Source organism: Telopea speciosissima, chromosome 6 (assembly GCF_018873765.1).
Source record: "Telopea speciosissima isolate NSW1024214 ecotype Mountain lineage chromosome 6, Tspe_v1, whole genome shotgun sequence".
Classification (NCBI taxonomy): domain Eukaryota; kingdom Viridiplantae; phylum Streptophyta; class Magnoliopsida; order Proteales; family Proteaceae; genus Telopea; species Telopea speciosissima.
Genome location: NC_057921.1, coordinates 60,884,080 through 61,007,126, shown reverse-complemented (window position 1 = coordinate 61,007,126; position 123,047 = coordinate 60,884,080). Strand labels below are relative to the sequence as shown.

General features: G+C 39.4%; 5 protein-coding genes across 6 annotated transcripts; 2 read left to right on the top strand and 3 right to left on the bottom strand.

Annotated features, from left to right (window-relative positions):
- Window positions 1-1,317: 1,317 nt before the first annotated feature.
- Window positions 1,318-6,757, top strand: LOC122664981 (probable fructokinase-7). Its single transcript, XM_043861026.1, has 7 exons — window positions 1,318-1,523; window positions 2,587-2,804; window positions 3,285-3,497; window positions 3,662-3,859; window positions 4,012-4,152; window positions 5,445-5,561; window positions 6,435-6,757. Exons 1-7 carry the CDS (start codon window positions 1,505-1,507, stop codon window positions 6,567-6,569), a joined length of 1,041 nt encoding a protein of 346 aa, XP_043716961.1. The 5' UTR covers window positions 1,318-1,504; the 3' UTR covers window positions 6,570-6,757.
- A 7,375-nt stretch (window positions 6,758-14,132) lies between these two features.
- Window positions 14,133-23,724, top strand: LOC122666148. The gene is made up of 7 exons (XM_043862274.1): window positions 14,133-14,352; window positions 14,468-14,499; window positions 17,440-17,537; window positions 17,672-17,754; window positions 20,742-20,819; window positions 20,902-21,000; window positions 23,044-23,724. Exons 1-7 carry the CDS (start codon window positions 14,275-14,277, stop codon window positions 23,341-23,343), a joined length of 768 nt encoding a protein of 255 aa, XP_043718209.1. The 5' UTR covers window positions 14,133-14,274; the 3' UTR covers window positions 23,344-23,724.
- Window positions 23,725-42,917: 19,193 nt separating this feature from the next.
- On the bottom strand, window positions 42,918-45,377 carry LOC122666012. Its single transcript, XM_043862128.1, has 4 exons — window positions 45,182-45,377; window positions 44,984-45,084; window positions 43,802-44,893; window positions 42,918-43,706 (listed from the first exon to the last, which is right to left on the bottom strand). Exons 1-4 carry the CDS (start codon window positions 45,366-45,368, stop codon window positions 42,918-42,920), a joined length of 2,169 nt encoding a protein of 722 aa, XP_043718063.1. The 5' UTR covers window positions 45,369-45,377.
- A 7,442-nt stretch (window positions 45,378-52,819) lies between these two features.
- Window positions 52,820-54,097, bottom strand: LOC122665171 (protein STAY-GREEN homolog, chloroplastic-like). Its single transcript, XM_043861244.1, has 4 exons — window positions 53,884-54,097; window positions 53,603-53,776; window positions 53,312-53,479; window positions 52,820-53,206 (listed from the first exon to the last, which is right to left on the bottom strand). Exons 1-4 carry the CDS (start codon window positions 54,001-54,003, stop codon window positions 52,862-52,864), a joined length of 807 nt encoding a protein of 268 aa, XP_043717179.1. The 5' UTR covers window positions 54,004-54,097; the 3' UTR covers window positions 52,820-52,861.
- An 11,062-nt stretch (window positions 54,098-65,159) lies between these two features.
- Window positions 65,160-122,197, bottom strand: LOC122665172 (MADS-box protein SOC1-like). Of its 2 annotated transcripts, XM_043861246.1 has the most exons (8): window positions 122,162-122,197; window positions 121,760-121,957; window positions 68,551-68,632; window positions 66,147-66,208; window positions 65,943-66,042; window positions 65,809-65,850; window positions 65,578-65,619; window positions 65,160-65,400 (listed from the first exon to the last, which is right to left on the bottom strand). In XM_043861246.1, the coding sequence occupies exons 2-8, from the start codon at window positions 121,939-121,941 to the stop codon at window positions 65,269-65,271; spliced, it is 642 nt and encodes a 213-aa protein (XP_043717181.1). In that variant the 5' UTR covers window positions 121,942-121,957; window positions 122,162-122,197; the 3' UTR covers window positions 65,160-65,268. The 2 variants fall into 2 exon arrangements, with proteins under 2 accessions (XP_043717181.1, XP_043717182.1); XM_043861247.1 differs by lacking the exon at window positions 65,809-65,850.
- Between the last annotated feature and the right edge of the window lie 850 nt (window positions 122,198-123,047).

The window sequence follows — 123,047 nt, the reverse complement described above, 5'->3', positions numbered from 1 at the left end:
AATTCTTTGTTTATTATCGTGACACTTGAAAATCTCACTCTTATATTATCTCAAATCCCATAAAAAAAAAACAAAGGACTTTGATTAAATCTTGTGAGAATTTGTTCATCCCTTCGTACATTGAAAAGAGACTCTTTTATCATAAAAAAACAAGAGACTGTTTTTTTTTGTTTGAGAGCGATTGGATAGATTTCTAAAGAATGATATTTTAAGCATGTGTCAAAGTCATTGATGGGGCATCCTTAATCTACGATAAAATTCCTCTCCAGCGCCCTCATCTACCAGTGAAGTACAGGGAGGGCTTCGTTGAATGACGTGCGAAATCTTAAATCATATTAGGGAGACCATATGGATATACAAGGAAGAATGGTATTTAGATATACTTCTGACATTATCAGTGATAAACCATATGGATACATTTAACCAAAAAACCAAAAAAAAAAAAAAAAAAACCATATGGATATACTACCGCTCCAACATAAAGGATCCATGGAAAATTATCTCCTCGCCCGGTCCAATTCCCAATTTTTTTAATAGGAGGTGGTGGACCCCACATGTAGAGTGTTTGGGTAAAGGTAGGGTAGTCATTCCATGAATAATTATCACTTCCAATTCGTTGTCCGCTTCAATTTCATCCAATTCCTCACATAGGAGTATAAATGATCATTCTTCCCCACCTTGGGCAGTGTGTTCAGGCATAGGGTAGGGTAGCCATTTCCACTCTTATGTGAGGAATTAGAAGAATTGGAGCAGACAACGAATTAAAATACTGATTCCTCATTCTAGCCCTCCCTTGTTAGAAGAACCGGAGAACTGGGAGGGCAGGGACCGGAGGTGATGAAGATTCATTGCCATTAAATTTAATAGAACCATAAAGGACAAACCTATTCAAGAATGAAGTTGAGTTGTGTGCCAAAAAAAATTATTACAAAATTATAGTGAACTTTATTCCTATATAATTAATAAAAAATCATTACAAAATTACAGTGAACTTTATTCCTATATAATTAAATTTTATTATTTTTTTTGGAGAAATTAATTTTTTTTATTACATAGTCTTTAATCTGAAAATTTTAATAAAAATGGACCCCAAAACCTGTATCGGTTAGCTTGGTTGTGGGTGGCTTTCACTGTGGATGAAGGGAAGAGAAACAATTCAGCCAACAATTTATTAGTTCGGAAATTCGGATTTTAAGTAAAGGAATTACAAAACAAATGCATTACAGGAGACGGTGGAGCTAGATTTGTACACTTATAAGTTGTCACTGCATATTCTGTATGGGAGAGGACAATCGTCGGTGCTAGAACGAAAAAGGTGGGTTGGAACTTGGTATTGGAAATGGTCTTCTCAGTAATTTCCTTCTGGGCTCTTTCTTAAACTTCGGAGCAGCTTCCGTGGTTTCAAGATTTCACCAAACTCCTCCGCATTCTTCTTCTTCTTCTTCCTGTTGCTCTTTCCGTTCTCGTCTGCGCAATCTTTTAACCTGTTACGTTATCTTCAAGAATGGCTAAAGCCGCTTCAGGTGCACCCTTCTCTGTTTGTATTTCCTTCTTTCCTGGGCTGATTCAGGTCAATTGTTCTTAGAATAACACATGAATCGAATAAGAAGAATCTTAATGGAAGTTATTATCAACAAGAAATATCTTATTTTTTTATTTATTTATCTACTTAGTTATTGATTTAGTTCAGGAATAACTTGTTTCTTGGAATTTGGGTTCGTAAGAAATGTGAGTTTCATTTTGTTTCCTGGTCAATTTTTCTTTTTCTTGTTGGGTCTGGATCAACTTATTCACAACAAGGGAAGATTTTTAATATTGAAAAAGTATTAGCTATACCCTTCAAAGGATCCGAAGTACTGAGATCACTACCAAAAAGACTAGATTTGGTTTCTCTAATGGACCTGTTCTTTGATGAATTCTTTTTTGCCTTTTTCATTTCGAAAATGGGTTTCATTTTCTTTTTCCCAATTCTCACAACACATATATGTGCTGAGGAAACCCATGTATATGTAGTTGGCTTTCAGGATCGAACGCAATTGCAAGGGAAGAATTTTTTATAAGTCCTATAGAAAACCCAAATTCAGTTGGTTTAACTGTCTTCTTACTGTTTTGGATTCTGCAAGTTTCTGTTTTAGATCTGGAGTTGGCTGATAATTCATTTTGTTGTCTGATTCCTACTTGAGTAGGTTTGGCGACTGACCACCTTCCTTTTATATTCGGGGGATTGAATTGTATTTTCTGTTGTTCTTAACTGCCTCAGAAAAGGCTAACAATATTAAACATTGTGTATTGGTTTTCCATTAAGCATATACACACCAATTCGTTTAGATATTTGTTTCGTAAGCTATTAGTTTCTCCTATGTTATGAGTATAGTTATATTAAATGAAGTTGGTTTAATTTCTAGTCGAATCAATTCAGAATGGGAACAGAATTAAGGCCGAATGGTTGATGTGAAAACATATTTTAAGGCAGAATGCGATATCCATTTTTTGCTTGGCATAGTCTGTCCAGATCAAAAGAGTTTCTTGTAATTCAATTGTTTGACTGCCAAGTCGTCATTGATCTGGGCTTTTCGTTTATTGTAGGTGTACCGAAATCTCTTGCTGCTGATGCAAGAAGTGGAACCCCACGGAATGGCTCACTTGTTGTGTGTTTTGGGGAGTTGTTAATTGACTTTGTTCCAACTGTTGGTGGAGTTTCCCTTGCAGAAGCTCCGGCATTTAAGAAAGCCCCTGGTGGAGCTCCAGCAAATGTTGCTGTTGGGATTTCAAGACTTGGTGGATTGTCAGCATTTATTGGCAAGGTGCATTTGATATTTGGACCTACTTTATCGTCATTCATGCTAATCTCTATTTTCCTGTCAGGCATCTTATACACTTTGCTTACTCATTTTCGCACAATCTGATATCTTCTTGAGCGCCTGTGTTTGTGTGTCACAAGTAGTTGCAATCTTATGCATCCTCGTATTTATACTTGTATTCTGCCTTTGTTCATTTTATAGTCTTCTGTTGTAATATGTGAATGGCAACATCTATAATCAATTGTAATAGTACTCTGTATTTGCAGGCACATGGTAAATCTTAGCAGCCCTAATTCAGACCTCTATGTCTTTGGGGGTACCCTTGAACATATATTATTTTAGTCAATGTGACATGCTTTCTGTTATTTTAGATACCAGACTTCAGAAGGTCCTTGGTTGTTAGCCAATTATGGAGCAGTCTATTGCTTATGTTCTTAAGTGTTGTAGTCTTTTCTATTGAATTTTGTAGAACTTGTTTATCAGGTAGGTGAGGATGAATTTGGGTATATGTTGGCTGACATACTGAAACAAAATAATGTCGATAATTCTGGCATGCGTTTTGACCCTAGTGCACGGACTGCACTTGCATTTGTTACTCTGAGAGCTGATGGTGAGCGTGAGTTCATGTTTTTCCGCCATCCTAGTGCAGATATGCTTTTTCGAGAATCAGAACTTGATGTGGACCTTATTAAGAAGGTAAATATTGTACAAATCGTGTCATTTTTCCCCCTATTTCTCCCAGGAAGGTGGGGTGGGGTATAATGGAGTTGCCTTCAATTATGCAATGGTGTATAGAATAACTCATGATAACACTGGAGCTTATTCCTTTAGGTTATTTTCCCTGTTGATTGTAAATGCAGGCAAGTATATTCCACTATGGCTCAATCAGTTTGATTGAGGAGCCATCTAAGTCGACACATATTACTGCGATGAACATTGCTAAGAAATCTGGTAGCATTCTCTCTTATGATCCAAATTTGAGGTTGCCTCTGTGGCCATCAGCAGAAGCTGCTCGGCAGGGTATTACGAGCGTATGGGACCAATCAGACATCATCAAGGTGTTGTTTTTGAAAATTTTATTTAATCCAATACCGGTTCTAACTGTCACATACTGGTCCTTCATGGTACAAAAAATGTGATTCCTCTAGAAGAGTTTCATCATTTTTTAGTGAAATTCATACTCGGGCCGGCTCTTATTTTGCACTTGCAGATAAGTGAGGAAGAAATTTCATTCTTGACTGGAGGGGATGATCCTAATGATGACAATGTGGTGCTAAAGAAGCTTTTCCACCCTAACCTTAAGCTTTTGCTTGTTACTGAAGGGGCAGAAGGTTGCAGATATTACACCAAGGTAATCATATGATATTTGTCCTTACTCTTGCTTCAAAGCATTTTGCTGGAAGCCCTTCAACAAATAGTAATTTCCCCCCTTCAATTCCTCTGACGATAGTTCCATGCAACAGATGCTACTTAACTTTCCTAAGCAAGTTTTTTTTTGGGTGAATAACTTTCCTAAGCAAGTTGTATATGCCTTAACTAGATAATATAATAAGTGAATGCATATCCTACTTTGCCGGCGAATAAGGATTCCAATGACTAGGTCTGACTATCTGTGATTGGAATTTAATGAATCTGAAGTAATAAATCCCTATAAAAGGACAGTTGTAGCATAATAATAAAAAACTGGATATGCAATGACTAAATTGGACCACACAGTGAGACTTAATGGCTGATTTGTTATCTTGTGGACATCTACACTCAATTCAAATCAACAAAGCCTTTTCCCAACTAATTGGGTACAAAATCTTTCCTGTCATTGCACTTTATCCTGGATCTATCTTTTCTTGTCATAAGCCTTACTGGTATGTTCCAAATCCTCTTGCGGCCTTCCCCTGATCCTTTTAAAGCATTGAGTTTCTCTATTTCATTTCTCACTGACAATCATTGGTATTTTACTGCATGTATTGGCGCCATATCACATCATTCGACTTTCCAACATCTTGTACGAATAGGTTCCTAAGTACCCGTAAGTCTCCCTGATTCATTCACTTTGATTCTGACCTTTATAGTCGGATCACTCATCCACCTCAAAATCTATGCAACCCCGACACTGCAAAAGCACATCCTTCTAAGTATTTGACACAAAATTGCATTGAACGTAGAAGTACCTGACACAAGTCGGGGTCCAATTGGAATATTCTCTGTAATGTAGCTCAACATTCTCATCTTTTATGCTCCTATTTATGTATTATTTGTTGATTTCCAAATTTCTGCTCCATAAAAAATGGATGGGCTTATATCAGTCCTATAAAATTTCCCCTCCAATTTTATTGGCATGCGTTAATCATGCAGCAACCAGCAGATTCTTTGCATTTGTTATACTCCGGTGTAATTCTAGGGTGATATCATTTTCAATCTCTCCATCCTGCTGGATGACTGAAAAATGGTAACTTCAGGGTGTTTCTTGGTCATTAATTTGAATTCCTTCTAAACATACACCATATCAAAATCATATGAAGTAGATATTTCATACTAGAATTTTCAGCATTTAGAGTTCTGTTTCTCATTCTACTTATGTGACTGTTGTACCTTAAGTTACTCTATTCTATCATTCTTGATCAGGTATTTTTCAAATTAATGCAGGAATTTAAGGGTAGGGTTCATGGGGTTAAAGTTAAACCTGTTGATACAACTGGTGCTGGTGATGCATTTGTAAGTGGGATACTGAGCATTCTGGCATCTGACCTGAATCTGTATCGGGTATCTATCCTCTATGCAGAATGTTTCTCTTGGGGCTTGTTGCTGATTTTACAAATTTATTTGGTTATATAATGATAATTAACTGAACCTTTTACTGTTCCTCATGTTCCAGGTGCTTAATTTTTTTTGATTATGTTATATTCTTGCTTTCTGAATGTTGGGTGTCTTCTGTCATGATGCTTGATTTTGGTTGCATCATATGTATCAGTGTGGAATAGATTTCTGTAATGAAGCTGCTGGATGAATTTGTAATGGGTGGTTTGTGTAGGTCCTCTTTCCACAATAATCTTTGTTGCTGTCACACAATTGTCTGACATAAATTACTTGCTGTTCTTCTGTTCTCTTTCCAGCTTATTACTTCGTCCCTTTTGTTGGCTTATTACTTTGTCCTTTTTGTTTGATATTGTAATTTGAGTTTGATGTTGCAATATAAGTTAAATGTTTTCTGTTTGTTTCTGATTCAACTGCCTTCATTAAATGTTTGTGTGTCAAAGTCAGTAATCTATGCATTCTGATGCCACACACCCTGTTTCAGAACCCAAGAAAGAAAGAAAAGCATGATCTGTCTCACATGCTATATTCATGATTCAAAATAAGGCTTCCTGAGTTTTGAGTGCAATATGATTCGTGTTTGTACAAATAGGTGCATGAGGTTGTTCTGTCTCTGGAAAGAACTAGATATACTCCATGGAGGGGATGCAAGATTAATTAACTGCTATTATGCTGCTTTCATCTTGTTGTAAACAAATTTTAGACTTCCTACTTCGCTGGATGGGAACCCCTTCAAACTTGTAGATTGTTGGTCTCGATCCTTTCCCCATCTTGTTGTAAACAAATTTTGGATAGCTTAACAGTTTTCTATTAAATTGGCAGGATGAGAAACGATTAAGGGAGGCTCTTCTGTTTGCAAATGCCTGCGGTGCAATTACGGTCACGGAGAGAGGAGCTATTCCGGCCATGCCAACGAGAGAGGCAGTCCTTCAAGTATTACCAAAAGCTGTAGCATGAAAGGAGAGTCACATATTGTTTCCCTCTTGAGTAGTTGTGGAGTTGTTTCTAAGGGAATTAATATAAGTTGGTTTTCCTCTGCTGAGGTAACAAAATACTCACTTTCTCTACTTTCCCTTGTGAACAATAGATTCCAAAGCCCCAAGCTTAGCATAGCTTATGGCCCATGGATGCATTGTTATTGCTTATCAGCAATTCTATAACTAGGGTGTCAATGGGTCGGGTTGGGCGGGCTTGCCTAAACCCGACCCCGACCTAGAGGTCTTAACCTAAACCCCCCTGACCCAACCCTGGCGGGGTCAAGAAACCCTCAACCACGACCCGACCCCGCCAGGGTTTTCCCTGACCGGCCCGGCCCGACCCGACCGATAGGGTCGGGCGGGTCGGGTTGCCGATTGACCTGTTTTGACCCTGTCTTGACCCCGATTGATATATATCAAAGAATATATCTAAAAAAACCTGAAAAATTCTTTAAAGAAGAAGAATAAGAGGGGAAGGAGAGAGAGGGAGAGATGGATTTGTAAATTTAAATAAAAATAATTCACAAACATCTATAAAAATCTATAAATAAAAATATTACCATAAACATCCATAAATAAAAATACTGTCACAAACATCCATAAATAAAATACTTCCACAAACATCATAAAAATACTACCACAATCATCCATAGTAATCAACTACAAATATCCATATAAATACTGTCACAAACATCCATAAAAATGCTACTACCACAATCATCCATAAATAAAAATACTGCCACAATCAACCATCAATCACAGCAACATCCATCTCTATGATATGCTTGAATCTGGGATTCCTGAAAAAAAAAAAAAACAATGCCAAAAATGAGGGGAAAACTCTATTAATACAAGCAGATGTCAAAGAAAATATTAGCTAATAAGAACTATTGTTTGGGTACATGTCCTTACCAGTTCAGACCAAATAAGTATGCATTATCATCCATCAAATCACTAACTTTTGGTTGTATCACCACAATCATTGTTAATAGCTGAAAAAAAATACATTTAACAAATGAATAAATCAATAAACTTAATCATCATTCATAATGTTATTATTATTATTGTAATTAAATGATATAAGAGAATTTAAAAGGTTGTTACCCGATTCGATCTTCTCAAGGTCAATTAAGTTTTCTTCAACATCAACGGAAACCGGTGCCTGTCGTAGCCAATCTTGTGTACATATCAATGCCTCTACCATCGTAGGTGTCAAAGAGCTACGAAACTGGTCTAAAATCCTACCACTAGTGCTAAAAGCACACTCTGAAGCAACACTTGAGACAGGAATCGCCAAAACATCCCTTGCCATTTTACTTAGAACCACAAATCTTGTACTATTGACCTTCCACCAATTTAAGATGTCAAAAAAATTGAGATCATCCTCCTTCTCAATACCTTCCAACAAATATTTGTCTAAGTCAGATGTAACATGGAAACGCTCCTCCTCTTCTAATGCATTATGAAATCCCCTTTCTGAAAATTCACTGTCATCATCATCTATTGATGAACCATCAAAAGTGGTTGTTGATGAATCAACTCTCACTGTACTACTTGTCGACCCCCGCATTTGATAATGTCTCAAGAGACGATCCATGACATTTTTAATCCTCTCAATTTTCTCTTCAACCTCAAGTTGAGAATATAATTTTGAATAACAATATCTCACATATCTCAACTTAAATCGTGGATCAAGAACACGAGCAACAACCAACATAATATTCATTTTGTCGATGCACGCCACCCCAATATTTGTCAAATTTTTCTTTCATTGCCAATGACATATCCCGAATCATGCCATCTTCACTTCTTGACCACCGGTTCAACTGTGATTCAATCACACTAATCTCTTTGAAGTAAAGATTTGAAGTAGTAAAAGAGACCTGCATAATCTTGTAGTTGCATTGTAAAAAACTCCAACATCTTGCATAAAACTTTAGCTCTCTCCCAATCTTGAGTAGTTGGGACCCCATCCTTGCACTCCATAGTAAAGTTTGGGTCTCTATCTTCTACACATTCAAAAGCTTTTTGAAACTCCAAAGCAGTTTGCAACATAAGGTATGTAGAGTTCCAACGAGTAGAAACATCTAAACTCAAAGCTTTCTTAGACTCAATCTTTTCTTGCTCACAACACAATCTAAACTGTTGTGATCTTGATGGCGAACTCCTCACATACTTCACTACAGAACGAACTCTACTTACAACATCTCCACAATCCTCAAGACCTTTCTTGACAATCAAATTCAAAATATGGGCAGCACATCTCATATGAAAAACTCACCACCCAACAACAACCCATTTTTCTTATTAAATCTTCTTTTTAAATTTCGAATTGCAACATCATTCGCTTGCATTGTCCACTAATACTACACGCTTTATCCAACCCCATCAATCAAACACGCTCAAGGGCATTACTAATTGCTTCACCAGTATGTGGTGATGGGACTACGCAAAAGTTAATGATTTTCTTTTGCAATTTCCAATTCGTCAATGTAATGTCTGTGAGGCACAAATAACCAAGATTTTGGATAGAAGTCCACATATCGTGGTGAGGGACACCCGCTGAGCAGTTCTCTTAAACAAATCTTGCAGCTTCTGTTTCTCCTCCAGATACAATTGAAAGCAATCTTTTGCCACAGTGTTACGGGTCAAAGTATTAAACCTAGGCTGTAAAGCCTTACAAAAATCTCTAAACCCGTCCCGCTCTACAAATATGAATGGCAATTCATCCATAATAATCATGCGAGCAAGCGCCTTTCTACACAATTCATAATCAAATTTCCAAGCTAAGATACTAGTGATTGTACTCTTACCATCACTCGTGTCAACTTTAAAATCCAAGAGTTTTTGCTTCTTATTTTTTTCACTACTTGGACACAGAAGACATCTATCCAAATGTCGTTTTAGTGAACTAGTACCATGTTCACTTGCACAACCAAATTCCTTGTGGCAATACTTACATGTACACTTAATAGCTTTTGAACCATTGGGAGGTATAACTTTAGTGAAGTGATTCCAAACACTAGATGACCCTATAGTGAGAGGATTAGAAGATACCTCAGAAGCATTAGAGTTTGGTTGTGCCTTTGTAGAGCTTGTCACAGGACCCTTAGAGCATGATTCAACTGGATTTGAATTTGGTTGATTTGAACTTGAGTTTGGCTGTCTTGGATTTGAGTTTTCCTCCATTGAGATCTATACAAATTAAAAAATTCAGACATGTGTAAGATCTTTGAAGCAATAAGTTGAAAAAAACATAGCATGCTCTCTAACATGGTGCTTAAAGTCTCAATAGCAGCTACCTTTAATACTTTATCTATTGCTAAACAAGCCCCAATCTTGTCTTTTCATAGTTGCTTGATTTTAAGAAAACTACACTACTACAAATACGAACTACAAAAAGATAAAATGTATGAGCCTGACATCAAATTTAGTGTAATAGGGGATTAAAAAATTTACAAAACCAGGGAAAAGCTTGTTTTAGGCTTTGTTTGGTATGCATTCTCATAATAGATTATGGGTCTAAAATGCACTCTAATTCGAGAAAATAGAGAAGAATCGGGTTTTAGAATGCGTTGTAGACCCAAAATCTATTTTGAGAATATACACCAAACACAACCCTAGCTTCAGGCTATAAAGCATAAAGTAACAGCCTGTATATTCTATGGGAAAACATATGCAATTTGACAAATGCCAGAGCTCACCATTACATGGAAGAGAAAGACAAAACTTACAAAGGTAATTTATTAACTAATATACACTATCAGTACCATGATTTGGTACTCAAAAGTCAAAACTGTAGTACTCAAAAGTCAAAACTGTAGTTGCAGATCCTTGAATTTTGCAAATGGTTTTGAATTTTGTGAATCTTTCCTTGGCCGTGGGGCCTTCGGAAAAAAAGATAGGATATTTCATACAAAAACTCATTACAACTGCTTCCTTGGAAAGGTCATTGGAAGGTCAGAAATATGTATGGCTGCCAAAACCATCTCCGCTGCTAAGTTTAGTCGCATTAGAGGATTCTACATCAGCATTTCAGAATCTCCACCCCCACTTACTTAACCACATCACCACCACACATACACAGAGACACAGAAGAAAGAGAGAGAGAGAGAGAGAGAGAGAGAGAGAGATTTGCCCTCTCCTAATAAGAAGGAGAAGCAAGGACTGTATGTTCTTCTTTCCCACTATCTAATCCAACTCATCTAAGAAGGGGTTTTTTTGTTTTTGCATTTCTAAGTAGTGCTCTGCAACTTTTGCAGCTTGTACCAAAGAAATTATTTGGTAGCAGAGAGTCTTAAGCACGTTTGTGCTCCCTATCCGGGTAGAGATGGGTGAAGTAAGTATATTACACTAGTTTCGAGCAGAAATTTCTTGTCACTACTGATATCCGGAATATAATTTTTGTTTGGGTTTTGAATGTAGTTGGTAATTAGAGATTTGAAGGGCTGATCTAGAAGGTATTTTTGACTCTAACATTATGGCAGGAGAACAAAGAAGAAGGAAAAAAAGAAGAGGAGAAGAAAGAGGTAGGAGGCACAGAAGAGAAGAAGAAGAAAGAAGAAGAAAAGAAAGCAGAGGAGAAGAAAGCTGAAGAGCCTCAGAGCCCTAAAAGGATTTCAAGGTCTACCCATTTCACACTTCAATTCCCCTTCTCGTATTAATTTTTTTTTTTCAACTTTCTTTGTGTTTGTGTGGGGTGAGCGAGAGAGAGAGAGAGAGAGAGAGAGAAAGCTCAAAATTTAATTACATTATGAAATTATGAACCCTTCTTCTCGTAGTTGTTTAATTATTGTACGTAAGGATGAACGAGATAGAGAAGGGGAGGGAACGAGCGTACCTCGTGAGTGAAGAAGAAGGCTAATCGAGGTTCGGAGCTTGAAGAAGTATGAGTTTCGGATTAGGCGATTCGTTTCGCAAGTTTTGTGATTTTCTCACCTACATAAAACAAAACAAAACAACATAAAGACGCTTGTGAGAATCAAAAATTTTCTGAGTAATGCATAGTTCAACTCTGAGTGAGTACTCCCTAAACTACCTTGATGCAAATCTGGGAAGGAGGAACCGAGGAAGAAGAAGGCTAGTCGGCGCGGCTTTCTCGGTTCTCGTGGATGAAGAATGAAGGGTGAAAAGTGAAAACGAAAAGGGAAATAGGGAATATGGGATTAGGGTATTTTGTGGGCATTTTGGTATTTTTAGATATATAAATGTTTATAATTAAATACAGGGTCGGGTCGGGCCGGGCCGGGCTAGGCCCAGGATCTAAACCCGACCCGACCCGACCACTGCCAGGGTCGGACTATAACTAAACCCAAACCCGCCCTCGGGGTCAAAAAATCAGGGTCGGGCCTGGGCCGGGCTCAGGGCGGGTTCGGGCGGGTTCGGGCCAGCCGGGCTTTATTGACACCCCTATCTATAACTGAGGACTAAAAGTAAGTTTAGGAAAGAGAATGTAGGCCTGAAAAGAAAAAGAAAGAAAGAAATGTTAGCAAATGAAGCTAGCAAAGTTTTGAAGTTGTACCTTGGTTTTTTTTTAATCATGTGGTTGTTATTCCATTTGTAGTTTGGAGCACAGACGTGAGAAAGATCAATTCAGCATATCACCTAGATGTCCTACCCTCTTTTCCATCTGTTTAGTTCATCTGCTTCTTCACTATTCCATTGCATTGTCTGATCAGGTCATTATGATCTTGACAACTGCTCACCCGGATCCGGATCCTCTCCAACTACTTGGGTGTCCAATTCCTCTCCAACTACCCATCCAACAGTTGGGAGGACTTGGACACTTATCCTAACACCTACCAACATCTAGAGTTACATGTCCAAGTCTTCCCCGCCATTGGATGGGTGGTTGGAGAAGCGTTGGAGTTGGAAATGATCTTTTTCCCTGCTCAATCCCCCCTTTTTCTATATTGTATGTAAATAGGGAGGGGGATCGGTGTCAGGATACGTGGCCCCTGCACTAGTGCGGGGCCAATGAGTGTGGGAGTATCCAATAGGCGTGGGGTTTTTCATTTCATGAGGGGGCAAGGTGGTCATTTTACTCTTCCTGTGTTTGGGTGCAAGTGCCTCGCAGCCTGGTAGCCTTTTTTTTTTCCAAAATAACCCAATCAGTTCATATATGTTACAGATGATTATAGTCATCGTCGATTGAGTAAATTAAAGCCACATATTTCTTAAATGATTACAAATAACATCCTCGGATAGTCGGATATGTGGGTTACATGCACATTAAACTTTGCTTAAGAAAGTGTTTACTATGGGAAAACTTCACTTAGGACTGGTTAGTGTTAATCGTTGTATTAACAATAATGTTTGTAATTAGAATCCACTATTCTTAATTACAATTCACATCAACTTGGTATTTGATTATCCATTCACAATCCAATGTTGAGAACTTAATTTACATATGCTATACCATCTCTCTCTCTTAGACATGTAAGTAATTGAATATAAATTTGGATTAAAAAAATCAAATAAATCTAATTTATTAACCTCCATAAGTAAGAGCATAATTTCACGATCTTAAGCAATGGCAAGAAACCCAATAACCAATACTTTAAAGCACAAAGCGATCATCAATTTCAACAGTTCATCACAAAAAATGCTCGACTTTGTAATGGCTCTTGGAAGTTAGCAAGATATGTATCTTTTTGTAATTTTAGCTATTTTCTCTATTTATTTTAAGTTAAAATTATACTAATGAGATACTTGTCTGGTCTTCTATCACATGGACTAGCGAATGTAGAGGCAAATAGTTAAGCGTTTCAACAAGTATTGATGGCATTTTGGTATTTTTACTAAAACTTTGAATTGAGATGATTAACAACGTATTTTTATTGAGAAAAAAAATTGATTAATAATGTGCAATCAAAGGACAAATAATGAAACGTTATATGTCGCTAAACATATTAACACTTTGAAAGATCCACGCAAAATAAAAAATAAGTAACTCTTTTTTATCAATTTTATTGGAACTCTTTCGGATAGCCATCCAAACGGTCGATCTTTTTTGTTGACATGATTGGATTCGATTTCATAAACTGTTTTTTAAGAATCAAAATTTGGAGATATCCGAAATACCGAACCTGTAACAAACTCCGGAGACGAGAATTATCACCAATTGGGATAAGAGCACAACTAACTGGATAGTTTGATCTGAACGGTTTTCACCTCATTTTACGTTTCTTGGTTTACTTCTGAACGAGTTCCTCGAGGTCACCCCATCTCGACTCTCGAACGTGAATTCTCCTTCCATGTGAAATTGTGAATGGCATGTTCAACAATGACCCGAAGATTTCGGATTTCCTGGCCATCCGATCTGTTGACTTAATTCCCTAAAATTTCATGGGCATTTTCTCTGTAGTCTAGATGATTGACTAGGCAGCACTAGCAACTGGTGATGTTTAGAGAAGAATCTGAGGAATAGAGGCTGGAACGCACATCGTTTATCTATCGGGTGCGGCCGCAGCAAGTGTCGGTCGCCGATTCACGATACAACTCAGATTTTTGTCTTAGAAGAAACACACAAGGGAAATTAAGAAACAAAAAATTTGAAAAAAGAAATAAAAGGACGACGGAGGATACGTCGAAGATCTCAGACGTCTGCCGGCGATTTGACGCAATGGAGTAGGGATCGACCAGATCAGACGTCTGATTTGCTTCCCCAGTCTCATTCAAAGGCCATGAATCCTTCTCTCCTTCCCGAAATAGGGCCCGATGGCCTCGCCAGAGAAGCCCCTGTTATCGCCTACACCGAGAAGGTCACTCTCTCTCTCTTCCTCCATTCTCTTGGACATCAATTTGTTTAGTTTTGTATCCGTTGATTGGATTATTGTCTGACATTTCTGCAATTATCTTCTCCTTCATTTACCTCAGATAATCGAGGAGGAACAGCTTCAATTACAAAAGTATGTTCACTTCTATTCTCTCTGCTATTTCCTTTTCCTTTATCCTGTAAATTTGATTGTTATTATTGAGTTACCGTTTGTGAACCTCTTATCTTATCTTCCAATTCTGTTTCTGTGTCTTGTACCCCTCCGTTAATGCGGCCGATGTTCGGAGTATCCTCTGATACTTCTTTTGATCTAATTTGCGTCAAGTATTGTTTTATGTTCCATTGTTGTTTAGGACACTAGTTTGCATTAATGGCATTGAATCAGACGTATGTCTTTACACTGAATTGCAGTAATTGTATAGGAAGAAGGATGGACTTTGACTGGCAAGAATGCTTTTCAATGAGAATCTGTCTCTTAGGAGTGCATCCAGATCTACAATAAGATTCAACAGGTTTGAGCGTGGATAATCACATCCTTGACCTCGAATTGAAAATCTGAAAGAGTAGCTAAAGGTTGTTATTCTAAGATAGAATCAGGAACATGATGGTGATTGAGGGCCTGAGGCCCCTTATCTGTGGCAAGGAACTTGAGCAGTGTTGCATTGCTGCACTACTAGTGTCTCCTAAGGAATTACTTTTGATAGAAGAAAATTCGTTTAGTATAGATCAGACATTGTTCAGAAAATTAGTATTTAGAGGTCACATGTGATGCCTTGTTGCTTTAGCATTTGGCATCTCATCAATTCACATGCCCCTTTTTGTGACGATTTGGTATACATACTTTCACAGAGGGACAGTAGAAAGTGAACTTGTGAAGAAACATGGCTTCGTCGGCAATAAGTGAGAAATCAGTACCTCAAGAATGTCGTCCTTGTCAACCAATTTTCAGTGACCAAAAATAGCAAGAAATTTATGTTCTATTTATCATAAGCAGATTTTCTGGGAGCACCATTACAATTCTTTAGTTGCTTATTAGCTTTGCATTTCAAGCTGATTTTCTTTGAGATTTTTGGGTCGTTTTCACCTTGTAGGAAACCTAATCACTTTTTCTCTTTTGTTTCTTGACTACCATTGATACAGACTATGATAGTCATCAAAGTCATTTTTTCTGCCATTGTTCTCACTACATTGTTTAATGCAATAGTATAGGCTGAGAAGTGCTGAGTCCAATAAGAATCTTTGATACGACCCTATTAGCCTATACTGATGGCCTAACCCAAATATTCGACATGGGGGGTTATTTCTGCAATATTGTCCACAGTCATTGGGTTCTGGAGAATTTTTCCTTTGTGGCCCCACATGTTCTCACTTGGAAGCATAACCTAACTGCATGGGCAGGTATTACTTCCTACCTGAGGAGGCTAAGGGGCTAAAGTAGCTTGCCCATACTGCAGTGTGCAAAACCTGGAAGCTTTGTGAGGTTTATATATTATGGTTCTGCACAATTTAGTTGGCTTCAATTCGTAGCTTTTCATTCAAGTGACTACTCTTAAAGGTAATCAAAGCACATTCCAAGATTGATATTTTGAGACTTGAAGAAGCGTTTAGAAGTTTCAATGAGTGCTAATGACATTATTTAAGGTGCTTTGTTAGTATCTAAACCTAAATTTAAATTATTTTAGAGCAATGGTTGGCAATGGTTTCTTAGCATTAAATTATTTTACAGCTCCCTCTTAAGCCTTCTACAATTCCTTCCCCTTTTTAACCATTGGATGAAATTTGTAACCATCCATTATCTTGGTTCAATAATATACGAGGGAGAGTTAGAGGATGTTTCTTGTAGAATTATCACAGGCTGAATGAACGGAGCGAAGCTTCTTGTGTGTTGTTTGATTAATGGCTTTCATTGAACGAAAGGAAAGATTTATAAGAATGCCGTAAGACCAGTGCTGTGTGGAGCTGAATGACTGGGTAACAAAGAATAAGATATGCTGAAAATAAGTGGAACTGAAATGAGGATGTTGGCATGAGTAAATTGGAAAGAAGTTTCGGAGTTGCACCTCCAGGATTGAAGTGAAGAGAAAGGATTAATGTGGTTTTGATTTAACAGCTTTTTTTATTTTCTATTTTTTATTTGGGGGGGGGGGGGGCGGGAGAGAAATGATTTAACAGCTGTTATGTCTTTAAATGGACTGGAATTCTAGAGCAGGATTCGAGTAGCTTCCTGCAAGTAGAAGCAGGTTCCAGGTTGGTTGGGTAAGCCTTAGCAAATTTAATGAAATACGCATTAGATTTTGAGAGTCCCCGTGAAAACTTTTGTTTGCTAGTGCCATGTGGGATGCTTTTTTATTTCCCTTGTGCTGAATCCCCAAATTTGCCCCTTAGTTCCTTGTTCTGCTCTCAAATCCTACTGGTTAAGGTGACTGTGGGGTACCAGGATTCTGTTAATTTTCAAATGTTTTAATCTTCCTGTGCTAATATTTGGAAGTTTTAGACCATGTTAACACTCAGAAGATTCTTCTGTCAAACGGATGCTTTTGTGGTTCCATAAGCATGTGTTGGATGAGAAAAAGCTCAGCGCTCTATATTGATATTTTTATTTTCATGTTCTTGCATTTCTTCACCATTATTTTTATATATCTATGCAAACTTGACATTTACTGTTCCTATATATGTTTACTTATATTTATTTATGTATCTACATTGACTCTCATAGTTTTGGTATAATTGGATGTCCATGTTTAAAACTGATACAAGTCATTCTCAGTCTCAATCATGCCCACTGCCCATAGGTTAAGAAGTCATATGGCTAAGATTCAGGAATTCTTCGAAGATTGCTTGAGAAAGTCCATAGTCAAATGACTGTTATTTGATCCTTTTAGATGAAGAGACTGACATATATTCACCAATAATAGCTCCTTGTAGCTTTGAGTGCAAATGTGGAGATTAATGAATGTCCTTACAGTGGGGTTGATGTTGATTTTACTGCAGATCCTCTGTATTTTCTAGATTGTTAGAAATCCATAACTGGGTTGTTTGGCCTTTTCTCCTAATGTCTACATGGTTTGCTCAGATATATTCAAGAAAATTATTCCAAAATCCGTGATGTAGAAAGAGAGTTGGCAAATCTTTCATTGGAGGTGAAACTCACAGCTGGGCCTAAAAAGGCAGGTTGGCAAAATTATATTAGTTTTCTCTGATTGTTAGCTTTTATTTTTGTACTCACTATTTCTATAGATTTTATAGTATAGTATGCACAATTAATTGATGTACTGCCTTCTGCTTTCTGTGGAATGTTACGTAAGCACTTGAACACATGCGGAAAAAAATAGAATTGTCAACTGAGAAAATACGTGTTGCAAAGCTGAAGGAAGAGCAAGCACGTAAGGTTTGTCCTCTTTCCTTTGACCATGTTAAATGTGCTCGCTAGAGATGTTTAATTGTTTTCAGATAAAGGAAATTCTTGTAAGATAGTGCTTTTGAATCTTTATCCATATAAATTGACAGTTCCCCTGCATTTTAAATTGGCAATCAAGTGTCAATGCTTATTGTTGGTGTTTCTATTATTAGTTCTATTTTATTATTTCCTGATGTTCCATACCAGGGTTCACAAATAATAAATAAATAAAAGGTTCCACTTCAGAATTCTCATTATTTCCACGATTTTCACAATGCATACTTCTGCACTTATTGCAATATTTTGTATGAAATATTTCATTTCCAAGAGTTTAAAATAAAGAATGAAAATGATGTTTAAAACCTTGCTCTGTGAACCCATTGAGTTTACATCCTTCACTCTCACGTTCTACAGAAAAGCAGGACCATGGCTAGTCCAACCAGCTTCTCATTCTCTCTGTTATCTGGTCCTCTTTCCAACTGGTTCTGCAATCCTATCCCTCAAACATGGTTGGATCACTCCTATCTAGATTTTTATGTGAAAAGCACTTTTTTGGCTGCTTCATAACCCTGCTAAATGAGGCTTAACTCGCCTGTGCAGATAAAAGGCCTTTTTGAGAAAACCTCTGAAACCATTTCATATAATTTTCTCTTTCATTCAACTAAAAGGAAATAATTGAAGAGTGTAGACTCCAATTTCCTATCCACATCAATCAGCAACTTAAGGACAGACTTATAATATAATGGAAAGCTGTAAAACACGTGTTTAAAGAAAGCTATATAATCAACAAAAGAGAGATGTCTATCCTGCTATGAGCCAAACTCATTTTCAGTCTTGTAATCATTACTAGCAGGCTACTAATGGAAAAAAAGGGAAGTTTTGACAACACCCTTTCCAATTCTAGTCAGATTTTGTTGCTAGAAGCTGCCTTGACACATCTAATTGGGATTGTATACCTGGAATTCTTGTTTTATCCTCTGAGGAGCCAATACAACCAAACCATTAGCATGTTGACAATAAAATTTCTGTAGATCATTCAAAATATGAGGAGCGGTGTCATGGAAATGGAGACCATATGCAATTTTTACATTATAATGGGATAGTATACCTGGAATTCTTGTTTTGTCCTCTGAGGAGCCAATACAACCAAACCTTTAGCATGTTGACAATAAAATTTCTGTAGATCATTCAAAATATGAGGAATGGTGTCATGGAAATGACAGCCATATGCAATTTTTACATTATAATGGAAAGTCATTCTATTCTAAGAGCTTCCTGTAGTAAATCTTGGAGGAAATGACTCTTCTAAGCCATCTGTAGGGGCATCATCTGAACCTATAACCCCTGTTCATCACTCTAAAAATTTATCTTTGATTGAAGACTAGATGCTGTTCTTTATGTTGAAATATTGTAAATATCTGTTTATGCTTCTAGCCTATTATTTTCTCTGATATGACTTCTTTGCTCTCTGTCCTTTCCTCTCCTTTCCCTCCTAATTAAAATCCTTCCTTTCAATAAGAAGGGCGTACCCAGTGCACAAGGGTGGGCCTTGGTGCAACGGTTAAGGTTGCTTCATTGTGACCAAGAGGTCACGGGTTCGAGTCTGAAAACAGCCTCTCTGCGAAAGCAGGGGTAAGGCTGCATACATTATGACCCTCCCCAGAACCCACAGTGGCGGGAGCCTCATGCACTGGGTACGCCCTTTTACCCAGTGCACGAGGCTCCCACCACTGCGGGGTCTGGGGAGGGTCATAATGTACGCAGACTTACCCCCACTTTACGGAGAGGTTGTTTCCTGACTTGAACCCGCAACCACTTGGTCACAATGGAGCAACCTTACCATTGCAACCACTTGGTCACAATGAAAATCCTGTCAATATATATGGAAACCATTCTAATCATGACATAATCAAGGAAGCTCCACTCTACTTCATTCCCTTTCTACCCCGACTAATTAGTCATTTGCCTTATATAAAAATGTCCCTCAATTGTCCTTTCTGTTTTCGTTTTATGTTTGATCTGATGCATTCACTAGCAACTAGAAACTCATCACATATTTTTCTCCTTTTAATTTGGGTGGGGGTGGGGAACAAAAAAGCAACAACACCGAGTTGATCTGCATCTTAAAGTGATTGTAAAGAAGAGTAGACACACTTGTGCACATTGCAAAATACTTCATTCTCAAGACTTTCCATAATATGATAGTCTAGAAGCTACTTTGGGTGGATTGGTAAAATAAATGATGATTCTACAGGTTTTCCTAGAGTAGACAAGGTTTTGAAAGTGGGGGGGGGGGGGGGAGAATCTGTGCCTTCTTGTACCCACTAAATGGGCCTCTTAATTTGATCCATCAATTCACAAAGATAGGGATAAAAAGTTTTTGGATTTAATTACTTATTTATCTTTCATGCTTTGATAACCCCAGCAAAAAATACGGAGACAAGGAAAGAAAATATTTAAATTTGTTTTTAGTTTGTTTTAGGTTATCCTCTTTTTTTTTTTTTAAATCTTCAATTCAGGTTATTCATCTTAATGTTATTTTCTTGAGAATAGGAAATACTTGAATTCGAGTTTATTTTTGTTTTATCACTCACACCTTTTTTGGGTTTCCTAACTTTTTTTCTCCCACTTTTCTGGTTGTATATTCAAGATTTCACATTTATCAATGAGTTGTGTTCATTTAATGTCTTTTCAGACCCCACCATACTTTAAAATATGATTCACAAATATTATTTATGTTAAACGATGGAAAATTTGGGCATCACTTTATTTCTTCTTCTTTTATGATAAAAAGCTACACATATGGTACTGTTTGCAATGAGAATCAGTAAGATGCTCTTAGTATCATATCCAGAAGCACATTTTTCCAATTACTGTTGATAGTCTTTCCTAGATGATTTATATATGCATTTTTCTGGTAATATCCAACCCATTTTTGTGGATGATGAGAAACATTGTTAGTTAACTAATGGTTTCAGGCCTTGGAAGAAGCATCAAAGGCTGTGAAGGATGAGGAAGCAATCAAACAGAAGCTATGTGATGATCTAAGCCAGCTGGTATGTGTAGTTATTCTGGCATGTGGATTCTGATGAAGGATAGCTGTTATATTAATCAAGTTGCTGATCTTGATTTGAGTAGGTTCAAGAAAGCAGTAATGCTCAGTTTTCTAGATTGGAGGAGCTGAAAAGACGGCTAGAAGCTTTAAACCCAGGCAGGGCTTCTGTTTCTGATGCACATGTAAGTGTTCTTTTGATCTCTTTGTATTATCATTCTCATTTCTGTTTTTGTTTCTCTAAGTTTACCAGTATATATTAGATTTTTTTTATTCTTTTATGTTTTAAGTTTCGTTGCTAGTTTGTTACAATTATGTAATTTATGTGCATGTGGAATAGGAAAACAAAAGCTAAGCTGAACTTTATGTATCGTGTTTCTCATTAATGTAAAAATGAAATAGAATCATAGTCTGATGCACATTAATCATTACTATAGGTAATAGCATCCAACAGATAGCCTAGAACCATCCATAGGCTTTTTAAGGTGGATGCCTTGGCTTTATATTGCCTTGACTGGTTGCTCAGCCATAACATAACACCACCACCTAGCAGATAAATCTCGTAGAGTAAAGCCATGAGGCTCATGTCAAGCCGGTGTTCAGTTTTTCCTATTTTAGGGGGCGTTAGCAGTTTACACTTTTATATTTGGGATAGGAGGGATGATTGTGTTAATGAATAGTTTTTGTTGTATCATTTAGTTTTGGTTGGGTTCATGTAAGGAAGGATAAGTAGTATATGTTATAGAGGGCCCAAGAATGTTGGACAGCACCTGATGGGTTTCTAGAAGCCTAAAAGATTAGGTTTCAGAAACTCAGATTACACTAGAATCGCAGTGAATAAATACTGACCAGATTTAAAGAATAATTGATATACAGTAATCTGAATCTCAGATTTGAATCAAATTTTAATGGATTTCTCTATTCAGGTATAGGAACAAAATATCAAAATTTGAACTTGATCAAAGGATCTGATCTCAAGTTTCAGAAGAGTCCTACTTGAAATAGGATTTCCCAAACTAAGAACCGATATCAGCAAATAATTAGAAAGATTCAAACAGTAAACAAATATAATCAGGTTAAGCAATGACAGATTGGAAAACCAAATCTAAGAACGGAACAAGATCCTGTTCTTAGGGACTGAAACACAGATCAAAACAGAAATCAGATATTAGGTAACAAGCTTGATAAATGATAAATCAGAAATCCCAGTAATGATAGGATTCTGTATTCTGAACCCAGACTCAGATGTCAATACCACAGGTAGGTCCAGATTAATATCTGATTGTAAATTCTGTAGTCAGAATTAAAATCAAACAGAAATAAACAAGAAACTGAGAAATTCCAGAACTGTAGTATAGCAGAATCAAAGAAACTTGTAAATACAAACCTGTTTGCTTATATTAAACAATGAAGAAGGAGATTAGAGAAAAGGATATGACCACACTTCTCAGCTAGCCTTACTGGAGTCCCACCAGTAGTATCGGCATCTCAACAATGGTGTAGTTGTGTCTCACAACCAAATTCTGAGTCAGACAGAATGGAGCAGCAGAAAGCCATCTTCTTTTTAAGTTAAAAAAGCGGGCTAGGCTATAAGGCTACATGCTTATATATAATGTAGCAAGTTGAGTCATAATGGCCATACGATAACCAGCAGCCAGTAGGAAACAAGTCTATTCGCAAAAGGAAATTAAAACAAATAAAACATCTAAAATAAACTATCCCCTTGCTAGGCTGTAGGAGTACATATTCCTAATGCAACTAGGATTACTAATAAATAAACATAAAACTTGGCTTGGAAGTTATGAAGAGTAATCCAGTCTTATGAGCAATTGAATCTAGTAATAGTAGTAGTAATAATAATAATAATTACTGGCCACGACCTGGTTTTTGGGTGAACCAGAACACCCTTCTAACTGAGTCAATTCAGTGAGTTGCTGACTCAATGAGTTGTTGTGTGTTATTCTTCCTCTTGGTACTTTTTAGAGTATGTATCTTGATGCTTTTGAGGCTGATCTGCATCAGCACCTGAGTGTATGGGCTGCTCTTTCTGCAATACCATCAATTTGTTTACTTTTTTCCCAAAAAAAAAGTGATCTCATGGACCAAAAATTGTTTTGATCATTAGCCAGCTAATTTGAAGACATCACTTTGACTTTAAATTTTGAATTTTAACCATTTTAGCAATTTCTACTGATTATTTTGTTTAATTTTCTCCATTATATTTTTAGGACGGGAAAGCAGTACAACCTGCACGGAACAGCACAGCAGCTTCAGATTCTCCTTCCAATCCTCAAACTACAATTTCAGCTGGGAAAACAGTTGAAACTGTACGTGGTCAAGGAAATAATGGAAATGGATTAGCTATGGATGGTCACAACCAACAGCCATCTGTTGAGGGAGATGGAAGAGGAAAGAAAAGAATTGTTAACCCAGGAAGAGGGAAGGGACTTGGGGCTGTCCCCAAGGGGAGAGGATCTCCTGGACCTGGTTGGACTGGTGCTGGATTTGATGTGGATGGCAGGAGTTGAGCAAAGGGCTACTTCGGAATCTCCCTTGTATAGGCTGACGCAGTAGGATGAAAGTTCATTGATGTCATCCTAGTAGGTACTGTATTGAAGCTTCCATCTTTCCCCCTTCTCTTGTTGGTCAGTGCTTTTCTTATCATTGTGCTTTCGCCCTTCTATTAACGGTAATGTCCCTATGATTTCTGGCCGTATGCTCCTTGGCCACTTTCTGACCTGTCCATTACCCTTAATTTTCATCAAGCTGGCGAAAATTGCCCGAGTCATTTTGTGTTTCTTCTGTTCCCTCTCCAGCTATATGGGCGAAGTTTTGTCTTGAGCACTATAGAAAAATGTGGCTTCAGTGAAATACAAGAAATTCAAAATTTTCAATGGTGTGGATCTCAATTTCAAGGGAAAAAACCCCTTTAGGGGCTTCTGCGTAAAATCCTATGAACAGAATGATTTTGTTTTCATTTCTTTTTAATTATGTCTAATGACACATTTACCTATGTTATTAACATGCTCAGTAAAGATTTCAATTTCAATATATTGAAACAGGTCCTCAGCTATTTCACTGTGAAATTGATTTCAATCCCTTTAATAAGATGAAAAATCATACCAAATACCATAATTTCAGTTTATTATCCCATGAAATTGAAACAGAAATCATACTAAAATCAAGTCCACATTTACTTAGCTTGGTTTCAAATCCTGAAATCAATGGGATAAATAATTGTCTACAAACCAGGATCAGGATTCAATGATGTTATAATGTAATATTATAATGTGTATTATTATGTGAGGTACTTGTCAGTTTGCTTTTATTGTCATTTCAGCACCAAGTTCACATTTACTTGCTTTCTAAGAAGTGGAGTCCCAGTGGGTACCCTATTTGATCTTTTGTGGGCCTGCTTCTTGCCTCCTTATGGGGCCCTTGATGGAGAATAAGCCTTTGACAACTGCACCCAAAAGAAAAAACAAAAAACAAAAAATTAATCAAGCAGGTGGGTAAGGGGTGCAACTGTGCAAGCAACTGAGATAGGGTCATGTTTTCTTTCTTATGGCAGACATGGATGATGGGTGTTTACATGTAAAATAGACTCACAGGCACCCATCAGAGTGGTCAGTGGTCAAATTTCAACAAGCACATCAAGTGATAAATATGATTGAAATTTTGTAAAATTACAAAAATGACATTTCTCTCTGTTTTGATAATGGAAAAAACAAAGCATTACAGAGAAAGCGGTGGGGAGAATAGCCATCTCATATCAGATTGGGAAGAGGCACCATGACAGGCTAATAGATCAGCCACAAAGTTGCCTTCACGGTGGCTATAAGAAAAACCTACGAACTCGAAGGAGCTCCAAAGGAGCAAGCAGTCTTCAATGATGAACTGAATGCGCCAGGGAGTGCTTTGTGCCTGACCTTTTAGAATGGAGATGACTTGGGGTGGGGTGGGGTGGGGTGGGGAGGGGAGGTGTCATTTTCAATAGAAATAGATTGGAGTCCTAGCTTAGCCATTAAAAGGGCTCTTTGAATAGCCAAAGCTTCAGTTGCGCAAGCATAGTTAGTGCCACAGCCACCGGTGAAGCGGAAGAGGAAATGACTCATAGAGTGGCGTCCGACAACCTAAAACCTCTGTTACCAGGGTTTTCTTGGCTACCACCATCTACATTGATTTTAATTAAGCCATTTAGGGGAGGAGACCCTGAAATGGGGGAAATGTCATTCTGTAGCAGCTAGAATGACATTTCTCTCAATCACAGATTCCATTGACATTTATGATCCACCTCCTTTCGTAGTACCTAATCTAAGGGTGTCAAATCACTCAATCAATTTTGGTCGGGCCTAACCGGCCCCCCACCAATTTAAGGCTCCGTGTTATTTCCATCCGTTGAAGTTTGAGTAATCGGGTACCATAGACTTAAAGCAGAGACACATTTCTAGTTTTTTAATGGGAAAAAAAATTTATTAAATTTAGAGAGAGCAAAACATATTTACATCATATAGAAAAAGACAAGGGAAAGGGAGATGGATAACATTCCTATTGGTGATAGGAAAACTAACCAGTGAGCGTAGTATATTAGTCCATATATTGTTTTTATATTTAAACTGTATATTTGAGAAGTTTAAGGTTTGTTCAGTTAGTTCAAAAAAATTAGGGATGATTTGTCAAGGAATGCTAACGTTTCTGCTTGGCAGTCAAAAGGTTATGTAGGTTCTTGTTAGTGATCTAAATTTCTTTTAATTGGATTCCATCAATCACAGCGTATTTTCATACCTATAAGATTCCAATTAGCTCAGCCTTTAGATCGTCGATTAAAATAGCAAATCCTACAGATGTTAAAATACTCTGACCGTCTAGCAAAATGCAATAAACCCATCCTATTCGGCCTACAGATGGTTCAGAAAGACCTACGCAACATAAAACAGGTAAATTTATTTCATGATTAGTATTTGTAGATGCATCCAGATCAGTGTGTGTACTAACAAGATTATCAGGTAATTGGTTGTGCAGTAGTGGTGGTCTTAAATTAAGATCTTTAATCCATCTGGACACATTTCTAGTTGGTCAATTGATTACTAGTCTATAATCAGGCTCAAGGAAATCGGGCTATAAATGATAATTAAACCAGAAATAATTGGTCTAATTGAGTTTAAACGATTTAATCGAGCTATAAACAATTGGATACCGAGCAACTGTCGGACCTCTCCCTTGTACTAGGAACACTCAATTTTATTTTATTTTTTGATTAGTAAATAACTAAATTAAACTCCAAAGGAAGGGGGGGGGGGGGATTACAATTACAAAGCAAAATGCCACCAAGAGGCACTAGGTCCCAAATCAGAACAAAGAGAAAAACAGTAAGAACCCCAAAAAAAAAAAAAAAAAAAAAAAAAAAAGAGCCCAAGGACTACTAGAAAATCAAAATTAGATTGTTCAAAAAAAGAGCAATACTGAGTTCATATTGCAATCTTCCAAGTAGCATAAGATTTTCCAATTGGTTGAGTGAAGAAAATAAGAGGCAAACCTAATACGGTGACTCTTCCTCTTACGCCAAGCCAATGAAACTCTTTGTAGTCACCATCAATCGGCGCTTGAGCTTGACACGTTTGGTAATCGATTGAGCCGGTCTTGTGCTTCAACCGGTCAGTTCAAGTTAAGCCTACTAGTGTGGCCAACTTTGGCCTATTGACTAGGGGAATTTGAATCCCCACTGCTTCCTTAAAAGAGACATGTCCTAAACCGCTAGACGATGGGGGCTTAGCTACCTCATTGGCATCATACTTTGCTCGTCTACTTCGGCATGCTGAGCAAATTTTGAAAAATAAAAAAAATAATGATACCAAACTACATAGCTCACATTAGCGCCTTCCTGTGTCTATCTGTCACGCCCCCATCCCAACAAGGGATACAATACATTATAAGGGGTGACTAGGACGACGCGTGTCATCCTACTAAGCTGCCAGGATCACTGACACAGTGTCCCAACGCACAGTCATAACTAATATTAAAACAATATAATATCAGAGTGCGGAAAGGAAAATATTACATTCCAAAAGATCAATAGTTTTGCGGAAGCGTATAAAATCAATAGTTACAAGATGATCAAAGCCTAGATGATAAATACTGTAGTTAATCCATTTTTCATTACCATCTAATAATGATCAACAAGGGTATAGCAAGTAAATGTTTATACATGGGCCTACGCCCTAAAATAAACAAAAGGGGAACAAGTCCCTAGAATTCTCACGGCCCGTAGGCGAATCGTCACAAGGACACCCGTTGCCATGTTCCTCTAACACGACTTCGGCTCCTCCGCACCGCATCATAATCTAAAAATTGTGTACACGAGGGGGTTAGCTCTCCACTGAGCCAGTGAGGGGATGGGGATGCACAAACACACAATTCACATAGTCCAATGATGCATGCATATGTTAAGTAAATTTTCCACCTAACATCACAACTAAGTCGAGGTATATGCTCTTGTGACAACTCGGGAGACACTGTGGGTCACTTAACTTATCGCTACAATGAAACCTCAATTGTCACGTGGGACCTACGCCGATCGAAGCCTCCAAGACCACTCGTGGCGGACCCACGATAACCAATACTACCATGGTGGCCTCTCCCACCTCCACGAATCCGTGTCGATTACCCAACACCTAAACCCCTGTTGGTAAGGGTCGTAGCATAAGGGTGTAAAATCCTAGCCTCAGCTACATGCAAGTCCTATCGTCCCGAGAGGTAATCCGGACGCATCAACTTTTCATCTGGTTTAGTGCCCGGTTACCAGCACGGCACGGCGCATACAGTTCAACATGACATTCAACATAATTTCTTCATAAATGTATATAGTGTTCGGGGTTCCGGCACCGGTACCCACCGGCACCGAGACCCATCAAGGTACAACATTACCAATCAACATTATAACAATTATATATAAAAGTATGCAATATGCGCAAACATGCTTATTAATTATAATGATTACATAATATATAATGCAATAATAATAACAAGCCCAACCAACCAAACCCACTCACAACGTATACGCCAAGCACCAAGATTATCGTTGTCGCCTCGATCAAGCAATAAGCCACAAGATGAATATATTAACCTAAACAAAGAGTGAAATAAGGATAAACGAGCGAAGGGAAAGGATCCCCAAAAGGTCTCCCATAATCACTTAAGTATAAGGTTTGAAAAACAAAGTGGTTGCGGAGTGGTTTCATGCCCAAATTCTCGCAACCACATGTAAATCCTAGGAAACCAGGGGTTCGGGCAGCTTTAGTCAAGGTCGGTTGCGATGTGGTTTCGAAAACTGAAACCGAGTGTAAATCCTAGGAAACCAGGGGTTCAGGACAGTTTTAGTCAAGGTCGGTTGCGAGATGTGGTTTCGTAAAACGAAACCGAGTGTAAATCCGAAGCTCACAGGGGCCTTCTCGGGAAGGTAATTTCAGGGTGGTTTCTTGCGGGTCTAAAACCACATGTAAATCCTAGCTAACCAGGGGCTTAGGAAGGTCTCTCCAAGGGTGGTTGCAGTGTGGTTTCTCGGTCCGAAACCACGTGTAAAACCACATACCTGCAGAATCAAAAATTGAAGGGTTTCTTGCTAGGGATTCATTTTCCAAGGGGTTTAAAGGTAGGGAGGCTTCAAGAAAGCTTCCTCCTAGGTCCATTAGGGTTCTAAGACCTCATTAGGTCCATGTAATCCCATGGATTTAAGAGGAAAAACAAAGATAATCTAATTTATGACATAATAGGGTAGAAACCTTAAATTTCTCAAATGGAAAGAGATTGCTTAGGCTTAGAGGTTGTAATGGAGTGAAATAACTCCACTATAGTGTAGGTTTAGAGGTTCCATCGATTCCTTGGGTTCCAAGAGAACCCTAGGTCGAATTTCTCCCATTTCCCAAACCTCAAAACTCAAAATAGATGAAGAGATGTGGGTTTCAATGGCTTACCTTCCCAATGTAGAAAAGCTCCACGTAGAGGGCTCCACAAGGTGAGGTTCCAAGCCTTCAACCAAGCTTTTCCATTCCTCCTTCTCCTTTTCTCCTTCCTTCTTTCTTCTTTCCTTCTTTCTTCTTTCTTCTTTCTCCTTTCTCTCCTCTTTCTCTCCTCCACGATTTAGGTTAGATGGGAGAATAAAGAGAAAGAAAGCTTCTCCCCCCCCCCCCTTTGTCTTATTTAAAGAAAATGGACCTTGGGTCCTTTAAGTTAAATGGGTCAAAATTAAATGGGTGGATCCAAGATAAATGGGTCATTAGGCCAAATGGATAGTTTAAGTTAAATGGGTCAAGGGGCTTAATGGGTTGACCCATGGTCTTATTTAGGGTAAAGGAATGGGTTAACCCATCTTTGGGTCAAATAGAGTTAGATGGACCCTCAGGTTAAATTGCCACTTAAGCCCAATGGGCCTCTTAAGCTAATGGGCCTGCCCACTAGTTATAATTAGGAACGAACCTAATTAAAAGATGAGCCCACATGATATGGGTATAATTGCTCTTCACGCGTTTCCCGGGGCAAGTGGGACCCACAAATAGAATATTCCCAACTCAACTAAAATAGCCCAGGCGGTCCAAATCTTGACCCGCACTTCGAGGGCATCGAGGGAAAGGGTAAATAAATAAACTTAAGGGCTAGAACTTACTATTTCCTTGTCATGGTTTGTCCCCATGACCCCGAATAGTTTCCTCCACAGTAAACCCGCACTGTGGTCAATAATTTTGTAGTGGTTTGACCACTAGTGAGAACAGCTCACCAAAGATACGTGGCGATGATAACCACACGTCACGGGAAAAATAAAAATTAATTATGATCCGGGTGCGGGTATAACATCCTCCCCACCTTACAAGAAATTTCGTCCCCAAATTTGAGGCACTAGGGTCTCAAGTGAGAAGGGTCGTTGGATAACAACATCCCAAGTCACCCACATCTTGAACTAAGTCAAAGGTCGGGTCAAGATGAGGCGGTGCCTACGTGGCACAAAGCAAGTCGGTTCCACAATTCTCTTTTCCTTACAGGGTCACATTACCACAGGGGTGTGGTTCACAATAACCCTAGAAAACAGGGTTCCAACTACTAAGTTTAGTCTCAAGGAACGAGTTCCCTAAATCTTCCAGATCGGGTGATACCATTCTAGCCTTCACTACTCGTCAGTCTTGGGTTACAGGATTTAACCGTCCATGTCCCAACATAGGGTTCACATTCTAAAGGCTTTCACATCTGGTTGTCTCATTACCTAACCCAACTTTAGAATGATTTGGAATATTGATGGAATCTCCTATTGTTCACTCCCAGTACGGAGGGAACGCATTTGGTGATCTATTACCCCATTCATATCTCGCGTTGGAGAAGGTCTTGTTACATCCTTCAGCTTTTAGCTTTCACAACCTTTAAACCTACTACATCGTTATCCCACAGGAAGAATCCACATCAGTCCTCTTTCGAGAACCAACAACCTTTACTAGCTTTTGTCCAAGTCAACTCTTCAAGCGCTCCATAATTTAACCTATCTGGTCATTAAATTCATTATTCTTTACCCTAAGGTTTGGTCAACCAAGGCCAGGGCTCCAGCTGGTTTCGCAGCAAGGTTGAGGTAAGTCATACTTGTAGTACCAGAGAATCACTCTAGTCACACAAGTCCAAGGTTCTAAGGGATATCTATATATATTTATCACACCAATATGTAGGCATAGATTCAATAATTACATTCAAATCCTTATGGACATATCTGTCATCTAGGTCAATCCACAAGAACAAGAAGTTCTCAGGTACGGTTCACTAAGTCTTTTTTTTTTTTTTTTTGGAAAGTCAAATCACGGTGTAGGACTTTCTCTATGAGTCTAAACAAGGTTTGGATAAACCAAGTAAAGTTCAAATAGAGTCGTCACTAGCTTGAGGTGTTATGAATGACTTCCAAATACACGTGATCTTTATGGCTTACCTAAATAAACCAGTCTATTACTTTTCTTTCTTAGTACCTACCCACAGTTTAGATTCTACGCACCCCATTGAGGGTCTCTACTCCCATAGATTTAGGTTTCCCTATCCATAAGGTCCGGGTCTTTAAATTCATAGGACCTAAGGTCTTCATCCTCAAGGGTAACTCTTCTCCTTTTATGTAAGAGGGGAGTCACAACGGTCACCAATGCCTGCTAGTTCTTATTAGCTGGCCCGATCGGGTATAAGTCCTAATTCCCTTCAATTTCAAGGTATTAACTAGACTTAAGTGGTCCCCACAAATGGGTCACACAATGGGGTATCCGATCTAGGGTATAGGCACATAATCATTACATATAAGTGTAGTCAAAGGTCTCCAAAATAAGCTCAAAATCTTAAAAGAAATCGGGTGGACTCACGAGCGACGCCAAGACTCGGTGCATTCATGGCCCCTCCGCGAAAATAGGAGAGTGGACTAACGGGCGGATGTGGAATGCGAATCCGCTTCGCTTGTCCAATCTCAAAAGTCTCAATGGCCGAGAGGGTTTAAGTCAAACGGATTTACGGACGGATGCATGAGTGTGGATCCGTTCGTTGATCCGCACAGATTTATAATGATAATTTCAAGTTTTTTGCGGAGCGGATTCACGATAAGTGGATTCGCTCGTTCGTTCATTTGCAGAAATTTAACATAACAGAGCCGCGAGTTTTAAAACTCACTTTTGGCTCCAAAGAAAGGAACATAACCGCAAGGAGAAAAAGCTCTACAGGGACTTTCGCTCAAGCTTCCTTGGGTGGTTTTCTTGTAATCTTAAGCCTCAAGGTTTAACTCTCACTTGTTCAAGATATGGCTTTCTTCTCATTCCTACTTTCTCTTATCTTGGATTTGGGATGAATCATTTCAAGTTGTGATCATGTCTTGACTTTGCTTGTAATCTCATGGCTATGTACACCAAATCCATGCCAAATCGATTGAGACTAGGGTTTTTGGTGTAAATCAAGTCCTATTTGATCGATGGCACTAAGTTGTTGGATCTTTGTTTGATTATTGCATCTTTTATAAACTTTCAAGTCTTTGCAAGCATTTTAGAGATTACTACTATGTTGTCATGTCTAGTTGAATTTTACTTGGATTATGCCCAGGTTTTAGTTATAGTAAAATCCTCAATTCACAATATTTTGGGAAAACTCTCCAAGTTCAAATCTAATTCTTTTACATGCCATAAAATCTCATAGAAAATTATCACATTGTCTTATCTTCAAGCATATTCTCTTGTATACATGATTGTTGATAAAAATCCTTAGAATCTTTCCTCTTTCCTCAAATAAATAATTCTTGTCTCTTGTTGGGGTATTTTCATCCAATAACTTGCTTGTTTGATATTGGTTGGGATGTAAAGTAGCCAAAAGTATATGTTGTTCACATTGATCTCATTATTCACATCCACGCATTAGGAATCTCACATGGATTTTACATGTGCATTGATCTTATTCATTTCTCTTCACTCCAAACATCTTCCTATGGTTATCATGTCTCATTTCCTTATGTGCTCTTGTCACAATACCATTTCCACATCTTGTATACATTTCACTTCTAAACTTTTATTTGTCAAGCATAAAGCTTAAGTTACCGGGGTAAGAAATGCCACAAGAGGGGCGAGGAAACATCAAATAGAGGTAATAAAAGCCTAACATAGGTTGGTTCATCAAGACAGGCAAGAAAATCCTTTCTCGGCTTGGCGGTTTTAGGTGTGGTTTCAAGTAGTTGCAACCACGTAAATCCGAGCTTTACAGAACCAAATTTTGTTCTCGTAAATTCGTGGATTCTCAATGGGTTTCACAAAATTGAATCCGCGGGTGAAACCGCATGACCCAAAAATTAAAATTTTAAAACCCGTTACTTAGGGGTTTATTTCCCTCCTTCGAAACACAATCCTAATACATTTGAAGAACCAAAAGCCGTGATCGTTCTTGCTCTCTCTTCCCTCCTCGGTGGATTTTAGTGCTCCAATTTACCCCTTAACTACATCCAATCGCATTCACGTAAGATCTCTCTCTCTCCCATCGATTTCTCTCAAGGAGAAACCCCAAACTCGATTTTAGGTTTTGAAAACTTGGAGTTTTACTTCCTTTTGCTCAGTAGGCTGTTCACAACCTAATCTTAACCATTTTCTCACCATAAGCAACCTATACAAGGGCTTGCATACAATCTTGGCATCTAACTCAAGGATTTAGGTTGGATTTTGGAAAAACCAAAACCTACTCAAATTTTTCTCTTCTCTTTTGCCATATTTGATTTGGTCTTACTTGATAGGGCTTGTTTACATTCTCAGAGTTGTCACAAATCATATTTACTTGTTCCTTACGATTCAATCTCCCAACCACAAAATCTGAAAATTCTTTTTGAAGCCCAAGGCATGCTCCATGATCGAACAAGTCTACTTCTTGTTTGAACTTACTACTTTGTATAAAATATCATGTCCTAGACATAATATGACCATGAATCTTCATTATTTATCATGTCCTTCACATAATGGCCATGCCTTTCCTTTTTTCCCCAACTTCTTAGATCACAATTGGATAAAATCAAAATTTTCTAGCCTAAGAATCCTGCTAAAATTTAATTTGCTTTGGAAGGAAAATCAAGGGCTAGGTTTTGAACTTCACAACCTTACATTGATCATCTACTTAGGCCTTAGCATTCAAGGTACAAATTTACTATCAATCTTGGCTTTTAGCTGCAGGTTAAAACAATCAATGGCTCCAAGAACACAAAGGCATGCGTTGAAGAAGTTGCACCAACCGTCCCAGATCCACTATGGTTTCAAAAGACAGAGGACCCGAGCTTTACCGCACTACTTCCGCTTTCAAAAAATATAGTGGAAGGGCGGGATGTAGTGTTGGATGATCTCAAAGCTTCCATAGTGGGGCGTAGATTCGAGGCATTGGGGTGGACCAACATTTTCAACCTTCCGAACCATACTACCTACAACTCATTTACCATTCTATACAAATCTGACACCGAGAACCCGTATACGTAATTATCGGGTTGTTTCATGTGTCAAGGGGGTTCCTATAGCCTTCATTGCAAGACAGTTGGCCGGGCGTTATCAACGTGTCCATTGGAGGAGCAAGGACCTATTGTTCACTTAGAAGGAATCCCTATACCTTAATCAAGTGGGAGGTATTGACATTCTCGATGGCCATCAGCACTGAACTCGCGAGTGGTGGATGGCTTCGATGAGGTCACGAAGCAACTCTCCAATCGACTTGGCGCCTAGAGTGTTATACCCACACCCCAGGAGTATAATTAATTATTAATTCTTCCCCGTGACGTGTAGTTATCACTGCCACGTATGCCGGTGAGTTGTTCTCACCGGTGGTCAAACCCACTATATTGACCATAGTACGAGGTTGCCCGTGGAAACTAGTCGGGACCACGGAGGTTGCACCTTAACGTGTCGTGGGTAAGTAGTTGACCAAATTTTGTTGTGTGTTTACGCCCTCTCAAAGCCCTCGAAGTGTGGTCCAAAGGCCCCGACCTCTTATGGTGGGAACCACCTTCCTACTCGCACGGAGGCAAGGTTACGGCTGCCTCCGACCCCGCATCCAATGCCGCTAACAAGGACCCTTGTGGGTGAGACCCGTGGCTAAGGTGCTATTGGTGCCCCGCCATGTTTGACCCTACCCAAATAGACCCTAGGTTACACTTATGAGGCCTTATCCAAATAGGCCAATAAATGTGAAGTCTATATGAGAGAGAGGGGTAAGACTATTCCTTAGTCTTTCTTTTTCTTTCTCTTTCCTAACCTAATCGTGAAAGGAGAGGAGAGCTTTGAAGAGAGGAGGAGAAGGAGGAGAAGGAAGGGAAGAAGAAGAAGGAAACGGCCGCTGGGTTTGGAGCTTTAAAGAGGGCACCTCGTGTGTACCTCAAACCAGGTAAGCCAAGTGCCCTTTTCCCCCATTTTTCTCTCTTCCCCTTGCTCGCTTGAGCTTGGGTGGTTCGTTGGTTGCAGCCCCAAGATGGGGATTTCTTTTGGAAACCCAAAGGGTTAGCTCGAGCCATGTGTAGTTTCCCCTTGTAGGATGCTATCCCATTTTCATTACAATCCTATAAAGACCTCTAGTTTGACCTCTTGCTGAATCTATTTGATTCTAAAGCTTCAACCACCAAAGAAAACCCCAAATCTGGATTTTTGAGCTTTTGATCCTTTAAACCCCTTAAATCTTTGAATGTTGGGTGTTTCTAAGACCCAAATAGACTCCAAGACACCCCTCCCTAGTCCCTTGAGGCTTAGAGAACCAAATGGGACAACCCCGGGCTTTTAAAGACCTTGAAATCACACTTGGGTTGCATCGGAGGCAAGACTGCGTGAGTCCGATGTTTGCCTCCGATGTGTCCCGAGCCTCGCAGGAAGGTCGGAGGCAAGGTCGGAGGCAGGCCTCGCGAGTCCGACGTTGCCTCCGATGCGCTTTTAAGGCTTATAACTTATGTAAACGGTGGGGTTTCTCTATGAGGCCTCCCCTACACTCTCTCACACTCTTATTCACTTCCATAGGCGCCAACATATGTGCAATGGGGTGATTTTGAGCGGAATCGTTGCGCTTATACAAATTTCATTTGAAGTAATTGGTGAGTGGGTTTGGGTGACTGCTTGAGCTTGTTTACTATTGCTTGTTCATGCATTTATGAATTATATTATGACATTATCATTCAAGCATGATTGCATATTTGCATTTATTCTTATTCGATGATGATGATTTGGATGATATGGATTTGTGTTGGGTTACTGGTCTTGGAAGCATCGCACCTAACCCCCGAATTACGTGGAATTGTATATTGCATCTCATTCTTGTTCAGTATGCGCCGTGTTGTCTTGGTACCCGGTGTTAGATGGAATGGGACGTTGACACACCCGGATGTACCTCTCAACACGATAGGATTCATGTAGTATATCTCGTGGTTAGGCTCGGCCTCCTATGCTACGACCCTTACCAACAGGGGTTTAGGTGTTGGGTAGCCGAGCACTGCCGCCCGTGGAGAGTTAGAGAGGCCAGGCCAGGGGTAGTAATGGTTATCGGGTCCGCCTCGGGTGGTGATGACTACGACGGCGCGGCTCCATAGTAATAATTGAGGTTGCATTGTGGTGAGAATGGAAGGATCCACAATGTCTTCCCGAGTTATTGCGTAGCATATACCCATTGACTTAGCATTGTGTGTTAGGTGATAAATAAATTAATAATAGCATGCACCATGGACTATTTGTGATTGTGTGATTGTGCATCCCCTTTTCTCTCTCACTAGCTCGGTGGAGCTAACCCCGTGTACACATTCTTTTAGATTTTGATGCGATGATTACCGGGGAGCCAGAGATGACGGATCGAGGATCATGGCGATGGTTGCCCATGATGATTGTGCCTACGGGCTGTATTGATACTGGGACTTATTCCCTTCTTTTGTTTTTTTTTTGGGCCACGTGCCTTATATAAATATTTATTGTTATATTTGTTTTGGGATAGTTATGCTATGGTCATTCGGGATGTCCATCCAAACTATTTACGTATCACTTAGCCGTATGAACATGAGGTAACTATTGTAAACGCTTCCGCTTATTTTATGATCGTTGGAAATGTAATATACCTTTGTCTTTCGCACTCGATATTATTGTATTGTAATATTGGTTTATGACCGTGAGTTGGCCATCGCATCGAGATCCTGACGGTGGAGGTGGGATGACGCGTGTCACCCCAATCATACCCTGATATTGTATTCTATCCCTTGTCGGGATAGGGGTGTGACATAGAGGGTATCGAGAGAGGGGTAGATGACATCAACACCTTTTTTTTGGTCGCGGTGGTGGCGGTGGTGCAAATGACTAGCCCAGCTTTCTCTCAATAAATAAAGTTATCCCGGATCAGTTCTTCTAGTTCTTGTCTTAGGGTGCACAACTGAGAACTTTTTGAAATGGTAGACTTGTATATTTAATCTGAGATAAACATAATCAAATATTTTAAGTTGGAGCAAATGGGATCTTGTATTTTGAGTTGGGAAAGGCACAGTTATGCCGAAGCAGAGAGTCTGGAACAATTATGGTGTTTAGATTGGTATCTTTTGATTGAGTAGGATGGAATCATATGTTTTTGTTGGAATGGATGAAATCATGAATATTGAAATAAGAAGGATATGGTTGCCTTCTGGGAAGATTTGGAACAACTTGACATTTCTAATTAATCTTATATATATCTTTATGTACTTGCTTAATTCTCTCTTGTTTAAATCATTGTTGATAATTATGCTTGGTTATAATTGGTTCATTATTGTTTATGAATTTTAACATATAATTACTCATTTATGACCTACTTAAGGCTCAACCAAGCAATTTCAAAGTTGTAGCTTAATGTACCTATGGTTCAAGTCCTAAGTGCCATGTTGCCTATTATCTTCTAAGTTTTTGTTTCACCACAACCGCTTCTCCTATGTCCGCACACAATCATTTATGTTCTTGAAGATTTTTAGTTTAGAACCTAATTGTGGAGAGTAAATCAAGAGTCCGCGAGATCGTGGTCGCAGTGCAGCATCATTGCTCGATACCACTGTCACGCCCCATCCCAACAAGGGATACAATACATTATAAGGGGTGACTAGACGACGCGTGTCATCCTACTAAGCCGCCAGATCACGACACGTGTCCCAACGCATACCATAACTAATATTAAAACAATATAATATCGAGTGCGGAAAGGAAAATATTACATTCCAAAAGATCAATAGTTTGCGGAAGCGTATAAAATCAATAGTTACAAGATGATCAAAGCCTAAATGATAAATACCGTAGTTAATCCATTTTTCATTACCATCTAATAATGATCAACAAGGGTATAGTAGTAAATGTTTATACATGGGCCTACGCTCTAAAATAAATAAAAGGGGAACAAGTCCCTAGAATTCTCACGGCCCGTAAGCGCAATCGTCACAAGGACACCCGCCATGTTCCTCTAACACAGCCTTCCGGCTCCTCCGCACCGCATCATAATCTAAAAATTGTGTACACGAGGGGTTAGCTCTCCACCGAGCCGGAGGGGATGGGGATGCACAAACACACAATTCACATAGTCCAATGATGCATGCATATGTTAAGTAAATTTTCCACCTAACATCACAACTAAGTCGAGGTATGCATACCGTGACAACTCTGAGACACTGTGGGTCACTTAACTTATCGCCACAATGAAACCTCAATTGTCACGTGGGACCTACGCCGATCGAAGCCTCCAAGACCACTCAAAGTGCACCCGATAACCAATACTACCATGATCGGCCTCTCCCACCTCCACGAAATCCGGTATGTCGATTACCCAACACCTAAACCCCTGTTGGTAAGGGTCGTAGCATAAGGGTGTAAAATCCTAGCCTCGGCCTACATGCAAGTCCTATCGTCCCGAGAGGTAATCCGGACGCATCAACTTTTCATCCGGTTTAGTGCCGGTTACAAGACGGCACGGCGCATACAGATTCAACATGACATTCAACATAATTTCTTCATAAATGTATATAGTGTTGGGGTTCCGGCACTGTACTCCACCGCACCGAGACCCATCAAGGTACAACATTACCAATCAACATTATAACAATTATATATAAAAGTATGCAATATGCGCAAACATGCTTATTAATTATAATGATTACATAATATATAATGCAATAATAATAACAAGCCCAACCAACCAAACCCACTCACAACGTATACGCCAAGCACCAAGATTATCGTTGTCGCCTCGATCAAGCAATAAGCCACAAGATGAATATATTAACCTAAACAAATAGTGAAATAAGGTTAAACGAGCGAAGGGAAAGGATCCCCAAAAGGTCTCCCATAATCACTTAAGTATAAGGTTTGAAACAAAGTGGTTGCAGGAGTGGTTTCATGCCCAAATTCGCAACCACATGTAAATCCTAGGAAACCAGGGGTTCGGAGACGCTTTTAGTCAAGGTCGATTGCAGATGTGGTTTCGTAAAACGAAACCGAGTGTAAATCCTAGGAAACCAGGGGTTCGGACAGCTTTAGTCAAGGTCGGTTGCGGATGTGGTTTCGAAAACGAAACCGAGTGTAAATCCGAAGCTTCACAGGGGCCTTCTCGAAGGTAATTTGTGGTGGTTTCTTGCAGTCTAAAACCACATGTAAATCCTAGCTAACCAGGGGCTTAGGAAGGTCTCGCCAAGGGTGGTTGCGGTGTGGTTTCTCGGTTCGAAACCACATGTAAAACCACATACTGCAGAATCGAAAATTGAAGGGTTTCTTGCTAGGGATTCATTTTCCAAGGGGTTTAAAGGTAGGGAGGCTTCAAGAAAGCTTCCTCCTAGGTCCATTAGGGTTCTAAGACCTCATTAGGTCCATGTAATCCCATGGATTTAAGAGGAAAAACAAAGATAATCTAATTTATGACATAATAGGATAGAAACCTTAAATTTCTCAAATGGAAAGAGATTGCTTAGGCTTAGAGGTTGTAATGGAGTGAAATAACTCCACTATAGTGTAGGTTCAGAGGTTCCATCGATTCCTTGGGTTCCAAGAGAACCCTAGGTCAAATTTCTCCCATTTCCCAAACCTCAAAACTCAAAATAGATGAAGAGATGTGGGTTTCAATGGCTTACCTTCCCCAATGTAGAAAAGCTCCACGTAGAGGGCTCCATAAGGTGAGGTTCCAAGCCTTCAACCAAGCTTTTCCATTCCTCCTTCTCCTTTTCTCCTTCCTTCTTTCTTCTTTCCTTCTTTCTTCTTTCTTCTTTCTCATTTCTCTCCTCTTTCTCTCCTCCACGATTTAGGTTAGATGGGAGAATAAAGAGAAAGAAAGCTTCTCCCCCTTTGTCTTATTTAAAGAAAATGGACCTTGGGTCCTTTAAGTTAAATGGGTCAAAATTAAATGGGTGGATCCAAGATAAATGGGTCATTAGGCCAAATGGATAGTTTAAGTTAAATGGGTCAAGAGGGCTTAATGGGTTGATCCATGGTCTTATTTAGGGTAAAGGAATGGGTTAACCCATCTTTGGGTCAAATAGAGTTAGATGGACCCTCAGGTTAAATTGCCACTTAAGTCCAATGGGCCTCTTAAGCTAATGGGCCTGCCCACTAGTTATAATTAGGAAAGAACCTAATTAAAAGATGAGCCCACATGATATGGGTATAATTGCTCTTCACTCGTTTCCCCAGGGCAAGTGGGACCCACAAATAGAATATTCCCAACTCAACTAAAATAGCCCGGGCGGTCTAAATCTTGACCCGCACTTCGAGGGCATCGAGGGAAAAGGTAAATAAATAAACTTAAGGACTAGAACTTACTATTTCCTTGTCATGGTTTGTCCCCATGACCCCGAATAGTTTCCTCCACAGGTAAACCCGTACTGTGGTCAATAATTTTGTAGCTGGGTTTGACCACTAGTGAGAACAGCTCACCAGCATACATGGCAGTGATAACCACACGTCACGGGAAAAAATAAAAATTAATTATGATCCGGGGTGCGGGTATAACACTATCTCTCTCTTTCTTCCTATGAAATGATATAAGGGCATATCCAATGTACGAGGCTCCTGCCACTGCGGGATCTAGGGAGAATCATAATGTATGCAGCCTTATCCCTGCTTTCACACCTTGAAATGATATATCTACCTCTATTGTGGAAGAAGAGAGATAACAAAGGATGTGAACGTAAACTATGCAACCTGATAGCATTCTTTCTTTGTATTTTTTTTTTTTTTTCAAAATTTGTTCATCACGGTCGGTCATTCCATTCAAATTTAACTCCGTTTTAAACCCATACTTTTTTTTTTTTGGCCATTCCCATCTTAACAAATTATGGCTGTAATTAATTCATGTAGGGGTGCAATTTTATTTTTATTTTTATTTTTCTTTAAAAGAAAACTTGTTCATTCATTGAGGCTAGTAAAGAGCATCATGACCTTGGATTTTGGAACTCAAGAACTACGGAAGAACTGAAGATGGGCTTCATCACTACCCCTGATGGTGATGCCTTCACTACCTTATCAATTGAAACAAAATTTTGTCTATTGTAATAATACTACATGGTGATGGTCATGATGGAGAGAAAGAACAAAAATGCCTTCGATCACTACCTCATCAGTTCATGATGGAGAGAAAGAAGAAAGTGCTTTCATTACTACCTTATCGATTGAAAATTCATGATGAAGAGAAAGAACAAAATGCCTTCACTAACTTATCAATTGAAACCAACTTTTGTCGATTGTGATAATAGTACTACATGGTGATGGTGATGATGGAGAGAAATAACTGCAAAGGCTTTAGATTTTGGGAAGACAAGAACAAACAATGCTCTGATGTGGAATATTCTCATTCATGAAGTACAGTTCTGTAATTGACAGGGAGAGGTTTCTCTCAGCGGGTAGCTTGGAAAAGAATCTCCAAGCAATCCCGAAATTTATGGGATTTCAGTCTAATCGAGAATTTCCAAGTGATCAATTTCAGATTTTGAAAAAAACAAAAAAAAAAGGGTCCAAGTATGTGAAAAAGTGCATGGTATTTTTATTTTGGGCGATTTTTCTCTGCTTGGAGTGGCCATTAGGGGGGCGAGGCGGTCATTTTGCCCACCCCATGTGTCTGAGGGCATCCTACGCCCCCCGATATAGAAAACATTTGGCCTTTTATTTTCTTGAGTAAATAGTGCATAGTGCTCTATAAATGTGTATGAAAAATACTGGGTGCACGACAATAAATATGAGTGTATTTAATTAAAGGGCAAGAGATCGTTGTCTGATCATGTAGTACTTGTACAGTTGCACCAACATGGGGAGACAGGCAATAAGAGCACGAGTAGGATAATTTGATTGAATGGAATTTTTAAATTCATTGGAAGCTAAGTCGAAATTTTGCTTAGTCTTGTGTTTGAACGTACAACCATGTAACCAGTTAGTATTCTTTTTCCCCCCAATTGAATTAGGTTTTGAACATTGATACTAACTTCATCCATACAATTTTCTAGATGTCTAATAGCTAGAAGCCTAGAACTATGGGGAGCAGATCATGTCCCTGTATAGGTACCGTCCAAGACCTTTTCGAGTCAGTCACATGGAATCCACTGTGAGACCCACAGGAGAAGTGAATTCCATGTAAATGGCCTTAGAGGGTTTTGAACCGTACTTATACAAGAACATGATTTGTTCTCAGAATTATCATATCACGTATCCACACGACAAAGTTGAACAATCCAATTGGAAATTCCTTTTCAAGTTGGTAGCGGATCTTTCACATATTTATGTGGGATAAATTACATATACCTCCCCTGAGGTTTGATCTAATTATACTTTCACCCGTGTGATTTGAAAAATTTTACATACTCTCCTAAGGTTCAAAGTCTTCAAACTGAGTAACAAAAAAACCCAGACCGTTAAATAAATTAGTGAGTGAGTGCACATGAACCTAAACGTACACGTCAATGGGCTTCACACCGATGGTATAAACGTACAATTAAGTAATACAAAATACATAAAAAAAAATAATAAAAAATGGATGGCATGTGATGAGCAGACTGCAGAGTGAGGCACAAAATTATTTTATACATTTTTTTAGATTTTCCTACATAATATTATTACTTAATTAAATTAATACTAACTATAATTAACGTCTATAGACTATACATCCATTTGAATTTCCCGCTTTGATTATCCTTCTAAATTATATTATTATATATATACAAATCACAAACTACTCAGAAACACATACAGACAAAACGAGCCTTCCTTCTCCAAGCCTTCCCCAACCCTTCCCTACACACACAGCTACCATATTTTTTAATTCAAAATAAAAATCTCCCTCCACACCCGACCCCACACTACAGAGCCTACACGTATCTGTTAATTGTTGTCACTTTTTTCTAACCCACTAAACCTAACCTCCCGCACAACCCATCAATGAGTGCCATTAATGGTACACACGTGTCTATTTCATTACCGACTTCTCGCTCGAGTGTACTGTGGGACCCACATCCTTGACCCCACCCTCGCGAATATCATCTCGTCACGTGAATACACCATCTGGAATGGAACTTTGTCTATCTGATGACCCCTTTTTCTCGAATCATTTGTACGGCAATCTCCGTACCGACGGAATCTCACTGACGTCAGCCATTCCAACTCTTCAGCTTTTCTCTCTTTCTTCTTTTTCTCTGCTCGACGAAGACGAAAGCGGCAGCAATCTCGTGAAGGAGTGAGTCGAGAATATAACGTTCGATCTCAAAGACGATCGATTCGCCTTCCTCAGAGTAAGAGAGCACCGAACGCATGCTAGCATCTGGTATGTCCTTCTCTACCAGGGCATCAATGTCTTGGAGGATCTGGCAGTTGGCGGCTGGGAAACTCTGGATGCACGACCACAGGCGTTCCAAAAGCTGCACACCCGTCATCTGTGTGTCCTTGCTGATGCCCACTGGGAATAACCCACCAGAGCTGGAGCGAAGCCATGGTTTCATCTTCAGATACGGCCTCACCAGATCCACCAGAATCTCGTCTACTAATTGGAATAACAGCTTTCTGTTACAACGGTGCCTTATCGTACCCAGATCAACTTCTTCTTCTTCTTCTTCTCCTCCTTCGTCATCGTCAATATAATCTATTTTGGAGTAAGGGAAGGAATGTTCGAGGTAGTGGAAGATTAATGGATTGAGAATGTGATACGGAGAGAACCATCTCGTGATAGAAACAAACGCATCCCTGTAGATTCCTGTACTTCTTAATATCCCATTTACGTACCGGAATTCTGCACTACCACCGTTCTTGCTGCTGCTGTTGCTGCGGTTACTGATGCCCTTGTTGTCGTCTTGGTCAGCGAGCGTCTCCGTCCCTTCTTGTCTGTTGTACTTCTGGCTCAAACAACTAGATAACTGTGTGCGCCCTTTTGAACCTTGGGCTTCCTAAAAAACCATTAAATTAAAAAAAAATTAAAAGTGAATTTTTATTCGCAAAATTAGGAGAGAGAGAGAGATAGCAATCAAGAGAGATGGATTACCAGTTTTTGAACAGAAAGGTTGCTAGACAATGGGGTTTTCTTTGAATTTTTGTCTGAGAGATTAGCTTTTATTGCTGTGGTTGCACGGACAAATGATTCATCTCTCATGTTTCTAACTGTCTCCGAAATTTGAGGAGGCTTTGTGAGACGTTGAGTGAATCGCTCGCTGCTGCTTCTACCTTTCTTGCATTTCGTCGTTGCTTGTTGCGCTTTTGGTTTCCTATGAACTTTTGGCGATAATGATGGTTGTGAGGAACGTTTTAGACCATGTGAGCATTGATCATGACTGGTTGATGTCGCCGTGACCCGTTTATTCTCCTGCTCCAAGAACCTGAGCCGTGGAGAGCGTGATGGTTCCGAGTGCTTGCCTGGGCTCGATTCATCTCCCTTTTTTGTATGACTTAGAAGTCTTGTTTTCTGGGGCTTGATCGTGGGACTATCACCTTCGCTCGCTCTATTTCTGGTGGTGTTTGTAATGTCCATACCCATTTTTCTTCTTCCAATGCTGTCTTTCACCTGTTTGACGATTTGTCGAGCATAGTAGCTCGGGTTTCGGTTCTCGTCTTCTTGCCTCAACTCTTTCCTCCTCAACTTCGTGGAATAAGGAGAACAAGAAAAAGAGTTTCTGGAAGTAAATTCTTCAGGTGGAATCATCAGGTTCTCTTTGTTGATCTGAAGAGAGAGCCTGGGATCCGTATCTGATGATCTTCTAGCCGAAGAGATTCGTGGAGTCTCTGGTAAAGAACGGCTCCCCGTCATCTCGTACCTCACTTCATTCTCTATGAAATTCATGTTACCGTTGCTTCTACTGTGGACAGTTCGCCGGGATCGAAGATCTCTCTTCACTGCTTCACAGGCAAGTTTCTCTTGAAAATTGTGGTCTTGGTGAGGCTTTGAAGAAGTGGAGGAAGATGAGGAGGAAGAAAGAGAGGAACTCTCAGGCAGGAGATCAAGACCCATGAGACGAGCTACGAGATTTGGGGTTTTGGTCACAGGTGAAGTGCTGGTCTCTGAAGATATTTCCTCCATGAAATCTTTTGTCTCTCCTGATCTTCTTCCATTATCAATCTTTGTCCCTACTCGAATTGCCATCTGTAAATAACAAAGAAAACCACTAAGGAAAGAAATCAGAGTGCTGTTTGAAAAAATGATTAAAAGAAGAAATCCATTTATTTCTCTTACTGGAAGATTCAAGTGGCCTTCCTTCGTGATTGAAGACAAGGGCACAGTTCCCATGCAAAGACCCTCCTCTGATTCCAAGCTATTCCTCGGTGCTTCTAAACCTAAATTACACAAAACCCACGACATAAAATTCAAAAAAAAAAATCTCTCCCTCCTACCTTGAAAGAGAATAGTTGGTTTGAGAGAGAGAGAGCTAACCTTTGAGGATTGTGGGTTCTTCGGGAAGAAAGGAGTTGGGGTTCTTGAAGCTAGGTTGGTGTAAAGGAAACTGAAACTGATGAAAATCAAAGAGTAGCTGAAGTACACCACTCATACAACCAGAGGTGTCCTTCTCTGCTCTCCTTATGTTCGTGGAACGACCACCCCATGACCACTCTTTACCCATAATTCTTGGCTTCCTCACGCTTTACCCACTTCTCTTTTTAGAGAGCAGCAGAAGAAAAAGGCGTTAAAAGAGGAGGAAAAGAAGAAGAAGGTAGAAGAAAGAAAGAAAAGGAAAAGACAATAGGAGAATGCTCAGTTAAGCTTCTTCTGAGACTCTGAAAAAGGTTGCAAGAAAGAAATACATCGTGAGGACAGCGCAAAAAACGGATCCGTTTTGATGAGAAAGAATTCGAAAAAAAAATCGAATACAACAACAAGTCTCCTCCTCCTGAAATCTCTCACCAAACCGCAACAGACAAACCACCGCTACGTAAACATGTCTGAAGCATTGGGAATTGAAATCTAATGAAAGGAGAGAAAGGGAGAGAAATGCAGGGTTGATGACGAAATGGCCACGCTCTCTCTGCTCGCTTTACGATGCGCCAAGGATGGCGATGGATGGATTCCCCTCCTCGCCTCTGCTGGCCTTTCTTCTCCACAACGCGAGCATTCCTCTCTTGTTCTTCTTTCCCTCCCAACTCTTAATTGGTTTATTTTAATTTTGAATTATAAAAAGAACCTTGTGACGAGTGTCATGACATGGACTTCATGGTCTTTTGAATTTATAACATCTTTGTCAGCAAAAAAGGATTCCTTTATCCGCCCAGGAGGGGTGAACCGGTCTCTCCCTTCTCGAGGGTAATCATTTTTTATTTTTACCATTTATATATGTATGCACTGTTTTATTCTTTGGATTATTTGATTTTTATTGGTTATTTTTACTGAGATTTACCAAGTGATGAAAGAATACTACGAAAGGTAAGTCTAATGCAGGTGGTACTGGTAGAGTAGAGTAACATTCCCATGGTAGACATCACCAATGACCTACTGTCACCTTCTTTGTACTATTTATTGTTTGTATTCAAACCTGTCTTTTTTATGGAGTTCAGTAACGATCTTCTATGCAAACTGTCAATTCTAATTTTGATATTCTGGGATTCAATTCCAAGGACATTTTAGAATTACTCTGAAAATTTTAATAGGTAAATAAGTTCGAAAATAACCCAGGTGATTTTCGTGTAATCTGAATTCTGAAAAGTAAAAATTCACAAAGCACGAGTGGTATTTGGAAAGTTGAATGGGGCAATTATTAGAGAAGCTTATAGACCACGAGAACCAGTACTGGGCATGTTGAGTGTTCAATTCACACTCTATTTCTAAGGCTCTCTTTGGTTTGATTTGGATTTGGATTTCAGATTGATTTTTAAAACTAATAAGGAAAAAAGTTTTTTTTTTGGTTTGGTTACAGAAATTGAAATTGTATGGTAACTGCATTTTGTTTTCAACTTCTTCCACCTTTGTGTGTATGTGTGTGTGAGAGAGAGAGAGAGAGAGATATGGAATAGAAATCCCAAAAGTTCCCCAGTGTTTCGGAATTTCGACTTCTGGTACTTTCTATTTCCAATAAATAAGGTAAAAAAAATTGAAAACAGGCCCTGAATGCAAAATCAAAATGGAACCAAAGAGATCCTAAGCAAAATTAGGTTAGAAATAGGACGTGAAGGAGGAGATGATTTTTGAACCTGCATGTATCTTAAATTGGAATGGGATTGAGGATGTAGAACACCTATTCTTTGTGTCCTTACTCTACCTCTTTGGATCGAGATCTCGCGGAAGTATTGGCCATCTTCTAGAAGCATCCTTGTATTGGAGCAACAGTGTAGCTATGGGTTAAATCCTCCTTCAGTGACAAATCGTGCTGTGACCTGTAAACATGCTTTCTATACAACCATTTATTATGTATGGTCTAAGGAAGTGTTGGGTTTGGTAACTTGTATCTAAATCGGTTGAAGGTTCAATTCAATGGTCTAGATGGGTTAATAGAGGAATTGGAGTTTTCAACAATGATGAATCTTCTAAGTGAGTGAAAGAGGTGAAGTTTTCCAAAGAGATGACGCTTCGAACTAAGTACAAAAGTGAGGTCTTCAATAAGATTGAGTCTTTTATGGGTGTGGAAATGAGTTGGTAGCTGATTAAGCAAAGTAGAGGACAGAGAATTAGTGGATTTTTTTTAAAGAGAGAGAAAATGATACCTTGCTCAACAAGATAAGAGGAAAGAAAGAGAGAATTAATGGGTTTACCAAAGAGAGTAATGTAGATCCAATTGAAAAGCGAAGTGAGATTCCAAGAGTTACAATGTGAGAGCAACATGTCCACAAATATTAAGGCCGATGATAGCCATTAATTAGTAAAAAAAATTCTCTTCATTATTATGGCTTGAGGAAAACTTAGTCCAATTTGAATTTTGAACCATTCATTGTTTATCAAAAAAAGCTTTGACTCTCGTTGGAACATAAAAACTAGGCTGGCCTGGGTCCGATCGGAATTGCCCATTTCAACAAGTCCTTGTTTGGACCAGCTTTCAGGCAATAAAAAAAAAAAGTACCCCTTGGATCATACCTCATGAAGGCTCCGTCCAGGCTCTCGTGGGCCCATTCCAGCTTCTAACGTATGGCATGAGATTAGAAAATGTCTTATAAACTAGCAGCTTTCATTTCTTGTCTGGAGCAGGAGCAGAGTGGAGCAGAGCAGGAAACTAGAAAGGGTGAAGGAGAAAGAAGAAGAAGAAAAAAAAAAAAAAAAAATGAGACCGATCAGAGTACTATTTGAAATTCAAAGTAGATGATACAATCCAAATTGGGTACCCCTGTGAATAGGGAATCAGACTTTTACGGTTACAGTTTAGTGATTGGCATCATGTACAGAGGGGAGGGGGGGTGGGGTGGGGGGGGGGACCGGGGAAGACCTTTTGGGCAATTATGAAGGTTAACTTATTCTGCCATGTGACCAAACCCTTTTGAGCTAAAACCTTTTCCACAAGGATGAAGGTAAGGTGCCACATGGTAGAGTACTAGAGTCAGTGCCCTTACAAGTAGGGATGTAAATGGTTAATTGAAATCTGAATCCGAATCCGCATTCATATTCATTTAGGGACTTCTGTATTAGTTTAGAGATATCCGGAAAATAATTCGAATGTTTTGATTAAAATCCGTCCAAAAAAAAATCTGAATACTTAATAATAAAAAATTAAGTAAATAATGATTTTGAGGATTTTTGAAGATTCAACAGGTTCTAGAATATGATGAAAAGAGAATCATGATCTAAGAGATATGGCTTGAGAGTAGATTGTATCCACTAGGGGGAGAAAGGTCCGGGTTACACAAGGCAAAGTTGTAAATGGATGGGCGAAAATTCGAATCCGATCTGCATTCAAATCCGTTTAGAGGTATCCGTATTCTGCCAAGAAATAACCGGCTCCGATCACATCCAATCCGTATCCAATCCAAATCCGATTCATTTACATCCCTACTTACAAGTGTGATACACTGATACACCAGCAGAAGTGCAGAACCAATACTGAGCGAAACCTTATTACTACTGGGCCAGATCAGCCCAGCCCAGCCTAATCCAAATAAGAAACAGTGACAAGACGCAGAACTCATACGGCCCAGCTATTCCTTTAGGTTGTTACGGTAAGTGCCAACAATTTAGCCCACATTTATAGTTTCTACTTTTTTATTATTAAATTGAAGACCTGGTAGTAGGTAGCATCTCATGATAGAATTTTATTTATTTCTGGGCCGGCAAGCAACCACTGATTAGTGGTCCCATTAGTTGGAGTGCTCTTCAAAAAAGCCCAACATCCCTCTCCCTGATGGGCCTAATCTCCTCTCCGTGGGGGACCGCTCTATCAACATTGAACGTCACAAAAGAAGGTGCATGCGGAACTCAGACCTAACGATTCTAAATAATATTAGGAACAAGTCTATCTTATCCTATGTAATATACTCGAATTTTTATCTGCTGCTGTAACTGGAGGGCTGCTGTGCTGCACCGCACGATGCGCACAGCAGCGCTCCAGTTACAGCAGCGGATAAAAGGTCCAGTATACTCACATTCTTATTTTTTTGAGCGAGAGAACACTGCCTGGGTCTCTACTCTCTAGAGTTTGCACACACACAAAATGGGATTTCTGCCTTTCCATGGGGGCAGGAGGAAAATTATCCTCTCAAGTTCCCTGCCCGGTATAGTCGGTTCCTCTCATGAGGGGGCGGAAATGACCACCTTATCTATCCCCTGCCTGAACACACTGCCCGAGTGGGGTCCACCCTCCTCTTATTAGAGGCACTAGGGAACTGTACCGGGCAGGGAACCTGAGAGGATAAAGACCCGGCTTGGTACTTTGTCTAGGCGCATGAGCCACGTTGGCCCCACGACCAGGTAGTATTAGTTTCCTCTTTTTTTATGAGAGAGAAAACGCTGCTTGGTCGTGAGGCCTTGTGCCAGCACTGGCCCAATGGGAGTGTGCGCCATGCGGGTGTGGTGGTCATTTAGCCACCTCCTGTGTCTGGGCATATAGGCACATGACCAAGAAGCCTTTTTTTAACCCTTTATTTATTATGCTTTCTTCTTGAATAAATGAATAAAAAATGTGTATAGATGTAGGAAACGCCTTAGATTCAGAGAACCAATTTCTATAATATTAAATGGGAAAAAGAACATTGCCTGGTTGTGTGTCCTCTATGCTAGTCATAGGAGCATGCAAATTACCACCCTGCCCCAGTGAAATAAAAAAAACATCCATGTTGATGCCTAGGTGGATTCTCACTGGCCCCCACGCTGGTGCAAGGTCTACATGACTAGGCTGCGATCTCTTGCTCATATTAATTTAGGGAAAAAAGAACGATACCTGGTCACGTGGCTTCTGTGCCCAGACACAAGAGCGTGCGAAAGTACCACCCTACCCTCATGAAATTAAAAACCACATTTATATTGATACCCCCATGTGCTCTCTCATTGGCCCCCACACTACAGGCCCTTAACTTTATGAGTTGTACCATATATGACGCACCATATTGATATTTCAGTGAACCTTTTAATGCATTATCAACAGGGATGGTCCCTTGTCACAAACACCCATCAATAGTTCAATTAAGGGTGTTAATTCCTTAAGTTCTTGTTTAAGCGGTTCGGTTCATGATTTTCCCTCATGAAAGATGAAAAACTCACCCATGTTGATGCTTTGATACACCCTTCCATTGACCCATGCTGGTAGTAGGAGCCATGCTCCCAGACAGAAAACTCTAGCTCTCCCTAACTTAAATATGAAGTAGCCTAAATATATAGGCTTTTCATTTGGAAAACCCTAACATCACAAGAATATTCACAGTCTAACACTACATGAGCTGATCAATTATATTATATGGTGAAAAACACTATGTCCAGTAGTGTGGTTCCAAAAAGGGGCAAAATGACAGCCCCACCCCCATGAAAAGCTCAAATCCCAGCCCCGTGAATTATACATCATCCATGCTGCATCATGTTTGGTATCTACGATTGCGTCAAGATCATCAATTTTTTTGTGGGTGTTTCGATGCTCAAATTGAATAGGAGACTCTCTCTCTCTCTCTCTTTTGTGCGCCTGATTGGGCTGGGCCAATTACAATCCTTCCTGGTCCAACAAAATTTATTCTTGGGCCAGGCCAGCCAGTCTGACTTATGGATCAGAAGTCTAATTTTCAACAATTTGGGCTCGGTCAATAAGGATTTGGGCCAGCATGCAATCATATCCACATCCAACTTCAAGCACTGACATAATTGTGCAATACTAAGGCCCTAGGATTAGATATTCCTGCCCCCCCCCTACCCTACAAGAAAACAAAAAATAAAAAATAAAAATTGAATAGGTACCACATGGCAACTTTTTGTCAGTATCTTCTTATAAAGTATGTTTTACGATATGCTTGGTGAACCATATTCTAGGGAGATTAACAGCCTCGCCAACTTCTTAGCGCAGAGGGCCCTGTCTTGTTCGTGTGAGACGGTCTGGCCCCATTTCTTTTCCTTGGATCCAAGATCTATGTAATCTCGGCGGTTATAACACAAGTTTTTGATCAATGAAATTGTTTTTAACTAATAAATAAATAAAACTTTATACATGTGAAAAAAAAATTAGAAAAACATTTAACATCAAGCTTTGCATATCTTAGCATCCAGGTTTTAAAGAGACATAGTTTTGGTCTGGGACCCCAAAAATATTTATAAGAAATTAGAAATCATGGGGCAAATTCTGCTTGAAATCTTCTGAAATAAAGTGAAATTTCAAAATATATCTCCAAATATTGGTCATTACTTTTCTATTTTGTATTATTTATATATAGCTTTATTAACTCATCTACCAATTGAAATTATGAACAATATTAATAGAAAATAAATATTACATTATAAAATATTGTAAAATAATATGATTTATTATAAATAACAATAATAGACTGAGAAGTGAAATAGTAATATTAAAATGTTAAATTTTAAATACATTAAGATAAAGACTAATTTTCATTAAAAAGTTATTAAAATCAAATAATTTGATTATATAAAACACTGCCAAAAAATTTTTTCTAAACAAAATATTCATCACTTTAATGATACGATAATAAGTCACTTTCAAATTATTTTGAAACTTCATTTTTACCCACCTTCAATAATTTTTTAGAATAAAACAATACAATTTTACTTCACGACTTTAGTGACAAGAAGCACCAAAAGAAGAAACGTTTAAGAATAAAGATAGATGGCCTGCTACTTTGCTTTGTTCAAATTTGGTTATTGAATTTTATTTTATTACTGAGAATGTGTTGGACACATGGCTTTTGAATTACAGACTTCATGAATCTATAGAGTGGAGACTTCATGAATCTATAGAGTGGATAAAGGCCAATCGGTCCTACATGTCAAGGACTAGCGCTTCCTAGCAAGGGTACCAACCAAACAATTTTATTCCATTGGAACAAAAGAGAAACTACATGATTCCATATAAGACGCTACAAGGATGATGTCATGAATTATAGGGGCTACTGAGATAGACGAGCACCAATGAGATAAGAAATCAGATCTCTATTATTATTTGATTCAATAGTAATGTCATCAAGACCACCTTTGATCACTTGGAGCAGACCTGTCCTAATCGTCATCGTCTCTCCAATAAACACACACAAAAGGGAATGACACCCATAAGTTTTGATTCGCAATTTAATTTTAGGTATCCTTCTGGTGGAAGTGTCCATTAGAAATGTTCCTCCCATTTGAGACTACATTACATGGTACATACACATTAAAGTTTTAATCATTTAGGTCTAGATCTATACAACAATACCACTAAAAACATAAATAAGAAAACCAAACCTACCATAGAAAAAACTAATTATCCAAAGTCCAAAGTCCAAACCCCACCTACCAAAGAAAAGAAAACCAAATATCCAAAGTCCATAACCCACCTAGCTACCAAAGAAAAGAAAACTAAATATTCGGTTTGAGGGACTTGCAGGAATGATTTCTATTTACATTTCACATAAAAACAGCCACGAGGCTGGCTTTGGGCTTCTGAGATGTTACTGAACTTCCCAAACAATTATTTGTCGCTTTCAAGCTTGACTGGGTGTCATGGCTCTCATCTGCTCAATTTAATATTTGTTGCCTCTCACAGCTCTTAACTGGGAAATCTTGGGGCCACGGAATCAAGCTAATCGGTGGAAAGCAACAAGAGCAGTCCTCCTCGCACGGCTCTGGTCTAACCCAATTGTTCTTCTCCATATACCCTGAAGGGAATAGTTCCTGACCAGGCCCCTCAAGCCTACCTCCTCCACCTTCAGAGGGTGCTACTGCATCTTCCAATGGACCCCAACATTCAACCTTATTGAACTCTGGAAGGTTAGAGTGAAAATAAACCCAAACCTGAGCATCTTTCAATTCTGGGTAGTTGTTGAAGAGATTCCCATCTCCATGTACAAAGGCTTTCAACACCTGTTTCATGTGATTAATTCCAATTTTGTTTGAGAACATGTTGGAACAAATCAAAATTCATAGAGTTTTAATTGGTGGGTTGTGTTGTATATAAGTAAGTAATACCACTGGAAGCTCTTTGGAAAAGATGTAGAATCTGAGCCTTGCACAAAGATCTAGAAGGAAATGACCTCCACTGATGTGACAGTGGACATGGAGTGACATCTTTCCTTTAACTTTCTTCCACTCTGCAACCACTTCGTCCCTCTGTAACCTATTGTACCAACCCTGTATCTGGAAACAGAATCCCAATTTTTTTCAGTTAAACTATGGAAGATCCCCTGTTTCTCCTTAATTAAAAACAAAAAATCAGGCAAGCAAATCTCCATGAAAGAATTAAATAAATCTGAAGAATACCTGGGAGCTATTGATCGTTTGAGAGATAGCAAGGGTAAGTCTAGAGGTGACATCACTGTGGGTGAGCGTGTAAGTCCTTGGAAGATTACCAGGGTGCTTCTTTTCGTCCACTCCCAAGAACAAAACCTTCAGCTTCGACGCTTCGAAGATCGCTGGACCAAAAAGCCGTGCAACCTAATCAAAGTAAACATCACCAAAATTAAAATTTCAAGGCGAAACAAATGAAAATCCCCAAAAAAATGTTCCAGTAAGAAGAAGAAGAAAAAAAACAGAATTTTTACCGGAACAGGTGATCGATTCTTCCTGGGCCTCTTCTTATAGACGAAGAGAGAAGAACCCTTTTGTTCCCAGAGAGATGGTTTTAGTTGTGAGGGAAGTGCGAAAGTAGCTGCAAAGCCCATCTCACTATCTCTGAATCAATCAAAGATGAGCCCCCGTCTTCTGGGACAGGAAGCTCCGATCTTTGGAGTGGTTAGCCAGCAACTGACTTAAAAAAAGTAAAAGACTGTGTTAGGTGAATTTCCTTTTTTTTTTTTTCTTCTTTCTTCCCCCGCCGTCTCCTTTGCTTTTGCTTGCACTGCTTTGATTGCTTCGCCTTTACTATTTATTTGCTATAATTCGGGTCTGATAGTGAGGAATAGAAACTCAGGAATCAGGACAGGAAAGACGAAGGAGAAAGCGTGTTGGACTGGTATTGTGTGGCGCCGTCAATGACGGTTGCTTCAACTTCCAAAACTTTCAAAGCGTGGCACGTAGCATCACCATTCACCACGCTTAACCCATTCGTTATAGTATAGGGAACTAATAATTTCTGAGGTTGCGGTAGCTGATTCAGCAGTTTCATACCAAAAGGTCGATTTAGTTCCCCCCCATTAATACAGATCGTCTGTGGCCCAGCTGGCCGTAGCAGCCTGTGCGGCGCAGATTGGGCCGTAGGAGATCTGGATCCCTCGCCATTTCTCTCGATCTCTCACCTGTGGCCCACACTTTTGGACTGGAGCACCAGCAACAACTCAAAACCTTTTGACATGATAACCATTGTTCATCGACACTCAGCAATCATAAACCTGGATTGAAGATTTCTTCCAACTGTCCCCTTTTTTCTACATATTATCAGCAATTGCTCTTCTCGGATCTTCAAAGACATTATCACTGCCAGCCCATTTACGGAGATAACTGGTATCAGCTCCAATTCCTCACATGGGGGCAGGAATGACCACTCTACCCTTTGCCTGAAAACACTGTCCAAGGTGGGGTCCACTTCCCCCTATTAGAGGAATTGGAGGTGCTCGCGAATTGGAGGTGATAATTTTTCGGTATCAACTACCTTATAAGTACAATTAATAATCGAGGGCTGAAAATTCAACAGATATGTTGTTATGTGCCTAAATGGGGCTTGATCTATAGTGTATGGGCGCTAGATTGGAGACAACTTCATTCGCTGCCTACTCTGTCAGCTTTAAATTACAATATATCCCTTGAAAGGTCCAAAAAGAGGACCTTTATCCCCTCAAGTGCACCAAAAACACACATTTGCGCATGCACTTGGGGGAGTATTTTAAACAAAAGCACTTTGAGTTGCACCTTATAACACATGATCTATGTCCCACTTTGATCTCACACCCCCATTCTCGTTTGAATTTTGTAGCTCGACTTTCGTTGCTTGGATGCACTTGCAAGTTCGAGATTTACCTTGAAGGGAGAACAAGTCTGAGATTCATTCGGCTATATCCTCTTTTCATTGTGGGAGGAAGATTTGGGCGACATCGTGAGATTAAAAAAAAAAAACAGGTTTTTTTTTTTAAGCGTTGATCTACCAAAGTTTGTCTTTCCATTGACTGACTTGTCGACTGAACAAGGTTCTAGCACCATGCCACATGTATCTGAAAACAGAAGACCAAAGAAAAAGGCTGAGATAACAAGCTACCTTCATTTAACAAATTTGTGGTTGAGTTAATAACATGCTCTGAATCAAGTCTTTGCTCTTCTCTTTTGCATTTTCGTTTCTTGCGTTCTTCTTGGTGTCCGTCTGTATCGCAAATTTGGTCAAAAATGGTTGAAAATAGGGGAAACCAAGATCCCCTAATAAAGCTTTGTTCGATGAAGCATATGATTCGTTCCGACAACTTCAGACCAGAGCTTTTCTGGCTACAATTTCGAATACTCCACCCATTTCATAAAGTATTTGACCCAGTTTAATGACAAATACCCAATATTTGAGCCCTTTTAGTAGTCAGGAAATGAGACCTCGTCAACTACTTAGTCTTGTGGACAAAGAGAAAGCACAACAACCTTGATTTGCGATTTTGAACCTATTGGAGGGACAATCGTAGGCAAACCAATATTCGCAAGGTTGGAATGATCCTAACCTTTTAATAAAAATGCCTTTAATAAAAAAACACACATGATTAACCGTGCAAAATCAAGTGGGCTAAATGTTGTGATCCCGTATGCTTTTGATATCAAATTGGGGGCCTCTTTGTAGCTCTTTCTTGTGCATTTGGGTTCTACTTCATTTTTTGAAATTCGTTTTCAAAAAACTACTCCCCTGAAGTAGGATATTCGGTTCTAAAGAAGTTTTTTCCCTTTGCTACACTTGAAAAGTTTGAGCCAAACTAGGAAGGACCATCTATCGTCACCACGGTTCACACTGAGAATGCATATAGAATAGCTAACTCAAAAGGAGAAGAATGAGTAGATCCTCCCAATGCAATAATCAATTACACTGAATCATTCGAAATGGGTGGGCAAGGAAAGTCAAAGCTCAATTATGAAGGAAGTCGAAGAGAATAAAACTAGAACTGAGTCTTCGAAGTTTAATATCTTAACCCAATGTTAGGAGAATTGGCATACCGTATCTCCACTATTGTAGTTGATGTTACTGATGGATTGGTTCATGCCCCCAAATAGGTCAACCTTTCGAACTCCTGCTGAATCCATGGTGTCACACCCCGGAACCACCCCCTGGGAGGATTCTGATGGCTAACCCGAATACCCGAAGTATTCAGACACCTCCAGGATCCAGATACAGTAAATACACGTCACAAGTATCACACATTATCGAGGTAACAAGTGTTACACTGATCAGAGTGCAGGGAAAAATAAATACATACAAGTCCTCTATATATATTATTATTTACATTAAAGCTCCAACAACTCGATATCCCTAAGTTCACGACCATTGAGCCAGCACACAACTATTCTAAAATATGATTAGTGGAAACTCATCCACCAAAGAGGATGGTGTTTAGCAAAATAAACATAAAGATAATGCCACATCATCAGCCCTTGTTCTCCAAGGACACCCTAATCGTCTGCATGATTGGGGTCACAACCCTCTGGGTCAGCACCAGCACGTTCACAGTGGTCATCAGCCTCCGCCTCGAAGTAATTCTTCCTACTACTTTCACATCCATCTGCAAGATAATCTAAAAGAAAATATTCCACAGGGGTGAGCTCCTCCGAGCCCAGCAAGTAAAGGATAGACCATACACAAGCACATTCACACACAAAGCAAAAATCTTATATGCATGGATTCAATTTTAATATTAATTCTACCTAACAAACAAATGCCTAAGTCGGGTCTGTGCTACGCCAACAACTCGGGAAGCGTTCTCGATTCGTTCTTAATCTCCTCGAGACATAATATCAACTGTTGTAAGGAGCCCACAACGGTCGTTGGTATTATATACCTTCCCGTGGGTAGACCCCGATAATCATAATCAGGACCCCATCTCGGCATACATCACACTCCTCAGTGACAGGGAGCTATGATCACTCAACACCTGAACCCCCTGCTGGTAAGGGTTGTAGCATCAAGGAATGACATTCCTAATCATATGCAGTCTAAATGGTATAGTACGAGGTGTACAGTGCTCCCACATCCCATACTACGACACATCATACCTCTTGTTTCCAAGCTGACTACGGCGTCTATTCTAACACAAGAATTCATATTGCCAACCATTCCACATCACATCGTTCACATTCATAGTCATAATAAATGAAATCAATAAACATCATAAATAAACAGGAATTAAATATGCAAATGATTCTTAGCACATACATCTAAGAATGAAATAAACACTCTTAAAAACATCCAAAGCCTACCCCAACTTACATTGTTATAACTGCGATTGTGATGTCGGGTTATGCTTCGTGTCGGTTGCCGATACAATTCGACGATCGAAAGGTAATGTCCTACGAATGTTTAAATCACACATAGGGTTAGAGAGTGTCAAAAAACTTGTGTGGAGTCCTAGGGTTACCTTGTGGTAAGGGTAGGTAAGATCTAGGACGTGTTCACGAGTGAAACAGCATCTCAGGTTGATGCAGCAATCAATCGGGACATCAACCAGAGATGGTAGTGGTTTAAAAGACTGAGATAGCATTCTCAGGTTGATGCAGCAATCAACCGGGATATCAACCTGAGATGCACAGCAGCCCAAAATCGCAGGAAAATAGGGTTTTAATGGGGTTTTGGCTGAATTTCCCCCAATTTGTTCGGAGAAAATGTTCACACGATCATTCCTATGGGCTGGGCCCATTTTATGATTCGATTACCTGAGAAAATTAGGAAAATTAGGGTGGGTACAGCCATAGTCGCAGTCCTTATTTTGATTTGGCATCACAACCAATTATGGCTGAAACAAGATTCCCTTTGTCTTAAATACCAGCAATAGGTGTGAGAGTTCGGCATTGATTAGATCATCTATAGCCAAGATTAGGATTTACCTTGAAGTGGGAAAGCTAGGGATGGACTTAATCGATTCCATCACAAGAAAGAGAATTAAAAGAATTTATGAATTCAAGGAAGGGTTAAACATGGAAGGGGGTTAGGGTAGTGTTGGTTAATAAAGGAGAGGGCTTTACCTTGGAGTAGGGCCGATTGCTCCAACAGTCTTTGCTTTGGCTTCCTATCTTTTCTTCCTCTTCTCCTTTGTTTTAGTTCAAACGGTTGGAACAGTGTAAGTGGATAGATTAGTTATTGGAATAGTATAGATTAATCGGATTAGATAGGTTTTTGATTTCTTTATTAAATTAAACATGAGTCGGTTTATGGGTTTATCACTTTAGTTTTAAATCGGTTGGAATAGTGTAGAGTATTAGATTAGATTGGTTTTGATTTCTTTATTAAATTAAACATGAGTTGGTTTGTGGGGTTTAGATAGGATTTAGTTGTTTAATTACTTAATATCTTACATAAATCGACTCCATCACTAATTGTAAAGTTTGTCAATTAGTGGGGGTTTTGTTTGTTTACGCATTAAGCCGATCCCTGCATAGATATTTGGATTTTGTGGGCCCCATGGATCCTAGAATGTTGGGGAAAATATTCCAATCAATTATTCAGGACACGGCGGCGAGATCCCTGATTCAAAACACTGGGTCCCGCACCTCTAGAAACAAAATTCGTGGTGGCCAAAATCTCTGGTCGATGCAGCAATCGACCAGCACATCAACCTGTGATTGCTGTCTTCGTTTTCTTCATGTTGGAACACCCAAAAAGTCGATGCGTTTTGTATGCGAACCCACACAGACATAGTTATAATACTAAAACACCTAATACGGGGTTAGGATCTCTTACCACGAGTTGTACATCTGTGTGTGGATCCCACAACCGCAAGGGGAAGGTAACTGTTGTTTTGCCAACAAGCGGCGGGTTACCACAGGGATTCCTTCTTTATCTTCTACCCTTTCGAACATCAAATCAATACTCCATAATGTACTCGGTGCTATGACCTCGGGTTCCAGACCTACATTCGGATTCGAGTTAGGGTTCGGATCAAAATATGCCAAGCCGTAACACATGGGCAGGCAAGAGACAACCTGGAGAATTGAAACGAGCTCCTTGTAAGGCTTGTCGGAAAACTCGTTTTCGGACTTGATTAAGGGCTCTTTGTTGTTAGACCTGAATAGTTTTATTTTTGTAATTTTCTAATCATTCCAAATTCTTATGAGTCAAATTAATCAAATTCAATTTTTCTCATTCTATCTCAGAGTATTCATTCACTCGAAACTCATCTGCCTCCATTTCTACTTTCCGTAAGCAGGCTCGGGCTTTTTCCAACCTTCACGTAGTTCTTCTGAATTCAAATAGTACTCAAGATCCTCTATTTTTTATTATCTAATAAGGGAAAGAGATCGTTGCTTGCACCTCTAGAGCATGCACACACATGTTGGCCAATGGGAGCGCGCACATGCAAACATTTTCCCTAGGTGAGATTTCCGCTTTCCATGAAGGCACCGGGGCAACATGGTACTTCTGTGCCCTTTTTGTGACTAGGTGAAGGAGCCACGCGGGCCACGCGGGCAACGCAACAAGGTAGCGTTCTTTTCCCCATCTAATAAATCACTTAGACTATCTTCTCAAACTGTCACGATCTCTTCCCGAACCAAACATGAACTTTTCGATTCATTTGGCTCTCATTCTTAGTTTCTTTGGGGAAAAAGATCCCTGCCAGGCTACCTGATCCTTGCATCCAGACTCATAGAGGGCAAAATGATGACCCTACCCCCGATGAAATGTGAAAATCCAACACTTGTTGATGTCCCCACATTCACTCATTGTTGCTGGGACCACACAGCTTGACAGAGACCCCCAACTCTTTTCCTAATCATGAATTGGGAAAAAGATCGCTGTGCAAAATTGCTACCCCATCCATATTAATTTTCCACTTTGACTCCAAAGTAGAATTAGCATTTTTACCAAGAAAAAAAAAAAAAAAAGAGGCAATTACTATCACTACCTTACACTTAGCCTATATTTACTAAAATTATCCTACCTTAAACTTTTTTTCTGAAACTATCCTGTTTTTAAACTTTTACATCTCCTTCTACCCTCATGTTTTTAAATAGCTAGATTGCCCTTCTTTTTCACCTAGTAACCTACTAATCTATTTAACCCACCATTCTTCTTCTATTTTTTATTATTTTTGTCATTAAAATAGTAAAAAATGAAAGCACCCGCCCGCTTCTTCTCTCTCTCATTTTTTACTCCATTCGTTTTAGTGCATGGTATCGGAACGGGTATCGATAACCTGCAAAACTGATACGATACCGATACGGTAACGGCCTGGATTGGCTAAATCTAGGGGTGTCAATAAAGCCCGGCTGGCCCGAACCCGCCCTGAGCCCGGCCCGGACTCGACCCTGAGTTTTCAACCCTTAGGGCGGGTTTGGGTTTAGTTATAGTCTGGCCTTGGCAGGGTCGGATCGGGTTAGGGTTTAAATCCCGGGCTTTGCCCTGCCCGGCCCAACCCGACTCTGTATTAATTATAAGTATATAATGTTGCATATATATATATATATATATATATATATATATATATATATATATATATTTGGTCTAATATTTATTTATATATATAGCTTAATAAAAAAATTAAAAAGCAAAAGACAAAAAAAGCCCTAAAGGCACATGGGATTACAGACAAAATCAGGGTCAGGGTCAGGGTCAAGACAGGGTCAATCAGGGCCAACCCGACCCTGCCCGACCCTATCAGGGTCAATCAGGGCCGGGTCGGGTCAGGAAAAACCCTGGCAGGGTCAGGACTGGGTTGAGGGTTTCTTAGCCCTGACAGGGTCGGGTCGGATCAGGGTTTAGGTTAAGGCCTCTAGGGTTGGGTTGGGTTAGGGTTTAGGGCAGGCCCGGCCCAACCCGAGCCATTGACACCCCTAGCTGTATCAGACAAAATTACCCCTGAATCGCATTAAAAATGAGTTTTATGACCGTTTTACCCCTTATCCGTACCGTGCTACTGATACGATATTGGCGTGGTATCGGTATCAGTGACTAGCAAAACCGATACGTATCGCCTGATATAGGCGATACGATACCGATACTTAGAATCATGATCTATCGAAGAAGAATGATGAGGATAAAAGGTTGAATAAAAATTAATTAAATAGAAAAATTGAAGGGAAAAAAAAACAAATGGAGTAAAAAATGAGAGAGAGAAGAAGCGGGTGGGTGCTTTCATTTTTTTTACTATTTTAATGAAAAAATAGAAGAAAATGGTAGGTTAAATAGATTAGGAGGTTACTAAGTGAAAAGGAAGGGTAATCTCGGTATTTAAAAAATGAAGGTAGAAGAAGATGTAAAAGTTTAAAAACTTAAAAGCAGGGTAGTTTCAGAAAAAAAGTTTAAGATCGGATAGTTTTAATAAATGTTGGATACTGATAGCAATTGGCCCCCACCCAAAAAACAAGAGGAGAATTAGCATTGCGCCAAAAATCATTTGTTTCATTTTATTCGGCCGAATATAAAGGAAGGCAAAGCGTTGAGGTCCTGAAAAGGTGGCGCTTCTCATGCAACGACGGAGATCATAACTCCTGACCATTATTCCATTCCCTTTTGGTATTTCAAGTTCCAACGATTTTTTATGTGCGTAGTCTCGCGATACAGTCACCAAATCGCAAACTCCGTCTCCTGATCTCCTCAATGCTTTGAGCCATGAGCCATCATTTCTCGGAAAGATCTGCAGAATGAACTCGCGCGGCCGCAGGTACCTGTTCTCGTCTCCTGTTCTTTAATTTTCTTTTGTTTGTTTGTTTGTTTGTTTGTTTGCTCTCCATTACTGTAGATCTTTGCATAGATTAAACTCTGTTCTTTGGTACAGAAGTGTTATGTTCTCTGTTCCTTTCTCTGTATCTTAATCTCTCGTACTGTATCAATTGAAGACCGATGGTAAACACTCATAAAAAGTAGATAATATCTACCTGAACAGAGAATTGAAACTATACCAGGAGTTATGAGATCCTATTCAATCTTTTATTTTCAAAAATATCATTTTCTTCAAATTTATTCTTTTTTTTCGTTTCATTTGGTAATTAGAAAAGCTTGAATCACAAGCGGAAATCTTCAAAGTTTCTCCCCAAATCCTTATTTTTCTGTGATTCCTTTCCTGATATCACCATCTAATAGCTCTGTTTTAAGATTACTGCGAAATGGCCTGAGCTCTGTTTCACTCCCCTTGATGGCTTGATCAATGCCTTAGATGCAACGATAAGAACCTATTTTTTTTACATGCAACGATTAGAACTCATTTGCTTCTTTCGGAAGGTGAGGATCTCCATGATGTAACCGATTCGAATCTTCTGGCGTCGAGTTCTCCCGAAGGTTCGTGTAGCTGTTTTCAGCAACCAACACGTGTTCAGGAAAGCTGTTAATTAGGGATCGTGATCTTCTAGGCGCGCTGCCTGTAGCGGTTTGTGCGAGCGTCACGTGCAATGTCCGTTTTACCCTGCCGAGCATTTTATCTGAACAAGGGTGAGACGGAAATTGTACGCAGCGCTCTTCTGAGCTGCACAGACCGGACAGCAGGCCGTAGAGGATCTGTATTGATTAGTGTGTGTGGGGGGGGGGGGTTGTTTAGGAGTTTTAAAAGTTGAAGAAAATTAAATAAAAATGCAAAGTACACATTTGTTCCTCTATGGCCTTCTACCAAAAAACAAAAACAAAAAAAGGTTTCTCTACGGCCGTCTCTCAAGCAGTTAAAGTAGTCACAGACCGTCAAATTTTTCCCCGGGCAAGGGGTGGGGGTTGGGGTTTGTTTGGACTTTTTACCCGAGGGAGGAGGGTGGGGGGGGGGGGTGTTGGTTAGTTATTGGACAGTTATTCCACGCGCGAGTCAATCCATGATGCTGAGGTCAAATCCCTACTCGTGTTGCATCACAATTGGCAGAGGAGGTCTCTCCAGTAACAAGTTTGTACTTGGAGCCCACTGGTTGAGCCGTTGCAGAATCCAGTTTGTGGTCCAACCTCGTTCGATTATGATTCATATTAATTAGCTGAGGCGCCACTACACTACATCTTAACCTAAGCCTCTTGAAGAAATTATAAGATTCAATGTAGCCGATCGAGTGGATGTGCAAAGAGTACAAGTTGAATTGGCGTCAACAACTAATTCTACTTAACTGTTCATTGCATACTAAAAACAAGTTAATGGACTAGGATTTCAACCAAGTTAAATGGGTGTCACAACTTCAATGATGCATGTGATAAAAGCTTTCGAGATACCCAACAATAACGTCTAATACTTGTAAATGAAAATCCTGAGTCTTGAGTTTGTTCTGTTTTTCATACCTGTTTTCTGTCTCTCTGATTTACTGAGATGAAGTAAAAGGCTTTTTAGCTTTCAAGTGATGTATTTGGATTTTGGACAACCAGGTCCCTCTTTATTCTTTTGTTCTTCCAATAAAATTGACCTTCAAAAAAAAAAAAAAAAAAGGAGAAAGGTGTAATATAATACAGTATTATATGATACTGTCCTTGTTGAAAGCATCACCTGGAATTACAAAATGGAGTAACATAGTTGATTTCATTTTCATACTTTATTATTCCGTAATCAACAGAGATGAGCTGGACGAAGCAAAAGCAAATTGCAACAAGTAGGAGCCCAAGTATTTTTATCTGCTCCATTTCCTCCCCGCTCCATTTCCCCAAGTTCTTCTAATAGAGAGGGGGGTGGATCCCACCCAGACAGTGTGTTCGTGCAGGGGTAGGGTGATCATTTCTGTCCCTCTCTATTAGAGGAACTTGGGGAAATGGACCCACCCAGGAAATGGAGTAGATAAAGGCCCGGGGATGATTGTAGTCTTCTAAGGTTCGAGACAATGCACACTGTACTTTCACCTTCCAGTTGTCCCTTGCTCTTGTGTTTTCTATATTCTGCATTCTGTTTCATTAATTAACTGTTGATGTCATTCTCAGTGATCATAGTGATCGACTTATACAAAAAAGGGAGGTATTATATGGTAAAACATTTTCCAAATATTCTATAACCCAGAATAGCTACATAGTTGTCAAGGAACCGCCTAAGCGTCCAGGCACCATGGTTGTTAGTTTCAGCTTGCTTCTAAGAGGCCAACACCTTGGGTTTCCTATACACCTTGACAACAATGTTGGCTATATGGAGCCAGACTTGGACTGTTTGATTTGTTGTTGATGATAGGAGAAAAAAAATAATTCACTAATCATTGTAGTCATTATAATGACCATTACACCTTTTGCTTTAGTGTTAATCACATTTAATTTAAATTTTTTTTATTTTTTACATATAAATTTTAAAATATTGTAATGCACCCTATTTCCACCTCACCTATCTGCCACTGGTATGCTTTAGTAAATTTTAGACAGTCTCCAGCTGAACTATGCTGTTGTCTACTGTTTCTCTTTTGGTCCAAAATACTTAATTCTCCATGCTAGAAAGAAGAATAAAAATCCTAACATGAAATTTAAACAAATTATTATCCAGTTTAATGTTTTAAGCCATGGCTCATTTGGGGGGGGGGGGGGGAGAGGAAAAACCCAGCTCATGAAAATTATTGCAGAACATTTGTAGGCAAAGTAATACACATTTTATAGCAATTACTTCACTGGTCAGTTGGGATAAGGCTGAGTTGTCGTTGTACTTTAATATGGTTTCACTGTATGAACAATGCATTAAATTGGATTGGTTCCATCCACATTTCAAGGCAGCTATTTGTGATTAACTAGACCAAATACTTTCTTTTTCCATGTTGTACTTTATATTATTAACTAGGCTGAGTATGTTGCATATATTTGCATGTAGATAATACTTTATGTGACAACAATTTTCATATCAAGATGGGTTTTTCTACATCCCTCTAGAATCTTTTGTTGGTACCATCGGGTGTACTGATCAGTTCTGTGGTGGGAGGCGCATTGTTCCTCTTTCAGGTATTCCAATAAACAGTTCGGTTTCCACATATGTATGTGGAAAAATTTGACTGTTTGGGACAATCTCTCTATCTGGGGTTGGCTGTTGCTTTGCCTGCACCAAACAATGGAATATTATGGTGTCAAATAGTGGGCCAGAATCACACAAAAAGAAATCAGATCTGTTGTACAACCAAATAGTGAGAATATTATGTACATAGCAGTAGGAAGACTAGTTTTGTCCAAAAAGTCCATGAAAATAGAAAATGCAAACTTCAACAGAGAATTTCACCTTCTCGTGTAGCATTCTGTTCTCTACTTTTAGTATCCTCTCCTGAATTTTATAAAAAGACTAGTTAGTAGACACCTTTGGTGCGGTTTTTGAGCACTACTTACTGATGCTTCTGGTGCCTGTTAATGAAAACTGCTTGGTCTGCTTTTTTAGCATAGTGTTGCTTCATTGTCTCTTCTATCAAAGGTAACACAAGCATACATGTTTCAAACGTTCTGTGTTGCACCTTACCTTTTCCTTCAGTTTCTCAATCTGTTCCTTAGATAACTGAGTCTGGAGGGTAGACATTATCAAGAAAGTCGACTGTTAATTGATTTTTCTTCAATAACGATCTGGAAAATTCATAAGTTTGCCCTATAACATACCTTTCTTCCCCTAACGTTGCTTAAGCTTCGCTCCAACTGGCTTTCTATCTGCTGCAGTTCATCTATGGAGCATGATCCCAGATCTTCTCCCGTAAGCTTTCTGGGAAATTAATTTGTAAATCTTAGAATCTCCAAACACAGATGACAGCAAACAAAATAAATAAAGGCTGTTCAAGTCCGAAAGTTTTGAGCTGATTCCCAAACCGTTTTGAAATTTCAAGAAGCTCAATCTTCTTAGCCATGTTGGCAGCTTCACACTTCAAATGCTGCAAGTACCCAATTAGAGTGAGAAAAAACAGGAAACTATTCTAGGAATGCTTGGTTGGAAGTATGCTCAAGCATAATGTTTTTTCTTCAAATGCTGCATGTGGAAGTATGCTTTGGCACATGAATGATGCAGTAGCTATCATGGTAATAAGAAATGACAAATGATGTGTCTCATCAACTAGGAGGCTCATTGAACAACTTTGATGGTGTCATTGTCTGTTGTAGTCATCTTGCAATATCCTAAAAAATATTTGAGTTCTTTTTCTCTTCCTTTTAAAACAAGTAACAGGAATGGCTCCATGAGCTGTGTGCAGATGCCAGGATTTAATTAATTAACTGAAGATCAAACACGATTTCCCCAATACAAACACAGCTTCTCATAGTCTGATAGCCTAGTCATCTCTCATATTTCTGGTTTTGAAAGAAACTACCTCAGTAGGCAACTAGGCATTTTGCTAAAGGGAATATAAGCAAGCTAGCAGGGGATATAAAGGAAGATAAATTTCTAATCTCCACAAGCTTTTCACAGGAATCTTTCTCGATGTGCTGGACGACAACAAAATTAGAGCAAAAAGGGATGTCATGAGGTCATCAGGAGTTCAATATGAAAGCTCATATACACCTTGCAAGTAATTACATATTCATTACTCTTTGTCCTAGGAAAGTTCATCTTGAAGATTTTGGGTATTCTTTCCTTGTTGGCCTAGTCTTTCACTAGGGAAGACAAATTCTTTATAGGAAAGGTGGTTGACAATGTTTGGATTTAAATTGTTTGCTTCCTGTCCATGTTTAATGTGTGAATATGATAAGGAGAAATCTTATACAATGTGTCAAGTATCGGTAGCTTGCTGTCCATGTTTAATTTGTGAAGATGATAGGGAGAAATCTTATACAATGTGTCAAGTATCGGTAGCTTGCTGTCCATGTTTAATTTGTGAAGATGATAGGGAGAAATCTTATACAATGTGAACTGGTTTTAAGAGAAGTCTCAAAGACGTATTGGAGAGAATTTAGAGACGATATATGTAAAATTAGTGTTTTAAAGCATTGTGCACTATAAATAAGCAATAAATAATTATATCCAACCAATGTCAGATTATCTCTGTTTTTGCAGTGTCTATGTAAATCAAATCTTCATTGGCAAGTGCTACGTAAAACCTACTAATTTGAAATAGAAATTAAACAAGAAGATTTGAAAAAGAAAAATCTATGTGATTCAAATATTCATTGGCAAGTGCAGTTTCTTTGCTTGTTTAGTCACTTCCCCTAGATCGTTTTTTATAGTCTAGATGAGATCCACTTGGGTTTTGGCAAAAATTTTGAATAAGAAGTTTTTCTTTTAAAAACTGTAGTTTTTTGTTTTGGGCCTATGTATCAAGTGTATCGGTACCATATAAGAACTGTGTCAGTCGGTATAGGTTCGATACAGTTCTATACAAACTTTTTCATGTACAGGCCCTATATTGTATTGACGTCTCGATGTGTATCAGACCGATTAGGTCAATACTCATCCAGACTTGACACCATTATATTATCAGCATACTAGCAAGGACTCTTCAGAGAACAGTTCAAGGTGAGTAGTAGCAAGAATGAATTGATGCCAATTAATGAACATTGTTCTGCTTGGTCATGTAGATTTTTTACCAGCTGGGTTTTCAAGGAGTTGTGGAGGACTTTGTGAAGGAATTTCCTTATCTCATTCTTAAATTTTTACTGCTTGATTGACATGGAAGCTCTACGTAGGATTTCCAATTTATTATTTGGTGACTGTGAGACACGTTAAAATTTCCTTATCAACTGTGAACTGGCTATAGAAATTTTCAAGGGGAATGTCAGTCAAATCTGTCTCATCTAATCTTTGAGATGTAACAACTCAAGGGAGCTTTGGCAGAGTATCCTTACCACAATTCGCTCACATTTGGCTGATCCTAATGATGTGTGAGTGTGGGGAGGGGGGGGGGGGAGCTTATTAAATTATGAAGCTTCCATTCCTTGAATTCTAAGTACTGTGAAACTTGTCACTAGGAAATGGATTTTCAGATGGTAATGGAGTTCTGGTGTTTTTCGCATTACCATCTTTGTTAAACATACTACCACTCAGGAGGCATGGACTATCTCGTAAGAGAGAACCCATCTGTACCTTGTTTATTAATTTTGCCTGAAGGCAGGCAAAATTTCACGATTATTCCGGCATCCATGAAAGAATTCATAAATTTATTTCATTATTCATGCTTATGATTGAGAACTTCAAACTATCTATGAGACAAATATTCAAACCAAAATTCCTTTAACAGTAGGACATAGTATCATCTAATTCTGTTACTTAGAAAAGTGGGTTTACCTGCATGTTTGGTTCTACAGCCTCATTGTTGATTTGTACATCTCTTGCAAGTCTTTGGTAACGATCTATCGTCTTCTGCATGCTGCAGCATCCCAAAATACAACAATAATTTAAGCATTCCAATTTTTTTCCCAGATCAAAATGCTAACACACTGCATAATGTAGCATAAGATCATGCCAATTACCAATTATTCATATAACACATTCCAATTTTGTATTGCTGTCCTCAGCATGCTAGATTACCAACCAGGCTGGAAGTTGCTCATTTTTTATCATATGTGAATGCTTGAAATATTTTGATGTGTCATCTGATGGTTTTACTTCCCATTTTCAACATATATAACTTGCTTTGGTTCAGCTTTTCAGTAAACCAGGCAGAATGATTCAAATCACCATAATGTAGAAAGAAACTCTGGTTTTTGTTTATATAGCATAGTGGGAGGAATTAGGCTCACTTGCTATAAGGATTCCCTCGGATAATTTCACCAAATATAAACATACTTTTGTACAACAAAGATTAATTTGGACTACAAAACGAGCTTAATTAGTATACCAACAACCCACTCCCCTACCCCCTCCCCCAAAGAGAGAGAGAGAGAGAGAGAGAGAGAGTTTAACACTCCTGAAGAACCATTTGGTGAAATTATCTCAATGGTAATAGATATGGCAAAGGATGGGTTTGTTATGATTTAGCTTTATGTTTGTTCCTCGAGTTAATGTGTGTTTTAGCAAGGGACAGCGAAACCGACCGTGCAGGTGATCCATGCTTGGTCATACAGTTGGAATTTAGGTAATGAATGTAAGAAGAAGACGACAAAGAAAATGGAGAAAAAGTGAGTTCGGTGGAATGTTGTGTGTTGGAGTATCGTCTCCACCACATCTATATTTCACTAATAATATGAAATGAATTACCTACACCTCCCTAGGGAGGTAAAAGGTAAAAAAGGAAAATTACAATATAAGGCAACTAGACAATAAACTAGTACCCAAAGTACTCATATTACATAAATTCAAACACTCCCCCTCAAGCTGGAGAATAAATGTCATATATGCATTCCCAACTTGTATAATAGGGTACCAAACTTGAGAGAAGTAAGCCCTTTGGTGAAGATGTCCGCCAGTTGATCACCAGTCTTCACAAAAATGCATGCAGAGTCTATTTTCTTCTTGATGAAGTGTCGGTCCACTTCAATGAGCTTTGTTCTGTCATGTTGAACCAGGTTGTGAGCAATCCTTATAGCTGCTTTGTTATCACAGTAGAGCCACATAGGTCCTTTAGCCTCAAACCCCAACAGCTGGACCAATTGTCTCAACCTTCTGAGTTCACAAACTCTATGAGCCATAGCCTTGAATTTTGCCTCTCCACTGGATCTAGCTACAACATGCTATTGTTTGCTTCTCCATGTGACTAAGTTACCTCCCACAAATGTGCAATAACTAGATGTAGACCTTCTGGCTGAGATGTATCAAGCCCAATCGGCATATGTGATGCCTTCTATTCTCAAGTGATTGTGCCTGACATATAATACTCCTTTCCCTGGAGAGGACTTCAAGTATCTAAGAACATGGTTCAAAATCTCGCGATATTTTGCCGAAATATCGCTTAATTTCGTATATCTCGAGCTTACCGAGATGCGAAATCAGGTCGAAATGAAAAAATACCATATTTCGTCAATATCTCGTGAGATATCGACGATATCTCGATATCTCGTGAGATATCGACGAAATATGGTATTTTGGCTCAAAGTGTCACGTAAAGGGGGGCTTTAATACAATATTTCGCAGATTTCGGTCCATATTTCGACCGAGAGCTGCATTTGCTAAGGAATTTCAGTCTTTTGCCTATTCTTCCACTCTTCCAAGCTCTCATCCAACACTCTAGCCATTGTTCAAGCACATTGTTGACGGATTTTCACCGGTAAACTCATCGGAGGGTCATCTAAGCTCATCATCCAAGCTTTTTTCCACTATTTAAGGTAAATTCTATTCCTCTAAAACTATTTTTTTGAAAAGACTATGTACAAATTTTGTTGGATGGTGATGATATTAATATATGTTAGACACCGGAGGCCGATCTATAGCCTCACGGTGTCGAAATTTTTTTTCCATATGTAGTTTGTTTTTTTAATTTTCTGGTTTTAAAAATTCATTTTCCCACAATTAAAATAGGAAATAATTAGGGGTAATATGACTTAGATGGTAATGAATTAAATATATGTTAGACACCAATGGCCGATCTACGGCTTCACGGTGTCGGATTTATTTTTCTGCTCTTAAATAATTATTTTAATTTTCGCACATACCACTCCATTGGCATCGGATTATGGTGCATCACAACCTTACGGTGGATATGGATATGGATCATCATCATATGGGCGCTTTAGTGGGGTAGGGGACTATGACTACACCCCAGTCCCAGGGACATCTGGATCATCTTTTGTAGATAACATCTTTGCATACCCTAGCGGACCTAGCTACCAACCTCACCAGCCATACATGCAGCCAATGCCATCGCCTCTTGTGCCGGCGCCAACATCATATCACAGTGGATCATCTTCTTCACGGACTGGATCGATTGGTAACCCTAGTTTATATCCTAGGATAGGTTACCTACAGTATGTTGATGATTCCATTTACGTGACACTTGTGGATGACTATACTCGTTTCTTCTCCGATTCTATACCGTGGTCCACATATGTCCTTCAAACAGAGAGCAATGGACGTCGACTCCAGCGAGGCATGAGTGGGATTGATCCAGGAGGCACAAAGAACTACTATTAGCAGCTTTAGCACTTGTAATTTGTAACTTAAGTTGTGATTTCATTGATCTATGAACTTGTGATTTGTGACTTGCGAGTTGCGAGTCTTGTGACTTACTAACTTTGACACTTAGTGTATTGCCTTTAAGGCTTTAAGCGAGTTATTGAATATTATGGAGTTTATGAGAATCATGGCACTCATCAATGTGTATTGGCTTTAACTTGATATGTGATGAAGTTAAATACTATTATTAAATATTAACTGTCTAATCTATGTGTATTTAACTATTTATACATTAGGGTCGGCGACCGTATGTCAATCAAGGTGCAAGCCCAAAACACCAATTTGAATTCACATTTTTACAATTTTATGGATTAAATGTGTTTATTAAGCTTAAATAAGGCTGTCCATGAAGTTTCAGGCCTAGATATGGCCAAATACCCCCCGAGATGGACCCCCGAAATATTGCAGAAAAAATGCAATATTTCAGTCATATTTCGCGATATCTCGGATATTTCGAATATCTCGGTAGGCCCGAGATACCGATATATCGCGAGATATAGTACTATGTTTAAGAATACGGTATACAACATTCAAGTATCAACAAGAGAGGGACTGCAATCTTCTCTTAGTTTGTGATTCTGCTCAATAGGAGAACTTGCTGGTTTACAACCCAACGTCCCTGTCTCTTTCAACAAATCAAGTACAAATTTCCTTTGACATATGTTGATTCCCCTCATAGACCTTGACACTTCAATCGACCTAAATCTTTAATCTCAAACTGTTGAGTCCAGTAGGTCTTCAGCCTAGCTATCTCAGCTCTGTCGTCTTTAGTCGCCACAATGTCATCAACATATACAATAAAGGTTGTGATGGTACCATTACCTCACCGGGTAAATAGAGGGTGGTCCACTTGACTCTTGGAATAACCATGCTTCATAATTCCCGCCTGAACCGCTCAAACGATGCCTTTGGGGATTGTTTGAGACCATATATTAGTTAGAAATCAAGAATGAGTCGATTCAAACAAGAGACAAGGGAGTAAGAGCTGAGAAGGAAAGAAAAGAGAAGAAGGGAAAAGGAAGAAAAAAGAAGAAAACATAAGAGAACCGTAGGATGAAAGGAATCGATGCCTCTCTCCTATAATGTTTCATTAAGCACTTCATGGAAATTATACATCCCTCCCTAGGGAGTTAAAAGGCAAAAAAGGAAAGTTATAATATAAAGCAACTAGACAACAATCTAGTTCCTAAAGTACCCTTATTGGACTAAAATGAAGTGATCACAAGACCAGAACTTGTAAATATTTCATATTTATGAATGGTTTTGAACTTTTGATTGGGCCGCTCTCTTGGCTGCATTTGGATGGACTTAGGAGAGAGGTCTTTTCGTTTCATTTTATCTTTCCCTCTTTTCCGTGGAGGTCTTTAAGGTGTTTGTAGATATGCCCTACCCTTAGCCGACATGTCATGATTATGCTATTTTGCAATTCCTTAATTCTTTCATATTTATTTAGGATACAAGTAGAATTATATAAAAATTAAATGCTATTTATGCCTAATAAAATGGTTATATAAAAAAAAGAACACTAGAACGCCTTGTTCGCCAAGGCGACGCCTTGAGGCCGCCCTATCGCCAAGGCGCTTAGGAAGGCCCTCAAACGCAATGGTTGCCTTGCCGCCTTGATAATTATGTGTTGCACAGGATTGTGGGCTTTACTTATGGCAGCTTGTTATCACAATAAAGTCTCATAGGTGCTTTAGTATCAAACCCCATCTCTTGGACTAGCCTCTTCAACCATAGGAGTTCACAAAGTCCATGAGCCATAGCCCTAAACCCAGCCTCTGCACTAAATCTGGCCACCACAGGTTGCTTCTTGCTCCTCCAAGTGACCAAATTACCCCTTACACATGTACAATAGCCTGATGTAGATCGTTTGTCTGAAACTATACCAGCCCAATCCGCATCAGTGTAGCCTTCAATTCTCAAATGGTTATGTTTGGCATATAAGAGGCCTTTTCCTAGGCAGGACTTCAAGTACCTGAGGATCCGGTAAACAGCTTCCAAGTGCCCACTTTTGGGAGCATGCATAAGCTGACTCACTACCCCAACTGCATAGGTGATATCTGGGCGAGTCAAAGAGAGATGAGTCAACTTTCCTATAAGTCTTTGCTATTTCCTTGCATCAACTAGTGAAGGTCCACAACTTCCCCTAATTTATGTTTCTGATCAATAAGAGAGTTTGCTGACTTGCAAACCAACATCCCTGTCTCTTTTAACAAATCAAGAACAAGGAACCCAAATCTTTAATCTCAAATTGTTGAGCCAGGTAGGTCTTCAGCCTAGCTATCTCAGCTTTGTCATCTATAGTCATTACAATGTCATCAACATAGACAATAAGGGTTGTAATAGTACCATTACATCGCCGGATAAATAAGGTTTGATCAGATTGACTTAGGGAATACCCATTCTTCTAAATAACCTGCATGAACCTCTCAAACCAAGCTTTTAGAGACTGTTTTAGACCATATAAAACCTTTTTGAGGAGACACACTGATGTAGCTCCAAGAAGGAAGAAGAAGAAGAAGAGGCCCTGAATTTAGGGTTTGAATAGGGAGTCATAGATTAGGATTTATTATTTTCCATACTTAGTTTATTTTCTTGTTTATAGATTGAACTGGTTTAGAATTGATTGCATCCAATTGGTTCAATGGGTCTAATTTAAGTGAAGTGTTCCTATTGGTTAATAGGTTCTTATATCCTATTGGCTAATATGGAATCTACTTTAAATTAGTTGTTTTTAAGTTAGATTCTTTTATTTTAAGTTAGTAGGGGTACTTAGGACATTTACTGTTTTAATTTAAGTAAGTTAGATTAGAACTCTCCCTTCCACGATTTTAGAAGGAAGAGACATTAATTTGTACTAGGATTTTGGCTTAAGCCTTTATTATAAATAAAGTAGATCGTAGAGGGCTCCCCCACAGATTATTTGAAGTTAAAAAAAACAGATTTCATGGCTGCCATTGCTGTTGTTCCTTGCTCCCCTGTGTGAGTGTGCATCCTTGTGGACTTCAAGGTGGAAGGGTGGGTGGATTCCTGCGACTCTTTATGCCGTGACGGCTGGGAGTATCTCTCTTCGAAGGTGGTTTCATCCTTCAAACATTCAAGCTACTGCCAGTGGATTCCAGTGTGAGTTTGAATTTTAATTTTCTATTTTATTTTCATCAACCCTAGGAGGATCTCAATTCTGTCCAGATCTGTTCTCCATTAGAATCCTCTCAAACTTAAGCCATAGCCTCCCCTCACCATGGTTTACACTCAATCCTAAGCCCAGCCCTATCCATCCATCTAAACCCTAGCTTTAGTGACTTCCCTAATTTCTAAAAACCCGAAACCCTAACCCTAATTCTGCAGGAATTTTAAACTGAACCAAATCCTTTTTTTTTTTATATCATAATAGTCCCCTAAACCTGCATATTAAAACCATATAAGATCCATTCCCAAATTCCCATCCTAAACCCTAGAATTAACCTAAAACCTAGGCTTTCCGTGTGAATCAGCAGCCTCTTTTTCCTATTTATTCTGTTATCTGGCTCCTAGTAGGTCTCCTACCTATCTAGGACTACATTATTTGGTATCAAAGCCATGGATGAACATGGCAATCCGGTGCTGCCACAACCACTTGACCCTATGGTAGCAATGTTCGAGCTGTTTCAGAGATTTACTGTTGACCAGGAGACCTTGTTTGAGGACTTTAGAGCTAAACAGAGAGTAATGGCTGAGAGGCTGCAAGTAATTGAGCATAGACAACCTACACTTAATGGGGACAGCAATGTACCCATAGAAGAAGACAGGTACCAACTCCATTCAGTGGTGCAGAGACTGCCTAACAGAGATGGGAGCCCCAGAGATGACTACAGGGGTTATAGAGATGGACGCATAGGTCACAGGGACAGATTCAGAGCTGACCGAGATAACAGGGATGATAGAGATCATTACAGAGATCGTTGGGACAGACCTAGATATACCCGTGAACCTTCTCGGGGACACAGAGATCACCACCGAGGCTACAGAGACAGAGATAAAGAAGACCAGGACAGAGACAGAGTTCGGTGGCCTACTTTTGAGGAGTATATGAGGTCCTACTTCACTGGAGACCAGGGTACTAATCGACGCCATACAGGCAACCAAAAGGTGAAGCTTGAGCTGAAAGAATTCGATGGTAACTCTGACCCCTAGGTATTTTATGATTGGCTTGCTGCAATAGAAGATTATTTCGACTGGTATGATTTATCTGAAGAAGGGAAAATGAAGTTAGTTCGTGCTAAACTTGTCGGACCTGCACGTGAGTGGTGGAGAACTGCTAAAAGAGAGATGGACTTTAATGGGACTGCACCCCGCACTTGGGAAGACATGAAATATGACCTGAGCAAGCAATACTTACCAAGGTACTTCAGGTCTCAGTTGCAGGATAAATTCAACTCCCTCCGCCAAGGAACCATGACTGTAACTGAGTACATGAGGCAATTCAATGCTCTTTCTTCTCGTACTGGCATTAGGGAGGAGGGCATCCAAATGCTTTCCAGGTTCAGGTTGGGTCTGTCAAGTGAGATCAACAAGACAATTGGGGTAGTTGACGTTGCAGAAGTTCGAGATTGTTTCGAGAAGGCCTTAAAAGCAGAGGAGTTATTAGCTTCAAGTAAACAGCCGGGGTCTACCTCCAAGCCGGCCTACATCAACAATAGCACCTCAAAACAAGGTTCCTCCATAGGCAACATCTCTCGCCCTGCAGTTCCCCCATGTGTGGATGATAAGGGCAAGGCTCCTATGGGCCGAAATCACCCCTTCACTTGTTATTACTGTCAAGATAAGGGACACATTGCTAGGGACTGCCCACACAAGAAGAAGCCTCTCAAGTGGTTGAAAAAGAAGAAGTTTAAGGTGATGATGAAGACCAAGGCGGCATTCATATTCATGCACTCCCTCTTGATGATGATGTTGATTATTTTGATGATGATGATTCACGAGGTGTTCATATGGTACTTCAAGAGGCTGCTGCCCAGCCAGCATTCCAGCCTTCTTCATCCATCAAAGAGCTGCTGTCCGCATACAAGCTTGAACCACCCATTGAAGATAATCTGAAGAAACTTGTTCCTAATTTAGAAGACCATTCGGTGATCTCCAGCCATTCATCGGAGATGAATGATTTTAAGACGGGGAGAGTTGATGCAGCTCCAAGAAGGAAGAAGAAGAAGAAGCGGCCCTGAATTTAGGGTTTGAATTGGGAGCCATAGATTAACATTTATTATTTTCCATACTTAGTTTATTTTCTTGTTTTTAGATTGAACCGGTTTAGAATTGGTTGCATCCAATTGGTTCAATAGGTCTAATTTAAGTGAAGTGTTCCTATTGGTTAATAGGTTCTTATATCCTATTGGCTAATATGGAATCTACTTTAAATTAGTTATTTTTAAGTTAGATTCTTTTATTTTAAGTTAGTAGGGGTAGTTAGGACATTTACTGTTTTAATTTAAGTAAGTTAGATTAGAACGCTCCCTTCCACGATTTTAGAAGGAAGAGACATTAAGTTGTACTAGGATTTTGGCTTAGGCCTTTATTATAAATAAAGTAGATCGTGGAGGGCTCCCCCACAGATTATTTGAAGTTAAAAAAAAACAGATTTCGTGGCTGCCATTGCTGCTGTTCCTTGCTCCCCTGTGTGAGTGTGCATCCTTGTGGACTTCAAGGTGGAAGGGTGGGTGGATTCCTGTGACTCTTTACGCTGTGACGGCTGGGAGGATCTCTCTTCGAAGGTGGTTTCATCCTTCAAACATTCAAGCTACTGCCGGTGGATTCCAGTGTGAGTTTGAATTTTAATTTTCTGTTTTATTTTCATAAACCCTAGGAGGATCTCAATTCTATCCAGATCTGTTCTCCATTAGAATCCTCTCAAACTTAAGCCATAGCCTCCCCTCACCGTGGTTTACACTCGATCCTAAGCCCAACCCTATCCATCCATCTAAACCCTAGCTTTAGTGACTTCCCTAATTTCTAAAAACCCGAAACCCTAACCCTAATTCTGTAGGAATTTTAAACTGAACCAAATCCTATTTTTTTTATATCATAATAGTCCCCTAAACCTGCATATTAAAACCATATAAGACCCATTCCCAAATTCCCATCCTAAACCCTAGAATTAACCTAAAACCTAGGCTGTCCATGTGAATCAGTAGCCCCTTTTTGCTATTTATTCTGTTATCTGGCTCCTAGTAGGTCTCCTACCTATCTAGGACTACATTACACACCTTCCCTTCAGTTGAAGGGAATTGGAAGCCAAAATGTCACAGCTGCAACCCACCCCTAGGAGGATTCCGCTAGTAACCCGGATATCTTACGATATCTGCCAATCCTCCAGGATCCAGAAGCAGTACTTACATGTCACAAACCACATAAGAAGGGTATATAAAAATATATAAGAATGCAACGGAAGATTTAAACTACCCATAAATGGATTATATCCTTTACAATGAAATCCCAAATACCTATGTTATACAATATACATATCCATTTATGCTCAAAGGTACAATATCCTGATAATTACATTTCTGAAAGAAAGGAAATTAAATAAACACAGAATCGTCGCAGAACAGCAAGATAAAGAAGGTCTAAAGTTCCATTAATAGCTTCATCGCCCATTAGCAAACCGGTACCTGCAAAATCATCTAAAAAGAAAAGATTCCATAGGGATGAGCTCCACTGAGCCCAATGAATGAATAATAAACCATGCATGCAGATGCAACACAATGATCCTATATGCATGAGATCAGATTTTATTCTCTAATCCACCTAACAACAAAACTAAGTCACTAGGTAAGTAAGTACTATTACAATCCCCAATAGATGTATCCCTGGTGCGGGCTTCTAACCCATTTTTGCAATACACCCATTGAGTTGTTGGGAAGAGCAGTCAGTTCTGGCATCCCTTCCCAAGGTCAGCCCAATTAGCCTTCTATGTTACCACTGTGCTACAACCAGCCTTATTGGCTAATGGGACAACCGACATCACCTGCCCTAATGACCCGATGAGTCTACTGACTGACCAACGCCCCTTCAAGACATTGACCTCCCACAATTGTGGTATCCAACACCTTAACCCCTGTTGGTAAGGGTTCGTAGTACGGGTATGTGTTATCCCTAACCACATGCTTTCTATATGACATTGTATGAGTTGAGTGGTGCCATCCGCATCCCATAACTATGGGCCACCACCCTCCTCATTTCCAATCCGGTTATGGCATCTAATATATCAATTTCATATGCATGCATTCCGACATAATAGAGTATCTCAACAATTTCCATTTAAGTTCCATAATAACAAACAAGAATTTAAAGTACTGCAATATATTTATACAACTATAACAACACACACAACAGTAGTATTACACCTACATGAATGGCATACCCCCACTCACCTTGCTAAGTTTTGCTTGTTTACTAGCTTGTCGGGTTCCGATCGGGCTTCGATTCGCTTCGTCGCACATGTGGTTACGACCTAAGTTAATCAAATCATTAGTAGATGTTAATTAGAGTTTAAATGATGTTAGAGTCTTAAGGGTTCCCTTAGTTTTAAGTTTGAACCAAGTCCAGACCCAAAACAGGGCAGACAACAACATTGGCCGATTGGACTAGCCCTTCCAGATGGGCCAGAGTGGATCGACCAATCAAGGTAGTTGCAGCAAAACTGAGGGATTTTTAGGGGTTTCCATATGGTTCTACTCCAATGGTCCCAAGGAACAGGGATGGGAGTCCTAACTGATTGATTCCTATTTTGGCTCTAAGGTCCAACTCTGGTTGATTGGACTGACCCTTCCAGATGGGCCAGAGTGGATCAACCAGACACAAAGATTTCAACAAGGCTAAAGGGATCATAGGGGATTTAGGTGGTTCTATCCTAATTGTCCTTAGAGACAATACCCAAGGCCTTAAATTAGATCCAGGCTTCAAAACCAACTCTGGCCGATTGGGCTGGCCCTTCCAGATGGGCCAGTGTGGATAGGCCAATGCCTTCACAGAACGAAAATTTGGATGTTTAAATTATGCATGGTTCCTCCCAATTGGTTCTAGGGGTGGAATTAAAGACCTAATTGTTCATTTAGTACTTAAATTTAGGTCTGGAAGATGGGGGTTTGATAATCCAAGAAGAGATTGGTCATGCATGCATAGAATTGAGTTCCAACTTCACCAATCCAACCATACATGAGGCTAGATGATCTAATCTCAACCTAAAACAGAACTGTACACCATCCTAGGTCTAGGAATAGATCATCAGTAGTAATTAAAGTGAAATTAAGGTATGCATGAATGGAATTTGGTTTCAATTTTTACAAATTTAATAGTTAAACCACATGCATGCGAGTTAGATAGTTAGTCCATGGCTTAGATTTAGAACTATGCTTGGTTCTAAGACTAGGAAAAGAAATAGAAAGTGGATTTGATTGGGTTTTGGGTTTTTACCTTGGAATTTGGAAACAAAAAGATGGGATTTCCATGATTTGAAATGGGGTTTGGGGGCATGCATAATGGGTTGGGTTTTAGTCTTACCAATTCAACATAGAAGCTGGTTTTGGGTTTTCAAATGTTTCAATCCATCAAACAGGTTAAGTTAAAACAGGTTTAGGTTAAGCAAATAGGCTTGGATTAAACATGCATGAAGGATTGCGGTACATAAACTAAAATTTGAGCTAAAACTTACATGCATGCACATGGATGCTTAACACAAATGCCCATATCAGAATCTGTACATGGTATTAGGTCTTGGTAAAGAGAATAAAGGAGAAGGATAGGCTGTGACAGGAAAACTACCATCAAATGCTGGAATTGGGTGAAAATTGGTGAACTCCCCCCTTGGATTCACCCCAATTAGGCTAAGTAAGGGTAGATTGGTTTAAATCAGTGAAGATCTTAGTGAAGGGAACTAAATCATGGGAAAAGAGGGTAAGGATGAAGGGAGTCCTTACCTCATATCAGTTCTTGGAGCAAATCCCAAGCTTCCTCTTCCTTTTCTTCTTCTTTTCCAATGATTGTAATAGTAAATGGGTCTTAGCTTTTAGTTGGCTTTATATAGAAATGGGTCTAGGGGTCTGTTTGGCTAAGGGTCATTTTAGCTAAAACTGATTTTTGAGCCGATTCTGTGTCCATGGGTTGATACGCAGGTCCCGCGCAACTCAATTGCGGGGGGAAATAGCTCTTCTATGTATTTGGGATACGGGGAGAAGATCCCCGACATGTGGCACCGGGTTTCATATTCACTGGGCAGAGATTTACCCAGTACAACAGCTCTGGTCGATTGGACTGGCCCTTCCAGATGAGCCCGAGTGGATTGACTAGCGACTGCAACTACAGAATTTCAAAGGGAAAAACAGAGATTTTTGCTTGGGTTGAAGTGAAATTTTAGCTTACTTAGAGGCAGAATTGGACAGTGGTTCCTTCTAGAAAAATGAAGCTCTATGGGTCTAGTTTCTAACAAAACAAGAATCAAAACAATTGAAGCTTGGATGATGAAGTTATGTCATTTTAACTAAACATGGGTCAACCTGCCAAATTAGAAGAATTTAATTTTTGACAGAAACTGGAAGAGAAATTTTATCTCACTTAGGGGCAGAATTGGACTTATTCTATTTCTATACAAATAAAATCTCTATGAGTCTATTTTCTACAAATCAAGAATCAATGCAATTGAAGTTCGAATGATGAAGTTATGTCATTTTAACTAAACAGAGGTCAATCTGCCAGAATAGAAGAAATCGATTTTTGAGTTCTCATCATCAAATCAAACATGCAAACTGATGTTTGGTTTGCAAATGCTTTGATTCAACCATTCAAGGTAATAAAGGTCAACATTAGTTCAACCTAGAATTAGGATTAGGTCCTATGGTTGGGTTTAAGCATGCATGCAAAGAAATTGGGTTTATAATTTAATCAATTAATGTCAACCCAAACATGCATGATTATAAAAAAACATTTTGGACCACCTTACCTGTCTGTTACCTTGGCCTCCCCCTCATTCCTGCTAGACTTTCAGACCACCACTGTAACCCCATCCTTGACCTCCTCCGCAAGAGGCTGCAGCTTTGGAAAGCCAAACTTTTATCCTATGCAGGTCGTCTCGAGCTCATCAGATCGGTTCTTCAGTCTTGCTACATCTATTGGAGCGGTGTTTTCGGCCTTCCCAAGGCTACCATCAAGGCTGCCGAATCTATTATGTGTGCTTTCCTATGGAAAGGTGTGGATTCAGCTAGGTTCCTTCACCCCAAGACCTGGTCTTCCATTTGCTCCCCCAAATCTGAAGGAGGTCTTGGTCTCAAAAGGATTAAAGATGTCAACTCCGTTGGTTCTATCAAGCTGTTATGGAAGCTCCTCACCAACAAATCCAGCATTTGGACTTCATGGGTGTACGCAGGGCCTCTCCGTAGAGCCTCTATCTGGACTGTCAGCCTAGTTCCAGACTCCTCCTGGATTTGGCTCAGAATCCTCCAAGTGAGGCATATAGTCAGGGGTGCTATATCTTGCAGGATCGATGATGGGTTACACAACTACCTTTGGCTTGACAAATGGCATCCTTCAGGTGTCCTTGCTTCCATTGTCAGCTCCCGTGCCATTTATGCTTCCGATCTAGATAGATTTACCCTTGTGGCTTCCATCATCACCAGAGGCTCTTGGTCCCCCCTCCCCCCTCCCCTCCTTCCCTCGCAGATCTTTGGAGCTCCCTCCCCCTATCCCCCCTGGTCACTGAGGCAGAGGTGACATCATCTTGTGGCTTCCCTCCCCCTCTGGCAACTTCAGGTCCCACTCCGCTTGAGACATGGTTAGACATAGAGGGACCCCCTATCCTTGGCATAAAGTTGTTTGGTTTAAAGGGCACATCCCTCCCCAGAGCTTTACCGCTTGGCACGCTCTAGCAAACTGCCTCCCAACCCAAGCATTCCTCATACATCGCCACATGCAAGTCTCCCCCAGCTGCTGCTTTTGTTGGAATGGGCACGAAGATACAGACCACCTGTTCTTCACTTGCCCCTTTGCTGCCTCCATCTAGAACCGTGTCCTTTGCCACTGCTGGCCTGCTTGAAGAACGCCGCTGCCCCTCTCCAGAGAATATATTTGGATTGATATGACTTTCGGAGACAACTCGATTTGTGATTCGGTTAGCAAGCTTGCCTTTTGTACCACTATCTCCCACATTTGGATGGAGCGTAACCTTAAAAGATGGACGTCCAACTCCTGCTCTTTCGACAAAATTTGGAAGGCCATCTTCTTTGATGTTTCATTTAAAGCTAGTTCCCTCCCCCTGGCTGGTGTTAAGGATACCCCAAGTAACAGGCTCATTGTTGTCTCCTGGGGTCTTCCTACCTCCATGTTGCGCCCTAGCTAGTCTTTAGCTTTAGTTTGTTGTTGGCCCTCGGGCTTGTATATTCCCTCTCCTTTCTTCAAAATTAAATTTTTATTCATCCAAAAAAAAACATTTTGGACATCATGCGCGACAACTACATTTGAGATAATAACTCCCTCATCCAATCTTAGAGTGACTCAATTCTTAATGCATTGAATGGATAACTTATAGGGCAATAGTATTTTAGTTTCAAGCACTAACAAATTCTGCCTTAGAGACATCTCAAAACTCTAATGAAGGGCTAGACTATGCAAAATGCAACTACAAAGCCAATGCTCTTTAACTTCAAGCTTTTCCTCAAACCATAGTAGCTCCACATCATCACCATGCATTCTAGGACTTGTACCTGCCTTGTCATCATGCTAACTAAATTTGACAACTTCCACTTCTTGATGATGCCAACTGTACCAGCCCTATTTCCAACTGCTAGCTTGCCCATCAGTTGAATTTGAAGGGCAACCCGACAAGACGTGAGGATTCGTAATGATATCTGAGTTACTAGATCTAGAGTGGTGGGATGGGGAATCGAGGGCCAATTATAGGGGGAGCCCATCATACTAATGATCTGGGAGATAGGGTGGGCCCGCCACTGGAGATGGATGGGACAGAATGGGAGGGGTTTAGTTGGGTGGAGCAATTGCGAAAAAGGTTGATCCACGAAGGGGGACAGGCTAAAGCAAATGGGGGAGCAGTCGAGGGAAGGGAGTTGGTTAGAAGGGACAGAGGGGTAGTAGTGAGCATAGGCAGATGATGATGATGGATCGATGGCCGAAGGTTATCGGCTAAAGGGGCTGACAACATCTTAGGGGGAGGATGTAGTTGTCTTCATCATCGTAGAGGACAGTCGACTGGAGAGCCTCGAATCTGTTGTGACCGTCAATAGCTACTTGGCGGACCATTGGTCTGATGTTATTATGACCTTGGGATGAACCAAAGCCTGAAAGCTCCTTGTGACGAGGCTTGTGATGTCAGGTTCTTCTCTGGCCATTGCTAGGGCCACGTGAGCCAGAGGCCGATGGGGTATTCCTAGGAGGTAGTATAAGGAGTTAACAGTGAGGGCGATGGCATTACTTTTCACCATAGTAGGAGGAGGATTTGTTTCAAGTACGACACCAGGGCTAGGCTTTTGAGAGGGTAGCCTTGCATATGGTGTCCAAAAACTTTACAAGTTAAACACTGAGGGGGAAGCCTCTCGTCATGGACTGTTTAGTCAAAGGAGAATCCTTCATCACCCATAACCGTGACTGCAGATGGAATGGTGGCATCAGCTGAGACCTCGACGCAAATCCCTACAAAGGCAAGGTTGTCCATCCTTTTGGTTCTTTCATCAGAGTAGAGAAGGTTGCCGATCACCGAGCCGATGATGCTGAGACTAGTTTCACCCAAAAAATGGAGGGGAAGGCTTAGAAGAGTGATCCATAAAGGAATGGAGTGCAAGTCTACCTTTCTCAGTTGCAAGTATTGTTCCCATTGACAGAGGAAGATTGGCTTTTTCCTTATTTGCCAGGGGCCTCCCACTAGGACTCTCGATTTGTCCTCATCACTAGAAAATCCGAAGATGAAAATTCCATTGTCCAAGAGGTAAGCATCGAACGAACCCTGAGGTCTCCATTATTTACTTAGGAATAGTTTGACTATGTTGAAAGGAGGTCGACTCCCAATAAAGTGACCTACCAAAGGCCAGTAGGGCAAAGACCAACCTTCTTGTCTCCAATGGTGGAGGGTGAGATGAAATGGAGGCAGTGACGATCTTGAGAAGGGAAGGGAGCATGGCTGAATAGGGAGTTCCAGGTTTAGGTCCCAATGGGAGGGGGGAGGAAGAAGATGTGGGTGTTGGAGAGGTTTGGAGGAGAAGAGAGAGGAAGAGAGGGGGAGGAGTCGCACAAAGGGCCGCTGGGAGGTGGTCAAACATGGGGGGAGGTCACTTTATTTGTGATTTTTATAGACTAATTATTCAAATTCTAGTCAACCGGTTCAACAGAGCTGATTGGCCGCTTTCATGTAGACTGATTTAAACACCCCTCGGTGATCCACTGGTCGATGGCCCAGTCGACCGCCATATCAATCGTCTGGATTGAGGTGTTCCCGATAATCAATGGTCTTAGTACCGGTAGACCTCCCACACAACATCCGATTGGCAGCTCAATCGACTGTTACAACCAATTTTGGCCTTATCTCATTTTTAGCTCAAATCGTTTGGGTATTTCTTCCAATTAAAGCTCATATCATACCAAGTGAACCAAAATAAGGCCCAATAGAGGTTACCAAAGGGCTAAGCTAAGATCAATATGAATGTCACCAATTTGGTCTAGTTTGACTTAGTAAGTCTACACTATGAATCACTTATCTTAGGTATTCTAGTTTAAGGTCCACTAGGTGATTAGCTGAGCCTTAGCACACGGGATTATTACCTCCTAGGATCATCTAGATAAATACAAGATGAAAATCAACACCTATACTTATATTCAAGCAAACCAAAAAATAAATCTTCCAATTCTGGCTCCAATTGCTAGAAACCACATGGATGACTAGACTTGATCCTCAAGTTTATGCTCCACCGCTACACCACTCCACGACAAAGTCTCTTGAGCAACTTGATATCTTCCAAATCGATTCTTGGGCTCAAGGACACACTTCACAATGGTTGGAACCTGTGTATTCATTATGTACTTGGAAGAACATAATATCTTTTTTTCACACACAAATAGATTATCATTTTCAAATTACAAAAGCCATTAAAAATCACATATTGTACTTATGACATCCTTTGTCTCAACCAAAAGGTCAACAACTATATATAGGGATCTCAATATAAGACCCCAAGAACTTCATCATCAACAATTTGAAGCCCATTGAAGATTAACTGAGTATCAATCGATTGGAACTGCAAAGACTAAATCACCCTTTTTCATACTCCCCTTAAGTTACTCATCAATTGGTCCATAGGATAATGGTGTCTAGAAGAAGACACATATTTTGTGAAAATATATGAAATCCGATGCGTAGAAGCTATGTAGGGAAGAGGAATGAGGCTATTGAGATTTTTCTTATGGACGATGTCACAATCAACCTTATGAATCTCTCTAGACCTTGCAATGGCGGGAGCCACGTGCTAGGTATGCCAATTTTTATTAAGTTACAATCGACCTCAATTTGCATGGTATGCTCCTGAAACACAGGATTGGAAGCAATACAAATGGCGTTTGAATAGAGAGGTGTCAACCACAAAAAAGAAACTAATAAGTCACCAAATAAACCATAAAGCCAAACAATTTCACTACAAACTGAGGACATGGTGTGATTTCAGCCTTAGCAGAAGACTTAGAATGTATATTTTCCTTCTTACACTTCCAAGAGATGAGCGAGTCATCAAGAAATACACACCAGCCTAAAGTAGAGTGTTAAGTTCAACAACAAGCCTGCATAAGCACGTATCCGAAATGATGAGGAAGAAGATCGTAAATAGCGAGTAATACGATGAAAAGTGAGGGGCAACTGGCAAGGAGAAGATACAAACTAACTCACAATGTTGACAACATAAGCAACGTCAAAAAGACTCATAATAAGATAAATAAGACGGTCTACAAGTTGTCAATATGTAGTAGGATTAGAAATTGGGTCTTCAGCTTGTTTAGAACACTTAACATTAACTTCCTATTAACAGATTCAGAATTAGAATAAGGTTTGGATGGTCTAAGATAGACCCCAAGCAATGTATTTATAATGAGTCAAAATTATAAGGACATATCTGCTCCTATCATAGCTGACATGGCTGTACACATAATATAAAGAAGAAAATGTCCAGAATACCCCACGGTATTCTGGCCCATACTACAATTCAACACTTCCCCTCAAGTTGGTACATATATGTCATGCATGCCCAACTTGACTAAAATAGGATGAAATACTTTGCCACTCAATCCCTTAGTGAATACATCGGCCAACTAATCAGTAGACTTCACAAAGGGAACACAGATGAGTCCGGCTTCAAGCTTCTCCTTGATGAAATGTCGATCAACTTCCACATGCTTAGTATGATCATGCTGGACAGGGTTATGAGCAATGCTAATGGCAGCTTTATTATCACAATATAGCATCATTGGAAGATGGACAACAACACCACTATCATGCAACAATCCTCTAAGCCATAAAAGTTCACAAATTCCTTGTGCCATCGCACGAAACTTTGCTTCAGCACTGGACCTTGCCATAACATTATGCTTCTTGCTACGCCATGTGACAAGATTTCCATCCACAAAAGAACAATAGCCAGAAATGGACTTCCTGTCAATAGAGCCAGCCTAATCGGCATCAGTATAAGCTTTAACCCTTAGATGACCATTGGGAGATAAAAGTATTCCTTTTCCTGGAGCAGACTTCAAATATCTTAAGATGCGAAGGACTACCTCCATATGAGAGGAATAAGGATCATGCATAAACTGTCTTACTAAACTAACAGCTATGGCTATGTTTGGTCGTGTATGAGAGGTAGATCAGTTTGCCCACCAATCGCTGATAACGACCTTTGTTAATAGGTTCACCCTCTTTCACCTGAAGTCTTGTAGTAGCTTCCATAACATTATGCTTCTTGCCACGCCATGTGACAAGGTTTCCATCCACAAAAGAACAATAGCCAGAAATGGACTTCCTGTCAATAGAGCCAGCCTAATCGGCATCAGTATAAGCTTTAACCCTTAGATGACCATTGGGAGATAAAAGTATTCCTTTTCCTGGAGCAGACTTCAAATATCTTAAGATGCGAAGGACTACCTCCATATGAGAGGAATAAGGATCATGCATAAACTGTCTTACTAAACTAACAGCTATGGCTATGTTTGGTCGTGTTTGAGAGGTAGATCAGTTTGCCCACCAATCGCTGATAACGACCTTTGTTAATAGGTTCACCCTCTTTCACCTGAAGTCTTGTAGTAGCTTCCATGGGAGTATCTGAAGGATGACACCCTAGCAGCCCAGTCTCAGACACTAGATCTAGGATATATTTTCTTTAAGAAAGAAAGATGCCCTTTGAAGACCGGGTAACCTCCATCCCTAGAAAATATTTTAGAGTTCCCAGATCCTTTATTTCAAACTCACAGCCAAAGAAGAGCTTCAATTTGTTGATCTTATCACCATCATTTTCGGTCACAACAATGTCATCAACATAGACTATGAGGATAGTGACCTTATCACCAACTCGTTTGATAAACAAGGTATGATCAGCATTGCTTTGCTTGTATCCCATGAAAACCATAGCCTTGTGAACCTTGCCGAACCAAGCTCTAGGTGACTGCTTCAACCCATAAAGAGCACGCTTCAATTTACACACCTCGCCCTTGGTAGTATTACTGGAAAACCTGGAGGAATGTCCATATATACCTCTTCCTCCAGCTCTCCATGAAGGAAGACATTATTCACATCCAACTGCTGAAGATCCCATCTAAGATTCACAGTACAGGATAACAACACTCTTACAGTGTTGAGCTTGGCTACTGGTGCGAAGGTCTTCTGGTAGTCTACTCCATATGTCTGAGTCAAGCCCTTTGCAACCAGACGGGCCTTATATCGATCCACAGTTCCATCTGCCTTCTGTTTGACCACAAATACCCATTTACATCCCACTGATTTTTTCCCTGGAGGAAGGGCCATAAGATCCCACGTATTATTTTTTCTCAATGCTCTCATTTCTTCCAACATTGCTGCCTTCCACTTCCCATCTGTAGATGCTTCCTACCAATTTTTAGGAATAGAAACAGAAGAAAGAGAGGATACCAATGCACGAAAAGAAAGAGAAAGAGAACTATAAGAAACAAAACGAGATAAGGGATGCTGAGTGCAAGCCCTAGTACCTTTGTGATGAGCAATAGGTAGGTCGGAAGAGGCAGGCTCACCAGGAGAAGAAGGATCTGGATCCTGAACCGACAACTGGATAGGTATTGGTGCGACAGTGGATTGAAGCTGCCCTTTGCTAGAACATCTCTTTTTATAAGTGAGAATGTTAGAATTGTCAATGGCCTCTTGAAATTTACTAATGGTTCTCTGTACCGGAGTCAGCTCCCCTTGAATAGGAACATCACCACCACTTGTTTCCATGATCTCCCCCTGTAATGGATTCCCTTTGGGTAAAGGGGCAGCAGTCAAAAGGGGCTGGATAGAAGCCATAAGAGGCTGGTAATCGGTCAAGGGAGATTAAAAAAGGGGGGGGCAATCTAAGGAAAAGGAACCACATCTTCACTAGAACTCTGCCCCTGAAGAGGTAGGGAAAAATAATAGGAAAGGTTTTCATGAAAAATGACATCCATACTGACCACAGTGCGACGGGAAGGAGGATGGCAACACTTATAACCTTTTTGGGTAGGAGAATAACCTAAGAAAATGCACCGTAGCCCACGGGGTGCAAGTTTGCCAGGAGATTTGGTGTCCCTATCATAACATACACAGCCAAACACTTTGGGAGTAGTTACAAAGGAGGAATTCCCAAGTAAAACATTGGCTGGACTACGGGAATGAAGAACTCGGGAAGGTAATCGATTAATGAGATAAGTTGTGGTTAGGATAGCATCACCCCAATATTGGAATGGAACATGCCAAGCAAACATCAATGCTTTGGCCACTTCCAATAAGTGGCAGTTCTTTCTTTCAGCCACACCATTTTGGGTTAGGGTATCGACACAACTAGTCTGGTGTATAATCCCATGATCAACAAAGTATTTTTAAAATTGAGATTCCTTATCTAAAGCTGTTTTCAGAGCTCAAGAAGCAAAAAGGAGGATGGGTATCCTTTGGAGACAACAACAAAGGAAGAATCATTGGAAACGGATCTATAAAATTTGGAGGTACAGTAATTTTTAATGTTAGCCTAGTTGATAATCTTAAGTAAAATTTACTTAGCGTAAGTCAACTATGTAACAATGGATACTTTACAAATTTTAATGCCTCTAAATGTGAAATTAAAGATTCTAATGATAATATGATTCTTTAAGGTTGTAGAAAGAATAATGTTTATACTTGCATATTCAGTGTAAACTCACATGATGCATGCCTTATTTCAAAATTTGATGATGCTATCTTGTGGCATAGAAAATTGGGACATATTAATTCTAAAACAATTAGATGCCTATCCTCAAAGAATTTGGTGAGAAATCTACCAAAGTTGAACTTTGATAAGCAACACACTTGTGGAGCATATCAAAGAAGTAAACTTACAAAGGTATCTCACAAGGCCATTAACTCTGTTGCTACTTCTAGACCTTTGCAACTACTTCACCTTAACTTGTTTGGACCTATCCAAACCACAAGCCTAGGAGGAAAGAAGTATACCTTCGTTATTGTAGATGACTACTCCCGATTCACTTAGACCCTCTTTCTCAAGCATAAAAATGATGCATTTGAGGAATTTGTCTCTTTGTAAGAGAATACAAAATCAGAAGGGTTACTTGATCACTTCTATCAAAAGTGATCATGGTGGTGAATTTGATAACATAGAAGAATTTGGAGATTTTTGTAGAAAATAAGGTATAACCCATAACTTTTTGGCTCCTAGAACACCATAATCAAATGGTGTGGTTGAAAGGAAAAATAGAACCATCCAAGAAACTATAAGGACAATGCTCAATGAGTACTCTTTGCCAAAGTATCTTTGGGCCAAAGCCATTCATACGGCATGTTATGTGTTGAACCGGGTTTTGATAAGACTTATTCTTTTGAAAACTCCTTATGAACTTTTTCATAATAAGCTTCCTAAAGTTGATCACTTCTATCAAAAGTGACCATGGTGGTGAATTTGATAACATAGAAGAATTTGGAGATTTTTGTAGAAAACAAGGTATAACCCATAACTTTTCGACTCCTAGAACACCACAATCAAATGGTGTGGTTAAAAGAAAAAACAGAACCATCCAAGAAACTGCAAAGACAATGCTCAATGAGTACTCTTTGCCAAAGTATCTTTGGGCCGAAGCCGTTCATACGGCATATTATGTGTCGAACTGGATTTTGATAAGAGCTATTCTTTTGAAAACTCCTTATGAACGTTTTCATAATAAGCTTCCTAAAGTTAATTATTTTAAAGTTTTTGGTTGTGCATGTTTTATTCTTAATAGTAAGGACAACTTCTGAAAGTTTGAAGAAAAGGCCGATGATAGTATATTTCTAGGCTACTCCACAAATAGTAGAGCTTATAGAGTTTTTAATAAAAGAACACTAGTTGTGGAAGAGTCTATGAATGTAAAATTTGATGAATCTATGACCAAGTATAAGTATAAAGATTTAGAAGAAGAAGATGAAGATGAAGTACTTGAAATTAGGAAAAGAATTGAAAATGTCTCTTTAGAAGAACCTAATGATCAAATACATCAACTTCCAAAAGAGATAAGGACTGTTAAAGATCACCCTCTTGACCTTGTCATTGGAAACCTAGAGAAAGGCATACAAACTAGAAGTAAAGTTCAAAATGTTTGTTCTGATGTAGCCTTCATCTCTGCTATTGAACCCAAGAACATAAAGGAAGCCCTTTTGGATAGTAATTGGATAATTGCTATGCAAGAAGAGCTTAATCAGTTTAAAAGGAATCAAGTTTGGGACTTAGTGCCAAAACCCTCGAACACCGAAATTATTGGGACTAGATGGGTATTTAGGAATAAACTTGATGAAGATGGTAACATAACTAGAAACAAGGCTAGATTGGTTGCCTAAGGCTATAACCAACAGGAAGGCATTGACTTTGATGAAACATATGCACCTGTAGCTAGACTTAAATCTATTAGAATGTTACTTGCTTTTGCTTGTCATAAGAATTTCGGGTTACATCAAATGGATGTTGAAAGCGCATTCTTAAATGGCTTCATAAATGAAGAAGTGCATGTTATCCAACCCCCTAGATTTGAAGACTCAAAGTACCCTAACCATGTCTACAAACTAAAGAAGGCCTTGTATGGCTTGAAACAAGCCCCAAGAGCATGGTATGACAGGTTAAGTAAATTTCTTGTTGATGATGGTTTTTCAATGGGTAAGATTGATACTACTCTATTTGTTAAACATAAGAAAGATGATTTAATTCTTGTTCAAATTTATGTTGATGATATCATTTTTTGTTCAACCAATGAATCTCTTTGCCATGATTTTAGTAAATCCATGAGTAGTGAATTTGAAATGAGTCTAATGGGAAAATTAAATTTCTTTCTAGGACTTCAAATAAAATAGATCCCTAATGGGATTTTCATCAGTCAAACTAAATACCTTAAGGAACTTTTAAAGAAGTTTGACATCAATGGACAGAAATCTTCTAGTACTCCAATGAGTACATCTGTAACCTTGTCCAAAGATGAAGATGGAACCCCTGTTGACCCTACCAAATATAGAGACATGATAGGTAGCTTACTTTACCTAACGGCTAGTAGACCGGACATAATGTTTAGTGTCTGTGCTTGTGCTAGCTTTCAAGCCCAACCTACGCATTCATATTTTAGTACTGTAAAGAGAATCTTTAAGTACTTAAAAGGAACTCCAAGCATTGGCCTCTGGTACCCTATGGACAATGACTTTGACCTAATTAACTTATCCGACGCCGACTTTGCCGGGTGTCATGTTGATCGGAAGAGTAAAAGTGGATCTTGTCACTTTCTAGGATCATGTTTGGTTTTGTGGTTTAATAAGAAGCAAAATTCTATTGCTCTATCTACCACCGAGGCCGAATACATCACAGCTGGACGATGTTGTGCACAAGTGTTATGGATGAGGCAAACTCTCCAAGACTATGGAATTAAGTTTGACACTTCCTCAATCCAGTGTGATAACACCAGCGCCATCAACTTAAGTAAAAATCCAATTTTACACTCTCGAACAAAGCACATTGATATTTGTCATCACTTCCTACGTGATACAGCTCAAAGAGGTGAAATCAGACTTAACTTTATAGGGACCAAGAAGCAACTCGCAGATATTTTTACAAAACCCCTAAGTAAGGAGAGATTTTGTATGCTAAGAAGAGAACTAGGGTTATGTAACCCCTTTGAATGATTAATTATATTTTCTTTTATATCCCCTCTTTTTGATAATGCCAAAGGGGGAGAGAAAATTGGGTTTATGATGTTTATGATGTTTATGTTGAATGTAATTTCTTTATGAAATTAATGCAATTAATGTTTTGAGATTATCTTTTGAACATATGTGTCTTAATATTGTCTTTTGATATTTTTATTTGTCATCATCAAAAAAGGGGAGATTGTTGAGGTAAAGTCCTCACACATCATCCATTATAGTTTTGATGATAACAAATAAATTCTTTGTACTAACTTGTGTTAAGTTATATAGAGATACTTCGCAAGAGTAGAGCATCAAGTAAGGGGGAGCACTTAAATGATGATGCACCAAGCCAAAGCTTTCAAGACATTTGAAGTGAAGAACACAACTCAAGACTCCTCTTCAAACAATTTCATGGGATACAAGACCTTGAAGAACTTGTTTAATATTGTATCAAGTTGTATTTAAGTTAAAGTCCATATTCAAATGTAATGCACATACTCACGCATACATACATGTAATGTGACCTTAGGAGGCTATTTTAGATACTTCCCACATGGACTTAGACCAAAGAAAATGGCCTGGACTTGTCCAACTAAGGACTTAGTCATTTTCAGCAAATACAGCTGATCCGGCATGCCGAATCCCTTTTGGCCTACTTAACACAATCTCGGGGTTTACTTACAAAGAGCAAACGAAATACACCGAATCACAATCCAGCATGCCGAATCATGATCCAGCATACCAAATTGTGTTATGACTGTTGTAAATTAGCCGTTGGTCAACGGATATATTCTATGATCCGGCATACCGGATTAGGACAGACTTGTGTCCGAAATTAGCAATGATTCTTAGATGCCTTGAGCACCTTTGCCTATAAAATAGGTAAGCTTAATTAAGCTAAACATAATTAATCAAAAGCTAATCAAAGGCATCAAAAGATATTACTACTTAATCATTCAAAGCATTGAAGTGTGCATTCTTCATCAAGCATTCATTCAAGTACATTCCCTCACTAGCTCTTTCAATTCACTTAGCCTTAAGCCTCAAGTGGAAAGTAGCTACACACTTACTAAGGTTGAGGTAACCCTTTTCCTAGTACTTTTTATTATATGTGTTAATTGAGTCCTCTTGCTCGGAATCAAGATTGGTTGAGTCCTCGTGCTCGAAATCAAGAGTAGTTGGTAGTGTTGAGTTCTCTTGCTCTCAATCAAGATTTGTACGAGTTTTCTTATTCATACTTAAGATTCTTTTTAGTGGAATTCTCTCTAAGATGAGAGGAGTGGACGTAGGCAAGTTTGGCCGAACCACTATAAATTTCTTGTGTTATCTTTGTTATTTGTTTGTCTTTCATTGATAACTTTTTAATTCTGCATTATCTGTTATATTCCACTACATTCACCTATTCACCCCCCCCCATCTAGGTGAATTCACAGTATGTAACCCAACCCTAAACTTATTCCTAATAAAAGAAACCCATTTTGGTGATGACTCTGCATCACGAGGCGAGCTTTACAACAACAACAACAACAAACTCAGCCTTATCCCAACTTAATGGGGTCAGATACATTGTTACCGCCAGCCTCTGTACCATTTCTTTCTTTTCATTCTCATCTCTCAACCTTTTGGGATGAGGTTTGGAGCATTTGGATCATCTAGGGGTGTCCTTTCAACCCCTCCAGCATTCGATTGAAGGAGAAGCAGTTTGAGGAGTGTTGCTCAAAAGGTTACTGCCCAGGTGTTGCCCAGATTTCTGCCAATTTTTTCTCTTCTCTATTCGATTCTGCCTGTTGGTAGCTTGGTTTGCTTTGGGGATGGGCCCTTTTAAATCGCCTAGAGGTCCCCTTTAAGGCCCCTAAGGTCTCGATTGGTACATGAAGCAGGTTTGAGAGCCTTACTCTCATCCACGATCTTTGCATTTATTACTGTCGGCCAGGGTATTTTCTCTTCCATTTTTTCTGTTGAAGATCTTTGTTGAGGCTGTGCTATCTTGTGTGGTTCTTAGCTACTGTGAGTGGCAGATTTGATTAGTTTTATAGCCTTAGATGATATGTGCTGCTATTGTTTGGTTTGTGGAAGCATTTAGTTTGTGTTTTTCATCAAGTGTATGCTCTCGGTTTGCCTACTGCTTGTTGTTCTCCTTATTGTGGTTGGGTATAGGTGTCTCCCCATTTATACAAAGCTTTATTTTGCATTCCCTAGAGTTTTTTGGCAGTATGTCTACTGTGTCTGGGACTGAATCTGAGGTCAGTGGACTAATTTTGGCCAGTGGTGTCCCAACTATTGCTTCCTTTGATAACCCCAACACCCAAATCTCTGTTGTGAAGTTGGACAATACCAACTATTTGGATTGGTCTCGTTCTGTGAAGATGTCCCTGAGAAGTAGGGGAAAGTTGGGGTATATTACTGGCTCTAGTAAGGAGCCTGCTACTACTGATCCCAAATATCTGAAATGGGAGATTGAGAACTTCACAGTTATGACTTGGTTTTCTCCATAAAACCTGAGATCAGTAGGAGATTTATGGACAAGGAGACTACCAAGGATATATGAGACAGTGTTGCCCGGACCTTTGACCGAGTTGGTGACTATGCAAAGGTGTACCAAATTCACTAAAAGGTCACCAATATGAAGCAGGGTGATAGGAGCATCTCTGACTGCTATAACACTGTTATCAGCTTGTGGCAGGAATATGATCACTACAGGTATCTTCGACTGTCCAACTCTAAAGATGATGTCAAGGTTTACAAGAATCAGGAGGTTGAGAGGATTTTTTCTCTCCTTGGTGGGCTCAATCCAGAGTATGAGCCCATTCGCCTGCAGATCCTAGGGAGGTCTCCCTTTCCATCCTTGGATGAAGTATGTAGTTACTTGCGAAGTAAAGAAACCAAGAGAACAACTTTGGATACTGCACCATCAACGGAGCGATCTGCTCTTGTTTCTAGTCCTCATAGAGACTGGAAAAGCGGGGGAAAGGCCAAGGGCCAACTCATGGAGATCACCGTGAGAGATTTAAATGTGATCATTGTGGAAAATTGGGACACACCAAGGACAGGTGTTGGGACCTTAATGGGCAGCCCCCTGGTAAGCGTGATGGTTCATCTGGTGCCCGTGGTGGCAAGCGAGGGGGAGCTAGGGCTCACTCTATGACATCTGAGCCTGAGACATCTGGACCCCAGCCTACTCCTGATTCCCTTTCACAGGATGATATTGCAAGCCTCTGCTGGCTAATGTCCCACCTCAGAGGTTCAGCTACTGATTCTACCTCTAGAGGGTCAGCTTCTTTTGCTTCAGCTCTACAAGTCTCGTTTGCCTCGTCCACTGCTCCCACTTGGATTATTGACTCAGGCGCCTCTGACCACATGACTGGTATGTCACAGTATTATGATTCCTATTCCATTTCTCTGGCTGGGACAAGGTAATGATTATTGATGGTTCCCTTTCTTCTGTCTCTGGTAAGGGCAATGTGAGAGTTACTCCTTCTATTTCCTTTAAGTCTGTCCTTCATGACCCTGATTTTGCTACTAACCTATTATCAGTGAGTTACCTAACCAAATCCTTAAATTGTTATGTCACTTTTTTTCCTTCCTATTGTCTTTTTCAGGATTTGGAGACAAAGAGGGTTATTGGCAGTGGGACTGAGAAAGGAGGACTCTATCATCTAGAGCCACGGTTACCTGATTCATCTACTGCTGCAGCTTATGTTTGTGGTCGAAATGACCATAGTACTTTGGAGTCTATAATACTTTGGCATCAACATTTGGGCCATCCCTCCTTTGTTGTTATGAGGAGACAATTACCCCATTTGTTTACTTCTTTTCCTTCTTCTTATGTTTTTCAATGTGAATCATGTATTTGTACTAAACATTGTCACACATCTTATCCTTATCATGGTAATACATCCACTTTTTTCTCTTGTTCATTCTGATGTTTGGGGGCCTTCTCCCACTACTTCTTTGTCTGGATTTCGTTACTTTGTTTCATTTGTTGATGACTATTCTAGGTCTACTTGGACTGTCTTGTTGAAACAAAAAAAAATTGATGTTTGTGATGCTTTTAAGAATTTTTATCAATTTATCAGCACTCAATTTAGTACTCGAATTCAAATTGTTAGGTCGGACAAGGGGGTGAATACATGTATGGCGGGCTCCAACAGGTTTTTACTGATAATGGAATTATCCATCAATTGGCATGTAGTGACACCCCTCAACAAAATGGGGTGGCTAAGAGGAAAAATCGCCGCTTGTTGATAATCACCAGGAGTCTTCTCTTTGGTATGCACGTGCCTAAGACATCTTGGTTTGATGCCCTTCTTGCCACTACCTTCCTTATTAACCTAATGCCATCTCCACTTCTTGGCTCCAAATCTCCCCTGGCTCTCCTTTCTCCTCAATCCTCAGCCTTCTCTTTGCCTCCAAAAGTTTTTGGTTATGTTTGTTATGTTCATATCAACAAATCAGCCCACACCAAACTTGATTCCAAAGCTCTCAAGTGCATCTTCTTGGGCTACTCAAATTCAACCAAAGGGTATAAGTGCTACCATCCTCCTTCCCGAAGGCGACTTCTCTCCAAAGATGTCACATTCTTTAAGTCTATTCCTTACTTTTCTTTTCCTAAGCATCCTCCTTAAGGGGAGATACTAGAAGTGAACAGGATGCTGATGTCATTCCTTTTCTATATCCCTTGCCGACCTCCACTTCCCCATTCCTATTTGATATTAAATACAAAGAAGTGGATGTTGTTGATATTGATGCTAGTAGTAGTGGTAATGCTAGCAGTGGTGGTGATGCTAGCAGGAAAAAAGAATACAAGGGAATAAGATTCAAAGATGTTGTATTCACAAGAGGTAAATGCTTGTTAAAGGAACCCTGGTATGCGTTGAAGGGAAAGCAACCTGCCAAAACCCCTCTTTAGATCCACATCCTGAACCTCATCCTCAGTCAGGTAATACTTCTCCTTCTAAATTAAATCTTCTCATTGCTATGAGAAAGGGGAAGAGAGCCTGCACTAACCCCATAGCCCAGTTTGTTTCATATGACTCTATTTCTCCTATAGGTATTGTCTTTTCCACCACTCTTGAGTCTTCTTCCATTCCCAAAAATATCACAGAGGCCTTATCCGATCCCAAGTGGATACAAGCAATGTCTGAGGAAATGGTGGCTCTAGAGAAGAACAATAGCTGGACACTTTGGGAAGATCAACCAGTTGGGTGCAGATGGGTTTATACCATCAAGTATAGATCAGATGGTACAGTGGAAAGATACAAAGCTAGGCTAGTTGCAAAAGGGTATAGTAAAGTGTATGGTATTGACTACCAAGAGAACTTTGCTTATGAGGCATCTTGTTTTGAATGAAATATTATCTTGTTGCTTTAAGCACTCCTGTGAACCAAGTTGAGTTTCAAACTTCAATTTTGAAGAATTGTATAACCTCTAATGACCTCGAAGTGTTGCCTCCATCAACCTTAAAGAGTTGGCAAGTCTACCTCCACCAAAGGACCTAGACAAATACTTTCTTAGAGTTATTCTCATCCTCACCTATCCTCTATCATTCCCTCTTATTTTCTGGTGGTTTTCTATGTCCATTTCATCCTTTTTAACCCAAAATTGAGTTCATATCATTCCTCTTTCGTTTTTATATTGCACACCAAGTTTGGGAAACTGATTCTATAGTTTTCCAAGATTTCAGTCCGTGTAGTGACCTCACCTTCACTACCACATTTCACCCCTTTTTATTCCTGGTTTCAGAAAACCTAAAGAACAAAAGTTTTATCCTTATTTGTTAGCTTTCATCTCCAAGAATCATCTCTGTTAATAATGAGAGAAAAAGAAAGAGAAGAGAAGGGAAAATCGAGAGAGAGAGAGAACTGATGTGCAGGTCGAGAGTTACACAGTGTGTGTAATCTCCAACTAAACTTCATTATATAAAATAACTAAGGGCATAATAGGAAAATAAAATAAAAACAAATTACATAACATGACTAAACTACCCTCTGACATGTCTCGATATTAGCACCAGGCACTAATACCGAGACTCACATAAATCTCGATAATACTCCCCCTCAAGCTGGAGCATAGATGTTAATTATGCCCAACTTGTTACAAATATAATTCACTCTTGCACTCCCCAAAGACTTTGTAAACACATCTGCAAGTTGCTCTCATGTACAAACATGATAAGGAGAATTCAGCCCTTGCTGCAGCTTTTCTCGAATAAAATGACAGTCAACCTCAACATGTTTTGTTCTTTCATAAAACAATGGATTTGAAGCAATATGGACAGTAGCTTGATTGTCACACCACAGTTGCATCGGAGAATCAACAACAAAGCCAAGCTCAGTCAATAACTGTTTTACCCACATTAATTCTCAGGTAGCATGTGCCATAGCCCTATACTCAGACTCTGCACTGGAACGAGCAACTAATGTCTGTTTCTTGCTCTTCCAAGACACCAAGTTCCCTCCAACAAACACACAACAACCTATAGTAGACCTCCTGTCAATCGGAGATCCTATCCAATCAACATTCGAAAAACCCTCTATCCCCCCATGGCCATGATCACTATAGAAAAGACCAAGTCCAAGAGCCTTTTTAAGGTAACGCAAGATATGCACAACAGCCTCCCAATAAGATGTACGAGGAGAAAATAAAAACTGACTCATCATACAAACAGGAAAGGCAATATCAGGCCGAGTCACTGTCAGATAATTTAACTTCCCAAACTAGCCTCCGATACTTCTCAAGATTAGACAAGATATCACCACCATCAATAGTAAGTTTTAAATTAGGATCCATGGGTGTATCTAGAGTTTTAGAACCCAAACATCCATGTCTCTGAGAGAAGATCAAGAATATATTTTCACTGTGAAAGTGAAATTCCTTTCTTCAACTCAACCACTTCCATACCCAAGAAATACTTCAATTTTCCCAGATCCTTCCAACTAGCCTCCGATACTTCTCAAGATTAGACAAGATATCACCACCATCAGCAGTAAGTTTTAAATTAGGATCCATGGGAGTATCTAGAGGTTTAGAACCCAAACATCCATGTCTCTAAGAGAAGATCAAGAATATATTGTCACTGTGAAAGCGAAATTTCTTTCTTCGACTCAACCACTTTCATACCCAAGAAATACTTCAATTTTCCCAGATCCTTTCTTCACCTTGTGAGTTACCCTCCTAGAGTCAATAAATGGTCTGACAACCTTTTTCTGTAGTTCATTCAGATGTATGGAGTCCTTGACCTGTCATGTCCAAGTTGAATTTTCATTATTTTGTTACCTTTGTTGATGACTATTCAAGGGTTACCTGGCTTTATTTAATGCAAAATATTCAGAATTATTTTCCATCTTTTGTGCATTTATGAATAAAGTAAATAATTAGTTTCAGACTCCTTTGTGTATTCTTCGTAGTGACAATGCTAATGAGTATTTTTCTGCCTCTTTTGCTGATTTTATGGTACAACGTGGTATTATTCATCAATCCACTTGTGCTAACACCCCACAACAAAATGGTGTAGCCGAGAGGAAGAATAAACATTTAATGGAAGCCACTCGGTTTCTTTTATTTGAGATGAAAGGGGCTAAACCTTTTTGGGCAGCTATTATTTTGAATGCATGTTATCTCATTAACCGCATGCCTTCGTCTGTTTTACGTGGTGGTATTCCCTTTTTTTTGTTATTTCCTTCTATACCATTGTTTGTTTTACCACCGCAGGTGTTTGGTAGTGTTTGCTTTATTCGTGATCATCGTCCTGGTGCTTCATAGTTGGATCCTAAAGCTCTTAAGTATATGTTTGTTGGTTATTTCCGCACTCAAAAGGGTTATTATTGTTATTTTTTTGAGTTGCAGAAATACTTTGTTATTGTTGATGTTTCCTTCTTTGAATCCACCCCATATAATGGTTCTTCTTTTACTGTGTCTAAGTTAGATGATAATCTTCTCGTTTCTATTGTTCAATCTATTGTTACCCTTGTTCCGCAGGCTACCTCATCACCGATACCTCCTCCTATTGTATTTTAACATCACCGATGGAAAGTATGGGCTCCCCCCGCTTCAACTGCCTCTGCTCCATATACTTCTTCGCCAACTGATCCTGCAATAGGTATTTCTTCTCTCTTGAACCTTCCTTTGATCTTGATATTCCTATTGCTCTTCGTAAAGGTGTTCGGAGTTGTACCCAACACCCCATTTCTAACTTTGTGTCCTATGCTGGTTTGTCTTTCACCTTCCATTCATGTTTGCATACTATTGAAAGCCATCCTATTCCTAAGTTTGTTGCAGAGGCATTATCTCATCCTGGTTGGAGGGCTGCTATGAATGAGGAATTGTTGGCATTGGAAGATGTTATGTGTGTCTCAAATTCTTGGACGCGTTTCGAAGAATGACCCGCTCTGACTTTTTTGGTGATGACCCGAATGGAACTTTTCTTGAGATCTGTGATAGTAAATGAGGGCTTGGGCCGACAGACTGGATCGACCTGGATCCAATGGAGGAGTATTTATGTTCTTTACCCACTTTATTATAAAGTGTGAGAATTTTGGGGTTTTCGATTTAGGGTTTCTAAGAGAGAGCAACAACGCTGTTTTGGGTATTCTTGAGGGGTTTCCATTGTAAATTTCTCTGATTTACATAGTGAAACAGCTTCGTCTTCACCTGTGGATGTAGCACACCATACTGGTGTGTGAACCACGTTAAATCTCTGTGTCATCTTGCTCTATTTTTATTTCTTTTCGTGATTTGATTGGTGTTTTCCTTTAATAAACTGGTATCAGAGCCCTTGGTTGCTTCGATCACTTCATCCATGGCTCCTACATCAATGAAATTCGATATTAACAAGTTCGATGGCAACATTAGCTTCAGCTTATGACAAGTTTGGATGATGGCTATCCTTGCATAGCAAGACTTGAGGGAAGCCCTATTTGAGAAGGCAAAGAAACCTGCAACTATGTCCGAGGAGGAGTGGAACAAGATGGATATTAAAGCCCGTTCGACTATCCAGTTATGTCTTTCACATGACATTTTGTAAGAAGTTCTCTTAGAAAAGACAGTTGCAGAGTTGTGGGTGAAGTTAGAGAACCTGTATCTCACCAAATCTCTCACCAATAGGTTGAGATTAAAGCAACGTTTGTATACCCTTCGTATGGGTGAAGGTAGTTCACTTAAATCCCATATTTCTGATTTTAATTCTATTGTTACTAATTTGAAAGCAGTAGATGTAAAAATTGATGATGAAGATTTAGGAAAGATTCTCGTGGTCCAAACTCCTTCAACTACTTCTCCCAAGAGTCTTCCTTGAACACTACAATGTTCCATTAGTCCAAGAGAGTCTTCTTTGAAGACTACAAAAGCTAAAAGCATCTATGATAAAGTGCAGATCCCTATGTTATCTTTTGGGTTTTCTGTTCTTCTTTTAATTTCAACCATTGGTACATCATTAATATCAAAGGTTGAGATGTTGCAGTCACTTTTAGGGTTTTCTTTATTTACCTATAAAAGGTCTATCTATGTTGCTTATAAGACATTCTAGTTTGAATGAAATAGTATCTTGTTGCTTCAAGCACTCCTGTGAACCAAGTTGAGTTCCTCCTTCTGCAACCAAGTTGAGTTTCAATATTCAATCTTGAAGAATTGAAGAACCTTCGATGACCTCGAAGTGTTGCCTCCATCAACCTTGAAGAGTTGGTAAATCTACCTCCACGAAAGGACCTAGAAGAGTACTTTCTTGGAGTTATTCTCATCCTCACCTATCATGTATCCTTCCCTCTTATTTTCTGGTATTTTTACATACCTATCTCATCTTTTTCAACCCAAAACCAAGTTCATATCATTCCTCTTTCGTTTTTATATTTCACACCAAGTTTGGGAAACTCATTCTATAGTTTTCCAAAAATTCCAGTTTGTACAGTGATCTCACCTTCAGGGCCCCATTTCACTGCTTTTTATTCCTAATTTCAGAAAACTTAAAGAACAAAAATTTTATCCTTATTTTTAAGCTTTCATCTCCAATTGGAATCATCCCAAAACGAGTTATACAAAGAAAGTTTTCAATATTTTTCTGCAACAGTATCAATCTGCCCAGATTTTATATTTTCACTTTTGTAATTGCCATTTTCTCCTTATTCGACTTCGTGCAACCTAACCAAATGTTACACCGTTTTGTATCAGATTTAAGGAGAGACATCATGCCCCCAATAATCCAAGGTGGAAGAGGTGGCCGAGGTGGCCTTGGTAACCACACCACTACCGTCAATGAAGATGCTCTTGCACAGGTCTTACAACAACAACAACAAATGCAAGAACAAATCGAAAACCTTACTCGTGAGGTTCTGAGGCTTCAAGGCAACAACAATAATTCACCACCAAGTTCCTAAGGAGAGAGATCTAATGATTCTTTATCAGAAGATTCCCATATCACACGCACCACGCATATCTATCTACCTATAAAGGGGGAGGGAAAAAAGGGGAGTGAAATGCACAAGAGATCTAATGATTCTTTACCCGGTCATGCGTTTGGGCATGTACCTGTGCCCAAACACAGCCGGACGTGAAATGACTGGCACACCCCTCCATTTTCATGGGGTAAGGTGGTCATTTCGCGTCCAACTGTGTCTGTGCATAGGTACACGCCAAGATGCATGACCGGGTGGCATTCCTTTTTCCTTTATTTATTTATTATTATTTATCTCTATTTTTTATTCATAATTTAAAATGAAGCAGAAGTTTTCCTTATTCCCATCCAACGATGAGTTTGCTCAATATAGATTTTCCTAGATCTCAAATGTAAATGGATAAATACTAGTTAGTCTTTTCAAATATTAGACCTTCTATACTTAAATAATATGATTTGATGAAATTTTATTATCGTTAAAATTTTCATGTCACAAGTACTGATAGATACAAAAGTCTAATATATTCAGCTCATATCGTAAGTACATAATTATGTATTTTTTTAATTTATTAAATTTTACCTTTTTTGAGTTTTCACCTTTCCATGTATTAAAATGCAATAATTAAGAGGGCGATCAAGGCTTCAATTTCCTTTCTCAAATTTTAATTATTTATTTTAGAATAGGAATCTTTTGTGAATTATTTTTTAGGGAAATAGATTGCTATACTCCCTTTGTAGAGATTCTTTTTTACTCTCCTCACATAACAAGTAGTGGGACCCACACTGGTATTTCTCTCTTTTATTCTAATCAAGTGAGCCCGGTGGATGATACCATTTTTCAACCCCTCATTGATTAAAGTGTACAGATTCCTTCTTACACTAGAAATTTTAATACCCATATCTGTTCTTTCGGGTCAATTTAGAACCCCATAGACCTGCACAAAAATTTATGGATTGGTCCACTAGAAAGATTCCTTTGAATCGCTTTAGGCAAGTTGTTTTGTCGAAATTGGACGTTTTGTTCACCAGTCTACCTGGGAGTCCAGTTCCTCTGCATGTTTGTGTAGGTGATCCATTCTCCATTGTTAATATCTATACCTATCACGCGGTTTTGTGGAGCCAAAACTTTATGGACATGTTGTCATAAGTTATTATATATTAGGAATAGTTTCACCTTGCATTAGCTTCCCTCATGCATGTTTATTCTTACACATCAGGGAGAGTGTTGGGAATAGTCTCACATCGATTGTCTAGGACCTTGGGTGTGTTTTCATATACTGTCGAGCCTCTACCTATCAGTTCAAGCTTTTATGTTGAAATCTAACATGATATTGAATCCTCATGTCTTTCCACATGTATTGCCATTACATCTACATGCCCCTCATGCGACTTTCCACATGTACGGTGTCGTCTTATTCCACCTACACGTGAGAGATGTTGGTAATAATTCCACCTCAGTTTAATTTGGGATCTTGAACGCACAACAGAAGTGTGGCTCATGTTTTGGGTGCCATGGATGGTGCAATGGAGGATGAGAACTCATGGGACAACTAGATTTGTGCATAACAAAGGTGTGGTAGTATGGGACCTCATGTCAAGATTGAGTTACATATTCATTGTTGGCCAGTTTGAGTATAAGCACATAGATTCATTGGAAAGAAAAAACTCAAGGACAACAATGTTTGGAGCACATTAAAAGTGTGGGGTAATGGCATGTCATGTCAAACTTGTGTTTCAAATACAGTGTTGTCGGTCTGAGGGTGAGCACACTAGGGAAGGTGTGGCTCACTTTGGCATCCAAAGTGGTGCGGGACTTAGGAACTCCCAATGGCAAAGGAGTAGCTTAGGATGTTGAGTCAAAATTCGGATGAGTTTCTAACCTTGGAGCATTAAGGAAGTACCTATCCAAGAGGGAAACTTTTATGTAATGGGACATAGATGATTGATGGAAGAGGTGTTATGGTGTCAAAGTAGGATATATTCAAGAAGTGTGGTACATCTTGTTTGAAACTAAAGGGTTATTGTACAACAATTGAGTGTGTTACTTGGGTGAATCGAATTAGGGAAGACTGAAGGAAGAGGCATTGTGGTGCTGAAGTTCAGATAGAGATACCAGTAAGTCTGTTATTAAGGTGAGGTGATGCATCTTATTTGAAGCTGCAAGAGTCCTTTGAGATCAGTTGGAACTGTTGGGAAACCAGGTCATGCTATTACATGGAGTAATTGCTTAATAGGGGTACCAATTTAAGGCGTTGGAGCTAAGAGTTGAAGTGTAGACAAGAGCGTCAATGAGATTGAGTGGGGGAAAATATTACAACCAATCTATTGGCACGATCATGACACTTGATGAGACACACGTGGGCATGCATTGTGACTCGATGATGGCTATGGTCTTGACATGGGGTCTGTTGTAGCACCATGGCATCATTTGACACTATGGAAGTATGTGAATATGATTTTCGAGGTAGTTGTTGTCTACTATTGGGAAAGGGAGAAATTCTTAAGAGCTACCTTGAGGAAGGGTAGTACGCCTCACCCTCCTTAGTGCTAATGCATCATATCATGGCATTCTGGCTTTTCATAACAATGCATTTTGTGTTGGGTTGGCTTGGCCACGCATGCACCAGTAGTACAAGCATTCCATAGGTGAGCACTCAGAGTCGAAGTAAGCAATGAGTGTTTTCCATGTAGGTTTGGTTACTAACGTGGACCATGTTCAATGGAAGATGCTAGTATGACGCACTGTCGGGGAGGCAGAGGTCCGGAATTGTGCATGCTACTATTACCAACTATGCATTGATGGCATAGAAGTTTAAGTGGGTAGGCTATCCCATGTCATGTATGCGGGTGTACCCGTCCTAGGCATCAATTGTGCCTTGGACGTGTTTGTATTGTTGTCAATAACTAGCATACCTTATGTGACAGTAATGATTGACATGGGTAAATGTGTCATAGGTTTAGCAAGCCTTCGATATGTATTGTGCCATTTGAGTGGAGTTGTTACTACACTTTGGGCACAAACATGATGATTAGCTTGGTGGTAGTCTTGAGTTGGAGTGGCACTAATGATGGGCTACACCACTGATGGAGTGTTGGATGAGCAGTGAAGCATCAGTATGAGCTAGGTTGAGCAAGCCTCAACATAGCATTATGGCTTGTTTGTAAGAAAAACATTGTATCAGAGACTCATGTGTCTTTCCACGTTTACGATCTTTCTTCCTACATGTGAGAGTATGTTTGAATAATCGCATATCAGTTACTCTAGGACCTTGGGTGTCTTCATATTCTAGTTTGATGACTTCACCTAATAGTTCAAGCCTATAGGGTAACGCCCTGGCCCCATACTAAGCCATGATATTGTATGTTTTGAGGTGGACCCCTCACCATTTTAAAACACACCGTGACCTTGGAGGAGTTCTTGGGGTTATCAATTAGCTCAGTCTCTACCTCATAGGTGATGTGGGACTAAAGAGACTGTACCCTCAACACATCTCCGATTTCTTGCCCAACCTTTAGGGCTCAAAGGATCTGGGTCATTTATTAGGCATGACATCCCCCCTCTTTCAGACACATCGTCCTCACTATGCTCGGCCCCACACTGAGTTTGAGAGTCAGCTCTGATACCATTTTTAACAACTCAGCCCCACACTTAGCGACAATTTGTCCGCTTTGAGGTGAACCTCTTACAATTTTAAAACACTTCATGACCTAGGAGAAGTGTTTGGGGTTATCAACTAGCCTAGTCTCTTCCCCTAGCCAATGTGGGACTAAAGGGCCTGACCCCCCCCCCTCAACGCCTCTCCCGTTTCTTGCTCAACCTTTGGGGCTCAACAAATCAGGGTTGTTTCTTGGCCATGACACATACACACAAAGAAAGAGAGGAGTGGAAAGAAGAACTTTTGATAGAAAGATCAAAATATTCAAAAATGGTCTCTCACGTAAGTGGTGGTGCCATTAGTGGCAGCTAAACATGTGTTGGCAAGTATGAACTAGGGGTGCAACCAAGTCAGGTTGGGCCAAGTTTTTTAGAACCCCTACCAACCTTAAGTCCCTTAAACTCAACCTGATCTGAGGTCGGCCTAGGATAATGAATCCTAGGCCCTAATTGACCCTATTGTGCTAGGTTGGGTCGGTTGACCTTTATTATCCCTGACAGCCCCTACTTTTTTCATTTTAGGGCTACAAAGGATTGTACCAGTGTTGTTTTTTGACAGTATGCATGATATTATTATGTTTAATTATATATAATACATATTTATGTTAAAGGTTCGGGCTGAGCTCGACTCAGCCTTGCCCGACCCAGACCTGGCCTGACCATGGGCTTGGACTGGCTCAATCCACTAGTTTAAGCTAGCTTGGGCTAGTCAGGCCAAACTTGCACCCCTAGTATGAACTAATTCAAACACTCGGGGAGGGCATGCTTACGAAGGAGAAGTTCACTAGGAATGCGGAGATAGGAGAGAATGTTGCCATTAAGATCCACGACAAAGATAAGGTTCTCAATGCCATAGCCATGTTAAACACACAATGCAAATGGCAGTGTATGTATGCTAGTTGTTATTGTTATCAACATAGTGCATGTGTGTTGTTGTCAACACAATGCATATTGGTGAATCACAACGTTAGATACAATGTACAGTGGTAGTCCACGGCAGTTACAGTGGTTAGTACAGCACAGATAACCTTTTGGCTGAGTTGGAAAACATCTAGCATTGCGAGTAGAGATTGGACAGAGTTTCCAACATCCCCAACTATTTCTTATAGCATAAATAGAGGTCCCATAGTGATTGGGAGTCATCCAGTGGCAATTCTGTCATTTATAAACATGACATAGCATGCACATTGTGCTATATGACATGGTAGTGTTCATAACTGAGCTGGACAGTGTAGATGTGCAGTGGGTATTAGTCAGTTGGCAGAGCTATAATGGCAAGTATATGACTTGGCAGTGCAATATGGACACATAGCAGTTGGGTAGTATTTTAGAGGCTTGTGAGCAATCCGGCAGTAGGTGACAGTTCAAAACATCCCATTACAGTGTATATCTATCCTTACATATCCTCTGGAGGTGTTTGGGAAGACACACACTCAATTAGGACATCCAAGCATAGATAGGGGCATTTTGGTCATTTTTCCAAGTCAGGCCATTGTGGTGAAACTCTGAAACTTGTGGAATAGTAAATCTTACTGTTTTACAGCATTGGGCAGTGTATTTGTGCAACAGGTGTGATGCAACACCAAGTAGGAAGAAGAAGAAGCCCTGAACTTAGGGCTTTATTAGGGAGCCATAGATTGGGATTATTATTTTCCAGTTTTTAGATTGAACCGGTTTAGAATTGGTTGCACCCAATTGGTTCAATTGGTCTAATTTAAGTAAAGTGTTCCTATTGTTTAATAGGTCCTTAAATCCTATTGGCTAGTATGGAATCTTCTTTTAAATTAGTTGTTTTAAGTTAGATGTCTTTTAACTTAAGTTAGTAGGGTTAAATAGGTCTTTTACTATTTTAAGTTATTAGTTTTAGTTTAAATTCCTTCCCTTCCACGATTTGTGAAGGAGAAGTCATTAAGTTGTATTAGGATTTGGCATAAAGCCATGTTATAAATAAAGTAAATCATGGAGGGCTCCCCCACATTGGATTTGAATAAAAAAAAGACTGTTTTGCTGCTGGCCGATTGTTGCTGCTGCTGCTACTGTTCCTGCCCCTTTGTGAGTGTATCCTTGTGGATTTCAAGGTGGATAAGGTGGGTGGACTCATAATTCGAGAACTCGCGAGATCTCGTCAAGTTTCTCAGTTTTTCAAAATCCCGAGACGAAACTGCCTACGAGTCTCAAAATGTCAATATCTCTCTGAGATCTCAGTGAGATCTCGCATAAATAAGTGTCTATCTCGAAGAGCTCTCTGTTTGACATAGGAAAATGCCCATCTAGGTCCTTTATATGAGTGCCAGATCTCAAGATCTTGCTGGAAATTCTTGGTATACAAACACCTATCTATGCCAGGAACCAAGATAAACAAGACAGACACTTATTTATGCCTAATATCATTTAAGTAAATGCTTTTGTATTTGTATTTCATTTACTTAAGATATTATTCATAAATAAGCAAATACCCCCTATTTGAATCCAATAAAAATAGTTAAAAAATAAAATTCCAAAAGGAAAAAAAATCAACCCCCTAGTTCAAGAACAAAAACTGGATTTTTGGCGGTGGGTGCAATTTTCAACTTTCTAATGCTGGGGTTTTCCCATATAGATTAAATTGGGACCTTGAGTATCTTCACATGCCAGTTGGTCCTCCACCTAAGAGTTTCATTGCTTGGGTTATAATCTAACATGGTATCAAAACTGCATGTGTTTTTTTACGTGTACAGTCACTCCATCTACATGTCTTTCCATGTATACGGTCGTTTCACCTACACATCCGATGCATGTCTTTGCACTTGGTGGGAGATATTTCTCTCTACTATTCATGGAGGTAGCCTCTTTATTAATAACTATATTTGTCACAAGGCTTCCTGGGGCCAAAACTTTGTTAACATATTGTCATTTCCCTCCATTCAATATTTATTGGGAATAGTCCAACACCAATTGTTTGGGACCTGGAATGTGTATTCAAATACTAGTGGGGCCATCCACATATCAATTCGAGCTTTTTGGGTTGGAATCTAACATATTATTAAAGCCTCATATGTTTTTCCACTTGTACAGTCATTGGGCTTATACGTCCCCTGTCCATCTTTTCACATGTACAATATCTTCTCATTCCACCTACATGTGAGGGGTGTTGGGAATAATTCCACATCAGTTAAATTTGGGACTTTTTTGTGTCTTTATACACCAATTAGTCCATCCATTTAATAGTTAACATTTGAGTTAAAATTTTACATGGTATTAGAGCCCCATGTGTCTTTTCACGTATACGATCATTCCGTGTACATGTCTTTCCATGTGGACAATCATTCCATCTACACGTCTTTCCATGTGTATGATCTAAGGGGTGTTGGCAATAATTCTACATCAGTTAGTCTAGGACCTTGGGTGTCTTTATACCGCGGCGGCTTATGTAGTGGTCGGCCAACTAAAGCTCGCGTTGCTTCGCTTCCCTCCCCCCTTACTGAACTAAAGTAGTCATCGGCCTTCTATAAGCGACTTGTCGAGTCCCATTCAAGCTAGTTGGGGCTTTGCTTCTTGTAGTCAGCCCGTAATGCCTCCCTTCATTTGCTTGCCTCATTCCAGCTGACCGTAGACCACCTTCCTATCCTTTGAATCCTAGACTTCCCATTATAAGCATAACATTATGTATGTTGTTGCTTTGTGACCAGCTGCTGACTTAGAAGCGGACTTTATTAACCAGAGAGAGTTTCCAACGACGATAGGGTAAGAGCCGCTTTTTTCCTCCACCAAATAGTTTAAGCTTTTGGGTTAAAATCTAATGTGGTATCAGAGGCTCATGTGTCTTTCCATATGTACGCTCATTTCTCCTATACGTGAGGGGGTGTTGGGAATAATCTCACATCAACTAATTTGGGACCTCCGATGTCTTTATATACTTATAGACGCTAGATTTTGTCACCACCAAAAAGTTGCAACAACGATAGAATAGATCTCAGCAATTCTCATCGGATATCTTGCTATCAAAAAATTAGGGCTCTTGTTAAAAAAAGAGCAAAATACCCCTGGGGAGGGTATAACCCCCCAAATCTCTTCAGAATGGATCAAAACTCCTAAGGTAGACTTATTTCCTCCTATTTACCTTGAATATAAAATTTGGCGCAAAGGCAACATAGTTTGACCACTTTTTCTTGTAAATTACTATTATGCAACCACAAAATTATCAGAGTCCCATAAGTGCCTGATGCAGATTCATCACCAAATAGGGCTTGTTTCATTGGGAATAAGTCTAGGGTTGGGTTACATACATGTTGAGCCTTTGATCCCATGGGTTTCTAATATAATAAGCCATTTTTATGGGCCTAAAATATGGGTATATAGGTTGCATACAGGATTAGCCCAATACTTAATTTATTTTTATGTTTTTTAATTGAACCGGTTCAAATTGGTTGCATCCAATTGGTTCAATTTAAGTGATCATGTGACTTGGTTAAGTGGTCATGTGATGTAAATTGGGCTGGATTAGGACTCTATAGGTCCAGCCATGTTTTGAGTCTATTTCCTTTAGTATTCTAGTTTCCTAGTCAGTTTAAGTTACCTAATAGGTTAGAGATAGGGTTAGGCCATTCCTTTTTAGTGTCTAAGTCTATTTTTTAGTCTTCTATATAAGTTTGTAAGGGAGGCCAGCATTACACACGAATTTTATTAATAAAAATTAGCTTTATGCTTGCTGCCATTACTGTTACTCTTTGTGAGTGTATATCCTTGTGGATCTCAAGGTGGAAGGGATTGGTGGATCTCCAATCGACTCCTTGCATTGTGAAGATCGGGAGGGCTGCTACTTCTCTCCTTGCATCGTGAAGATCAGGAGACCCCATTGTTCATCTTCAAAGTTGCTGCCATTGAAGACCTACAACAAGTAAGAAATTCTGCAACTGTTCTTCTTCCTTCTAGAAGGTCACATACAAGGTGATTTTCGTGAGAATTCTGCCCAGCCAAATCTAATCATTAGAACCTGTTAAAAATTTGATCGAGTCTTCCTCAAACCCTAAGAGAGACTCGATTCAAATTTCAGCACCATCCACCCAGCCGATGGTCTGAAATTATAGTTTTACCCCTCTCTCCTACTTCTACTAGGAAACCTCCATAACTTCGAATCTGTCCATCAGTTTCAAACCAAACTTTCAGCATACATCCCTTACATCATTGTTGACACTCGATCCAAGTTTCAGCCCCAAACTCCCACTCTAACCCCTTCATCTCCTTGCTCCATTAAAACCCAAACCCAAAACCCTAAAATTCAATTCTATCCAAAATTATAGAATTTCAAAACTCATCCAAACCCTAACCTTTTTATACCATATTGACCCCCTAGACCTTCCCATTAATACCCTATAAACCCCTTTCCCAATATCCAACCCAAACTCTAGGAATTGACCTAAATCCTAGTGTTGTCCATTTGAACCAGGAACCCCTTTTGTTATTTGATCCTGTTGTTTGGCTCCTAGCAGGTCTCCTACCTATCTAGGACTACATAAGTGCCCTTTTATCCTAAATCCCTTCCGAATTGAGATGTAAGTGGATCGAATTAATCGAATATCACAATATAAATTTGCATTTGAATTCATTTCACCAAACCAATATCCGAATTCGGCTCCATATACGGCGGATAAGCAAAACCTTTGTTCGAATTCGAATCCGATTATTTAACTAATATTTGAAATTTGTGGATCTTCGATTCGTAACTTGAATTGTTGCAGAGAGAGGATGTAGCCGCTGCTGGCTATCTCTGAGAGAGAGAGAGTTTTCGGTCATACCTGATCAAGCTTCCCATTAAAGAAATCCCACGAAATGACCAACATGAGAAACCTTTCGAAATGGCCATAACGAGAAACATGGGAATGAGAATCGCAGTGGTGACGAACCCAAAATAAATTACATTTGCAGAGAAAAATGTCTCTGGTGCTCCTCTCTATGGAACATTCAATGGAGTTTGGGGAGATTTTTTTCTGAAATCATAGCTTGGGAATGAGATTTGCATACACCATTTTATTATTCTGCTGCATAGAACAAACCATACATAGCCTTTGATGCATGGAACACAAAAGGGAAACCAAAAGTAAGAAAAGCAGTGAGAGAGCTCCTTTGTCCTTTCCTTTGTTTCAGCAGATGAGAAAACTCTTAGCCTCTGTCTTGAATATGAAAATCCTCAAGGCATGTCTTTGTTGAGTTTGAACGGGCGAGCTTGAGCAGCGAAAATATTTGGATTGTGGAAGAGATGAAGATGGAAAGTGGAACACTCCAGAAGATGAAAAGATAAAAACCTAAAACCATGAAATCAAGATTAAGATGATGACGTCTTGTTCCAATATATTGGTAGCCCCCTTTTAATATGCTCCAGCAGAATGTTGATGGAGCCAATAGGGGCAACCCTGGAGTAAGTGGTGGTGGGGGTATTATTCGGGACTGTGAAGGGTCTGTGATCGCTGCTTTCTCAAGTTTTTATGGTATCTGTTCTAATTCAGTGGCTGAAATGAGAGCCCTTTTGGATGGGTTGCGGCTTTGTACCAACTTAGGATTCTACAGTATTTTGTCAATTCATATTCGGCTTCGATTGTGCGATTTGTCACTCTAGGTGTTTGCATTCATTTCACCTTTCGGGAAAGTAGTCGTACTGCGGATTTTTTGGCTAACCTTGCTTGTGATTCTTTGTGTGATACTTCTTTCCACGATGCCCTTAACATCGCACAGGGCTCAAGCCAGATGGTTAGGGAAGACAAAGTTCGTTTACCAGTTTTCATAATGTAATTTTTTAGCGGGCGGGTTGTTTTTCTTTTTTCCTTTGGAGAGTGAGAGAGTGAGGCTCTTTGGGTTGGGGTAGGGCGAGTTACGTCCCCCTGTGTATGTTTTTTTTTTGTCCCATTTTCTTAATAAAGCTTTAGGGGCCAGCCCGGGTCCCAGATAATATTCGGAATATGAAAAAAAATAATAATAAGATGATGACGTGTGATATTTGGTATTATATATAAATTTCTACTAGGGAATTATGCTATTCTAATAATATGGGCAAGAGATCTCTACGTACTTGGTCGTGTGGTCTCTACACAAGCGTCTGGGCCAATGAGTGAGCACGCTTGGGTATCTACCCAGGGGGTAGAAGCGCCATCTCACGGTGCCCTGTGAGAGGGCGTAGGAAACACCACCGAGTAGAGACCTTTTTCCCTAATAATATTATAAAATATCATTTGGGAAAAGGATTCGTCATTAATGCTCAATTGTAGAAACCCTTGCATGATTTTATAAAAATAATATTAAATTATATTTTATAATTGGATATTTAAATGATTGGTTAATATTGGGTTCTAAAATGAGATGTTTGTATCTGCATCCATTTAAGTTTCGGACGGATTCAAATAGTTTCCGAATATCAATTTTTTTAATATGGATACGAACACGAATCGAATATGAATTTTCGACTATCCGTTTACATCCCTACTTTAGAATGATCTCAAACTTTGCATACCAGTGTGTTTTATTATTATAAATCTATCCTAAACTTTGGTGCAAAGACAGCCTGATTTAGTCATTATTATGCCCTATACTAAACCTCAGACTTCAAGCCTACTTTTGAATATTCTATCAGCCAAATCTATACTCATCTCGATACCTTTCCAACGACACCTAAATCACAAAAATTAAACTTATGTATCAAAAGTTACACCTTCCAAAATATTCGCGCGTAAAAATCACAATTGGACCAGCCCCAGACTGCCATGTGGCACCATCCTAGAGTGTTGCATGGATGTGTCATTGTGGTATCACAAGGAGGGGGACCCTACGATCCCGTAGAGGCACAGGTGCCTTGCCTATAAATAGGAGGCCCCTCCCTTCATTTTACAAGCTTGGGGAGAGGGGGCCCATGCTGAAGAATTTCTTGCAGAGAAGAAGTAGGAAGAGAGAGAAAGAAAAAGGGAAGAAGAGAAGAGGTTGAAACCCTCATTCAATCAATGAAAGAGGTTTTCCTCTCTCCTAAAGTTATCCCATGGCATCCAGAGCTCTGCTAGAATTTCTTCAAATTATCCCCCACAGTAAAAAAGAGTGAAAGCTAAGAGCCCTAAAGGACTGGAGAGAAACTTAGTGAGATTCTCCTTTCAATTCTTCTTTCCCTCAAAGACATCAAGTATTTGAGATTCCCGAAGACCTCAGAGTAGTGTTGGTAAGTGCCAATGGAGTCCAAAAATATTATATTGACCCCCAAACATTTGAGTTGTCACCATTTCCTGGACAAGTGCCTAGCAAGAGGGTAGGTACTCTTTTGTTTGTTTTCTTCTCCTTTTCTTTTATTTGCACATACTGTATATAAATGTGTATGTAAATCTCTTAATCCTACATGTATTTCTTCTCATCGCTACAAGGGTGTTGTCCAAGCATAGTAAGATGACGTATCGTCGCAATCTTGGTACACCTAAGTAATAAGTTGATAACTATTGTTTTTAGCATCATTGCATCATGTTTTGCATCTCATTGCAATCTTGGCTAAAACCAGAGATAGTAAGTCGATGACTATTTAACATACGGTTTGCATCTCCCTCCCCTCCCTCCCCCCCCCCCCACTTTGTTTTTCCCTTCATGACCCTAACACTTGTTCGATCTTAGTTTGAATGGGTTATATATGTACATATATTTTTTAACTAACGATCCGATCCGACGCATTGAGGAGTCGGCACCCGTTCAAATATTTCACAAGTTGCACACACCCTTGTAAATACATGCTCATATCTTATAGGAACACATATGGTCTAGGAAGACTGGCCTCTAGCCAGACAAATTGGTCGGGTGCCTAACATCTTCCTATGTCTGTAACCTGACATGTACTTCAGCCTCTAGGTTGACCAGAAGCCTTATCCATTTGAGTCATTCCTCACCTAGGGGGGACACATTTACAGATTCTAGACCCTTATCTAGGTGGCGATTCCAAAACCCAAAAGAAAGATAAACATCCTTTTCACACCTTTTGCCTTCTCCTTGGAGAGAGAGGGTTAGGACCCCACTAGGTTGAGAACCGAGGGTCTGTCTTTGTACCCATAATACTATATAATTGGCCTCTCCACCTAATAGTTCAAGCTTTGGGTTGGAATCTAACAATATTGGTGAAGCTTGTCAAGGGTCAAATCTGCAATGAGTCATTTATCGAATGGTTAAGATGGACACATTATCCTTCCATGTGGCTCAAATGTATGACCACCATGGTCAATGAGCTACCTATCTATGTGGCTCAAATAGTTAACCACTAGAGGAGCCTATCCAATGGATCGAATAGCCAAATCATCCTTCCACATGTATAGAATAGTCAGTGGTGGAGATAAGCTATTTGTACCTTTGGTACTTGTCAACCAATTTCTTACTTGTAACATATATATTAATTAGGGAGCAGGCAACTCCACTAGACTAAGTAGAAAAATAAAGCTTTCAAAAAATCTAGGACTACCAAGAGTGTGCATTACAATGCTTAAAAAATCAAGGAGGTACATGACAATAAATAGGAGGAGTTATGATTGAATTTAAGTATGTATTTGGCAAGTGGTCAATTCTAATCATTCTTTAGATATCCAATGACAAGAATGGCCACATCACCAATCCACATGGCATAGCTAAGTGGGTCAACCATAAATACGCTATGGATAGGACCATAGTTAGTAAGTTCAGGTATGGCAATAATATGGGAACAAATACGTACGGCAATTAATAGGCTCATATGGTAATAATAAGTTTTCAAAAATCTGGATTAATAAAACGCGTACGACAATGATACAGTATGTGTTTAATACGTTTTCTCCGTAAAAGTCTGAGAGCAAAAATACGGGTTTATCCTAGTAAAAATCAAGGAGCAAACTGTTTCTTTTCTTTTTTCTTTTTTCTTTTTTTGCAACTGAATTCTGATCTCTCATGCCTTTATGAGCACTTAAAACCAATATGGTTTTTCAATTTGAAATCATTTCTCATTCTTTTGGATCTCTACATCTAATATAATTAAGTTTAACAATGTCTATCAAAACAAATGTTGATAGGTAATCCATCAACCACAATCTATCATAGCAAATAATAGCATGTATCAGTCAAAAACCCTCCTAGAGCTGAATAGGCTGCATTCATTTCTGCAAGTCAAGAACCAATTCACTTCTTATTGACTATACTACATAACCAAACAATTGACTGCAAACTAATGCAACTTGGAAGAGCCAAGGTGGGTATTGGTGCCAGCCAGTTGATATCCACCATTATCATGGATTAGGCACTAGGGTCAGAATCCAGGGTTGTTTTTTTTTTAAGGTAAAAGAATCCAGAAAGTTATAGCTAGCACTTGAACGACCTAACAACCTATGCCCTCTCTCACGGTGAGTCCCTTTTTGGTTTCAAAATTCTAATCGAAATGCAGTAGAACCCGAGATCAAGACGATCGGATTGTTTGTTATGTGCGATGGTGGAAGTCCAAACCTTGTTGGACTCTCGGTATTCTCTATTACAGATTTGGAACAAGCTCTTACAGTTCCTTAGGATGCTACACTCTCAGGGAATACCAAATCGAGAAGGAAATGAAGGAGTTTGATTCAATTAGGAAGCTGGGATTTCATGTTTGTGCGTAACCTGCCAATAAGAAATGATAAAACCATGAATCGAAAACAACTAACCTAAATAATAAAATAAAAAAAACCCTAGTTCGTAAAGAATTGCAAATCTATATAAATCTTATCAACTCAAACACACACACAGATGAAAGATACCTGGATTTGATGGATATGGACTAGAACTGGGATTTTCAAGGTTGATCAGAGAACCAGAGTGCTTTCCCTGACTGTGAGAGTAGATGGTTTGCTAGAACTACAGTCTTCGGATTTCAGGTTTGGGGTTTTCTCACTGGCTTTTGGGCTTTTAGGCTTTAGTTTTTTTATTTTGTTTAATTAACACACATAAATCTGTATTAATACGCAATTAATACGGTGTTTCCTCAAAGTCGCGTAGAAAATTAGACTACTTGATAAAACACGGTAATAGTCAGCTTATTGATTCATAAGTTCGGGTACGCGTATTAATACAACAATTAATATGCAAACTTACTAACTATGGATAGGACTGTCTATAAAACCTTTTCGACTGTAAAATATAAATATATGATGATTCTCAAACAAAACAAATCCTTTTCTTAGCAAAGAATGAAATATTTCAAAGCTGAATGTTTTCTTTTATCAAATCTAAAATACATACAAAAAAAAGGGACAATGTGTAAATGCTGATAGTAACTCCTAGTAATAGGTTAGGCCTTGGTATGTTTGACACTAGCTTGAAATTTTCACCTTGAAATTGAAAATAAGTCTGTGCCTCAGGGATTGGAATGGAATTTTCTAGTGTCCATGCCAAATACTTTACCTTAAGGCAGTGAAAACTTAAATAGTCTTTCATATTCTTACATCTCCAATGGTTATGAACCTATTTAGTAAGTAAAGAGAAAATATAGACCATAGTTGGAAAATCAGGTTTTGACTCATGAAAGTCGCCCAAGTTGAGTTAGAAATGGCAAGACCTGGTTAAAGAGTTCGCCCAGTGATAAAAAAAAACCAGACTTGCCGGACTTAAGTCCTATAATCTCTCTCTCTCTCTCTCTCTCAAATATACACACACTCATGGTGAAAATTCTGCTCCTTCCATAATATCAAACACAGTGAGCTTGACGAGGATGCTCTCTCACAGCATATGATCATCAACACCCATCTCCAAATAGAAGAACATGTAGATTTCGATTTCGGCTTCTCATTAGAATTATATCTCTTTTTCAAGCTGAGAGAGGGAGACAAGCGCAAAGGTAGGGTTGCTTTGAGGATGGCATTGAAGATGTTGGTTTGTGTGCATAGAGGATCAGGCAACACGAGCATGGAGAAGTGTCACTTGTGGCAACCCTATAAAAAGAAGAGATCGTTAGGTCTGTCAGGGAGGGGAAGGGGCTGGAACTGAGAATCTTGAGGAAGGAAAGAAGGGGAGAGAAAGAGAGAGAGTGTGTGTGTATGTTCAGGAATATTTAAAGGGGACAGTGGAAAGTAATGTATGTTGAGCCGAGTCAATTCTTTACAGAAATTTATTGAATTCTACTGCTGAAGATTAAAAGTGGTAACGATATAAACTACTCTTACCATACATAAAATAATACTCAAAAAGGAAAAATGAGATCTGAAGGATATCCAACAGTAATGGAAGATAGAGACTAAAAAACTAGGATTTATGCAAGGTTGAGAAAAGGGTAACCGAATATATCTTACTATATTTTATGGCAAGACTATATTCGACTGATAATGTAGAATCCAGTGCAGGGGCTCCCGTCACTACGGTATCTAAGGAGGGTCATAACGTACACCTTGAGTTTAGAATGATCCCAAAAAGAATTTGTTCAAATGTAATGGATTCACTTATTTTCCAAACCCTCCCTTCCCCAAAGGATGATTTTAATTAAGTGAAATATTAGACTTGAAGATGGCTTCTCAAGCAAGCAGTGGCGCCACCAGTGGCAGCCGAACGCATGTTGAGAAGTATGAAACTCGGTTGGACACTAAGGGAGGACATGATTGCGAAAGGTAAAGTTAGCTAGGAATGTAGAGACTGGAGAGAATGTTGCCATTAAGATCCACGACAAAGAGCAGGGGGATCCTATCTCTATTGTATACCCTATACAGTTGGGAATAGCAATCTAAGTTCTTTACCAAAAGGCAAAATAAGACATATTTAACATTTAAAAAAAAATGACTCGTCTTGACCAAGTTTGACTTGCGCAAGTCACCAGGTCTTTGAGGAGAACAAAGCGAGTCAAAAAACCTAATTTTCCAACTATGCTCTTAGACTCAGTACAGTCACCAACCATACCATTATAGAGTGTATGGAGCCAATTTGCCTGTTTCAGCTTTTTTTCTTTTTTTCCTATTTGTTTTTAAGGTTGATGATTGGAAGGATTAAGTTTCAGAATACTCTCACTTCACAATCAATACAATTTGTAGATTCTGATCCCTACACTTACATCAGCTGCAAATATGAGTTTAAACTATATTTAACCAAAAATTTATGTTCTAATGTGGATATAACTGAACTTATATAGGAGTCCAATGCACGAGAAATCTTGATGGTATTTAAAGTCTATGCGTGATTACCTTCAAGGTGTATAGTTATCTAGTGTAATGGTTCAGGTGGCAAATCTTTTCCCCATGATTGGCTTAACCAATACAGACCATTCCAATTCGGTTGCTAACCAAGTCCTTGTGTCAGTTTGATGTTAAACCTACATTTCTTCATAGTAACTTAGAGGAAGAAGGTAAATTCCGTTTGTTTAGAATGGTTCTATGATGCTTAAAGGAATCCCAATGGTCTGCTTTGATAGTCGAAAAAAGTTTTTCTCGTAGGAAAACAAAGTAAGGAATACAAGTAACCCGCAGAGATTAGCAAAGAAACAAGAAGCATATATTGAAAAAAAAACCAAGACAAACTTTGACTCATCCAACCTAGGAATGGGGCTGTTAGCTCCAAGGTTTAAAGTATTGGTATCGGGTATCGTATCGGATAGGTGATTTTAAGAGACGCATCGTATCGGAGAGACGCAAGATACACATGAAAATGTTTAGGATACATGTGAAATACAATTTTTAAGCATATAAACATTATAAATAAGTAATATGTAAAATATAGTTTATAAGAAATGTATCAAGTGTATCGATCACCGATCAGTATCAACTATATCCGGTCACGTATTTACCTTATACAATTGATACTTTTTTTAGATAATGTATCGTACTGTATTGTATCGATACCCTAAAAATAAAGTATATATTGATTAGTATCGATAGATACGTTAAGAGACTTAAAACCTTTTAGCTCTCACAGCTGCAAGACCTACATAAATATTTCTTACCCTTTCCAATGCTCTTATATGAATATTTCAAATCTTAAATGTACCCTTTAATTGCCTGATTGATAAGTAAATTATGGCCCTAGTAATACTTACCACCTATTACATGGTAAACCCCCCTCCCCCCAACACACACACACATAAAAGAATCCAAAAAAAAAAAAAAACTCCTCGGATTCAACCCAAGACCCCAAAAGAAAGTGACGCAGACTAGGGTTTTTCAGGCCCAAGTTGAAACCCTACACTAGACAGCATAAGATCTTGAAGTTTAGGGTTTTTTGGTAATAGAAGTTTAGGGTTTAGGAGTACACAAAAATTAAATCCAAAGACCAAACTATCTCCAGAGGAAAAAAAAATCTTACACCTTGATGGTAGTATATTTTAGCTAAAAATAAACATTTCATTTTAAGTTAGAACATATTAGTTGCTTGATATAGGGAGTCACTAATAAACTAGAGAATTCTTCCATCAGAAAAAAAAAAAAAAAAAAAAAAAAAAAAAAAGAGAATTCTACTTTTGCTCAGCTAACTAGCTAAGTGAGCTTAGCTTTCCTAGCGCTATATTATTTATTAAATGTACGAAATCACTAGAATTGCATGACCAGTGGATCAACGAAGACGAAAGAAAGAATTTGATGGAGGTTTAAAAAGGACATGAGATCATAAAAAATTAATGCGAGCGAAGGGAGAAACAAAAAGTCTTATCATTTCGGTACAAAAACACTGCACTTTTGCGTTGATCCGTAAATCCGTACATCAAGAAATTAATGCGAGCGAAGGTGATCTACAGAAGACAGTATGGGAGAATTTGAAAAAAAAAAAAGTATAAAATTTATGTACGAAACCAATGAGATTGCACCAGTGGATCAACGAAGGTAAAGGCGGAAGACAATTCAGAAGAGAAAGCGAGATCAATACTCAAACCGTACAAAACAGAAACGAATATCAAGAAAATATGAACCGTATCAAAATTAGGAAGAGATTTGCACGCGCGATGGAAATTATATGAATGTGACTATTTAGAGAGAAATGATTAAGAAGCGCGTACCCGGAGTTGCAGAATTCATAGAGTTTTCCCCTAGGAGAGAAGATGATGAGCGCCACTTCGGCATCGCAGAGAACGGAAAGTTCGAAGGCCTTCTTGAGTAGACCGCTCCGACGCTTGGAGAAAGTAACTTGTCTGCTGGTAGCGTTCTCGATTCGTTTCATTTGAGTCTTCCCTCTCACCATCTCTGCAACCTTTTTTCTCTCTTCACTCCCTGATACAGCTGTAGAATCGCAAAACAAATCAATAACAGTAGTTTCGATCTTCTTTTTTGTTGAAAAGTACAGCAGGAAATCACATAACAGATCAAAAAAAAAAAAAAAACCTCGACAATGGCGAAATCTTTCAAATTGTCAGAAATCTCTCCCCAAATAGGAAAAAGAGACGACGAAGCGAAATTTTCACCAAATCAGCCAAAACTCAGACGAAAACGGCTTCTTCTTCACAGCATCCCTAAACGGAAGGAAAGAGATTCCACGAAGCTCAGCCAGAAAATGGAAAAGCTTCCGCTAGAGGATCAAATAACATGGAGACAACTCACACGCGCGAACTCTCTCTGTCTCTCTCTCTCTCTCCCTCTCGCTCGCTCTCTCGCTCTCTCGCTCTCTCGCATACAAACACTTGTTTGTTTTCTAAATTTCCTTTTTAGTTTTTAACTTCTGTATTTTATTTGCTCTTGGTAGTTTTTTTTCTAAAAACAGAAAAGGAAAGACAGGGTTGAGGGAATTTTGATAGAAACAGGAAAGAGATCCCAAAACTCGCTGTTCCTATGTTTTCTAAAATAAAGCAAACAAGATGCGAGAGGGGAAAAGTCATAGTCTAGACTACTAATGGCAGTAAAAATTATCATTGATTTCGTACAAGGTTGGGAACACATCAACATCGTTTCGTACGAATGTATTCGAAACCATCCAATGCAGGAATGACACGTTTTAGATATAAGCGCTCGCCAACCTGTCCAAGTTGCTCCAACCGTTGAGGACTTGGACTGCCCTGGGGAACCCCAGGGGAGGGTCAGGGCTGAGCCATGACCGTGTCACGTGGTATCACTTGTTTTTTTGATAACAATCACGTGGTATCACCGTTTTGTTGTCGCTTTTGCTTTGTTTTTCCGTAAATTTTTAAGGTTAAAAAATTCAATTTAAGAACACTTTTAGAGTTTTAGCTTCTTTTTTTTTTTTTTTTATTGGGACTCGTGTACGGGATTACGAGATTTTCGATTTGGACTCCGCCGCACCCAAAAGGAGCCGGTCGAGTGGTCACCTAAACATCGTTAAATATATGTTTCATT

What these genes read in the sequence shown, in the direction of transcription:
- LOC122665171 (XM_043861244.1), bottom strand. Translation starts at nt 54,003, where the DNA reads ATGGGCTTTGCAGCTACTTTCGCACTTCCCTCACAACTAAAACCATCT. An exon ending in AAACGATCAATAGCTCCCAG is followed by an intron (nt 53,480 to 53,602) that starts GTATTCTTCAGA and finishes TTCTGTTTCCAG; the next exon opens with ATACAGGGTTGGTACAATAG. An exon ending in TTTCCAAAGAGCTTCCAGTG is followed by an intron (nt 53,207 to 53,311) that starts GTATTACTTACT and finishes CACATGAAACAG; the next exon opens with GTGTTGAAAGCCTTTGTACA.
- LOC122665172 (XM_043861246.1), bottom strand. Translation starts at nt 121,941, where the DNA reads ATGGTGAGAGGGAAGACTCAAATGAAACGAATCGAGAACGCTACCAGC. An exon ending in TATGAATTCTGCAACTCCGG is followed by an intron (nt 68,633 to 121,759) that starts GTACGCGCTTCT and finishes GGGATGCTGCAG; the next exon opens with CATGCAGAAGACGATAGATC. An exon ending in TTGAGAAACTGAAGGAAAAG is followed by an intron (nt 65,620 to 65,808) that starts GTAAGGTGCAAC and finishes TATAAAATTCAG; the next exon opens with GAGAGGATACTAAAAGTAGA.
- LOC122666012 (XM_043862128.1), bottom strand. Translation starts at nt 45,368, where the DNA reads ATGGGTAAAGAGTGGTCATGGGGTGGTCGTTCCACGAACATAAGGAGA. An exon ending in AGAACCCACAATCCTCAAAG is followed by an intron (nt 45,085 to 45,181) that starts GTTAGCTCTCTC and finishes TGTGTAATTTAG; the next exon opens with GTTTAGAAGCACCGAGGAAT. An exon ending in AAGGCCACTTGAATCTTCCA is followed by an intron (nt 44,894 to 44,983) that starts GTAAGAGAAATA and finishes TGTTATTTACAG; the next exon opens with ATGGCAATTCGAGTAGGGAC.
- LOC122666148 (XM_043862274.1), top strand. Translation starts at nt 14,275, where the DNA reads ATGAATCCTTCTCTCCTTCCCGAAATAGGGCCCGATGGCCTCGCCAGA. An exon ending in GAACAGCTTCAATTACAAAA is followed by an intron (nt 14,500 to 17,439) that starts GTATGTTCACTT and finishes TGGTTTGCTCAG; the next exon opens with ATATATTCAAGAAAATTATT. An exon ending in CTTCTGTTTCTGATGCACAT is followed by an intron (nt 21,001 to 23,043) that starts GTAAGTGTTCTT and finishes TTATATTTTTAG; the next exon opens with GACGGGAAAGCAGTACAACC.
- LOC122664981 (XM_043861026.1), top strand. An exon ending in TGTCAGCATTTATTGGCAAG is followed by an intron (nt 2,805 to 3,284) that starts GTGCATTTGATA and finishes CTTGTTTATCAG; the next exon opens with GTAGGTGAGGATGAATTTGG. An exon ending in CTGACCTGAATCTGTATCGG is followed by an intron (nt 5,562 to 6,434) that starts GTATCTATCCTC and finishes TTAAATTGGCAG; the next exon opens with GATGAGAAACGATTAAGGGA.